This window comes from Vidua chalybeata, chromosome 3, assembly GCF_026979565.1.
Source record: "Vidua chalybeata isolate OUT-0048 chromosome 3, bVidCha1 merged haplotype, whole genome shotgun sequence".
Taxonomy (NCBI): domain Eukaryota; kingdom Metazoa; phylum Chordata; class Aves; order Passeriformes; family Viduidae; genus Vidua; species Vidua chalybeata.
The window spans coordinates 8,193,725-8,337,903 of NC_071532.1; the positions used below are offsets into that span (position 1 = coordinate 8,193,725).

Sequence of the window (144,179 nt, forward strand, 5' to 3'; positions counted from 1 at the left end):
ACCTCCAATTTCCATGCCATGGACAAGATCTCACATTTCCATAAAAAAGAAGTAAAACTTGCTGCTAATACTTATTCAAACTGATCAGATGATCCCAGTGCCTCACTTAGGCACACAGGCACAGCTCCTGCAAACTGAACTGCTGGCATAATCTCACATCCCATATGGAATGTAACATCAGACTATTAGGAACATTAATGTAAACTAGCAGTCATATTTAAAAAGAAGAATTAAGGAAAACTATAAAAATTAGAAATGTGCAATTTTACAAGGAGGAGAATGTGAATGTTCACATAAAAAAAAAAGAGCAGTATGAAAAGAACGGCAATTTGCCTTGTATAATGCATGAAAATGTCTGGGCTTCTCCATTCTTATATTTGATCTTGAAAAAACATTCTCAGATGATTAGAGAAAAAAAATCACTAATATAGAGTAAAAATGCCATTTTAAAATTGCATTAAACATTGTCATTGGACTATATGCATGCTACCTCACGCTCTTTGATGAAGTTACAATAGAATTTTTTTTCTTCTATCGAACAGGGAAAACACAATTCCAGTAAATACTATGTTCCTACCAAAATAAATGGATCAACAGCATGTCACCCTGAATTATCTTGAGAAAAATATCCAGCAGAAGTTATAGCAACATCACGGATACGCAGACCAAGTATCTTAAACCAGTCAAAGTATCTATTATTGCTTGTTTTTATCTTTCTCTAAAGGGAAGCTATTTTTGACCTCTAAGGAAGGTCAACTACTTAATTATTGTACTTAAGACAAAGCTACTCTGTGCACAGGAAATGAAAGCTAAAGAGAAGCACTTTGAGAAGAAAGACGTTTTACTCTCTTAAATAAATGAGATCTCAAAAATTCAATATTGTTTTCATCCTGACCAAGCCTTCTGGCTGGATGCTAAGTGATGTTCATTGGGTAAAGACAGGAAATCCAGGAGCCTTCCTGCCTTTGCAAGACAAGAGTCGTAGCAGGGCAAATGTGCTTGGAAGACCGTAAAAGAAAAAAGTCCATATAGGGAGGGCTCTCACAATCACAATCTTTTGTTAGAAAGCCAAATCCACTTGCTTGAGAATTTTAGACATTTAGGCATTTTGATTAAAAAAAAACCCTTCACTTCCAATTCTTAGACACTACTTAGAAGTGGATAGTTTGGCTCTCCTAGAAGGTTGCAACTGGAAGAACAAGTAATAGGCAGGAGCAGTCAGGCTCTGTGACTTGCCCCTTTCTGACAGAGATCCTAACATTAATCTAAACACACCAAAACAGAAAGAAATACAACAACTAGGCAAAAAGGGATGTGTCACCCTCACACACAATAAGCACCGTGCTCTGGTGCTGAGCTCTCTAACCAGTACTGCTCTGTCAGTTTGTGCCTCTGTCCTTACCTTTGCTGTCACACACAGGAGCTACGAGAGGTTTAGTTGAACTTGGTGGTCCCTTCAGTAAAAATACTGTGCTTTCATTCAGAGCTGACTTGTGCTCATCAGGCCAGAAGGAAGGACAGGCTGCTGCTCACAGAAAGCATGGAAAGGTACAGCAGGAATGGGCAGCATTAAGACTACAGAGGGAATCCAGCTTCACCAAAAACTCAGAAAAGGGATGCTATTCACCAGTGCTGGAAAGACATTAACCTTTTAACAAGGAAGGGCTGACAAATGCTGTAAATTATCAGCCACAAGTCTTTTCCAGAGAGAAAAATATGGCATTTGATCAATGCAAAGACTGCAGCCCTGCTCTGAGTATGGAGGTGGGCGTCTGCTTTACCGCCAATCACATGAACATTCAGATAAAAATCATCTTGGAGTGCGAGGAACATGGGCAAGTGTGTTAAGTGTGCACTACCTCTTTCTAGAGCTTGACAACACATCTTTCCAGTATTTGTACCAACAAGCAAGAACCTCCATAGAAATGGCTGGATTGCCACCAGTGCAGTGTTGCAGCTTCGCCTATGGTTGATGTGCTTCTGGAGAAGTCCAAGAGAGTAAGGAAAACCCTCGACTCTCTACCTGTCGTATATCCCCAACTGTGGGGCTGGCTGATGTTCATTTTTGGCATTTACCTGCTCAGTGATAATTTAATGGGATGTTTTCCAAGAGCATCCCAGTGATTTACAGTTTGTATTGCATTTTCAGATGTCACATAGAATGTGTGAGCCTGTATTAATTAGTAATGCAAATGGCAAATAATTAAGGTAGGGGACCTGTGGGAAAATTGAGCAGTCATGTGATGAGAAGCTATCCTAATCCCCATTCACAAGGAAAATTACTTTAGTTTGCACAGATAATTTAATCCTGGCATTTTTTACCATTTGAATACCGGAGATATACTTTCTTACCTAAAAGGAAGAACCATATTAACTGTTCAGTCTTGCAGGGTTTATGAGTTTCAAGAATGCAAGAGTGACCCTTTCCAATGAAACATCACCATTTATCCATCGGATCTTTAGTGATGTTTTGACTTTGATTTCCACAGGGCCTTGTTTCCTCTCTTAAAATTGGCAGAGCTGCCCTAAAACTTGGTCTCTTGTCAGGTAATTGCCAGGTGTGATAACTGGCAACCTTCACTACAGATGATAAGGCATTTCAGAGGGTAAAGAAACATTTAAGTTTCAAGTTCAAAATCAGATACTTCTGCTTTTTTCCAACTTGGGGGAAAATTGTCCTAAGCAGGCAAATTTTCACTCAAGTCTATACAATGGTTGACAACAGAGTGATCTGGCTAATGAGAACAACTGATTACAGGGATTTAACACAAACAGATTTTAGGAGGTCTGAGATTGGATTTAATCTGTACTTGTGCATGCACTGACGAAGCCCACAGCCTGTATCTGGGCCAAGGCTGTCACAGTCACTGCTTCCAAGATGTAAACTGTCATCTGCACTCTTTGTTCTCAGATATATGACCTTGCACTTTGCTGGTTTATAACACATGTTCAGAGGAGTCCACTTGTTTGCAGTTTGCCTCACAGACTTGACCTGTCTTGTTTATTTACCACCGTGGCATATCTGCAACTTTTCCAGCAGCTGATTTATTTTTTTTCTTCCAGATCCTTGATAACAATAATGAATAGCTTGGGGGCAAGAACAAATCATTGCAGGATCTTGATAAAAATACCCTTCTGGTACCTTTCTGTTATATCAATTTACTCATTTAATATGTGCTGCATCTTGGGTAGTGACATGTAAAAATTATTTTGTACCACTACATTTATGATCAAAGCTATAATGACTGGTGTCATTTATGTCATGGTCTCTTGAACTTAATGCAAGCTCCTTTGTGCACCTGATTTTTTGCAGTTGTCAGAACTGACATCAGGTTCACTGGCCTGTTTTTCCTTAGGGAGCCTGGGAGAAAGAGGTCACCTCCTTCATCCTTCTAAAATAGTGAAGTGTTTGCTCAGTTCTAGTTCTCTGGAATTTCCTATATACCTTATGAGGTAAGAATGTCCCCAAGAAATGCTGATATAAAGTAGAGCATGTGATAAACAAGAGACAAAAATCTCATCCTCGAGGCTTGGACACAATGTTGTAACACTTGGCTTCAGCCAGATCAGGATGGAAATGGATAATATTTGTTTCTGTGGATTAGTAATCTGTCCTGGTTTTGAATCTGATCTACTGAGCTTCCTTAAAGGTACACTCAATTTCTGCAATTTAAGTCCATCTAAAATCTCGAATGGCAAATTGCTGAGTGGTGCTGACTTCAGCAGAAACACCATGTGGCTGGATTGCCAAGCGCTGCCTGGTTACAGTAAATTTCCTGCATTTCCACACAACTGTGCGCCAGCTTGCAAAACAACTGACCTGAATTGCAGGATTTTATGAAACCTCCTAAAGCAGGCAGTTATACCTGGTTTTGAGTTTCATTAAGAAAGCTTTGCTCCAGCTTCAACCATTTTTAAGGATACCAGGGCATCAGCAGTTAAAACTGGAGACAAAGATCCATCCTTTAGGAGAACACCACTGCATGGAGACATCACTAGGAGAAAGTCTTTGACAGCAGACATGTTTCTCTAACTTTCTGTCAACCAAATTTTAAAGGCTAAACTTTAAAATTATTTTACCACAGAAAAGGAATTGTATCCTGTTTTGCACTTGTGTATTTTAAGGCTGTGCATACACGGAATCATTTTAATGAGACAGGAGAGTGGCACTGAAGTCACAGAGTGCCTCTGGAGGCAGATAAACAGATAGCAAAAAGGTGAGTTCCTAGGCAGTGAGAAGCAGCAGTCAGTAGACAGAGCTCTGAAGAACAGCAAAAAGCATACCCTGCAGTACATGCAGCTATGTCCAGTTGACATTTCTCCCATAAACACCAGAGAGAAATTTATGCCATTGAAATTTGAGCCTGTCTTTGACATTAAAATTATCTGAAATAAAATCCTAAATTGTGAAGTAAAAAGGGTACTTAAACATTTTTATCAAATTAGGACAAATCCAGCAAGAGAGAGCTTCTGGCTAATGATCTGTCTTTGAAAGACCCCCTATAGATTTTCAGAAAACACATATATTCATCTGCTTTAGTTCATTCTTCTGGTGGGGAGGAAGAAAAGAAAAAATACTTTGCTAGGAGTTAGAAATCTCTCTTGTCTTTTTGTGCTTTATTTTTGTTAGGGTGCCTCCTGTCCGTGTGCTCAGAATATTATTTTCTTTTCATCAAGAAGCATGGTTTTCACAGATACTCTGTTTACATGGGCACAGGGTCAATCTCTGCATTTTCTTCCACCACTACTCACAACAGAAAGAAAATAGAATTGCAAAATCAGGGAAGAGCTTTCACCACTACTTTTAGGGTGTCCCAGATGCAAGGCAAGACATATTCCATTTGCCATCTGTATGGCAGTTGTCTTCTGTTAAGCAGGCAGTTTTCCTTATCTCTTCCACAATCAATTCTTCCTCCTGGGAGACATCTGCTGTTAATGGCCTATTGAATGTTATTGCATGTCTGATAAAAGTTACAGCAGCCCGTTGTGAGATGCTCCGCCCAGAGGGCGGAGCCAAGCATTCCTAACTGGATATAATCTGGGTTTTTGGGACACCACACTCAGGCTTTTCCACTGGATTTCCAGGAGGACTGCAGCCATTCCAAATTGGACTGCTACCCACACCCTGACCAAAAAGATGTCAGGTTGTATTCTGACTTTGTCAGTGTTTTTTTCTTTTGTATTATTATATTTTTAAATGTATTTGTATTATTGTATTTGTATTAATTTGTATTTTGTTTTCTTTTTCCCTTTTCCTAATAAATTGTATTTCCGACTTGGAGTCTCTCACTGGTATTGCTTTCAAACCAGATCATAGGGCTGATCCAATATCAGCAATCCTCTTTCAAGTGTACCTCCCCCTATCAAGATCACTGATGTAGAACTGGTCTTGATTCTTCATTAAACATCCAGAGGGCCAGATATGCTGCAGGAGTGTGTTAGGGTAGAGGAAGCTGAGCTCAGAGAGAAAGAGCTCTATTTGATCCATAATTCCTTCCAGTTCTTGTGGACTCTAAAGGTTGGTTGCCCCAGATGAAGGCTCAAGTGCACCTGCAGAGACAGATTCCTAAGCTGGAGAGGCAGTACCAGGTCTACATCTTCATTTTCACACCTTTTTCTTTAAAGATTTATTCAGGAGGTCAAGGTCTTTGACTGATGCCTTTATGTAAATCAGGGGTACTCCTGTTCAGTGATTATCCATTGCAATATCAAATTGACCAAAAGGTTTGGTCAAGAGTTTGTGAACAAGAATTTTTGAACAAGAGTTTGTGAGGCATCCCAGTGGTTTAGAGAGGGATGGAGAGCTCCAGCTGTTACGATTTGCTATAAATAAATTTATGATTTAAAAGGTTCCTTCTAATCCTTATATGGCATTTCAGGACATATCCTATATCCACTTAAACTTTTACATTTATGTTGCTCAGAACTGGACTGAACAGTGATGCAATAATTCAGCCAGACCACTCTGATTCTTGGCATTTCATACAACACAAATTTGGGAGCACCAGATAAGACACAGCGCAAGTGGCCAGGCAGGGACAGCCAGCCTCTCTCTCAAAAATGACAGCAGTGGTGTCCCAGCTGCACTTTCCCTCAGGTATGTTATTAGATCAGGAATAGGAACCCCCTGTAACAACTGCCTGGTTCAGCTAATTTTACTGTAATCACACCCCACATCTTCTCTGACCTAACTGAGTGCAAGCTGTCAGCAAAAATATGCGGGCTCTCTCTGGCAGTATTAATTCTGTATGTCATACAGATATTATTTCAAAAAGATGGAAACCAGTTAAGAACAACATGTCTTTTGTCTCCATTAATAACAAAGGGTGGAATTTAATGTTATCTTGATGCATTTGCTGCCAGAAGAGTTTCTTCTAAAGTACAAAAAGCCACTGAAAATCAATGTGTTTCATTGACATATGCCAGAGAACTTTAAGAGGCTTTGCCATGTCTGTAGAGACATGGGCAAATGCATAAATTTCTGTCTTTAGCCCATGTCTTGGGCTGCAGCAAACAAGCACTGCAATTTATACTAGATATTGGAGAATATGGATATTTTCTCTACTACTCAGCTCCGGGAAAGGATAATTATTATAAGCAAAACCAGATGAAAATCTGAAAATATTTTATGATCCACTTTCATTACCAGCCCCCCAGCAAAAAAAAAAAAAAAAAAAAAAACAAAAAAAAAAAAAAAAAAAACAAAAAAAAAACAAAACAAACAAAAAAAAAAAACAACCAAACCAAAAAAAAAAAAAAAAAAAAAAAACTGAACAAAAACCAAATCTCTATTAGCCTTAGAACAATGAGACCAAATTCACACTTGGGGTAACATGACTGACATCAGTAGAGCAGTACACTTAATTTGGCCCATGGGATCTACTTGAAAATATAACATACTGTCACAAGGATGACAGCCAGATTCTGTGGAGAAAATCTTTCTATACTGACTAATTTGGCTTTAAAAAGTCAGCACAGCTGTACAAGCAGCAATGTAGAGGGCTGGATCTTCAAGTGCAACTCTGCTCACATCTGTATGATAAAGTTCAGTTATAACCATATGAGAATTTGGCCAAGTGTCTTTTCCAGACCAAATGGGAGATAAGAATATAAGTATTATTAGGCACCAAAATGATACTTGCATGACATGCATAAAAACAAAGCGAAAGGTACTGGGAGGTAGAATTCAAGAACGACCAGGTAGCTAAAGATCTAAGTGAAATGCTGATATCCCTTGCTAATCCTTTCTTATCCTGTCTCCTCTCTCTCCCACCAAGTAGTCTCCTGAAGCATGTTAAGCTGCAGGGAGGATCAGAATAAAAAGCAGAAGGTTCTTTGGCTGTTTCTGTCGTCATTTATTTATTTTTAAACAAAAAATTCTTGTCCCTTGCAGTGATGACGTTTTAATGAATCCATCAATCACTGCAAACTCCAAACTAGAATCCTACATAAAAGAGACCTATTTGTAATACGTGACCTAAGCCCATACCTAGCGAAATTAGTTCTCAGGGAGACAATGGAGGTCTTTCATTGCTGTCTCCATGGAATCGTAGATGATTAAGCTGGACAGGGCCTTGTGGGTCCTCAAATCCAACCCCATACACCTAGCATCACTTTATCCCTGCCTTGTTCCCCTGAGTGCGTTATCTAATCCTTTGCTGACTGATTGTGACCCACCCTACAACTTCTCTTCCATGGGAAAATTTCCATTGTTTGTTGCCTAAGCAAGCTCTTGATCCTAGAGGATTGATACTCCTCTAGGTCTTCAGTTCCCCTGTATCAATTAGTTTTAGGGTGTTTGGATCCAGGCTATCTCCCCTCCCCTCAATTATTTTAAGTCTTTCCCAAATTGCCTCTTATTTTTCCTGGTTTCTCACCCATATTCTGTGTACATCTCAGTGCTGCAGGCTGTGTTGCATCACACCTCTGCCACCATGTTGGGCTCTTCAGGGCACATTCATAGTCAAATCTTTGACTTTATTTTGTTGCTGCCATAGGCAGTAAACTTCACTAAGTCATGACTCAATTTTTTGCTTCTCTTTTTACAGCTAGCAGACCCATTACAATTTGCTTTCATTTTATTTGCACCACTTCTCTCAGGTAGATGTTTCAGAGCTCTCACTTGGTGCTTTCTTACCACAACATTGTTTTTCCTTGCCGCTTGTCCTGTGCCTACAAGAGCTGAGCTAACTTCTTATCTCAGATTGAGAGGACTACATAAGTTATGAGGTCAAGAAGATTCTCCCTGCCCACTCTTCTTCCCCAGGACTCTCCCTAGTGACATCACTGAGATGCAAATCTATAAAATGATCATGAAATTAAAATCTGACTTAGAGAAGACCCTGAATCCACATTCAAAACTTCTGAGCTTTCCACTCTTCAGTGACTGTTGTTTTGGCTGCTGGTGATTTAACCGTAGGTAGATGAGAAACATACTTAGTGTGCTGCATCCATGGGCAACTCTATGGACAAATATTCCTGCTGGCTTCAGAAGTATCATAGAAAGCAGCTGCTGCTCCCTCGTGGTCAGCAGCATCATCTCTGTTTTGAAAGTTACCATCACCTAAACTTTGCAGCAATTTACAATCTTGTATCTCCTATCTGCTTACTGAGGTGCTTTTATCCACAGCTTGGTTAAGTCAAAGCAAACCAAGGCAATGGAGATTTATTATTGAAATGGCTTAAGCCAAGACATGTCTGCTGCCTCATGGGATATCTCGATAAGACTCAGACTAGGAGACTGTTACAAACAGTAGTTTATAAAGCGACTGGGCAATCCTGAAGTCAGTGATTCCCCTTTGAAATAATTACCCCCGCAGCCCCCCAGAGTTACTAGACTAGCCCAGATCTCAGAGGGCTTTGGGGGAATATTTCAGGGTCAAGGCAAAAGATTCCAAAAGAGGCTCTAACCCCTGATGTAGTCCAAGACGTTTATTCTTGAAGGTTTCCAGGGGAGAAAGAGACCAAACAAGGAAGAACAGGGCCTTTATCTAGACTCCTGCTCAGGAAAAGATAATTGGCTCTCAGCCATTTAGGTCAAGAAAGGAAGGAAGGGTTAAACTAACATGGTTAAAGCTACAGGGGTTTCTGCAGGGGGAAACAATTTCCCAGAGGAATACAACATGCCTTCATCCTTTTGCACTTTCTTTTTTACCACTTGGTAAAGTGTTTTCACTGACTACATCTCCTGTTGGTACTGTCTAGCATGACTGTGCATCCATTTAAAAAGTTAGGTGGCCTCTTAATTTTTAAAGAACAGATAGAGACCAGAACATTTGTATACAAAGCTGAGATGTCATCACACAGCTGAACTCCTTCTGTGTTCACCATGGATGGCATCACACAGCAAATATGCAATTATAAAGTGAATGGTAAGTCCAAAACCTTTAGGGAAAAAAAAAAACAAAACAAACCATCTTCATATATTGGGACCAACACAGAATGAATACTTTGTTGCCAGTATTCCTGTCTTCTTTTGGGGTCCATTGTCACTTGCTATATTCACCACCAGAATATTCCTTTACCCATCTGTTAAAACCCAGCATGAAAATCAGACAGGGCTCTTGTGCCCGTTTCTCACTGTTTTACACTTGAAAACTGGCTTTACTCACTGCAATTTTCAGTCCTGGAAGGCAAGTATCACAAGTAGCCAAATGGAGCCTGCCCTCAGAGGAATCAGCTTTAGCTGCTTGCCTCTCAGCAGCTTCCTTCACACAGCTAGTTCTGTGGAAATATAGCTTTTTTATTAGCTTATCATTTTCCATTGGGACTGGAAGAGCTTTGTGGAGAAAATCCCAGAGCATCTGTAACTTAAAGCACTGTCTTCTCTTTCTTGGGGTTGTTCTTCAACTGTTTCTACAGTATCACTTGTCCTGAATAGAAGACAATCCTCAATTCCACCAGTTTTCCTTATTTTCTTTGCCCTTGGTTCACATCTAACATTCCTACTCATGGAAGAGCAAGGCATCTCTCTGCTTTTTTTGGCTCCACATTGTTCCTCCCATGTTCCAAACCACCAAGGAACCTGTCTGCTGCCATGGACACCCCTGTCCATGGACACCACTGATGTGGTGGGATCTCTTTTCTCCCTCTTGTGTGAAAATGTCTGTCTTTTATTTCCCTCTTCATTCTTCACTGTGGAGTCTCAGTCCTGGCCATGTCATTTGGTCTTTGAGGGGTAGTTCCCCTTTCTTTCTTCTTCGCCTCTGAATTGTCTTCCTTCTCTAGCTGAATAAATTTGTTGCTCAGCTTCATCTCTCCCACACTAGCTAATTTCATCCTCTCTCCTACCCTTGGCTAGAGTTGTCCCATGGTTATCCCTTTCCATTCTTTTGTTCTCAAGGCCACCTTCTTATTGAGGAGTTGAGTGCTAGTGTTGCTTCTGCTCTCTCCTCAGGGTGTTCCTCAATCACATCTTTGAATTTCTGTCTGAATCTCAAGTTATGTCCACTTGTCTTTTGCACTGGCATAATTTCATCCATGAGTGTGGTCAAATTATGTTCTATATTTATATGCCTTCTATTTTGTGCCACACCACCCTGATGTGAAACTGGGAGATTCTGTAACCATCCATCATCCTGTGAACTCTTTCCTCTTTTGTCCCTTTCAAATTATTCTTCAGAAGAGCATAACTGAATTAAGTACCAAAATTCCATGGACTCTTGCTAGGTGCACTGGTTTATAATATTTAGAGAAACAGAAGACTATCACAAGCTGTTAGACAATAAAAATCCCTGCAACATAATCTGTTGTGGTTGGACATTTTATTGAAATCCTGGATAGTCATTTACAAAAAAGCTGACATGCAGGGTTTGGATTTAATCTTCGCATTTCCACTGGAACTGTGGCATTGTTTGAACACAACAGCTTTGGGATCCTGGCAAAAAAAGAGTAAAACTGTCCAAGCTGTTCCACTCTGGTTTGAATTATCCCTCTTTTTATTTATTTGTTTCCAGCTTTGAAGTCTGTGTACTTTAAAAATCAATGAACATTATATTAACAAGCAGACACTAATTACATTTTAACAAACTGGAAAGGCTTGGCTACAAATCTTTGAAAAGATAGATTCACATTTTAAAAAGCTTTCTAATCCAACTGGCATAATTGCTGTAAGACACTGACAAAGCCTGCACAGAATGGAAATGTTAAAGGAATCTGTTTACCAGAATTTTTTTAGTATGATTTATAATTAGTCTTCATCATTGTACTCTTTCATACACTAGGTCTTGTAAACAGAGTACTTGTGACTTTTACAGGATTAATGGAGACATTCTGAGATGTAGAAATTAAAAGATCACTCAGCTCTTCTCATCAGTTCAACATATTGTTTTAGAAACAAATTAGGTTTGCTATCAGAGTTCTATAGAGGGATAAATTGAGACAAGGAACACTAATATTTCTCATCTGCAATTGCTTGGCAGAACAGAGGCAGATCAGAACTGGGTCTCTTGTATGCAGTTTAGAGCTCTAATTCTTAGGTTACAGTGGTTCATTGAGCAGATTTTAAAATATGGGTATTGGAGTATGCAGTGGGGGTCAGACAGTTTGTACCAGGATGTTCAGCACATCAGGAAATGCTAAAAGTGTAAATAGATGGTCCTGGAATGATAAAAAATATCATGCCTCTTCTGGCCACTCTGAGAGTAGCTGTGTCCTTGGAGTGAGGGTTGCTGGAAAAGCAGCTCCCACAATGAAAGCAGGAACCCCAGCAAAGCACGGAGCAGCTTCTGCACAGATGTTCTGGGGTGACTCTATGATGTTTGTATCCCCAGTCATCTGTTCTGTTTATGCTGAATAATAAGTTTTGCACCTTTAAGACTTGTTCTGAGAGTGAAGGGGGAGAGAAGAAGCGCGGAGTTTGTTTTCAGAAACTGCACTCACTCCTCCACATTCCTGCTCCTGGGCTGTGTTGTCTGTGGATGGACAGACAGTGGGACAGAGCTCTCCTTTGCTTTTAGTTAGATTTAGATAGCTGAGGTGAAGAAGTTCCCTGGACTGTGGGTTTTCTTTTCTTTGGACCTGCTCAAACCTGCTCTGGACCCAGAAGAGCAGCGGCAGCTCGCACCTGTGGCCCAGCGGGCTGGGCCTGGGCCGTGGCATTTTCAGCGCCGGAGGGACTGATCAGAGACTGAGTGAGCCGAGCTGCAGCCCACCAAGGGGACTTCCTGAGTTTGTCTCTCTTTTGGAGCGGCGAGAGGTTATATTGTTCAATACTGTTCATTTTTTTTTTTTGTGCTGATAAATGCTTTGCCTGTTAAATAAACAGGTTTTTCCACTTTTCACCAAGGAAATATTTTTCCTGAACCGGTTGGGGGAGGAGCCACTTGACTTTGTTTTTCTAGGGGAAACCCCTTTAGAGGTTTTTCTCCCAAAATTGCCCTAAACCAGGACAAATACAATTTTTGGTGCCCAACGTGTGCCTTGAGAAAGTGGAAAAAACCTGTTCTGATTGCATTTTAGTTGTGCTTACTCTGTATTGGGATAAAGCAGTCAGTAGCCATGTTGCTTGAATTCGTAATGTCTCTCGGGGTGGAGGTCTTCATGTGGTTCTGGTCTCCAGGCTTTTTTGAGGTTTTAATACCTTTCTAGTCCCTAGGATTATTTTCTTATCCAGAAATAGATCCAGTATTGTCCCTAACATGTAGTTTTTGCAGTAGAGGGGCACAGATTAGAATTGTGCTGGGCTCGGTGAGAATGATTTATAGGGAGTTTACAAAGGTACTGGAGTCTGTTCAAGTTAAGCATGGTTTATGGTTTCTTCATCCTACCCTGCGTCCTAGTTCCAGTAGCATGTCTTGGGAGTCTATTAGTAATTGCACCCAGTTTGTTAGAGGAGGAGCAGGGGATGAGGCTTTTCAGCCTTTCCTTTCCTTCTTCTCCTTTGAATCTGTTATGTCATTTTTTGAGAATGTTCAGTTTCCCCGAATGTTAAAGGGAGCCAAGACATCACAAGGTTTGTGTGGTAACAACAAGGGGAGAGCAGGACACAAGAGGACACAATCCTTGTGTCAGAGCAAGCTCCAGGAAACACTCAGGAGAAGCTATGCTTTCGAAATGTCCCCACTGATTTAATCACTTCTGTGCATTCTAGAACAGCTGCTTGAGAGGCAAATGGACAAGGAACCCACTTCAGACGATGCTGTCTCGGCACAACAAAGCCAGCCTGTGCCAAGGAACCCTCACTCACTGTGATATGCTGTCACAGACCACGTGGGGACTTGTCAGAACCCAACAGGCTCAGTGGGCCCCTCCATGCTGTGCTCTGAACTGGTGAGACAGTGATGCCAAAGATCAGGGCAACAAACTTGATGGCACATCATGGTATGAGTGATCAGTTCTGGGAACTGGAAGATACAAATACTCTGGTCCACCCACAGGATAGCAGAGTCAGCTCACGTCCATAGCAAATTCCTTGAGACAATTTTAATGGAAACAATAGCAAAGCTCCATTGCTCCATCACACACATCAGCATTTCTCTGTAACTACAAGTACTTGACTTGTGACAACTGATTTTCTAGAGTTCCTACAGAGTCCTGCTTTCCTGGCTTCTGGCTGAGCTGAATTGCCAGAAAGAAGCTCATCTGCTGGAGTGACCTACAGGCCAAGTCCTGTATCTGCAAAGATGAGGACAGACTGTCATGCCTGTCCTGGAGCCACATCAGGTATGCCTGGCAGAGGAGCACAGGCAGTTGTCACCTCAGCACAGGCAGTCCCAGCAGCAGTGATGCCCAGTAAGGATATTCCAATCATCACTGATTCTGTGCACTCTTGTCACTTAAACAATCTCCTAGTAATTTCTACCATCAGCTATAGCACAGCTTGCTATAGCTGATGACTCAAGCAACCATGGCCACCCCTGCAGCACAAGCTGTGGAATTTGGGTATATTGATAACACTTAACAGTTTTGGGCCCTAGCACAGCATCTGGCAGAAGTGACTCTCAGAAAAGGTTCTAGGAATAGAGTACCAAGTGTCAGGGTCACCTGCTATGGCACCCTATCTGCCCTTCCTTCTCTTCATAAGCAAACTGGAGCAACACAGGTGGTGGGATGTCTCTGTTTGCCTCCTTCAAAGTCATTATTTTTATATTAAAGAGCACGTTTTCCACTATTCCACCTAACTGGTTAAAAAGATTTAACAACTCCTGTAATGCTTGCACAGCTGGATCAAGAAGTCCCTGTACACAACTGGATCTAGTCCAAGTCTCCAGGTCTACCACATCTCTCCAGATCCTGTGCCACTACACTTACGCTTTTCATTTGGTTAGCACGTGATATAAGTGGATTTATCTTTGCTTCCTTATGCCACTTGTCAGTGACATGCTACATATGTGGAAACACACTCCCCTCTTTAGTAAGTGCTGAGCAACCAGTCTGACTCAGACCCTGGACTCCTGTTCCGATGGTGCTGAACTATTATTTTGTGTGGTCAGGTGGATGGTGGTTTTGGGACCATCCTGACAAGTCTGAAATTCTGTCTCTGAAATGGATAAAGTGAGTTCTCATTATCTTATGACTGATCTACAGGGAGCACAAACCACCCTGGATGTGGGAGTAAATGAGGGAAACACCTAGATGCTGTTTTTGAAGGCATCTGGAGGCTCAAATGTTCAGCTGCCAATCATGGCATGACATCTGCCATTTCTCAGCTGGTGGTGTGGTTTCTTTAAAATTTGGTCCTGATCTATGTTTTAAATTGAAGAGCAGTTAAACTTAATTCACAAATAAAAAGCAGATCATATATTAGAGAATCTCTATTTGATTTTGAAGTAGGCTAGAAAGTACATAAACACCTTTAGTACAGCCTGCTTTTCCTACATCACTACTTTGTTCCCTGTCTTAGTAGGACAGGGAAATATGCAACACACCTTCAACCAAACATTTTGGAAAAAAAAAAGAAAAATAAAGAAAATAAAACCCAGCTGAAATCCTACCTTAAATAGATTCCATATCTTGGTTCCCTGTGAAGAGCAGCAGCTGTGAAACAGTCCAGAGACAGCAGTGTTCAAACCCTTCTGAAACAAATGCAGGCAGCTCACCTCACACTGACAGGTTCCTCTCACAATTGTACTATTTTTAAATAGTACTAGTTGTAAATTGTACTAGTAATTAATTGCACTAGTTTTAAACCAACAGTATTGATTTCAAAGCAAGACTTAACCTGATCTACACTTGCATAAATGACAGAACAAGCCCATTCTTGGTTCAACAGCTTGGGCAGATCAGATTTGGTTCATCATAGGAATTTATCACCATCTGCAGAAAACTTTTCTGCTTGAAAAGGAAAGATTAAAGTCTGCAAGAGCTGATGAGAATACCAGGAAAAGCAGGCAGTGAAGCTATGCCCAGAAAGCCAACTGTTGTGCTCAGGTCCACTGCAGCTGCCTGTGTGTTTCCCCCAGCAGAGAACAGCAGAACAGAGAGAATAATAGAAAAAGACAGAAGTGGAGGGGGAAATACAAGATCCTGTGCTAGAGGTGCAAATTCCCTAATGGGTACTCTATCAGATTTTTTTCAGACACCAGCTAAAATAGAGTCTTCAAATGCTGATCAACTCTAAATCTTATAAAAATTGAAGTAAGACAGGAAAAATTCCACACGGTCAGAAAAGCAAGTGCCAGACTATAAACCTCATGGGGAAAATCTAGAAGACTGAAGTTCCTGGGAGTTTTATTATTGCATGAGTAGAACAGAGATTTCTCCCTAACTGTTCCCCGAGCCCAGGGGTAGTCAGTCTGTACTTTCTCTAGTGTGTAAGGGATGGAAGAAATCAGAAGAGAGCACATAATAAATCAACTGACAGTCTCTAAAAAAATAGCTGTCCTGTCTCCTTAATATGAGTGAGAGTAATGTTCTGAGGGCAGGAAGAATTTGGCTTTAGACTGAAAACATTCCCCTACTGGAGTAAAGAAAGTGATCACTCTGTAGTTTAATCAATCTCAGACCTCTCTTTGAGGGAAATGGCGTGTTGCCTGCAACAGTACATGTAATAATATTTGCTGAAATTTAAACTATGGCTGTATACCCCAAAATGGAAGGTCAGAAGTCAACTGAGGATCTGGCCGCAGAAGTTCAGCAACAGAGATCAAAAAGCAATATATCAAATCCAGTACTTTTCCTCAAGGAACAGGTTGCAGAAATTTTTCAACCCATCTCCTTTCAGAGTAAGTGCACTCACCCTGCATGTAACAAAGCTGTGCACCACAAACTGCCAGGTTACTCAAAGATGAAGTTCATGTTTCCTAATTTCTCCTTGTCCTGTGCTCGAGTATTTAAATATTTGTACAGTGAGTTTGCTCTTATCCACAAACACAGCTCCCCTGAACCTCTGCAGTGCTTTTCAAGTCCATCTACAGAGAAGAATCACATGGCACACCACTTAGTCCTCCCCCAGCCCTTGATAAATATTTCCTAAAGCCAACATTTGGTATTACGGAATGTGTTGTAATCAATTCTTAAAGTTATAGCACCACTGGATTTTTATTAACTTGCACAATGACAACAACAACAACAACAACAAAAATCCAACAAAAAATGGGCCCTCATAATCAGTCAGCCTTGTTATATCCTGAAAGCTGCTTTAACAAGCAGGGAGAAATATAGTGTAATTGGTACTCCGCAATTTAATTGTTCCGTTCTTAAATCTAATATTGCAGCTGTGGGTTAAGTTTACACCACAGCTTTCAAGAGAACATGAAAGTGTGGTACATCTGTGCAACAGAAAGCTAAACATCTCTCATCTGATGTGTTTACAATGACATTTGATAGTGTGGAATTGTTTGGAGTTCATTCTTAAAGCTGCAGAACTGCTTTTCAATGCTGGGAAAAAAAAAAAAAAAAGGAAAAAGCCTCCAAACTCCTTCCAGCAACTCAGCCCACACAACCCTGATGCTTGTGGCTGCTGGCATTGCAGTCAAACTGCTGGCTGGAACAATTCCTTCAGGTAGCCTTGAGCATTTGTCACTCGGGCAGTGTACAAGGGGACAAGGGCATCTTCTTCTTCAGAAGATATGATAATTATTTGAAAAACAAATGACTCAAAACCCCCCCTGGACAGAACAACCCCTGTCATGTATAAAACAGATGAAAATATTTCAAGAAATGTTATTTCATGGATGACTGTATCATGTATAGAAATGGTGAAGTTTTCTGTTTAGCAGGTGGCAGAACTGCTTATGGTATCTTGAACTTCACATTCTGCATTAAGTAACAGCTTCAGCATTATGTACTTGTTAGTGAATTTATGAGGCCCATAAGTAGTTCAAGAAACTTAGGAATGAGCCCACAAATGTCATCTGCAGTTTGTGAACTGTAAGTATCTGACTGTTTTGATCAAGGTTTTTATGGGAAAGTTAAATGTTTATTAAAATTATTTAGTACTACCCCACAAAAAGGGAGCAAGCCTGTGGAAGAACTTAAGTAGTGATAAGATGTGATCGGTTGTAGGTCAAATGAGTTGGCAGAAAAGCATTTCTGTTTATGTTTAAGCCCAAATTTTTATACAATTCAAAGTTTAGAGTGCATTTAGGTGACTGAGAAAAGGTCTGTGGAGAGGAGGAATTTTCCCTTTCCCATAACCTGCTGTCAGAAATATATGATCTCATCAGGCCACTTTTCATGTTCTCAGCATTAGCCTTTTTCTAACACTTTCTGTCCTTGGAGAAATGCATGATAGTGAAACTTAGCTAAAGAAGTCACTTTCTGCTCATTCCTTTGTAGCAGTCCACACTGGCATCTCGATTTATGCTCTTTAACAGATCAGTCTCACTGATGAAGCTCAGCTATATTACACTGGAATCTATTAACTTTTTAAACTTTATTATTTCAGTCACAATTAAGACTATCTGAAGCCTCTTCATAAAAAAGGGCCATATCAAAAGCTGTATGTTAGCAATTGGATCAATGGATGCATTCATTCTGCATCAAAATTACCTTAAGAAGGACAGATCTCCAAGGGAGGCAAATCTGTATCAATATTTCAGTCTCTTGAATACAGAAGTTTGATACAACGTGATGCAACACCTGAGCTTCCCCTCCTTTCAATTAACTGAGAAATAAAAATTGTCCTTAGAAGGGAAGAAATGCATTTGTATTGTTTAGTTTTCAGGTTTTCCGCCCTTTCATAGCATCATAATGTTCTTTTCATGGGTGGAAAACTTAATCTTCAAGTTCAAGTCTAGATTCTTCATACAGTTCAGGATGAGATGACTTGGAATAGCGGGAATATTTCAGATGTAGAAAATCACCCAATTCATCCAGAGCATTCAAAACCTGTAAGACCATGATACTTTGTCAATTCTATTGGAAAATAAATGAACTTTTAGTAACTTTTACTTTACTGAAGAACAAGAAGATTATAAAAAACATCAATTAAAGTTTAAAGGACAAATGGGCAAATTTTCCATTCAGTCTACAACAGTGAATATCAGTGCAGTTGTAGATGTACAACAGCATTTATGAGAAAGGAATTTACTCCTTCAGTAATGGTTTATTAGTAAGTACATTAATTGAGCACAGATGAAAAAATTACTTTTTCCAAAAGCACAGAGAGGTAACAACCAAGATAAAAAGTTATCTTCGCATGTGCAAAGGAAACATGTGAGGCTATACTTCAGTATTCCTCCATAGCTCCCAAAGACTGGAATTGCCAAAGCATTTTCTTAGGTAGTACTCAGCTCACAGTGCTGAGCAGAGTCAGCATAAATAGTCTGAATAGTTTAAGATAATTTTAGTTAATGCCATTATTTTATATATCACGGGGACAAATTTTTGTTCATTAATGCTGTAATGCAATTTGCTGAGCTGTGTCCCCAGCTCTCAGTGGATTCAAAAAGTAGCTGAGGAACTCTGTACCACAGGGAAGCAGCTCAGTGTTTTGCAGCATCTGACCCCCATTCAAGAGCAGCCAACTTTTTGGCATCAAAGAAGGAAACAGCAACTTTGATTTTAAGCCTGTTTCTGTTAAGCCACTAAAACAAGCTCATAAACAAAAAGTAATTTAGAACAAAGAGAAGTAATTTAGTAATGGTTTATGCAGAAAGATAGCTTCCAGGTCATTAAGGAAGTTATTCTTGGGAGCTTGCCCTTTCATGGATCTTTTCTCTTTAGTTCTAGGCTGAGATACAAAAGGGAAACGTTTTCATTGTGCTTATTACCTGTTTTTACCCTGGGTTTAGGCACAGTCACAAAGTGTTTTGTCCAAAAAGCTTTCTTTCTGCAAGTAATTAAACTCAGAGCATTTCCATTCCCCATGCTGTAAGAGTGCCACAAGTACTGTGGCAAAAGCACAGCATGTTCAGTGACGACTGGGGAGTGTCAGACCTTCCCTGGAATCAGCAAGGTGCAGGTAGGAGGAAGTGAATGCACAATGATGGCCCAAAAATGAGGTGGGCTTGACATTTGGGGGTGGGGAGAAAGGAAGAAAATCAAAGCAGCAACGCAAGAGATAAATCTTCAGATCAACTTCATTGCCTGTTACCAGTTACATAAGCCAAAACCCTCACAGTCAAACAGTGAAAGCTGGTAAGGACCAACAGAAGAAGCTATGCTCTGTTCTACAAAATACTACCTTTATGGTATTGTACCTTGTTAATAACTACTGAACCTTTAAAAGCAGCAGGAATTTTACACTGCACAGATGCAAAGCAGGTTTTTGATGTTGTTTTAAAGCTACCTTCACTGGTATGGGAGCTGCTCAGCAGGGCAGGGCTCCAGCCCCCACATCCACGTATATCTCAGGATGAAAAAGGAGATTCAGGAGCTCTCTGCAGGCCCTAGTGCTTGTCTGCATGAACCAGTGGCACATTTAACTCAAATGCCTTTCCATGTTCAAGAATTTTTCGCTTTGACCATTAGCACTCGTGCAAAGAGAGGAAAAGCAAAGCCTGAAATTTATTGTTAAGCCTCTTTGTTTCATGCCTCTAACTTGGCTTATTCTGAGAATGAAAGAACGTATCTCAAGCCAGGCCAAAAACACCTTTGGCAAAAAAAAAGGAAATGAAAAATTTCAAAGCGTTTATTTTAAACATATTTCCATGTTGGAACGGAGGTTTATAATGGAAGTCTCAACACACTCTTTATGGTATTTCTGATATCAGAGAAAGACACAAAACTGAGACTTTCCAGGCAGCACCAATTAAACTTGATTAAGTTCAAACAGTTCCAAAACTGTTTGCAATTTCCACCTGTACCCCCAAGGCTGTCCCATATACTTCTGCAGTTCAAGAAACACATGGAAATATGGAATGGAACTATGGGTATGGAAAACCTGATTTTCAATTATTTCCATATAGTTTCAGGTTTCCTGCTATAGTTTTGACATAGCATTTAACTTTTGTCTTGCTGTGATCTTCATGTAGGTTTTTATTAGTGATGACAGATTTGGTCACTATTAGAAATAGAAGAACATAAGAAGTTAACTGTCTCATAATTTATTTTAGAAAATAAAATGTATAAGGCCCAAATGCCATTAAAGATCAAGTGACAAGGCCACAAAAACAATTGTAAAAATGAATTATTGAGATTCAAAGTAATAGAGGCACAGCTTCTCCCAGCCTCCTTTGCACCTGAAGTTAATTTGGGCAGCACATCTGCTGCACTTACCGTGTCTAACATCTCCCGTGTATGTGCAGCTGACACGCAAAACCGAGCCCTGGATTCTGTGATAGGAGTAGCTGGAAACCCAACCACAACCACCCCGATATTTTTTTCTAACATGCGTCTTGCAAAAGCCCTAAGGAGAGAAAAGGTAGAAGGAGAAAAATCAAAAATTAATTATCCCAAATAAACTGAACACAGACAGAAAACATTCACATATAATGCAACAATAGGTAAAATCCTGTTTTCAATTGATTGAATATTCCCACTGATTTCCATAAAAGCCAAAATTTTACCAGCAGGATTGAGATTCTTTGCTGTTTAGCAGTTCATGAAGCCAAGTGAGTGTCAAATACTAGGAATGTGATGGCACAGAGGGCTCTGCAGGGAGACCATGATTTATTTATGTCAATGAAAGTCTCTGAGTACAAATCAAACCATGTGGGCATTCACAGTTCCGAAGCATGGAAGAGATTGGGCTTGTGGAAGGTATAAATTCTTGGTTCCTGAACACCAATAGGAATAAACCAATCTGTGTGATGATTTATTTGCTCTCACAATTGATCTGCTAGTTAGGAAGGCGTGTGTGGCATGTATGAGACCTAAAGCCCACAGCCACCCTAAGCTACCTGCAAATACTCCCTACAGCTCAACACTTAACACTATGCTACTACTGACTTCTGGTCTCCGTGTCCAAGTCAGTGCACAAATGTTGCTTGAGATGAACTAAATGGTAAAACATGCCAAGACATGATCAGATGGGGGGAAAAAAATCCTTGTAAACCAGTTCATACATCAAAGGCAATGTGTCTCCTTTAAAAATTACAAGTTCAAAACAAAAACAATTAAAATTCAAAATGTTATCAAAAGTATTATTCCAGACCATGTTAAAAAAGGAAAAGAGAAAAATTTTAAAATTCTGATCTCTGGAACAACTCAAAATTAAACCTAGGGGCAAAAAGAAAACAGGACTAAATGATGAATTCAAACTACAGTGTATGTTTCTCCTGGGAAGCACCTAGCACAAAAAACATCATCTTCTGCAGTGTGTACCAAATAACCCACAAACTTGAATAGTGCTTGTTTTGCCAGCAAGGTTTTTTCAGTACTTACCCTATCTTACCAGGCATATAAAGGAGCAAGGGAACAACAGGAGAATCATCATTGCCATAAATAATGAAGCCCATTTCATGCAGTTTTCGTCTGAAGTACCTTGTGTTTTTCTCCAGCTGACGCACTCTTTGGAGCCCTGAAACAAGCCAGTCAGGAAAAAAGTCAGTGCAAAGATCATAACAGGAGTCTAGTCACAGGCAAGAATCAGGGCTTCGGGTAACAGTTTGGTTGAAATGTGAATGTTGCTATTTGATTGAGAAGAAAAACATGGAATGAGCTAAATGGAACTATATTGATTATTATGGCATTGTAGGACGGATGGCTGATACTCCTGTACTTGTGAGGTGCCTTCCCATGGACAGAAACAGTCCCTGTCTGGGGATAGACATGTGGACAATTCCGTGGACTTTGTTGGCTAAATAAAGCCTGCTAGAGAAGTAGCGCAGACAGGACATGGAAATCAAGTGTGTTCTTTCTCAACATAACTGACTATTATCTCTGCATTGTCCCTGGCCTCATTTAGTCATGGATGCACAGATGGGACTCCAGCAAAACTGATAGGAGAGTTGAAAACAATTATTTTTAATAAAGGAAAAATACAAAAAAAACAGCAGAGAAAAATGTGCTTGAAAAGACATTTCAGCCATTTCTTTTGCAGTGCCACAAAGGAGGTGGTTTCTGACAAATGCAATTGCTTCCCAACCCATCGCATAAAGAGGCAAGAAACACGCTCTACATTACTGTAGTAGGAGATATAATATGTCTTTCCACCATTTCACCTGCATTATCTCTAATCAGTGATCTGATCTATGTGCTGCTTTTGCACCGCTGTGAGGTGCTGACAGGCATGGTGCCACCTCCTCCATATCCACATGCCTACCCAGTGCCAGCTCAAGTTCACACAGCCAAATTGAGCCAGGTCTGTCATCTGCTCAACCTTGCCAGAAACAAAACTGCCAAGCCACCATTAAGCAGATCGAGCCTCTAAACCTAATCACTGTTCAGTAGCTTGTGTCTGCCCAGCAGAGGTGGTGAGAATGTATGGTAATACTGGGATTTAGCAGGACACAGTTACACTCTTAAATTTCATTTTCCTGCTGTTCATCAGCCCTTACTTTCAATATCACTTACATTATGGCACCAGACATGAACATTGAAACCTCCAGTGTAACTCATTTCCTCTTTTCCCCTTGCCTTTGCACAAATACTATGTTTTCACTCTCCATTTATGTTTTCATTTTACTTTACATTTCATTATTCTTCATTTACCACTTTTACATTCTTCATTCTTTATTTACCACTTTCTGTTGTCACCATTCTCTGACTGGACGCCCACTTCCTAATTCCCCATCTTGCTCTGTGCAATCACAGTGGCCAGTAAGGCATTTGTAGCATAAAGCTACAAATTTGTAGCTACATGCTACCTTTGGCAGATTTGTCCTCAGACCACATTCTGCCCCCATCATCTGCTCTGGCTTTTCTTCCTTTTCCCTCTTGGCTTAAGTGGGGATCAGCACACCTACATGAACCTCTTCTACATTAATATTTTTGAACATGTGTAGGTTTGAACAAGACCTACTTCTTCATTTGTTCTGTATTTCCCAGAGTCAAGGTTCTGTCAGTGTTCTGGCTGGGAAATTTATAGGGAAACTGGGACTTGCTTCATAGTGTTCGGTGTTTTGCTTGAACAAATTAAAAGATCTCATAAAGACAGTGCATTTGTAACTTCATGCACAAAACTGCCCACGCAGACAACCTGTTACTTAAAGTCTCAGTCATTCAGTTTAAAGCACTCAGTGGAAGAGATCTGCTGGGTTAGAAAAGGCCACAAATAGTTTAACTATCTCTCTAATGCTGCTAAAGCAAAAACAGCTGTGCCAGAGCAAGGAAAACAAATGAAACAATAAAACATCCTACTACAAAGCTTTCCCATCACTAATAAAAACAATAGTCTGTGGTATTTCCAAAAATATTTTTGGTGTAGTAGATCTCAAAGAAACAGGGGAAAGTATTGAGGAGGAGGAGAAGGGAAGGGGAGATAGATGATGGTAAGGACAGGGAGTTAGAGAACTACAGAATAATGTGGTTGAAGTCTAAAGAGAGAATTTTTCCCTTTTTAGAAATTGTAAAAATGTTATTAGCACCTCCTTAATTTCCAAGTTATGAGGAGGAGGGTGGGGGAGTAACCTGAACTCAGGGCTCAAAGCCACTGCTGTTTCTTGCTATCTTAGCAGCCCCTGAGCTAGTTTCCAAACTCTCAGTTGGAAAGCATTTGAAACTACTAGATTTTCAATTAGGGAAAACTTTTAATAAATGCAGATGTTCTTGACAAGCGCAGTTTAAGACTTGCTGCCTTCTCCTTTCTATTCATGTGTTTACCACAGAGCTGGAAACACAGTGTGAGCCATGCAGGATTCCAGGCTGCACTGTTTGCTATTTATCAAACCATATGTGCAGGACCCAGAGTTGAACAGTTTTGTCTCTACTTATTTTTGGTGCTGAACATTTAGACTCCAGCTAAGGAAACTTTAGAGCTGAAAGAGGAGGTTCAGACAACCCCCCAAAAGTCAAACACCTCTTCCTTTTCTAATCTTCCTTTCCTGATTCTACATCCTCAAACAGTTTGTGATGTGAGATCCCCCCTTTCAAGGCTCCCTGTGGAGCTCATTTCAAGCCAGCCAGTGCTGATGCAAAAGAGCCACTTGGATGTTTTAGCAATATCCCAGAATACTAATTTCATTTGCAGGGATGCATTAAAGAGCCAAATAAAAGATCAGAGCACTCATATATATCTGGAGGGAAAAAAAGCACATTAGGAGATCATTGCTACACCACACTGTATTTGTGGGTGGGTGGCTGGGAGGAACCTATTTCTTTACCAAATGTCAACACTTTCCTTTCTCATGTTAAGTTTCGTGGTCAAAGACCACAGACACACATCATATACACAGACCTCTTATACGCTGTCCCAATAAGAGCAATAAAACCATTAAAATTTGTAGCTGTATTTCAACACTCTTTTTCATTCTTTTATGGGACCTTCCAATATCAGATAAGGAGGCAGATCTGAGCAAAATGTTTATTTTTGTCTCACTGGTCTGATTTTTCCCCCACACTGCAGATTAAAAGTGATGAATTCAGTTTAGAATCAGGTCTTAATCCAAATTCATTGTGGGAGGTTTAACTAAAAGCACCACATTTTAGAAATAATTTTCTTTGATTCCTGAGCCTGGGATCTTTAATATTTATTGAGTGAAAATCTGCTGAGCAGACCCTTGAGCTAAAAGAATATGACTGCATCTATGCAAGTGTAAGAATTTACCTGTATGGGACTAATTAGAGGACCAGGTCCCTAGACAGTAAATATGTGTTACAAAATTCTTACTTTGCAAAATCCTTCAGGATTTACAGTCTATGTAAAGAGCTTAGAGCACAGCATGCAGTATATCCAGAGAGTTATATTCCATGAAATATGTGAACCAAAACACAGCATATGTTTGGAAAAAACCAGCCTGGACAGGGAATACCAACACTCCTCTATTTAAAACTAAGCACACTAATGCTCCAGAATATTCAGCTAAGGCTGAGAACAACTTTATTAAGTGCTCTATAGCTTCTTATTGGCTAAATTAAGAAAGGACAGAAGGAGAGAAAAGTGAACGATAAACAATTTCCAAATTTCACAAGTTATCTGCACGCTCCTGGGAACACACACAGATGGTTTATGGGAATTTTTCTGAAATAAAGGATTAATTGCCTGGATGGTACAAGAAAAGCAAATTTACTGCACCAGCAATCCACCTTCTGCTGACAAATTTAGAGTTTTCATTTGGTTGCACCACTTTAAAAATATTTGGTTTACTGCAAAGTTCTAAGGTGTTGGCAATTCTGGGAAAAATGCTGATTACATTTTTATGTGACATTCATCATTGCATACTGCTGGCTTTAGCTCATTAATTTATGCAGGCTTTTAGAAAGCTTTATACCTCAAAATTAATATGGTTTAGTTGAAAGAAAAATACAAAAAGAAGGCAAGAGAGAGATAAATAATAAAATGCAGTAGCTTATAATTTCTTTGAAGCAACAAACTTTTTAAGAGAGTCAGTTGGAGTAACAGACTTGGCAGAAGCTTTGTCACACATTTTCAGGGCACCTGACATCAGGAAGGCATTCTGACTAGATATCTGAGGGCCTGATCTTAGGCTGGCTTTACCTGTCACAGCTCCATGCACTTCAATAGAACTTTGCTGTTCATGCCAGCTGAGGACCTTATCCTGGCAGCAAAAGAGGCAGTAAAACTATCAGCTCTCTAAAACAAAACTTGGTTTTCCTCTTCCAGGGATGTCTGCTTTTGCCTCCTGCAAAATGCTCATAAGCAGAGAAGTTGCCTGCGTCCAATTCCTGCACAAACATTCCAACTTTGAACTCTTCCTGTTGGCTCCTACCCTTGGAAGTTGTGACTCAATCTATTGAAAAGAGGAATAAGCAACCTGTAGCCTTTCATACCAAGATCTCAGGTGTAGGAGGTGAAGGAGAGATATTTTCCCTGAACCCCTGCCAGGAAAGATAACACCACACCGTACTGGTTTTTGGCAGTGGACTCTTCAAGACACAAATCCACCTGCTTTAATCTTCTCCAGCTGTTGTTTCATAGTGTCTTTCTAGATAATTAGTTACACAATTGAGCTTGTACATACTAGTGTCAGTGTTCCTTGGATGGAGCACTCAACTCCCTGCCTTCCTCCACTAACAACTAGATAGGAAAAAGCAATCTTCCATAGGCTGAAAAAAACTGGAAAACAATAGCTCTTTCCCACTAAACTACTGTAGTGGACAGATTTCCTTTTTTTCCTCTGGTTCCATTATAAGAGTAACACACATGTACTGCCATGTGCATTAAATCACAAATAGAATGCTATAAAACCAGGGTGCCTAAAGGAAATATGTTCTCATATAAAACAATCTTCATAAAAAGTAACTTTGCTACAAACTGGGGAGAAGTGAAGACATTTACTTCTACTATCTAATGCTAACTAGAAATCTAGTCATTTCAACTCAATTCAGCTGCTAAATAATCCCTTAAGGACTTATTTTAACTGTGAACTGCTGTAGAGCTCTTTTCAGAGAAGATTAAGGGAAGAAAAATAGCATTTTCAATTGAAGCAGAAAGGAGAAAAACTGTAAAGATTTGGTAATTTTTACTTTATTTCTTGAATGAGTCAGATCTGCCTACCCAGCACCTTATCTATATTCAAATATACAGTGCAGGGACAGAGCAGCCAGCCTTGGCTGAGCCCTATTTACTCCCAGAACAGGTGATTTATCATAGAGTGGGTCCATCCCACCGCTGAAAACCAGCCAGTGCACAACGCACTCCATCTGCATCCCATCAGGTGTTTCTGAAGTGCCAGGGATCCAAATGCTGCTAGGATCAGCAGTGGCTTGGTGCTCGGGAGGCTGAGAACAGCACTGGACTCCTCGGGCACTGCAGCGCCAGCAGCATCTGCAGCAGAGGGATCCTCACTCCCTTCCAGCAAGAAAGACACCCTGGAAAGGGGACTGTGTCATGGAGCTGCCCGCTGCTGTCCCTGGGGAAAGCACAGCTTTCACTGCTGGGGGACTGGCTACAGGTGACAGCCAAGTCTGACATTCCTCCTCTGCCTGCAGTTGCTGCTTCTGTCAGGATGCAGGGAACATCAATCCATGGGCAGGGTCTACTAGAGGATTACAGCACTGGTTTAACTTTGAATATGAAATAACTTTGAATATGAAAAAAGGGACTGCAAATGAGATAGAATTTGATTAATCCTCAGAGAGGTTGCAAATCACTGCAAACACTCTTAGTCCAAAGACCCTGCTTGTTCAGATCAACAGACCCTCCATGGATACATTTGATGTCCTGTGGCAGGTGGATCACATGGCAGGTGTCTGCACTAAGACAGCATGTCTCCCTCATTTTGAGCAAAGATGTCGGAATTTAGCTCTTGTTTCATCATCCACTGCTGGGAGAACATCTGTGATGTTCACCTTAGACAAACAATAATTGTGGCAGCGTATTATCATCATTAATATCTTCACTGTTGTCATGACTGGGAGCCCTAGTCATGGAGCCAATGCTGTGCAAACAGGGAATAAATGTGCTTAAGGGCTTGAAATGTAACCACGTACTTACTGGGAATATTAAATTAAGCCAGGGTTCAAGCATTTTGCTTGCTAAGGACCTAAGAGAAGCAATCCCCGCCAAATGAAGCAGCAAAATAAGAATTTGAAAAAAACAGGCCTTATTTAGTATGACTGATTCTGCAAGCTGTTTTGAGCAGGTCCAAGGGGTCCATCACTAAGTCACTTGCAGATCTAAAGCTTACAGCAATAGTTTCATGATCAGTCCAGTCTGGCACAGATTTATTTTGCTGCAAAATGGATTGTTCCTCTCGGCTCCAGTTGCTCAAGTCCCAACACTGGGACTCATGGAGCCATATGGCAGATTGGCTCTGGGAACCAGTTTGGGTGTAGGCTAACCATTTTGTGGGAGGGTTGATTATTTTTCAGATACATCAGTGCTCTGATTCAGTTCATTGCATGGCTGCATGAACACTCATGCTGGCATAGGGAGAAGGGGCATGAGAAAGGGGATAGGCAGGGGGAGGAGAAACTGAGGACAGGGTTGCACTTCCTTGCACCAGCGTTGGTTTATGTCAGGTCATAGTGATGCGGAACTAAGGATTCTGAATTTACAGAGGATCCTGATAGAGCAAAACTAATGTTTTCAAAAGACTGTTGAGGACAGATAGCAGAGGAAGATGGAAACTGATTTTAAGGAGCTGATCCTCCAGTTATATAAAAAATCGGAGACTGATGAAAATATCTTTAAAAGGAACCTTTTAAAAACAATTTCTTTAATACCAAACCAAAACAGAAAGTAGCATTCTGCCATTTCTCACAGTCTAAATGAGCTCAAATGCAAGAACTCAAGAGTTTGCTAAAAACACAAATGAAAACAAGTAGTTTCAAAAAGATAAACCAATCAGCACAAATGGCAAAGTAAATGAACATTTTAAAGAAACACAATCTAAACAACTTCGGGAATTATCTTTTAACAAAACATCTTTTACTAATAGATTCCAGAGGACAAGTTTTTAAATGTTTCAGTATCCCATAAAAACATAAAAAATGCCCACTTCTGTTAGTGAATTATTGTTTGCCATGCATTAAACAGAAAAAATGTTTCCTTTACAAATGATGCAATTTGCTTTTTACACCAGTATAATCTATTATTAGTCATCAAAAAAATTGCTTTGGACTTCCCAGGAGTTTTAACTCCGTCTGCCTAGTGGTTCTATTTTATACCTATCAAATTTAAGTGTAAAAATATGCTTTCAGTATTCTCATGCAGAAAATGAGGAGGAAGAAAAGGTCTCAGGTCACAGCTGGAGGGGCTGTGTGGCATGCAAGTAAGTGTACTTGCAAATTTGTGTGGGGTCCAAACACTCTGAGTCAACTCCAGTGTCATCATGGGATAAAACCACTAAGGCAGCTGCTGAGTTTCCTGAGGTATCTCCAGTGGTGTAATGAGAAAGCCACGAGGAAAACACATAAAGAATGTCTATATTATGAATTATAAAGAGTAAATGCCATGGGAACTTCTGCTTCCCATATTTCCTAATAAATGAGCAGAGACACATTTGAGATGAAAAGGCCACAAAGGCTTAAGAGGGATGAAATGATTTTTTAAAAAAATAGACTACATGAGCTGAACTGTGGAACTTGCTGCCTTTTGACATTACAAGAGGAAATACAGCTGCCAGAAGTTCATACACTTTTGAACAGCTCTATTATAGGAACTATGAAGGTGTCTATGATGTTATGGTACTAAGAACAAATGTGTTTTGTTCTACAAGACATCAATTTTCAGAGTTCTGTAAAACATGGCACTGAGAAAAACAGGACTTTTACTCCATTAAAGATTTGATTTCACATTTGCATATTTTGTAGTCAGTTTCTGATTCTTTGGATATAGTTGCTCAAAAAATACTAGTAATATTGATCTCAACCTGTTCCTCTTTCCCTGGCAGGAACAATGCTGTGTATCAGTTTTGAGGGAGCTATTACATTCTCCTAATTTAGCATTTCTCACCCTTCATTTTCTCGAGTCACCACAGAAAAAAAAAAACCAAAATAAATGAAACTGTAATAGCTGGCTGTGGGTTCTGTAATATCCTCCCAGTAACATTATCATGACATTGATGTCTCACAACTATCATAAATATTGATGTGGGATATACCCACATGTTTATGCCTTTCAGCGTGGAACAGACACCGGCTGTGGTTAATTTCCAGCTGAAGAGTTTAGGTTTCACAGAATTACTCTGAAGGTGCTAACTTGTTCCTTCCTTGTGATGAAGCAGTACTCCCTGGGCCCATAAACATCTATTAATATCCTGCAGTCATGCATCCCCTATACTGATCCTATCTTGGAAATGCCTATCTTGATTCCTTTTCCAAACAACCATATTCTTACTAACTGAAAATAAAATAAGAAAATGTGGAATCAATTGGATATACATCAGGATACACAAGCAGTATCTGCACCTCTGGGCTCTGGCATCACCCACTATATAATTGGATCTGTGCTAGTCTTTTCTAAATCAAATTAGACTCTTTTCTTAACAAATTAGTTAGATGTTCCCTATATCCTGACAGCAAGAAATTAAAGGGATTTTAATAGTCTTATATCTGGGAAAATAAAGAAGACAAAAAAAAAAGGATTTTTCTGAGTGGCAACTTAAATGACCAAGTCAGTCTTTCTTCTCTTAGTTGTCTATTAATATGCCAAGAAGTCACAAAGCTGAGACTTAAGAACATGCTGGGTTAACACAATTTTGTCCCCTTATTTCATCTTCTTTCCAACAAGCACCCTCTAATTCACATGGAACTTTTTAGCAAACTCTAATTTCATTATTTTCTAAAACATTCCCAGTGATTTTTGCAAGGCTGACTCCCCTAGAGAAATGACCTCTGGAAGATAAGCCCTTGGTGGACATCTCCTTATAAAGGATTCTCCAAATTGACTGGTGGGAGGAGAATGCTATTTGAAATAAATTGCAAAATAAACTCCTTCTATGGATCCGAGAGGCTTCCAGAGAACACATGGTCGACACTGCCCTGCGGCAGCTTCGGTTTACTTGAAACTTCTCTGCTCCACAGCTCATGCTCTCACAAGAATGACTCTCAGGACCAAACAGCGGACCAAAAGAACTCTGCCGAGGTCATTGTCCTTGGAATGAAAAATATCTAAGGAGAGACAGTGCTGTCTCCCTTCTGTTCCTTGCTCCTTTCTAAGCCACCACCTTCCTCTCTCCAAAGCCAAAGCAACACATTGTATGTAGTGTGGTCTAGCATAGCATTTTTTTCCCGTATTTTGGCTTGTGGGGTTTTTTTGTAGTCCACAAGACAGCCCAATGAAGGGAGGCCCACATGAAAGAAAACCCAAAGACTAAAATAATGAGTCTGGCTCAGAAGAACAAGAAACATTTTTACACATCACAGCCAGCTTTCTAGCCTTTGTGCAATGGTCTAAGTTGTGATATATGATTTATTCATTTGTTTTTCTACTCATTTGCATTTCATATTACAAGACAATTAAAAAAAATGACAGAGTACTAATTTACTTCATAACGGATTTGCAGAAGACTTAATAACCTCTTATTTTGTGCAGAAATCCAAACATTGTCTCATTAAACAGCACTGCTTGTTGAAGGGAAAGTGCTTCAAACTCTTAGACCTAAGACAGACACACACATCCTAAAAGACTCCATCTTGAACCCAGTTCTCCTTTTATCCTGCACTGAACTGCATGCAGAATCACGCTAGCTGAAGAGCATTTTTAAGAGGCTTTGAAGGACTGGAAATGCTCTGCATGTTTCGTGTTTTACACGCAGCAGCTGTGAGCGCCTGAGTCAGCGGGTCCCGGGCAGGCTCGGTGTCAGACCGCCCTCTCACGGCAAGCACCAGGGCAGGAGCGGCGGCCGGTGCCACAGCCCCAGGCTGCGAGAAAGATGTCAGAGACGGTCTCTTATCCCGACCATATGTAGGCATCAGCACATGCAACCGGGACCTTCCAAATTTCAAGCTGGAAGCAGTTTTTATGCTCTGGCTTCTCTGCCAAAATGACAAAAGTATCACTTTCTCATTGTCTGCGCATCACGCTGGAGTTTTGCTGCCTTTTGTCCTGCACTCAGCAGAATTTGGCACAGGGACTGGATTCTCCATCCCTCCTTCTGTACTCTAGGTCTTGTAAATTCTGGCCTCATCAAAGCACTGCGATGAATGTCTTAATAGCCTCGTATCTATCATGGCTTGAAACAGCCCTCTAGGGCACTGCAACAGAACAGTGCACAGCAGTGTGTTACCTGCTCTCATCTACCCTTTATCTCTTCCATTCCCACCTTATCCCATTCATATCTATCAAGGAGGACTAATACAGAATTAATTCTCTTAGTCTCAGACAAAGTAAGAGAAAATAGCACTGCTGGACCAGTATAAAAGAGATTGCAGTTCACAGCAGAATCTGTATCTTCAGCTGCACGTTAAAGAATATCATGACTCTCCAGCATTTCTGAAAGAAAACTACACAAATTCAATCACTTTTTCTCCCTATTGGGATTTAAGTCCTAGACTATCGAACACATATCAGCATTGCTTTGAAACAGTAACAGATAGGGATGTCACAGTTGTTTTGTTACTTGTTGTATAGAAAACATATTACACAGAAGATAAAACATCACACAGAGGATAAAGCATGTCACAAGAGGATTGGACAGTAGCTGCATCTGCAACTTCAAGAGATGAATAGAAATACACCTAATTTTTCATAAGGACACCAAGTATTCAATTCTTTTGGGACAAAATGTAGCACAAAACTAGGCTCAGGAAACCATAATTGATGCCTGAGTGAGATAGGAATTATTATAATCATCTTCTCATACTGTTATTTAACATACAATACCTGTTCTGAAATGTTGCACCATGCTTGACTTGCTTGCCATTTTGAAGGTTTATACTTACAAAGAAGCTAAACTGACAGCATCTAGTCCATAAATGAAGTCATATCCTTATGAAATCTGCTACAAAGTCAGACAATATACTCCAAGGGAAATCTATGTATTTCAATTTGTTGCTGCAAAGCAGGATGGGCTGGCAACTATGCAGCCAGAACTCCAAAATATTTCCATCTCTATTGTATGTGGATGAGTATGGAAAAAACCTCAGGGTTGGCAGTACTTCGAAGTATGATGATTTGGATATTAATTTTACAATAAGAAGGATTTCTTTTGCACTGCTATTGCAATACTTCTTTGCTGCTGGATGATGTTTTGCTCGTGCATGTACCCAGAGAGACACTCTGGTAGCAGCTGAAATAAATGAAGGAAGGAAGGAGGCTTACCTTGTGTTGTCCCGTCCAGTCCCATGAGACATCTCATTGCCCTGATGATTTGCTCTGCTACGGGGGGACACATAGATGTGGCGTACACAGCACTATGAGAATGAGTTCGTAAAAAGTCCACAAGGTCCTTACACAAGCAAAACAAAGCATGAATGAGCTTTGAGCTGGCCAAACAGCAGATCTCCCTCTTAACTACTGCAGGAGTGGGAATGTGCAAAAAGAAGAGGCTGTTTCACCAGCTACTGGATTGCATTCTTGGCTGTCACTGTTAATACACGGCCTGAAGAAACATCAGGCAGGTCCATTTACTATATAAGTGGGACAATTACAGCTGAAACAGGAGTCTGGAATAGAATAATGTTTACTTCTGTGCTCAGACTTATTATAAAGGAGCCAAAATAATTTCAAGACCAATGAACAGCCGCACTTAAAATAATGCTGCTCAGTTCCCCTCTGGTAATGTTACAAAGGCGATATGACATCAGTATACGTCTTCTGCTATGTGACCTAGCCCAGGAAAAGCAACCTCACTGTGATCTATCTTTGTCCATAAGCACATAAATTTTCAATCAAAACTTTCAATCAGTGTGGCAGGTACGGTCATGTCAGAGTTAGTATAATTAATTTTAACATTTCCTAAGAACACAATCTGTCCTCTTAGAAAAGCCATTGATATACTGTAGGCATGTCTAAAACAATAGTAACTCTCCTGAATTCAGGCATGCAGTAGGAATTCAGATCTTACTAAAATCATCATTATTATAACAACTTATATCTCCTAGTGCAAAATATCAGAGTTACAGTTACCACACTAAAAGTTGAGTGCATGTTAGTGAGAAAGGGATGAGCCTGCTTGAAAATTGATTTTGATAAAAAAATATAATCAGAAAAGAAAATCCAGTGATGAGTCTACGCAGTAACTCCAGTGCTGAGGATAAACATTTACCTAACTTCACACAGGTTGTGCATGGCCATATTGCAATTGTATTCCTAAGGGTTTGGCTAAAAGCTAAGAAGGCTTCTGGGCTTCAGCTGATGCAGAATAAACAGCACCACTGTGAGTTTTTGGCTACAGAAAGGAATGTTAGAGGCTGAATGGGTGACCAGCTTTCCAAGGCTGAGAAGCCTGAGGCAATGCTTAGTGATACACATAGGTGTGAAAAGAGTGACCTGTTTTCACTAAAAAAAAAACTCCTAAGGATTAGAGGATATATTACATGAGACTACTTTTCACAGGTCTATACTTTCTAGCTACATTACCCACTTTATTTTTGGTAAGGAATAAATGTACAGATACAAATTCAGGAAGCCAAGAAAGCAAAGCAAATTGATTCTTGATATATTATGACACTTGGTTTTACGATCTCCAGGGGCAAACCCAAAAAAGACAGCAATAAATACACAGTATATACTTTCTTATAGCTCTTTTATTCTACTGTAGGGCTACCCTTATTAATGTTATCCTGACAACAACCATATGGGCTGAATAAACAGGCTTCCCACTCATTCAGCAGACTGCTTAAAAACTGCATTCAGCTGGGTATGAAAAGAGAAAATAATCAGCAACCATTTGATCTCTCTGTCAAGCAACAAAACCAATGACATTTCACAATGGTGCTGATTATGCTTTCTCTTCTACACCCCCAGTTAAAGCAAGCTCAGCTCTACTTTTGTTGACATCTGTTGTTGGCAAGAGATTGTTAATGTATGCGGAGCAACTGAGGACACAGAATTTACTATTGCAAAAGGCCCCCAGTAACCTCTTTCTCCATTCTCCTAAAAAATGCAACTATGTCAATTCACAACTCTTTAGGAATTTTATTATCAGTGGATGAAACTGTGGTTTTAGTCTCTCAATATTGCTTCACATACTGTTTACAAATGTGAAACAAAGTAATGAGCAATCCACATGCAAATTAATGTAGTGAACTATATTAGCCAACCACAACATGTCCAAACATTTCCAAGACAAACAACAATCATCAGAGTGGCACAGAATAATCCAACTCAAGCAAATTACATAATATGAACATGAGACAAAAATAAGAAAGTCTGACTGTTTGATGTGCATTTGGGATCCAAGCAAAAATGATGCTAACTTTAGAACAGTGCTTGTGTTAAGCAGTCTGTTCAAAAAGATACTGAAATATATCATACATCATACAAAAGCAGTTCCCACACCCTTGATGTGAAATTGTTTATGATTTCCTCTTACCTTTTTGCCAGCTATGTATCCTCCAGCTGCACCAAAGCTCTTTGTGAACGTTCCCATTAATATGTCAACATCATTGGGACTCATTCCGAAGTATTCCACAACTCCTCGGCCCGTTGCTCCCACTGCACCAATGCTGTGAGCTTCGTCCAAGTAGAGGTATGCTTTGTATTTGTTCTTCAAGGAGACTATCTCTGGCAGACGCACGATGGACCCTTCCATGCTGCACATGGAGAGAATCAGGGATGAACAACAAACCCTGTACTCTTTCCCATACTGGCAGAAAATATAGTCATTAATTGCCTTAGTCCACCAAAGTTCTTCTGGAATCTCAATTTTTACTTACAAGCCAAAAAAAACCCTTGCAACCCATTCCCACTTGTAGGTGAGTACAAAACAGTTAAACAGTTTTAGAATTCAAACCTTGAAAACCAGTCAAAAAGTTTTTGAATGTTTGTAAATTGTCAACATGTCAGAGGAGAGAAGGAAAGGTGTAAAGCAAGGCGGAGATACTTACCCTAAGCAGCACACTACAGTTCATCTCTACAAAACAAATATTATAAAGAACAGTTATAATTCAGTCTGGTCCTTGCTTACTTCATCGTCAGCTACTGTGGCAAAATTTGGGCATAACAGCTCTAGAGCAAATTCATCTGGTGCAGAGGAGTTGGGTCCAACATACACTGGAGATGGGCCATGTGAAACCCACAGCTGGTGCCATAAACTCTAAGCATTCCCAGACTTCACAGAATCAGGGCTTAAAACAGGCAGCTGAAATCCAGTCTTGCCAATTTTTGCTTTGATATGAACTTTTTAGGAAATATAGCCTGCTACAAAGTAGTCAAAAGTAAAAAAAGTTTCCATTCCTTTTCTTTTTACTTTCTTACAGCCATGCAGAAAAACTAAATATTCAGAACTGGCACAGGGTGCCCAGAGAAGCTGTGGATGCCCCACACCTGGCAGTGTTCTAAGCCAGGTTGGATGCGGCTCTGAGCAACTTGGTTTAGTGGAAGATATCCCTGTCCATGACAGGGGGGGTTGGAACAAGATGAGCTTTCAGGTCCCTTCCAACTCAGACCATTCCATGATTCTGTGATTAATGGTGTACTAAGATTTATAGAAATGAGAAGAGAGGCTCTTTTGCACTGTTGGTGGTCATGTCAGTAAATGGGAAGGCACAGAGGTGTCCAGCAAAATGAAAGCGCAGGGAGATAAAGAAGAAATGCTCTCTGATCCCATGAAGATGACATATGCAGAGTATTGCTGTGAAGACTTGTATCTTGAAAACCTTTGTGAGATAACTACAACTATGCTTTGATATGCTCAGATGCACTCAGTATTCATTTCATAACGAGTTAATAGTGTCCTCTTCCACTAGCTCTAATAAGCAGGTCTTTAAAAGCTAAAAACTTCTTATGAAACACAAATTCAGTGTGCCATGGGCCAGGAAAACCAGGGCTCTGCAGCTAAGGCCTACAGCTAAGGCGTATCCACTTGCAAATGCAAGAAGTTTCAGATGACCAGAAACATGGACTTTGGTCCCAAATAGCAAGTACAAAAGAGAAGTGCAATCAGTAGTGTCTTGGAAATTTTTGGACCCTGGACTCCAATGGCTTTCACAGGCTGCTTTGTTGCCACTTGCACTGTGTAGCTGGAAGTTTGGCACCACAAAATGAGCACGATGTGTTTTTAGCACTCTGGAAATTTCTTGCAATTTTAGTCCTTCTTCATCTTTTGGTCTCCTGAGTAAACTTGGAAACTGGTCTCCAGTTTTGAAGGAGACCTGCCCAAAGACAAGTCTCCATTAGTGTAAGAGCGTGGGGGAGTAGCCATGGACAAGGGTTGCCTGTGCTGTTCACACTAGGAGAGAGTCTGGCTGTGTGTGCCTGGAGGCATATTTTTGGCTGTTGGTGACTGCTGGCAATCATGTCCTTCTGTCTTGCCCAGCCATAAAAGAGGCAGCTGTAGGACTGTGTGTTGGCACCATGGCCCCTTGCAGCAAAGAAGGGTGGGCTTGCAAGCTCCTGAGGACTGGGCTTTCTCACTTTTCCCAAATGGCACTTGGCAGCTGGGGGAGAAGCAACTTAAACCACCACAGCTATTTTCCTAGTGAATACAAGGGCAGGGCCCACAGTCCTCACATAGCCCAGAGTCAAAGCATTAGTCAGCTAAAATGACACTGAGCCACTGGATGTGCTTGGACGTGCACCATCATATGTGCTGGGCTTGGCAGCTTTCAGCTGTGCCTGGTCGGTCTGCAGGGAGAACCAAGGAGCACCTCTGCCAACTGCAATCCCACCCTCCACCCTCCTGCAATGCTTGGGCACAACAGCCAGGCAGAGAAGGACAATAATAATTTTTCCACATTTATATGTGTCATCATTAGGCTTAGTGGCTAATGGAGATTCAGGCAGGAGAGACAGCATTTAACTTCAAAAAGAGTAAAAACTGGTAAATTAAAAATGCTGGGTATTTGTGTAATGGAAGGAAAGTTGTGCTGAATCCCAGAATACATGAAGCTGGTACATGGCTGATGCAAGATTTAACCATTTGGAAGATTTAATGAAAACTTTTCTTTCTCATATGAGTAGATTTCTCTTGGAACTCTAAGCTGCTTAGCAAAACAAGACACTTGTATTCAGTTTCAGTTTTGATCTCCTGCTCTTGAAAGATGCTGGTTGACAAAAATGCAACGGTTGACAGAGGTCTTAATGTGGCCTTGAAGCGTCCATGGAACAGATAAAGTGCTGCTGTAGTCGTGTTCGTGTTCTGTGCTGCCATTCCAACAGGTCTCAGCCATCCTGATGACAGAGATGAGAACTGTTTTGCTGCCAGCTCTGGTCTTGGTCTCTCTTTTGACCCTGGGAGATGGTTAGTGATATGCACATCACTCTCTCTAGAATTGCTTCAAGATAAAAGCTCACATGACCCCTTGAGTAGCCCAAATGGAAAGTTTACTAAATCCTCCAGTAAATATTTATGTCAAGTGAGCTTAAATTAAAGAGCCAGAAGTGAACTGTACTGGTTCTGTCTCACCCTGGCTGGGCCTCATAGTTTTGTGTATTGATCTGTTTCCAGATCTGCTCAAGCACACAGGGCATATAAAAAAAACCCAGATGCAGATGAACTAAAGCTGGCTCTGCCCAGGCCAGGTGTTCTCATTATGTGGTATGACATCCTGTCTGGTAGCACAAATTCCTAGCTTGGTGGCAGGGATGGAAAGCTTCTAGATTGCAGCTGACCCTCATCTCCCTTGTGTGGTGGACAGGCACAAAAACTTGGGTCAGTACACACTCATTTTGAACGTACTTCCAGATGTGAGGAGATAATCCTAAATTTTTAGAACACTCCACTTTGAAACTTGATTCAATCTCCACCAAAGCACTGATGTTCTCCCCGATGCTGTTGAATTGTGGATCCAGGTGCTTTGAGAGACAGGAGGTGTGTGCTTGTAATGGTCACTTCACTTGGAATACAGGCTTGCCCTTGACATGATATTGATGGTTTTTTTGCCCAGTTTATCTTGAAACTTCTTGGGAAAAGGGGTTTCTACATTCTACTATGGTACCACATCCTTTTTTTTTTTTTTTTTCCTGTCAAGAAAACTAATTTACAAATATTCCACCTCTTATCTACTTCGTCTCTAAACATGCCCTAGAGTACCACTATCTTTTCAACATTTGAAGAGCTTATCTGTTCTTCTTTCAGGCTAGTTTGTAATTGGGAAAAATACCTCCTTTCCTGGCCTCCTACTCACAAGACATATACATTCCACTTTAACAGTTACTTTAGGTACTGTTTTTTTACATAAACCTTGGACATTCATACAACAATCTTTGTTTTGTAGTTTAGAGTCATAATTTTAAGAAAATGTTTCAACTCTGCCCTCAAATACAACTCCATTTCAACACTGAAATTATAGAAATTTTAACCTTTAATGCTGGTCCTTGGCCAAAGATATTAAATGCTACCTCATTTTTTTCCTGGAAGACCAGTCACCTAATCCCAGGAAATAAAAAATAACCCTGCTAAATTTCCTACACTATTGGCATTGAATCCCAAGGAACTTCTAATGCATATGAAAAGGCATTGGACAATATCTAACTGATCAGAGCTATTTTCTTAGCTGGAAGGGAAAATACACAAATTGAATTAAAAGTAAGGAAAAAGCAAATGAAAACCAATCTGTTTCAACCAATTTCTGATGCTCCATAACTTCTGCCCTGAGCCTTGGCCTATCCGACTCCTAAGTAAATATGCATGGAAGAGAGCAGAAACCTACCACAAACCATGTAAGAATACAGTAACTGATTAATCCTGAACTGGAAATGGTAGAAGCCAAGGAAAACATTAGCTGGAATTCAAATAATAAAAATAATATTTAGCAAGTCAGTTTAACTTGTGCCCTGGTTACTGCCAAAACTTGTTCATGCTTTTTGGAGTCAAGATTGATGGCTAGATGGTCTCCCTCAGTTTGGAACACAAACAGAATATATTTGCTCCTAGGCTGGTCCAAGTTAAAAACCAGCTTTCACTAGGAGTTATATTTACTTTTGATGATTTTTTTTTCTTTTTAAGATAATAGAGACATTAAAAAGAAAACAAAAATATACTTCATGCTATTTATTTGACATGTAGCTTGAGTGCTTCCCAAGTCAAGGGGCCAATTTTGCATTCAGTTGTAACCAAGCAAAATCCGTGGTTTATGGTTCCAAACACAAGTCTGATTTCCAGAAATGCTCATGTTGGCTAACAATGACCCTTTTCAAATTTTGCCAGCTGGTAAGTGTAAACATTTTAAGATACTCCTAATGGGAACAGAAGGCAAATTTCTTTCCATACCATAAACCTCACCACACTAAGACTGTGGTGTCCCATATAACAGTGTTTTTTTGAAGAAGGAAAGCTTAGTGTTTCCTTTTACATCTCTGGAAAAGGCATTTCTGTAAAAAATTGCCTGGGCAAACTTGCAAATCAAGATATTTTAACTTGGAGAATGGCTCTGACCAAGTCATTTAAATTCTATATTTGCTGTCCCTGAAGCATAACTTAAGGAAAAGAATAAAAAGCAGTATTAACTATTGTAAGAAGAATACATTAACTGCACTCTAACTCCTCTTAAACCCTCTTGATGAATGTTAATTTGACATTTGGTAAACCTTCAAGAAAAATATAATTAGCCAATATGGGGCTGGAAAAATTTAGTCTTTCAAAAACCTGGGCCAAGAAAGGAAAGAACATACATATAAAAAGAGTAAGAGTATTTCTACTTTGTACTTCTCCAGCTTTTTTTTTTTTTTTTTTTTTTTTTTTTCATATGAAATGTTCTCTGCTACCAACGGGCTCAGACTGCCCGGGCTGTGAGCCAGCTCCTGACAGGGCAGTGGGGCTCACCCAGCTGCGCGTGTCCTGGGCTGGCAGCGGCGGCAGGGACACAGCGCGATGGCACATGGTGGCATTTGCCCTCAAGCCACTGCAGATTTGCTTTACAACCAAACCACAATCTCCAATTTCTAATCAGCTTAGACTGTGAAAACAACTAACTAACTAACCAGCCTAGCTACTGCTAGGGATAGTTTCCAACGAGAGACTATTAGAGACTTGAGCTTTGTTTTTTCAGAACCTTATGCCTTTCAGAAGCGTAGACACTCAAGGCATCAGTGGTCTTAACATTATTTAACCTTTATGCAGCTGAAGGAACTTTATGGTTCCTTTAAGTAGGTACTCTGAGGTTTAAGGTGCTTTTATTTTGCATTCCAACAGAAGGTTTTTGAATTCTGGCAAATTAAATCTCATTTGAGAATGAACTGTAAAACTACAGGAAAAGAAAACTCTACACCAAACATAAATCTGGAAATACAGTTATAAGTTAGTATAGTTAAATAGCTGACAATGGGTTTGTTCCACTTCTTGGACTGACCCACACCTCTGTGTTACCAGTCTTCTCGTTCCCTAGTGGTCAATATTCAGGGTAAAGGATTTAAAAATGAACAAAGCTCAGCAGCTGGAGCCTTTTCTGCCAGCCATGTGACCGATGGGAACATTTGTCAGTAAAATGTTGGTGGTCCACTTAATTTCTGTGTGATCAAAGTCCTTAAATCCAAGCTTTCTTTTAGTAGCGCCAAGCGATGTTTATTTGTAGTTTTGCTCTGTTTATTCTGGTTGAAAGGACATGTTCAGCCTGCTTTGGACCAGCTGATCTGCTGATCCTGTTTCACCTCTGAGTGACAGGTGTTTAGATAAGGACCAATTTGGTCTGTTTGCAGATGGAAAATGTTAGGCAAAAAGAAAGCACTGACAACTGTGAAGTTGTGATGACATGAGATCCTAGATTTCTTACAAAAAAAAGCTAATTGGCTAGGCTGTGCCAGCATTTTGCAGTAAAATGGCGTGACTGCCTGTCGAGACTGGTTGTATTTCAGCAACACTATACAATCCCCACATATAAAGTTTTAATGTCACTTTTATAAACCCTGTCATGTCCAGTGAATGAGTGGTTCTGGTTTCCTTCTCTCTGGGGCACGTGTTGCTACTCCCCAAACCACCCTTGTCCTGCTCCCCCATCTCCTGTCATCACTGCAGTAGCCTTGCGTACATCTCTGCAAACCCTCTTTCTGTTCACACCCCTGTTTTTTCAGCCCTTCCTGGTTTCCCTTCTCCAACTCCCGCCCATGAGCGGCTCCTCCTCCATGAGCTCCCTGGATGCCTTCCCAACGACCTCCTCCAGACTGAAGCAGTTGCCAGGATGAAGCCCAGGATGATGGGCCTGGCTGGTGCCACTGCTTTGCTGTTCAACTCCAGTGAGTGTTTGCCTTTCTGGCTGGGTGCAAGCTGCACCACACGAGTGCACTACACTGTGTACCTATCTGACTTCGGTGCTCTACAGTTACATTGTATTATTGAAGCTGCTATCAGATGAATTCTCAAAGGCACTTTTCTCATTTGAATTCCTCCAGGGAAGGACTAGGGCTATGTTAAATACCACTATATAATTCTTCGAAAGCCAGTCTTTCAATTTTCCTGTTAAATTGTGAGTCTATTAGATCCAGCACTAGTTACTAAAAAGGTTCTGATATCACATAACCTAAGTTTAGCTTCAGATTTCAACAGCTGGGCAAGAACTGGGCATGCAGAGCTCAATCAATTCTATGTAGTTGTCTTTTGATCTGCCCACGTGTAACAAACAACTCTAGAAAGCTCGACTTACTCAGCAGAACTCCTCACCAACTATAGTTCCACAAACTTTATCATATCTATCACAACATACATCACTTTACTTGTCTTGCTTTCAGTATATCTCCCACTCAACTGTGATGTGCTAAATCAACATTCAGCACAATGTACAGGATCTAATTGGAGCTACGGGATACAAGGTTCAAGCTGTCATAATGGAAATCAACATATTCATGAGATCACAGAAAGTTATTGCAACTTCCACTCTCATTAACATTTTCCTCAGACACCTAGAGTCAGAGTTTGCCTCACTCAATTCATCATTTTGTCCTCAAAATGATAGAATGCTCATCTTTCTACAACACAAACATACCTGTAAATGCCCTCCACGAGGATGATAATTTTTCTCCATGCTCTGTGAGTGCGAGGCTGTCCATATATTATTGCATCTCTCAGCAACTTCTCGAGGCTCTGCATATCTTTATTTAAAAATAAGAAAAAGGAGGAAGGAAAAACATTAACAGTTTTTTGTCAAGAATTTCCAATTTTCTCTTGGGTGCTATTTTTCCTATTCAGTAAAAGACGACATTAAAAAAAAAAGAAGAGTGTCCTAAAGATAAACTTCTTTTATTAGTAGGCAAGACCCAACATTGGTCTGTGATGTGAATGCAATTTAGTGACAAGAAGAGTTACAAAAAGGTTCCAATTATGCACCTGATCTGGGCAACTTCTAGAAATAGCATACATTTGTATTTAAAGGCAAAAGGGAATCACTTTGCTTCAGTACTGAGGCTAACTGCCAGCAGTTCTGCTGACACTCATAATTTATCAAGGCTTCAGTGTGAGTTTTGGTTGCTTTCCAACCACAAGCTCACAAACAACAAGCATTTTTCCAGCAAAGGTTTTGACAAGGCTGCACGAAGCATGTAAGCATGGCAGCAAGAGAAGTCTTGTCCTCCTCAAGAAGGAAAGCAAGTGGAAGGTTGCTGATGAGAGAGGAAGAGGCAGGTGGATACAAGCACCTGGCATGGATACACTAATCTGGTGCCTGAATGCTTGGCACTGGTGGGGCTTCAATATAAGGAGAGCTTATGATCCTTAGCTGCTTCCTTAAGGGCTGAGTGTGGGTCATCAAAAATATTGTGAAGGAAAGCCATTGAAATTTTAAAAGATGGAAGAAGCAAGAAAAAATACCACAGAAATCAGGGTCAGGCCAAATGTGACTCTCAATGCACCAGCATTCTGGTGTCTCCAGTGAATGGACACTTCAAAAGGAACTATTTGGGTACTTTTCAGGAATCTGGATTGGCATTTCAAAATGTTTTCCAAGAACATCCTATAGAATCTCATAATACCTAAATAACACTACAGATCAGCTCAAACTGTGGGCTGAGAAAATCAATGGTATTTTTCCACAATATAACCCCATTTGCTTCAGCAACACATCTTAACACAGTTGATACAACCTTCTACAATAGCACAAAGTTAATGTGTAAAATGAATTGTTCTGAGGAAAAAAAATACACCTTAGAAATATTAATATTGATCCATAGTTTGGTTTCTGCCCTAGGGGAATGGAGCCATCTGCACATTAATTGCCCATTGTGAGTAACCTGCGCCCTGAGAGATGGCCAGGTTATGACATGACCCATTCCACATCCTGATGCCTCACCTCTTCCTAGGAACATTCAGTGATGTTGGTGGAAGGTGAAGTTCTCAGTAACGAAACTGCCACTCTGCACCTGACCTAGCAAGTCCCTGCTGTACTCTGCAAAGCACAAAATAGGCATGGACAATATCAGTTGCCCCTTCTTTCAGTGATGCAATGGCCTGCACACCTCAGTGAGCTCTGAGATGGAAAATGCTGCTAGGAATAATGCAATGCAGACAGCACACTTTCCACTAGATGGCAATCAAGGAAATTAAAGTTCTTTGGTGCTTTATATGGGAAAGTTATAACCAAACTGAGAGTTTGCAACTACTCACATTCTCTTTTGTTTCAAATAGATAATATTTAGAACTCCTCTTAAAGGGCTCCATCAGGATGACAGAGAGCTCACAGTAAAATTTGGACACCCCCTTTTCTCCACCAAAATATTCTCTACTGATGTCACTGTCTTCTAAATCCTTTTGGGACCTTTGAACCCCTTTTCTGAATCACACAGAGTTTTCCAATTCAGTGCTCCATGTGTCAGTCCAGATCGCCTCTTGACTTCAGAAAAGTAATTTTGCCTCTGAGCTAAAAGCATGGCTTGAAGATTTAGTTGTTTTAGCACATACACATGAAGAGAAAAAAAAAAAAAAGAAAGAGGAAATGAAGTGAAATATATATAATTCTGTTTTTAAAAATACATGTCTGTGAATAGGTACTCTGTCCAAACTACTGTGGGACATGAGACCTCAGACTGGGGAGAACCTCTCCAGAGACGAGGTTCCCTGATTTTACACATAATATAGTCCTGCTGGAGTACAGGCTACAAACATGTCTGTTTGCAGGATCAGGGCTAGCTCACTTTCTTTCTGACATCTCATTTTGAAAAACATATATGTTTGACCCTTTCTGAAGCCTGTAATAGTCAACACATACTTTGTTAATGTGCAAATGAATTTTACTGATCTATTAACTGCCTCATTTAGAAAGGGGATATAGGCAGAAAGAAAAAAATCTTTAGTATTCCCCACAAAAAGCTGCTTCTGTTCTTCAAGGTGAAAACAGTGCTCTATGTGCTTAAGCTTAAGCTTTTCAGTAAAGTGGGATATACTGAATGCCAGGGAAAACAACAGCACAACCCAGATGACTTTCAGATATCAAATTATTTACTCATTAAATATAGTTAGATTGAGAGACGTTAGGATATTAAGATGATGAGCTGCACAAGTCCATCTTGAATAACCAGTTATAGAGAAAATAGCAGTCCTTCCTTGTTTGACCATCACCAACCCAGGGTTTTTAGCGGCAATGGCCAACAACTGCTCACCAGCCCAGGAAGTAGTGTTAAGAATTTGACTTTATTAATCAGTCAAAGCACAACCAAATCTATCCATGTTTCACTTTCCACCTTCTCCTTATAGCGTATTTCCCAGATATGGAGGATAAAGTTTCCTAAGAAGGGACAGTGGATCCATCAGTGGGTTGGTGGACTTGCATAATCCTTGTTTGGGATCTCTCATAGTTAAATCAAGAGTAATACCAAGAACACAAACTGCCAGTGGGCTGAAGCAAGTCTGAACCTGGGCAGGCAGCATGTCATACTGCCTCCAGTGCAGGTGGGACAGCAGGCTTCTGGCGGGAGCATGGCATGCTCAGGGAGACACGATGTCTCCACCCCTCAACCTTACACTGTAATTCTGGGGATGTCATCATCATTCCTCTGTGTGGGCTGGAAACCTCCTGTGTGATGTCAGCTGAATCCTGTTTAATTAAAATAAACAGGCTGCTGCTACTCTTGTCACATTCTTCCTTTTGCTTTGCGCTTGTAACTCTGATTTTCAGTTTCTCCCCTTTTGCACTCTCATGCACGGTGGCTACACACAAATATCTATGTTTGGGACATGAGAGTGGTGATCACTGTAGCCACAGTAACAGTCTGAGACTCCCCTCCCTGCCCCTCAATAAATACCGATCTCCGAAAGTAAAGGGCAATGGCTCAAGAAAGCTCCCTGTCCACACCTGGCGAGTCAGATGTCACTTTCTCAAAGCGCAGACACAGCGTGCAGGGAGCAGGACAGACCAGTCTCCTTGCCGTGGCAGCGTCTGTATGTGTCACATGGAATTACACGCCCAACTGGACTAGGCTGCAGTCCACCTATCTGGGCAACAATCTTGTCTCTGATAGTGGCCAGAGGCTTCAAGGAGCACAAAACCTTAGTGGGTAATGTGCCTTTCATCCTGCTCTGTAATAGCTGTAACACTGCCCTCCCTTCTGAAATTCAAGGGCTACCTACACAGTTGGAAAAAAAAAATGTCTTGTACTAAGTCACCACAAACTCCTGGTGTTTTGCAACCAAAGAGATCTCTTTCTAATTTTTATCCATTTATTTATCGGTTTCATTTCCCCCCTATTTTATTTGCTTGCTTAATTAGTTGCACTTAGTTTTCCACTTCCCTTTTTTTTTTTCCCTTTTATTTCCTTCCTTTTAGCTAGAGAATATATTTGCTCTGAAAGGTGAAGGCCTTCTGCCACCTAGAAGTTCCTTCATTATTAACCACAGCTCCTTCAGGTAGCTGTGCATTCTCAAGGTGTCCTCATGGCACTTCTATCTGAACTGCAAAGCAGTAATTTGACTGAGTAGACTGAGAAATGCCAGAGTTGGATTAACATAAATACACAATTGTTGTCCCAGCTGGAAACTGTGTTTTTTTATGGAAACCTGGACAGCTCACACCTGCATCACAAACTTGTCATCAACTACTTGATCTGTGAGAAACTAAAAAATCCCTTACTACTTTCACAACATTGAAAAGGTGCATAAGGAGGAGCTAGGAATGTATTGCCCTGATTGTCATTTCAGATGCTGATTCAAGCACCAGATTACAGGCTGGATTTTCACCTAACCAATGTGTTTGGTTATGCTTTGCAATTTCCTGCCTTCCTCATAGGATCACTTGTTCTGACTGCTCAGTGAATGCAATGCATTGCAATCCCTCGCAATGAAGAGAACTGCAGTTTTTTTTTCCCCCATGGCCTGAGGTCTGTACCTTGTCACAACATTCCCACAGACTTTTCATGCAATTGCAAATCTAAACCTGAAAACGGGACTGCTATTGAGTTGCTTGATGCTACATGGGGAAATGTAGTAGAATTAGAAAGAATAAACAAATCTTAAGCCTTGTATGGTGCCTTCTTTTACAGGCTGGTAAGAATAGAACTCACTTGGATATAATTAGTCCATAACACCCTCATCTGTTCACTGAGGAACACCTGATACCAGTATAAGACCCAGAACTGCTGTGAGAGAAACACCTTGATAAAATAACAGGCTGATTAATAGTTAAATATTTGGTTTTGCTTTTCAGGTTTTATTGGAAGGGTCAAGGATTTTGGCTAATACTTAACCAGATAAAGGTCAGCAGTCCTGAAAAAGGGTTTTTAAATTTATGATGTTAGTAAAAGATTACCTTAGAAATTAAAATAAAAAAAAAAAACCAAAAACCTGCAGTCAGTCTCTCTCCAAGCCAGAAAGTAAAACCATCTGAGTTTAGCCCCCATTTAACTGAGGGACCCCCAAGCCTGTCACCTGGGGAAGGTGGGAGTGACTCCCTGGAGACCAAGGCTGGTGAGGGTAGCATCAGACACCTTCTGGCAAAAAAACTAACCAAGGCCAGGCCACTGCTGTCCCAGTGGTGGAGAGATGTTTTAGCATCCCACCTTCTCTCACTGCACACTGGCTGTTGGACTGTGACTGTGCTGCTGCCTGCATTCCTGTGCAGCTGTGCAACTCTGTCCTATCTTCACAAAAAAAAAAAAAAAAAAAAAATCACTGCCTAGGAAATGGCAACCTGAGTGATGTCCATACCACAGCAGGGGAGACAAAAGGCAGGTGCTTTATGGGCAGGTCAGAATGATTTTCCATTAAAACACTACTGCATACATTTAGGACTCCTTAGACCCTAAAGTAAAATTGGAAAAAAAAATTAAAATCCCCTAGACCTGTGATTCAGAGCAGGGGCTCTAGGGAGCTGAACTTTGCTGCTTGCACCCACAAAACCTCACAAATGCCTGAAACAGAAAAACTCCCTTAAAGGCCAAAACCTGTGTGCCAATACTGCTATACCCTTAGCAGGGTGAAGACTAGAGACAGTGCTAATGAGAGCCCACAGGAAGGGAAGGCCCTCTTCAGTGGATTTTACTTATGGGGCTAAGATGGAACATTCTCTTACATTTCTCTCACACAGATGATCTGTAGGTGTGTGTGCCTGTGCATTTCTTTCAGCCCAGGCCTGTAAATTCCTGTCTGTTTACAAGGAAGGGATTGTTCACTGCCAGTCAGGATGCAGGGCACATTCCTATGTCCAAATAAAAACAGACTTATAGGTCCACAGCACTTTTTTTTTTTTTCTATTATTCACTTTAAGGCTTGAAAACCTTCTCATACACCCATGCAATGTTTTTGTCAAAAAGGAAAGATATCCAGATGCTTTTTAGTTCACCTAGGAAAAGCATAGATGTGTAAGGATTTTGTCTGTTCTAGAAAAGCTATACAGAATTTTACAGAAAGTGTAATGTCTAAGAGAGCTACCCACTTATTGAAATAGAACTTCATTAACTTTTGTAAGAATAAGAACTACATTATACATAATTAAGGTAATAGGTGAGATTCTTTTATGTCTTACAAATGAAATAATTCTCTATTAATAATGAAATAATAATTATTTACTTTTGAAAGATGACAAATGAGTCCTCTATTACAGATTTCATGGTTTGAAATAAAGTAATAGTTTTACAGAATTAGCTACAGTACAGCCTTTGAAAGATGAAGGTACTTCATAGCAAGTTTAAAATGGTAGATTTTACTCTCTATTCTGTGAAATATTTGTGTCACAGAACAAAGTTTTGTATCATTTTTCTTTAGACAAAGAGTTTTTCAATAACAGAGCAGGGAAATTAAAGAGGAAAGAGATTTATGCGCTTGTTAGAACCTGATGGTGAAATCAATGCTTATTAAAGATCATAAAATGGTAGTTTAAAGTGCAAAGTTTTCTATTCATGCACAGGGACAATACAGCACAAGGAACCTTGCATTCACACCAAGCAGCGTGACATGGAGCATGGCTCAATTCTCCTATTCCTGGGTATGACAACAACAGCACGAGCACAGTCTGACAATTTGGGCATGCCTGTATATGTCACATACTCACACATTAGCAAGAATGACTCTGGGAGCATTAAGAACACGGCTCTGGTCTAACTAAATAAACATCTGTCTAACTGAAAAGAACTCTCCCAACCCAAGCTGGAATTTTTGGTTACTTAATTAATACAGTTTTGGTCCTTAATTTTTTTGCTGTACTGACTTGTGTTATACTACTCCCTGACAGACTCAGAGGGTACAAGGCTGTCTGCTCCATTAAAAAAAAAAATGCATCCTACAAGGCAGTCCTGCTGGGTTATGCTTTCCACTGCTACCTACCCCAAAACACATCCTATTTCCCCCAAAGCAAAAGGCACTTACATACATCTCTGCATGTGTGATTTTAGTTGTTAGTGATGTGTAACTCATGGTATGATTAAGGAAATATTAAAAGACACAACTTTCTAAATACAGAAATAACAAGCTGAGAGACTCAGAGTGAGCTGAGAGAAAGCATGGGCACGTGAAGCTTCTTCACGTGAAGTGCTCTCTAAATGCAGCTTAGGCTCAAGACTACAAGATTGCGACAACAAAAGCTGTCACTCAATTCCAAACAGTACTTGCAGAAGTTTCCAAAGTTTCATTTTGGAAGTAAGCTAAGGTGATGTCCCAGCAATGGCATATAAGATTGTCTTTGGTAATTAAGATCTTTAATCATGAAACCAATGAGTTTTTCCAAAGCAACTTGGATGGGCTTCCACTGAGGTTTGCCAAGATCCTTAAAGGAACTGTCTGCATTTTCCAGTGCTAGATTAGTGCTGTTTGGGTAGCTCACTATTATTTTTAGGTTCACCCATTATTCAGAAAAGCATCAGCTTTAATTTACTGTCAGTGCAACAGAAGCTGGTTAGGTATCAGGTTTCTGGGGAGGAGAATGAGATACTGAGGAGTGGTTAGAGGCTGAATTCCTTAAAGCAAGCATGACAGTTCCAGGTGATATCTTCACAGCTGAGAGTAATATACTCCTCAAACTGAAATGCTTTCTGAAACAATGCTGGAAGTGACAAAAGCCATCTGGACTGCACACAGCATAGGTGGGTGGAGAGGCTGAATGTTTGGATTTGGGTGTTAAAAGGTCAACCTTCAACATGTGATGTAACCTGATTGAATGGGATAAGGCTTTGAACAACCAAAGAAAAGTTGAGAAAAGACTGGTGTGACAACCATGCTTAGCATATCCAGATTTGTGGAAGTTGTCCAAGTTGGGGAATGCTACAGTTATTCTATGAATAATTAATTCTGTAAAAATATTCATGCTCAGATGGTCTTTAATCCTTGAATGATCTTCAGAAATTGCTTCTTGCCCAAATTATGAATTGATATTAATGATAACAACATCATATAGTATAATTATAGTGTGCTTTTCATTCCAACTCATCCTTAGGCCTTTTACAGCATATGCATAATTCATTTTTGCTTCCCTTAAGCAACACTTAGTAACGACTAGGGATTGTATTAGCCATTAAGAAAGGTCATCAGACCACTCTTCTGATTTCTCACCACTACACTAGCTTCTAAACCTTTCTTACAATCATTGCCTGGTGGCAGCAGTGAGGATGGAAAAGGGAATTGGAAAAGGGAAAAGAACAAGCTCTTGTCATCAAAGGCAGTCCCAATGTCTCTGACAGTAACCACAGCAGCTCTAACTAAATAAAAGTTAGCATGAACATTTTAGAAGATAACTATACAATTGCAAAGCTAATGTGTGATTTCTATACTAAAGTTCTATTTCAAAGAATATTTAGGATGATGCTGTTGATATAACCATCTGCATCTTCACTATTAGATCCCTGGGAATTCAGAGCAATTGCTTCAAAGGAATGCCATATTAAGGTAATTCTGGTTTCACTGAACCTGCAGAAAACAGGCATGTTTTTGTAAGTATGTTTCTACTGTTTTGGCTACAATGACAATAAAATTTGTGGCAGCACACAGTCATTCACCAAGTCAAAAAGACACAATAGCAATTATAGTATTGCACTATTAATTTTTCCCATCAGTAACCACTCATAATATTAAACAGTTGATCCTCCTGCCTGGACAAAAGTATCATCTGGCAACTGACAGCAAAGTAAGCATTAAAAGAAATCATTCTTGCCTTTGAGGTGTGTATAACTCTGTCTCTAAAGTTTTCCAACTTCAATACTCACTATTATGCTTGAAGATTCTAATAGTGGCACCTGAAAGCCTCGCACCGAGAACGAGAGAAGTGTGGTTCAACTCATCACTTAAAATGAGGCAGCCCTGTGGAGAAGGAGTACAGTGAGCATCTGCATGAACTGGGAGGCTGCTGGCTCGTGTGCATGTGTGTGCCAGCATACACACGTGTCTATGACAGAGCATCGCACCAATTAAGCTGTAAGGATTAAACATTAAATGAATTTTCTGCCGCTTTCCTGAAGGTGCTGGGGTGCACTGCAAAGGCAGGCTGAAATAGTGGGATCAGATTCTCAGGCATTCCCAGGTGATGCACAGGGGTCCAATATTTCCTATAACTGGAAAGCAGCAAATAACCCTATTAAAGACTGAGTGCTTTATAGTAAAATCAGGCAGTGTTGCTTCCTCTATCACCTGTTTACAGCCCATTTTGAGTTGTAAGGATAATGCAGCCACCACCCCACATATAAAGACTGTATGACAGTAGTGTAAGGAGGAGTAATACTGAGGCTGGCCTGACATCAACCCTTCAGACTGCAGAAATGAGATGAGGAGAGACTGATGCCTTGTAAGTCCCACCTCCATTAAGATGTGAGTGAAGTTTAGGAACCAGAGTCTTCCTCTGGTAAATGCATGTAGAGTTGACCTGTAGTATACTTTTTATTAATTAACTCAGTTCAAAACTCCTTTTGCTTTTAGAAATGAAAACAGAAATGCAGGATAAGTAAATTTCTCTATTATATTAACAAGGGGCAGGACTCACAGTTGAAATTCAAGCTTGAACGCTTGTTTAGCTCTGCTTTCTATTGAACATGTTTTGCTGTGTTTCATTACCCAAAGGGTAACACATAATTAAATAAAAACTTATTCTGGAATCATATATTAGGCCTAGGTTTAGAGACACTCACACAATCTCCATAGAGACTGGTTTGCAGAACTAACAGTTGCAGCTTGACAAGAAAATGTAGCTGCTAGGCTTAATTATAGAGGAAAACATAGGAGTAAATCTCTCAAACATAGGGTAGTTGAATAATATTTGTAATTTATATAATAATACATACAAAATTTTCAAATATATATACACATATATTTATTTATTAAAAATACATACAGTAATATCTATATTTGTGCCACTTATATCTATCCCACCTCTGACAGAGGCTTGAATCTCTACATGAAGCCAGGTAAGGGAGGAAAAATGATCATACAGCTAAGAAAAGTGTCACACACTGCATATCTCCAATTTTATATATTTACCTTCATTAATTCTCTGTATCTGTTCCCCTTGAAACTGCTGGACAAGTTCTCCAGCACTGCTGCAGACTGAAGTTCAAGTTCTGGATAACTGAAGCAACTCTCCCTGCCCAACACTTGTGTACATGTATTTTAGAGATCTTGCAGAAGCTGCAGTCACTTTCAACAGTGAGTGAAGAAGTGACTTCACCTCTCCGCTGGTGTTTCAGAAGTCTTGGTCATACACCACAAACTGAATCCATTCTACCTTCACCAAGAGGGAGGTCATGTTTTGTGCTTGCATGGCACACTTCAAACTGCTCCACACCTGGACAAGCTAAGGAGGAGTTACCCACTTTCCAGCCAGCAGCACAGTGCACCTGTTTGTGATGTCTGCAGCTACCAGTGACAGGATGATGGATATCCATGCCTTTGAGTTAGGTACTCCAAACTGGAGAGGACGTCCCTTCAGCACCAAGTAAGAACCCAACTTTTGTAACATGATCACAGCTTTAGACTTGCATTTGCTGCCAGCTTTCTTTGCAGGGCTGGCTGGAGCTCTGTTCATCAGGAATGCTAAGCGCTGTGCTTTTCCTTTTCTCATAGTGTTGAAAAACTATCCTAATCATCATCTTTCATTACAGGCAGCTGGGCAAAATCTCAGCAAGTAGCCTAAATACTTCATCCCACAACAACTGGACATGGGATTCAACATTTGGTTACTTTTTTAGGAGAGCAACTTCATTAAGAGAAGCTAGAGAGCTGTATCACTGATCCTTAAGCAGATGTTAGGTATGTGTGATAGCAACACTCAGTGCTAGCACAGATGATAAAAGAGCATATTTAAAGTCACAAGGTCATCAGCTTTATGACTCACACATTCCTGATACCAAGCTTTGTTCCTTGATCAAGCCTTTCCACTCACTGAAAGCCCAGAGTACTGCAACAGTAGTTAAAACAATTAATAAACAATTGTTCTAGGTGTTCCTTGAAGGAAGTACTCACCTTTCCAACAAGGGCTGGAATATTCATTGAGTTAGTTGCAAAGCCCATGCCAAACACCATAGCATCTTCCACACCAAGGAACTTGGCCACAAGTTTCTCTAGTTCTACATGTTTGTCTAGCGTGCCTGCAGAAATAAGCACAGAGAATATTAAATCTGATTTAACTGTGAAAGTTATTATGACACAAAACATACAAAAGACCAGGCTAGAAGTGTGTCATTAAGCTATGTGACATTAAGTTCTAATGAGGGTTTTCTATTTGTATCCTGTGCAGGTGGGCTAATGCAAGAGGTGCAAACCAGCTGTGACTAATGCTAACAAATACTGCTGTTAGGGCAGCAAAGCAGTTGCTATGGAAAAAAGCTTCCTTTTCCCACAATAACTTTTGACATAGTTTATTCTGAAGACTAAGTTTTTGTCTTTTTCTCTCCTCTACAATGAGGGCAAAAATATCTCCTTTTTGTAGGAAATATGGGACAAACATTTTAGGCATCCTTGAGTTCTCTCCAGATGTGAAAAAATAAAAAAAAGGGTGACAACAAAATTCTTCCTTTTCTATTGTCTGTTGATACATGTGTACAAAATTCTTAATTAGGATTTTATATGGATAGAAAAACAAAAGCATTCTCCATATTTTTCTCCTTTGGAAGGTAAAAGCTGTTCCACTCCTCATAACTGATGATAACTCTGCTCTTTCTTTCCCCTCAACAGCAAACGTAAATGATAATGCAACACTAGAGACTCTTCTTTATTGCATATTAATTATCTAATACTAGTGCTTGAAGTCTCCAAACAAGTAAGGTTTTCCAGCTTTCCAACAAAAGCAGTATCCTTCCTGCCCAACTCACAGTGAAGGATGACAAAATACAGAAGGCAAACAAACAAAATAGTGGTGTTAAGAGACTGAGATAACAGATAGCTTTGAACAGTAAGGAATCATCTCAACTTGCCAGCTCTCTAGTCTTTGGTTGCCTGGCTGTGCATTGCAGGGACCAAGGCAGAAGGAACTCTTACAGGATGATCTGTGGGGAAGAAAAGACAGTAGCCTGTGGATTCTGAGAGAGCATTTCCCCTATGAATAAGGCTGTAATCAGAGAACAGAAGAAAAAAAAATGGGCAAGTGAATATGTTACCTCACTTGCACTGCACAAGCTGATGGCACAATAATATAAAGTGAATTACAATGGATGGAACAAGAAAGCTGTGTTCACTGTGGTGGACAAAAGGCAAATGAGTGGAGGAACCCAGAGGCTTGGCTAGAGTGTCTCAACAAGAATGATGAGTCAGGATATTCTCTTCATCATGGAGCAGAGCTCATTAAAAAAAATCAAATATAAATGGCAGGAGAACAGTTTCAGCAATAGCAATAAGTCAGCTGGTTACAGTGAAGGAGTGTTTTCATTATTTTTTCTCATTAAATATCTAAAGTAAGAATGACATCCATTTGGAAATAGAATGTGACAAATACCTATCAGGCAGGCAGGTAACTCTCCAACTATCAGGGAGATAAGGAGCAAGGATCATGTGGCTTCTTGAAAAACCTGGATTACATGGACAGTAAAGAACAGCAGTACTGCTGAGATTCTGCAGAGCCTTCCTGGGTTGTTCTAGACCTGAGCCTACTCCAGCAGAGCTTCAAGAGTGTCTCTGCACTCCTTGTATCACATTGCATGTACCTGGAGCTGGGTTGTCTCTGTGCTCTGAGAATTAGGTAATGTGACACAGAAAATGTGGCTCTGCAGAAACTCCACTAAGTGGGAGTTGAGTCTGTGTGAAGCTCTTTGAGGATGACTATTTTTTGAATTTGTACATCCCAAGGCACATGAGGATATGAGCTGGCTCTGCACACAGCCACTGTTTATGACTCAGGTTCCATGAAATATAAGCTAGTGTTTCAGAGCTGAGCTGCTCCCTGGAAATGTGGGTAAGAATCTGTCTTAAGGTGTAAGCCCAGCAGGATTCAGACTGTATTTCTGTGGTTCTGTGTTTTTTGCGAATTGGGCCCAGCTAGTCTTCAACCTACAGCACTCATGAACAACTAAGAGTTCCAGCAGGATCAGCTGCCTTAGTGTTCCCTGCAGATGTTATTTTGTCACTCAAGGGCTATCAGCACACCAAAAGAAGATGAAGTCTGAAGTGGAAGCTCGAAGCCAAGCACATTATGGTCACAGCTTGAATTAGAAGGTTTGTGAAAGCATGAGAAACAAGCAATGTGTGCTTTGCAAGGCAGGCATTTTAAGGCATGACACAATAGTCCCTGACTCTTCTAGGGATAAGTCTGACACTAGGGTGGAGTTAAACTGCTTTTTGGGGTTGCATCATATGTTTTCTGTTTTTATAAACAGGAAAGGCCTGACTCAATACAGACTGTTCTGTTAAAGCTCCTATTACATGACCAACAAACAAACAGCACATTTTGCATCTATTTTTATTGATTTTGTCATGGTGAAGAATGACTCATTTTGACAGTGACTGATTCCTACTTATTATTTACTAATCCTAAGTGCAAATGCAGATGATACTGTACATCACTATTGCCTACAAATCCTGAAATACAAATTGAAATTGGTTAGCAAAACACAATTCTGAATGACAAAGATTTGCAAAATGAGCCCTGGTTTTGAATCATGTTAGTTGTCGTGGCAATATTGTTGGTGGTAAGGTGTTGCAGAAGCAATACAACACACGCCAGTACTGTCAGTGGGAGGTTCATGACAGCTGTATTACATTGAACAGAGTTGAAAAAGCATATAATTATGCAATTATTTAATCATATCAGGAGATATCTCTACACAGAATGACCTTGGACACTGTACAAATGGCATCAATTCTATCACCTCTCTGCACTGGAAGAAACAAGTGGTCAGATATGCGCTGCTGGGATGAGGTTTGTCCACTAGCATTCCCAGCTGGTCACAGTTACAACCATGACAAGCATAAACAGCACTACAAGACAGATGCAAATTTGATCCAAAGGAACTGGCACAAGCTGAAACATCTCAGCATCTCAAGCTACGTAACAAAGGTAGTAATTACACAGCTCTTCATTAAATACAACCGTAGAGATGTCAAGTAAGGTTAGCTTGGCCCTTAAAATGTTTTGTATTGTGCTAGATTCAAGACCAGTATCATGACCTGATGAATGAAAAGTGATATATTAGATATATCTTTTTAATACACTGTATACACAGATACTTTCTGTGCTTGCCCTGTAAACAGATATTAGAATTTCCCTGCTGACTGAGTACTGCTTGGCTTGACCCAACAAATGAGGATACAACTAAAAAATGTATGCCAAATCACCAGGAAAGATTTAAGACAAAAAAAGAGAAAGGTACCTGCATCTTTAAGAGACAAAATTCTTTTGAAAGTTATTCTTCCCTGCTGAACAGCTGTATGTAATACAATACAGCAGGAGTTACTGTAATCCAAGACTATATAGGTATTAAGATCACAGATCATATCAAAAGTGGACTTTCACAATGGGAAAAGTGAAAGTGGACTTTCACAATGGGAACCACCTCCACAGATTCCCACACTTCTCACAGCAAATCCCCTCCTTTTCAAAATATGATGACCCAGTTCCCTCCATTAACTTGCCACTGCACTCTGGTGACAGGTGACATGAAGTACACTGTGTTTTGACAGGCTTTTTCATACACTTACCCATGCTGTTGTGCTGAAAGTCACTGCCAGACTACTAGAGAGATAAAGCTGGAAAATGGACTTCCCATGATCCGTAGAGTCATTATTTACTTTGACACTTTCAGCTTGGACAAGGTGGTTTATACCACTGGTTAGTCTGCCCAATACAGTCTTTCAGGTTCTTATACACTAATGACACAGACCAGTTGAACTGCCAACACTGGCAACAGTATCCTGTAATAGAATTTTATGTTTGGAATTCTAAGACTCAAAGAAGAGAGGGAAATACCTGCTTGCCTCAGGTTAAACAAAAGCTGGAAGAGTAAACTGATACAAGCAACAAGCCCTTGAAAGAAAAAGAGCAGCTGGGAACCCTGTGCATCCCTGACGTGACTCATGAAGGTGACTGAGAACCATTATACTATGAAAATGAAGGTTTGTCAGCAGCATCCTTGGGAGGGTGAGAAGCAGAACAAAACATCTGAACTTCCTTGTCACATTTGAAACTTAAGGTCACGAACTCACTCTGGTAAGATGCTTGTCACAGATGAAAATATCTCAATTATTAAAAGACATACAAGCTTTTACAAAAAGCAAGATCGGATGAGTTATTAATAGCAAGATGAAGAGACAGAAGCTGTGGAAATGATATTATTTCTTTACACTGTGTTACCAGAGCAGATGATGTAGATGGTATCACTGTCCTACAGACCCACTAATAAAGGAAAGCCTCAACTTGCAGAATGAGACTTGTTGGAAAGAGAGGGAGAGAAGCACACGGTACTGTTATGCAGTTGCCTCATTTAACACTGTGCAGAAAAGAATCTCCAAATAAGGGGGTTTTGATGAATCATTTAATAGAAAGGAAACACTCAAATTTTCTTAACATTGCTACCAACTGACAGGGCTTTCATACCACAAAGATGCCGTGGGTGTCATAAATCTAATAATGTACCTGTGTAATTTAGTGATTCTCAGAAAAAAGTAGATTAGTTTTAACAGAACTTCCAGCTGAATTTAGATCTTCTGGTTTTGGTTTTTTTTTTTTTTTTGTGTTTTTGTGTGTGTGTTTTTTTTTTTTTTTTTTTTTTTTTTTTGTGTTTTTTTTTTGCCTTTAGAAAAACATAAAATTTCTAGTGGAAATCCAGCATCTTCATGCCAAAGTCTGTATGGCAGCATCTTAAGTATCTAAATATTTGCATGCAGATAACATCATATATATCAGAGATACTTGAGGTATTAAACAAGTCACACAACCCTTAATTCCTATAGATGCCTTCAATTCCACCTGCTATAAGATGGGCTATCCAGACTATTAATCTTGCATTGCAAAGCATACTTTTGCAATAGTGGAATACAAGGAACAAACCTGACCCAATGATTATAAATTGATTGTAAGCTGGATTAGTTATTTATGAGAAGGTTGGCACAAAAAGGAAAAGGATGTCAGTGGACATGACAAAAGAGAATTCTTTGCATACACTGTTTCCTAATTTATACCATACCCTTCCAGAAAATAGCTAAGATTATGAAATATGTGTGTATATACATATATACATACATGCATACAAATTCTCATTTTTGTGGCTTTATTTCATCTTAAAATCTCACTTGGAAACTGTAAATTATGGGACATTCAGTTCTTTATCTCTTTCTCCAAACTGAAAAATGAAACATTTATTCATGTTTTTACAGTATTATGTTTACAATAAGACTTGGCCCTAATTAAAGATTTGAAGTAGTATAAAAGAAAGAATGGCTAAATAACTATTTTTATCTTCTTAAAATGCTGCTAGAAATTCACATTAGGCCTTAAAAGCCAGTGGATGGAGGTTAATGAGTTTGAGCTGCTTTTGTATATTAAATGTTGGCACAGATTTTCAGATCTGCTTTTTAGAAATGAGATCACAATCAAGTTTTAAAAAATCCTCAAACAAAGAAAAAGCCCTAAAACTGAGTGCAAGTTAGGTGTTAAAGGGTAATCTCCTAATATGCCCTCCAGAGTGAATCACCCTGCAAGTGTTCTGTGCAGGCTCCATCCTGTTTTTTGGTCCAAGGTATAATCACAGGAGAAGTATTACAAAAGGCAGGAATCCTGCCTGGCTGCTTAACCAGCACTAATCACAGGTTTGCTCCTGTTACTCACGTATATCATCTCCGTGAGGAATACTGGTGAGTTAGACAAACAGAGCATTGGAAGTACTGGCTGTCCATGTGACAGTCCTGTCACCAGCCTGGCCCTAGGAGCGCTCAGAGCACGATAATCTGCCTTATCTTAAAAAGAGTGTAACTTGGCTGATTTTGTTATCATCTACAAGCAGCAAGCAGGAAACTAATTTGCATGTTTCTCAATAATTCTCAGTCACATTGCTTAGAAAAGGCTGACTATCAACAGGATGGGCTCAGACAAAAGGCTTTTGAATCTGCCTTTAACAGTAGCCAACTCCCACTCCAGCCATTAAAATACATTGATTTGCATGGGAAAAAGGACATTACATTCAAGTTATTCATTTTACATTCTTTTATATTTTTTATTATATAGAGGGAATGCTTGCTATTTGATATTTATTTAGGTTCCTATGTGCTGGCAGTTTTATTAAGCTAAGAAATAACACTTTTGAAAGAAAAAGTAAAACACATATAACAGTAGAGATATTTTTGTGGGGAAGTTTATATGGAATGCCCTAACATTCCCAACACTCCAGGTAGTTGAACAGTTGGTGTCCAGTTACTTACAGAATCACAGAATGAATCACAGAATAGTTTGTGCTGGAAGGAACCTTAAAGATCATCTAATTCTAAGGCCCCCACCTTGGACAGAGACATGGATACCTTTCACTGGATCAGGTTGCTCCAAGCCCCACCTAGCCTGTCCTTGAAAGCTTCTAGTAATGGGCATCTACTGGACAACCTGTTCCAGAGACTCACCACCCCCACAGGAAGAATCTCTTCCTGATATCTAATCTGACCCTGCTCTCTGTCAGTTTGAAGCCATTCCCTCTTATCCTGTAACTCCACGCCCTTGTAAAAAATCCCTCTCAAGCTCTCTTGTAGCCACCTTGAGGTACTGGATGACTACTTAAATTCTTCAACATTCAAGAATAATTTTCTCAGACCCAACATTTATTCCTAAAAACCAAAACTTCCTACTTCTTTTTATGCCCCAGGTTGGTTTCTTGACGTATAAAGAACAAGGCAAAGAAATTTAAAAAAATTCCTTTTCCTGAATGCACAGGAGAGACTGCTGCTGAGAAAAGCTGTTTTAATTTAAATAATACCCATGGTCAATTTTCTCAGATATAATAGGTGTAGATCTCTTTGTATCCTCTCTTGGCATCTCTCAGAGTTAATACGGACATTCTGAATCAGGTACAGTTTGGGTATTTCTATCAACTATCAGTGAGCACTTCTCTGCACACATGGCCAGTGTACCTTAGAATACAAGGGAATGTGAAGTTCTGCAGTGTTATAGATACATATTATAATATTGGCTTTTTGCAAATATTAAAATGGATTTTATATGTGTGATGTTAAAGTAAGTTTGTTATAAAGATTTAGTTTTTATTTCTGTTGTTAATTAAGCTTAGACATAGTAGTGAAATAGCTATGCCTGTGTTAAAATGCCTGCTTGGATGGGATAGCATCCAATGAACACAGGATGAGGACACCTGCTATCCTCTCACCGTCTGAAGGCAGCGCGGACCAAGGCCCAAACTGGAAATGAGAAGGAGAAGGAGCCAAAACCACGGCCAAGAAACTCGCATGCCCTAAAAAGGCGGACCCAAGGAGGGGCCGTGTAAAATAGACCCAGGAATATGTAAACTAGGTTATGGATATGCATAAGGGCTATGAATATGCAACAGGCTGATGGAAGGGAAAAGGTATTTAAGGGGTATCCCCGAAGGTAAGTGTGCTCTTGGCTGAGTGCCAAGGTACACCTGGCCGTAATAACCTTTGCTCTGTGGTCCTTGTCTCCTGTTGTCCTTTATTAAACGTCTAAAATTTTCACAGGAGAACGAATGTGTTTTTCACAGCAGCAATGGTCTCCTCGGGTCTGGCAGCATTTAGGTGAAAACCTTCTACCAGCTTCATACACTGCCCTGTATATCTGGTAGTGGGAAAGGACAGTGAACCCTGACCACTCTTCCACATCACACATTATGTTGAAAATGTCTATAATTTCTCTCCTTAGGCTCTTTTTTTGAGACAGATGACAGGCATTTGTGACAGCTGGAGACAGCAAGCTCAGTAGTTCTTCACCCAGAAGCTGGCTGAGGCCTTTGATGATCCCTGTGGCTCTTCTCATACACTTTCCAGTTTTGCTAAATATTTTTGATCAGACCTGCACAAAGTACTCAAGACAACAACAAACAGCAGCTTTATCCAGGAGTATACTGAGGCTCTATAGTTGGCTTTCTGTGTACATTCTAGTAATTTCTAGTGTTTGTTTTGCTTTCTGATTGTGGAACAGCAAGTTAATTCTTTCATGGATGTACCACTTAAAACTTCAAAATCTTGTTCCTAAGGGCTAATAACTAGCTTGGTCTTAAAAAAATGAAAGTATTTTTATTTCACATTGAAAGTCCCACAAAACCCTCAGAATCGTGTCTCAAATGACCCCATTACAGTAAGAAAGTAATTTATTATTATTAAGAAGAGCATGGAATTCGAAATGGATTGAAAAGCCTTAAATCTTTTTATGGGGGATAAGTCTAGGAAGGTCAGCTACTGTTTTCATCAGTTTTAACCCTGTTCTAAGAGGTAACTACCTGCAACAGCATTCTGATATGATAGCATTGTATACCCTCTCCACAGCCTCCATAGTTTTAAGAGGAGAGGTGTAGGCAGAAGACCATAAAGGAAAGTTTTACCATCTTGTATTCTTTCAAACATCACTCACATTACTTTTATTTGTGTCCTCTTTGTTTTACCCTCTATCTGAAATCCTCTGAAAATAGTGGAATGATCCTTCTCAGAAAGAGAGCTACCACTGCTGAGAGAGAGACCTTGGTAAAACTCAGACATACCAGACACTTAAATGCACACAAGCAGAACAGTACTTTCAAAGTGAATTAGCTTGAAAATACAAATACATTCAAGTGCTGTCTTGGCCTAGAACCCTACAGGCAATTTACAGCCTTGGCTCTTGCAGCTCATTGCACTTTTACTTCAAAACACTTTAGCTCCACATACAATAACAACAGAAGTTTTGAAATGTGATCTGCCCAGAAACAAACTCATCCTGTTTCTTTTATCTTAGATGAAGATGAGAAATGATAATTTAAAAAGGTAAGATGTTTCATTCAGACCCTTCCCCGTCTCTCTCTTTGATATGTGTAACTCGGAATTTTTCTGTTCCACTGTGATGAGAATGGAGCAAAAGAACATAAAGGAACAAGGAAAGAGGGTATGCACTATGAATAAGAGGCTGTTTTCCTTAGGTTGTTTGTACAAATCATGGTGACAGACAAGCTCCAAAGAGCCAGCACCAACAAAGGAGCCACTGCTCAGCCCTGCCCTGTGGAGCCACCTCTCTCCATGGAGCACACAAACACAGACCCTCTGTCACCTGCCCAGGATAAACTGCTGTGACTGCTCCTTTACACCAGCTAAGCCTGGCCTAAACACTCTGCTTTCCTTTCTTAGCAGGTCGATGTCCAAGCTGCTCTCCGATATCCACTTCCAAAGGACTGGCACTCACAAGGCTTTTAGGATGCTCTTTATCTATAGCCCGTTCTTGCATCGTGAATAGTCTTGATGCAGTTCATGGGACTGTTTGTTGTGAAGGCAATTAGAATGAATCTAAATCCTTGCTCAGTCAGTCAAGACAACTTTGAGTACAGCACAGGAGTTCAGATGAAGAGAATATCCTAGAAATCACTATACATCGGCTCTCAAATAGACAGGATGAAGTTACTTAGTAAGATTTTTAATATTTGGACACAGAATCAATCTTTTAATAAGCTGGGTTGGTGTTTTGGGTTTTTTTTTTTGTTTTTGGGTTTTTTTTGTTTTTTTGTTTTTTGTTTTTTTTTTAGTTTGTTTGTTTGTTTGGTTGGTTTTTTTTAAGAAAAAAATCTTCCAGTAAAAAAAATTTGGCAAAAGCTACAGAATAAGGAACACCAGCCATAATCTTAGATGTCCTGAAAACAACTTGAAATGTTCTTAGACAAACTGGAATCTGGAAGAAAAACAGAGAAAGCTTCCTTCAATACCTTAAAGGATTGACTAGCAATGGTGACCACTTTCAAGCATGCAATTCAGGTTAAATAATATATTGCAGTCACCAGATGGGTCACCTACAAAAGGAAAGTAGGGTCAATCTGTAAACCTTCTCTGAGTGGTGTCACTGACATAATCATTATTGGCAAATCAAATCACAATGACAAGATAAGAAGCAGACCACAAAGTTTGAATTACTTTTTCTTCTGAAATGGAGACTTTAAATAAAAAGACTAAATTAAATACAGTATGTATTAATGTAATTTTTTTAGGTTGCTGGATTAGAAAAAAGAAATATTTTATAGACTTCTCCATTCTGGGAAGCTACCTTTTTTTGTTTTTTTCTTTTTTAAACTTCCCCTTGCATTTCTCTGTCTGGCTTGAAACTGTTTTACTGGGTTTTCTTTTTTGTTTGTTTGGTTTTTTTTGTGTGTGTTTTGGTTTTTGTTTTGTTTGTTTGTTTGTTTTGTTTTTTTTAATGTAAGATGATTGTACCATAAGGAATGCAAGGCTTTGTGTAAAAACAGGAAGCTGAAGGTAACACTGCATGCAGCCTACAAACTAACAAAGCAGACAATCATAACAGATAAAACCAAAAATGTCAGATGGAGCCTTCCTGAATTTATTTGCTAAAGCCAAACTAGCAATTTCTGCTTTGTGCCAGTAGTATCTCATAAAACATTCCAATACATTCTTAGGACATGGGATTAAAAACATTATGTAAAAGATCATTTTACTAATCCAAAACCTCTGTGTGTGGTAACTGATATAAATCTGTGATGCAGTTGAATTTGCCCCAGAACAATTGTTGAAATCTCAATGTGTGTGTGTTTCCATCATTAAAAATCCCAGGCCAGTAGATGACACATTTGGTTTAGCTTTTCCAAAAATCAGTATTAGCTTTCCATTTTGAAAAAACCCTCACATGAGAACAAATAAAACCCAGCATTCCTTTTAACTGTGAAACAAGTAATTGCTGATGTGATTAAAGTTCCCTGTATCGAATTCTTTTAAGATATCTGTGAGAAAAGGAGCATAGTTACAGAATGTTTGGTGGTCATCTCGCTGTTTACTCACCCATTTCTTGCCTGGTACTGCAGACTCCTGTCCCATATTTTTCTAACTCTATGGTCACAGTTTTCAAAGCATTAACATCTGTTTCTGCAAAGCCGAGGTAGTTATAAGAACCCATATTGATTACATTCTTGATAGTTCTTCCTGTAAACCTATAATTAAAGCAAATTTTGAACAATAGTGCAATTTTCCTTCCAATCCCAAATGAAAAGAAAAAATCTCAAAATTTTCCCACCAAATTTTGTTCCCATGTCAAATTCCTACTTGAGAATTTACAATCCTCATACTCTAACAGTCCAAAAATTTCTCTAGCCTTCCTCTTTTCCTAAGTACTGCTTCTTGGTCAGAGTGCTTTCTAGAAGCCATGCTGTAGATGGCAATATACTGGTGTGGGATCAATGGCTGCTTTTATGGATTTAAATAAACAAACAAACCTATGACTTTATTTAAGGAACAGCTTACAGACATTAATTTTTCAAGCAAATTGTCAACTGCTTCCATTAAGTCATGAGTGTTCTCATACACACACAGAACTTAAACTTAAAGAAAATATGGGAAAAACCATGATACATTCTCAATAAGCTCAAATATAGCCAACCTACACATTGTCTATGCTGTGGATTCCCATAGCTATGTAATTCAGCTGCAATACACCAAAACCTTCAAGCTGTAATCTGCTTAAAACCCACTGCCAAAGACTCACTATGAAGGGAAGAAGCTACATTCATGCAGAGCAAAAAATTTTTATATAAAACCTAACCAAGGGATAAAACAAATTTTGTTGTAATATTCAGAGTCAAGGTCTGTTGTTCTGAATGGCGTGTGAGCAGTCTTGTGCTGACACAGCCAAAACCATTTGCAATTGAGTTGGAAATCTATACTGCATTTCCAAACAGATACTCAGAAGAAAAGGGTCAGATTGTCAGCATGATACTGACTGCAGAAAGAAACATGCTGGTGGATATTAGACAAGGATCTGGACACAACTTTCTGTGCTTTGTAGAGGTGTCAGTAGTATGCTCATGAGGCTGAGAGTGGCAGAGGGTAAGATGACTCACCTAAATGTCCAGTTGTAATCATCTGTAACGCGCTCCATGAGGTCAAACTGTGGCCCAGGGACACTGCAAATTGGACGATTCCAGTTATCCCGTATTCTCAAATAGAGGTTTCTGGTGTAAAAGTTCTCAAAATCTTGATAAAGTGGCACAAAATCCTGGTTTGAAAACATGCACAGGGTTATGTTGCGGTGAGAATATCTCCTTCTGTACCCAAGTCATTCCTATTAACAAGGAAAAACTGATTCATCAATAAACAGAGTCATAGCAGCCACATGGTCCTATGCCACAACTCCAGACAGCAATACTGTATACTTACTATAATTCTTTTAAAACACAATGTTGTATTTCTTAGAGAGTAGAGTATTTTGTTTCTGTTTAAAGATTTTTGGTGTCTTTTTTGATTGGTCAGGTTGTTTTTTTTTTTTTTAATGGTAAACAAGTTGGTCTAACTCTCCCTATATATCCTGAAATTTGGAAATGGAAAAAAAAAAATCAAGATTCTTTCACTTGAAGAAACCAATTGCTTTAAATTGAGCATTTTTGGAGCAGATTGAAGAAAAGTAGGATAAACAACTCACTACATTTCATGAAATGATGGATGCATTAGACAAAAGTTAGTGCAATATATGTCATTTTGGCACAACTGGCCTAGGATGGAGATGCAAACATCCAGTTAAGACAAATTTTTTGGTTGAGAATTAATGAATATCCATGGATTTTACTTGGAAATTAAATTTAAACAAAGCTTTATATGAAACAGCAATATATCCACGTTGGGCACTGCATACAATAAACTGATAAAATAACATGGCGTGCAGTTAACATATGTGGGAAAATTAAACATGTAATCCATAGTGAAGGACAAAAAAAAATGTAACTGGCACACTGGCACAACTGGAATTAACAAATGGCCAGATCATGAAGTGAATTGAAAGTGATATTCATTAAAGTTATGCATGCATCTTTGAAAATCTAGAACAGGAAACAATTTCAGGATTTTTATTTGCAAGAGAAACAGTAAAACTCTTCATGTTTTTCCTTCATTATGCCAGGTATTACCATAAATGATGACTCAAACTGCACAGAGAAGGAGGAGGAACCAAAAATTTTAAACAAAGTTGGAAGGCAGTTGATCTTGCTAAGGTGCAAGTTTCACTTGGAGCCATATGGGATGAAAAAAATTTGGGAGTTACAAGAATTCAATTAGAACAAAATTAGAACTTCCTCACTGTGAAAGACAGCATAAGATAGCCAGATGGGACAAAGGAAAATCTGGGTTGACGAAATTTGGAAAGATGATATATTTAACAATAAGGCATTTATGAATTTTCTTTTTCTGTGGCTTGAACTAATATACTGAGATTATGTTTCACTGAGAGTATTATGGCACTCTTAGAATGAGGTGAATATGTCCCTGGGTAAAAATGATGATTTTACATAAATGTAGGTACATAATCATACACATGCATACAACTCCACTGGCATGGTGTGTCACTCCTCTCACCCCTGTGCAACGTTCTGTAAAATGAAAGTTGTCTGCCTTGTTACTTCCACAAGTTGCTGTAAATCACTTGCAATCAGAGGAAAACTCAGCTGTGGGTACATAATGACTTTTTCATACATACTTTTTGTTGTTCTCTCTCCGCAGCAATGTTACGTTTTTCTAGTCCCCAGGCTCTCATAAAATCTCGCAGGTAGCCAAATATTGTTCCCACTGCAAACCCCACGAAAGTAAAAACTGCAACATACATTGGTGCCTGTTCAAAGTGCTCAATAAATGTTTTTTTGTAGAGGGTTCCATTTGATACTCCATTCTTCTGAAAAAACAGAACAGAAACTTTTGATTAATACGTTTAATCTCACCAAGCTTAGACCCTTTGACCTCAGGGCAAAACTTTTTCTCTAATTAGGAGAGACATTTAGACCTCACACTATATATCAGCTGAAGAAGAGGACCTTTAACACTGCAATTGCTACTGACCACTACAAGTATCTTCCCTTTTCCCTCCTCTCATGTCCTCAGTTGCAGATGTCTTCAACACCACTCCCTCGTCTATTTTGAAACATATGAAACTTATGAAAGATTGGCTATGTATTATTGTGCAATTGGACAATTATTTCAAAGGTGATTAAATGGAAACCACAATACTCTGTCTCGCAAGACAGAGCTATAAAAAGGGAAGGGCAGCATTAAAAGCTCACCTACACTATCCCTGACTGCTTCTGGAAGTCTTGTGTAACCAACCCATTGCAGCAACTAACCTATATAAAACAAATCCTGCCTAAAACAGGGCAGCTTTACCGCGATGTTCTCCAGACCTGAGGAAGTATCCAAAGCAGTTATGATCCCTGCCTTCTATTTCTGTTCTGATTTCACAAATGCTTTTAATCCTATTTTCAGTAACGTCTCCCCTAATTCTAAGGCTACTTAATACAAAATAGAGAAGAGGGAAAGTAAAGAAAAAAACCTGAAGAAGACACACAGACAGCCTTGCTTGTTGGAATTAGTGATCCCATTGTGAGCAAATTCTAGAAATTTACAACAGTGTGTGGACAAAATATTTTGTCATTAAAATATATTAATATTTCAATTTTCAAATTAAAGAAGATAAGTTTTTTGGTTGCCATATTCTATAGGCTCATCAGACTATTCTTTGGGAGTATGGTAACTCCCTTATTTCTGCAAAACATGATGACTTTTACAGTTACTGTCTAGTAACAGCCAATCTGCTAAATCAAAATTAACAAAACACAATCCAGAAAATAATAGTGCTCTGTTAAAAAAGCCAAAACCAAACAAACAAATACCCAAGACGTATATTTTGACATACTGTAAAGCAAAACTGTCAGTATATGAAGAAATATCAATAATAGATTTCTGTCTGTGGGAAAGATGAAGTAAAAATGTAGATTATCTAGTTATGTAATGTAGAAAGCTGAAATAGAATATTCATATTAAGAACAATTGCCAATTCACTATACTTATAAGGATAGAATATTATTGATCTTCATATTGCATCAAAGTGTCTTTATCCTCACAGGATTTAGATTACTGTTGTAACTTGCTGGTCTGGGCTCCCCAATGGGTTTAGGAGAGAAAAAGAAATAAAAAAAAAAAAAAAAAAGGCATTGTTGGGCAGAAGAGAAGAGAAGAGAAAATAGAAACACAGCTAAGGAAACCCAAAAAAAGAAAAAAAAAATGTTGGTTGGGCTGAACAGAAACATATTTCTACTTTGGAAACACTTACTGCCCTGCAAGAGAAAAGGAATGCAGGGCTGGCTCTCAGCATGTGAGGGAACACCTTTGAAGAAATGATACACATGCACTTCTACCTCAAGCTAATTGGTCTTTTAGGGCAACCTATTTACCATGAAAAATATTTTATGAGTATGAGTTAAATACATGGTGAAGTCAAATTTCACATGAGTCACAACAGCTGTGTGCACATTGTGATGAGATAAAGCAAATATTTTAGAAAGGATTAAGCTCAGTCCTATTACTTTACACTTGCCATGGGCTAAGAGCATGTTTATGGTCATCTGTGGAAATTCAAGTGGCATTGTAGTTTGATGTTCTTGAATCAACTGGCATCAAGCTATGATGATGTGATAATGCACCTGAGCCCATAGGAGAGAGTTATGATGTTTCTGTTCATTGACTTTATTAAGAAACACTTTATTGCTGTAAACCTTATTGGTGAAGGAACAGGAGAGCTCCTATCAGACTTCTGCACTGTAACATCCTTCTTCCACAGTAAAACTCTGCTGTTGTGGAACTCTCATTTCAGCAGGTGCCATTTGATGCAGTCAGTATGTCACGTGTATTTAACCAGGTAACCACTGCCACTGTCTTTAATACAAACGGCTGGGAGGAACGAGCATAGATGGTAGTGAAGTATGAAGAATATGGAGCCAGATGTGACCCACATTCTCCAGGCTATGAAGGACAAAACCCAAGAGTCTTTGAACAGTTGGTACAAGGCTGGGAGAACAAATTCAAAAAACACAGTGACACCTTGTATAAAAATAAAGTGAGAAAAACAAAACCATCCCTAGAATCCCACTAATAAGTAAAGAGAGAAAAAGAATAATCAAAACAAGTGGATTTGCTGCTTCTGGAGAGTGGGAGAGTGGAAGCAGGGATGTTTTTGTACTGATCCAAGCGTGGGGTGTATGAGTGACTGACTGAACATCATGTGGATGTTCAATTTCAGCCAGTCTAAATTGGCTGAACTGGTCAGTGAAGCAATGGCTGTCATTTTGCACTATGTTACTGTTGACTTTTTCTATTTTATCATGAAGTTTTATCTCAGAATAAGGAGGTGGATTTGGAGACTGTGCATTTAGAACAGCAGCTATACAGTGAAGGGAGATGTAATTCAACTGTTGCTGGCACTGAAATCAAATACAGCAGATTTCCTACAAATGCCTGAAACGATTCAGAGGTCATTAGTTACACCATTACACAGCAGATGCTCTGCTGAATTATGTCTTATTACCTGTAATAACACCTGCAGTAGACAGTACATTTTCTACTCCATACCTTAAACTGTAACAATTGGTTGGGTAAAGATTCTAAAAAACATATATATCCTTCCAACTTTAGCAATTGGTGGCTTTGAGATTTTATGACTCTAAGATTCTCTTATCACCTTATAACAGTCACCAGGGAATAACTATGAATGTGTTCATCATTTTTGAACCTGAAAATGCCGGGGAAATAAATTGTGACTTTTGATAATTCATTTAACCTGTAAAAATGTGTGTCCTTTTTTATAATGAAATTACCTGACTGTGTCATGACAGTTTACTTTGCTGTGCTTTCCTACTCAGTCAATTATACAACTCATAATTTTCTATACCTAAATAAATTCTGCCTCTCCATTTGTCTCTTCCCAACCTAGAAGATTCTTAGTCTATATAATTCTAGTCCAGTCTCCGTGTCCTTACATGGATTTAAACTCCAAAAAATAAATTAAAAAATTCTATATTTTCATGCTCAACTTTCTCTTCACTCTGCAAAAATCAATAAAACCTTTTTGAGATGCAGAGGATGCAAATTAAAATTGCATACCCCACTTGAGGGCACAGTATGGATTTATACATCTGCAAATGATCTTTCTCTTCTTATCTGTTGCTTTTTAAAGACGGTTAACATTCAATTTGCCTTCTTGCCACAGTTTACAGTTTCACCTCTTATGATTACATATATCCTTCCTCAGAACAAATCTATAGAACACTGCTGTTTGTGCATTCTTGGGACCATTTCCCCTTCCAATTAATTATTTGGTTTTTATTTAGAGACCTGCATTTTTTTCTGATCTTTTGTCAACTGTATACACACTACCAACAAGAAACTTCTGCAGTGTTTCTTGTTCAGACCTAATTTTTCAGCAACCTGAAGAATTCTGTACTGTCAACACATATTGTCATCTGCTTCTTTTCAGCCCTTTTTCCACATCACTGATGAAAATATAAGAGCACATGTCCAAAAAGTGTTCCCTGGGGGACTCCATTCCCTGCATTTCCCTCGTTAGCTTTTCAAAAATTGTTTATTTGAAACCCTTTATTTCTCTGGCAAAAAGGGCAACATAAACAGCAGCCCAGAGTTACTCAACAACTTCATCTTTGGCTTCCTCTAAAAATCTTGAGTAAATACCTCTTGTGATATGTTAATCCACAATTTACTCGCTCGTTTTAAAAATTCTGCTGGCCTCTCAAATCAAAATAGTTTCTCAGTGGCCTGTCACAAAGTATGTTTACCTTCCAGGCACAAATGCAGGGAATCTACTGGTGCAACATAAAGCCACTCAACACAGAAAGGCAATAGGTGAAATTCAAAGAGAATGGATGTTTTACCAAGGAGTTTTACAAGTCTAGGATTTCATCAATTTCTTGGAAACCAAAAGCGCAATCAGGATATGCAACTTTTGTGTGTTGATCCTCTGCTTAGCTGGTTTCCAGTAAGATACTGCAGCAAGAGAATTCCTTACAGCAAGATTTTGATGCCAAGGAAGTCCACAGGAGTGATGGCAATGCAGCAAAGTCAGCTTTAAGTACAATACCTCTTGGATTCCCATTTTCCCATTAGCCATAGTATTTCAAAACTCTCCCCTAATGAAGAACCCCTTCCAAATTGCCTTCAGATTTTCAAATGGAGAAATCAACTCTGACAACAAATCTGAGAGTGCTATTAGAAAGGACATAAGTAGAAAATACTGAATATAAGGGATACACAATTTTAATTGAAATAGCTTGCTCTAAGAATAACGAAAACTCATCTTGAAGTCTCTTAAACACATTTCTGGCAACACCTTTACAAGCAATAGTTACAAAATACATTTTCATTAGCAAAGAAAAAAAATGATAGCTATGCAATAGCATGAATAATACTTAAATATTTGTTCATACTACTGTTAAAATGAGGAGATAATTTTTCATTCTATTTAGGTCCTGCAGGCCTTGGAATTGTGCTAATTGGCATGAGCCAAATTTGCATCAAGGGGAGAATGGAGAATTGAACAACACAGAGTGCCACAGTACCAAACCTGTGTGCTGGCTGTAACTCCCCAGAAAAGATGTAACCATGTATGCTGGGTGAGTGGAGCTGTATCAAGGAAACTGAGCTCCAAAAACTCATGTTTTCATGCAAATCTGTTCTACAGAGATAACAAGCTCTAATTAAATATTTTCCTGCTATTACATCTACTTCCAATATAGCAGCAGTAGGTGCAGATAGGTATATCCTTGAAATAAAACTACTGGGAGAACAATAAAGTATTTTTCTTTAAATATAAGTTCTCTGCCAGTAATAAAATCTGATCCAGGGGTGGATGTAGCTTTATGTATGCTTCTGGATCAGATTTTATCAAGTTGTTGTATACAACCTATTAAAAAACAATGCAAGCTCACTGATCTCCATAATGCTTCCCATACAGATATGTATATGAAGTGGGAGGTGTTGAAAACTGTGAACCAAGTGACAGCCATGTTTGCTCAATATCTGACAGACCTACAAGATGACAGTGAAATCTTAAGCAAATTAGGACAGTGTGCTCCTACAGCAAAAAGATGATGGGAGAATAGACATAATTGCTAATGCAACATCTAATTGCTTGCAGACAGCTTGGTTCTAAATAGATGTTTCCTCCCCAGCATTTGAAGAGCATCTGGGACAGGACCCTAAATGTAGATTATTTTAGATGTCCTAGGATGTGTGAGACAGCCACATGTGGAAGAATATAAATATCTACATAAATAATGACATAAATGAGTGACAGGATCTACAGAGGCCTGTAATCTGGAGCAGAAGCTGAAGATGGGATACTACAGGATTCCATTTCAGCCAAGGGAAGGGCATGGTCCAGTTGAGTCCCACTTAGCATGTGCCACTGGATAGTCACAACTTTAAGTGTCTGGTGTGCAATTCTGTCTCCTATAGATCATTGTCGCCAGAGGGCTGGGTCCCAAAGAATAAAACTGTCAGGTTCTGTGCAAACTCACAGTGTTGACTGTCACAATTACTAAATTTTCCCAAAATCACTTAGGAATCCATTAGACATTGGAGGAATCTGGGTGATTGTATACAGTTCCCAGGAGGAAAAAAAAAGCTAATTGAAATTATGAAAGCAGAAGTTTTCTGTAATGAATATACTATTGACACAAATTTAGATTACTTCATAAATCTGTCCACTTACTGGCAATGATATCCTTCACTTTAAATGAGTGGTTTCTTTTCTGTAACAACACATTTCAGATCTTATAGACTCAAGTTTCTAAACCATAAGCCAAAAATAGCTACATGGGGAATTCATAGATTACTGAACTATAAAGACAAGACTTAAATTAAAAATAGTTGTGAAACTTACAAGTCTAGAAGGTGCTAAAATGAAGGTCACTGCCTCTTGCAATGTGACAAAGCCACAAGAAAGTGGTTACAACACAAACTACAAGTAGCAACCAAGCCAAAAAAGTTATTAGTGTGCCTGCAGAATCTTTGTTTAGCCTGATGATTGATTTCTACTGAAGTTTCAAGAAAAAATATACACCTGGTAGTAATACAATCAATAAAGACTAAGAGTAAAATCTCCAAGACAGTCCAGAAGGTTTAGGAAATATAGGACACCCTTAAAATAACTTAGGAAACCATGTACTCTTGAACTTGCAGAGATTTAGGATTTAGCAATTCGGAAACTCTAAAAGTTCACCCCCTGTAAACAGTATTAAATGCTGCTTGTTCTGCTGTTTGAGGTTTGTTTGAAGGCTGGGTCTTCACCACACTTTTCACAAGCATCAGGAAATGGTTTTTCATTTGTTAATGATCTGTCATCTAATTCCTGACTAAAAACTTGCAGCCTCTCCTCAAGACGGCACACTACAGGTAAACACCACAAAGGTATGAAAAGACAGGTTCTTCACCTTCCAGACTTGCCTGATCTTTTCAGTTGAATACAAATTAAACTACAACATATTAATCTTGCAGCAATTTTTCCAGCATCAAATACACAAGCCTAGCAATTCTGATTATGACATTAAAACTATGAAAATACAGATGTGAATGACAAGCACATTAGACTATACTGTGAAATGCTATTATGTAATGAGGAAAAAAATACCCATACTGTATAATTTTCAGGCTAACACTTTACTCTGATGCTAAAATGAAACTTTTGATTGCAATATCGGAGGTTGGGAGGATGCAGAAGACTTTCCCATAAATAACATTCAGGAAGAATATTCAACAGTGGCAAGGGTGCCAAACAAGAAGAAATATGAACTCAGAAAGTACACATTTTATCTTAGTTTTGTAAGATTTTATTTAGATATTTATATTAATTTAGTAAGTCTCTTATCTGATATATCAGAAATTCTACCACTGCACACATTACAAGCAACATGCACTCCAGCATCAATGAATGTTTAATTTCAACTATTGAGAAACTGCCTTCTGTGTGCAATTTTTGCAAAACCTACAGAAAACATCAGCATGTGTTTTCATCTTGCATGAATTTAGTCCAGCAGGCAGAACTGCACATTGCAGAATGGTCACGCCACAGTGCTTGTCAAAAGAAAAGCCACCTGTAACTCTTTATAGCACAGAAGCTTAGACTACTGCACACAGACTCAGGACAAAACCCAGTTGCAAACCATGCTAATGCAATCTGATGAAGGGGAGAAAAATCACAGAAAACACTATTCTGAACTTCAAGGTTCATAAATTGCAATGTAAATCATAACAGCTACTACCCAATACCAAATAACTAAGGCACTTATATCAAACAGTACACGGGGGATAAAAAATCCTGAATAGCAAACTCTTTTCCCAATGGCTTTATATTTGTACGTTTCAAGCAATAGTAAGAAACATTAGAAAGAAAAAGTAATGTGATTGTCTTATACAGCTGTTATTCTCCTATTACTCCCAGAAACTTCAAAGTGACTCAACATAAATAGGAAGATATAAGGGCAAAGATGGAGTTTAATAATTTTAAATTATTAGAGACAAAACAATGAAGTTCACTATCCAGAGAGACTATCAAACACTAAAAGGTATTTCCTAACCTTACAGCAATTACAGAGCAGAAAGCCAGGCATGTGGAATCAGAGAGGAGTGGATTAAACACCTGGGTTACAGCAATCCCCACATAGTTTGTAATGTCAAGTTGCAGCATTTGCTACGATTTCCAAAGCTTAGGGTAAGTTACAGGATTCACACTGCTTAGCCGCATCAGAATATTTCCTGATCATCCAAATTCTATGGCTTTGGCTTTAAAAATACACAAACAAACAAGATGATGATGAAGTGGTATCACTTCAAAGGCTGCCAGTTTCTGCACATGACTGATGATGATCTGCTAATATGGGAAGCTACTTCCAGAAGTGATCTAGCATTTAGAAATTAATGCTATGGAAATCACATGTATCTTTGATATGAAACTGTTTATTGGGATGAAGACCATAATAGGGTAAAGATTCTCAAGATGTGCTAACTAGATTGCTAGAGATTTTGCCCAGTGTGGATTCTGAGTTAAGATCCACATGATGCAATCCACCAACTCCTACATATTTCCTACACAGTGACTGTACACCAGAAAATATTTTAGTTAGCTATCAGATTCCTCTTCATGCAAAATTCCCTTGTGGAGAAAATGCTTCATCTTCTGATATAACTCACATAATGAATCCTCTCTGGATCCCTGACCTTTCCCCATTATATGGCACAACAGCCTCAAACAGGGCCAGGATTTTGCACAGATTTAATAATGAGTTTAATAATGAGACACACATTCCCTATCAGAATGGATGTGGCCGTGGATGCTGGATCATACCAAATAAACATTCAGAAGCAGTCTCAGGGCATTCTTCATTCCTAAGATTATGGCACCAGTTTGGATAAAGACTTCTGGAAGTCACAATATATTCCTTGTTAAAGGAGGACAAATGTATTCACACTTCTTACCTGAAAGCTGCGTATCATTAGGATAATTTGTACATTATTTTCCTGATTCTGAGAGTTATGCACAAGTTAAGCTGAAACTGTGTGCCTTCCAAGACATTCCTATGATTGCAAGGAGTACCTTATCATATTTCAAAAATGTGATGAAAGAGAAAGTCATTGCCAATTTTGTTAATGCAATCAGCCTAGCTGGATTTATGCTACCTCCTCCAAGGTAATTAACTACTTTAAAATTATATTTAAATACAAATATCTTGACATACCACAGATGGAAAGGAGAGAGAGATAAGAAATTCCATAGCAAAAATCCCCAACAGGGAAAGCAGAATTTCTCATGAACAGGTGAGAAAGAGGCAATCAAATTTGTTCTGCTAGCTTGACAGACAGGAGGATTAAAAACTCAGTTGGAAGATGACCATCTGGGTAGACAAGGACCACCTCTGACTTAAGATAAGAATTCAGCATCAAAAGAGAGTCCTAGGGTGAAAAAAGAATCAGAAGAAATTCAGTTAAGGCATAGCATATAGGTTTGTAGGACAGAAGATTTTGAGGAAGATGAAGACAATACCCATCCTTATGAACATGTCAAGAAAATTAATAGCTTGACATCTTCAAACACAATAAAAGATGTTTTAAGCAAGAAGACAAAAACTCATTTAGCCAATCATTAGGCAACTTGGTAGTAGTGACTATGGCTAATTCAAGTCAGTTGTCCTACACCAAAGCCAGCATCACAGCTGGTACATGTGATCAAATCACTACACCATTTAATTTAACAACATGATGAAGGCTATCAACCCACCTATTGTCCAAGTGTCCTCAGAGAACCCTAGTCTAGAGTAACCCAGATTCACCAACTTGTTCCCTAATGTAGAAAAGCCACATAGATTAACCAGTGACAACCAATTACCTTTTTCTTTTTCACCTAAAAATCTACAGAAGCGGTAACATCCTGCTCTAGCTACTTTTTTGTTTGAAAACTATCAAGAAAAGGCAGTTTCAAACTATTATGGTTAAGTAGTGCCCACACCTACACCGATGAGAAACTCACAACAGGATGCCTCCAGGTACAACAGTTCTGCAAGAGGTTCTGTCCTCTTCCCATCAATTTCAATTTCTGCCTTGTACTATTGGAAAAGATGATCTTGGCCTATACAACTTCTTAATTGCTATTTAATTTTTATATTAATTAACTATTATTAAATTGATTAATTCAATCAGAGCTCAAAAAAATTTCATTTTACTCCAATTGCTTGAAGATCAATTTAAAAAATCTAGAAATAAATGTATGCTTTTTTTTTTAAAGTGCATTATACACTGAACAGTTCTTTATAAGCTGTTCCAGTAATTATCTAAGTCATAACACTGAACATGAGACCTGATGGCTTTCACCTTTCACTCATCTGAACCTTCTGTACCTATCCAGGTTTGCAGAAACACCCTTAAATAAATGCTCCCCTCAGATTTTACAGCAGCCTAGATACAGACAAAAAGGGAAGTCCTCACCCCACCAGGTACTGATTTTCACCAGTGGATCAATGTCTACCTAGAAGTAAACACCTAGAGCCTGTAGTTCTTGGCTGAAAAGACAAGGGTTAGGAAAAAGAAGCACATGAGAAGTTCAAGAGACAAAATCAGATGCAAGATTACTGAGGTAAAGGGGTGACTGAAGTGTTTTTTTGTTTCAGCAAAGGAAGACACCTTTTCAAATGCATAGCAAAAAAGCGACTTGAAAATTAGCCTTTGCATCTGAACAATCTTAACCTTTTTTTTTTTTTAAGAAAGCAATGGCCTACTCCCTCATGTTACCCCCTATGTCTGCAAGTACCCATCTACTAAAGCTTTTGAGCTCACAGAGCAATTTCAATCACATCTGATTAGGCCTTCGTGATATCAACTCTTCTAAAAACTTCAGGAAAATGTGACCTTGACAGCGCAAAGGGATCCAAATCCCTGAACTGAAGGACAGACAGCAATAACTTGGCTCTTTAGCCATTCTTGGAGTGAATTACACAAGTGCAATTGCAATAACCCATGAACCAGCATCTCTTTAGGTCTGAACAAGGTTCAGCACATTCTGCCTCTTGCCCCTCTGGAAAGAAAGGATGTGGTAGGCAAGCTGGGATGTTCCAGGTTGGTGGAAGATGCTGGATGTGTAACAACATGAAATCACTGCTTGTGGAAAAAAAATGCTTACAGGCATTTCACAAGTCTTTCCCTTACCTCCATTATTATTTCTTCCCATATTGCCATGGGGCAAATCGGAAGACAATACTTAAAACATTGCTGCACTTTGGAAGTAATTTCAGGAGACATTAACGGTGTATTAACTCAAGGTTTTCATTTATACTGATCATAAAATGGTAGAAATCAAGGGACTTAGGAAAAGCAGGAAATGGAACAGCAGAAGCACAGATTTCAGGAGAGCATAACTGTACCCAGAAGTAGCAGGTATTGCTATAAGAAGCAACATTAAAAGTACAAGGAGTTAGAGAAAAAACAGCCATCTCTTAAGAAACTCATGTTAAGGGCAAAAGGACAAACCATTCTAGAGCTACTAAGCAGTACTAATGCAGGTCTCAGCTGAAGCATCCATCCAGCTTCAGACACTGCTTTTTGAGAAAGAAGAAGTGAACCAGATGGAGAGAACCGGGAAAATAAGCATAAAGTCTGGTCAAGTAAGTTATGAAGAAAGAATGAACAAATCTGAATTGTCTAGTTTAAAGAGAAAACCCTAATGACTGGCAGCCTAAGAGTCTTCAAACATAAAAGATAACTGCAAAAGAAAGACAGTAATCTGTGCTCTGTTAAGCATCAATACATTAAATTACACCCAAAATGATCTAAATCAGATATTACAAAGAACTTTGTACTGATAAAATGAGTTAAATGTGAATCTAGAGCAATGGAGGTGTTTAAGATAGCTATAAACCTCTAGCAGGGACGTTTTATGTAAAGTCACAGCTGATATTGTCTATCAGAAGACAGAAGAAAGCAGTGCTGTCAGTCTTAACAAAACCCCAAAACATAGTGACACATCTTACGAGTTAAGAGGCTCCAGAATAGCCTTCAAGATATTCCAGCTGAAAACCAGCCCTGGATAAAAGTGATTTGCAGAAATGGACTAGATAACATCTCAAAATACTTTTAAGCTTCATGTTCTATTTTTCCCACTTACCTCACGTTCCTAAAGTTCATTATGACATGAAATGTGGAACAGAAATGACTGAGAACTGCAAAAACAACTGGTACATATTTTCAGAGGGTGAAATGTAAGCAGATAGAAAGAACCTTTGATTCATAGATGCTGGAAGAAGGAAATAGGTATAGAGACTTTCTACTTAAATTTATCAATCAAATTTGGGAAGTAAAGAGATACAGCAACAATAGTTGGCAAAGCAAAGACTGGCTGGGTCATCTAGAAGGATCTAGAAGCTCTGATCAAGAACACACTCTCCTGAGCTACCAGATATGTTTCAAGATCAACAGAGATGCCTAGACACCAATCAGATTTCTTGTCAGCGCAATCCAAAAGGAAGGAACGTGTAAATGGAATGTGGTTTTAAAGCCCAACAAAATGTAAAGATTTTAAAATACTAGTAAAGTAGTCTCTTACTGCTGAAAGAAAGAAGTTACTGCTAAACCTTATACATGATAAGCAAATAACAGTAAAAGTTCACACGGAAGATAGTGTCTCATTATTAAACTTCTTTTTCAGAAGACCTCATATTTTACCTCTACCCTTCCACATCTGCAAAAAAACCCAACCCAAAATACAAACCTGAGCATAAGAGAAATGTTGTGTCCTTCTATAATGACTGCTACAAATGTATTTCTGCAAAGAGGCAAATCATGAGTGATGACAAAAGGTCCCAGTTTTCTCTCTCAGCTGCAGTGAAGAGAGGTCTCAAATTTGTTCCAACAACTTTAGTTTGTCCAGGAACTCCCCTGAGAGGATGAACTACATACTTACAGCCTACCATTCAGCAGAGAAAAATATAATTTACTTGTGAAAAAAGTCCACATATGCAAAATCATCCCAGTAGCGTGTTCCATGATAGAAATGAGTTAATAAAGAATGAATAAAGTTCAGCTACAATAGGGGAAAAAAACCCAGCAAACTACCTGAGGTCCCATGACAGAAGCTCCTAGCAAAATCTGTCCAAGGAGACATTCCTGTAGGTAAGTATTTAGAGATTTCAGACATAATGCTTTACAGTGAATTCTGAAACAATATTAGTATACTCTGATAACTCCTGATTTTATGTTCTTTCCCAGTCCATGGGGAAAGCTGGGAACTCCCCTCATACTCAATATGAAATTAATAATAATTAAGGAATTTTATGTGCCCATCCTAACAGCTCCCTTATGGACAAATGGAATAACATCAGCCTGTGCAAAAAATATCAGTTGATACAAAATCAAGAATGGCAAGCAGGACATGCAGAACAACCATCATAATTCAAGAATATCCCCCTCTGAGGACCAAATTCATACTAGATAGTATTGTCTCTTTTTCCACCCCTCTTTTTTTTTTTTTTTATTTTCATGAATCAAAGCTAATCTCTTAAAGCTGCTGGAAGATAGTAACTATAGTAAAATACTATTTGCACTTCCTATGCTGTAATTTTTTGTCTGCATTCTGTTTAGGAGGAAGACAGTGGAAGCCCTTGAAGAAAACTCAGGTAGAGCTGCCCCCCCAGCAGGTGATGAGGCAAATCCAGAATCTCTCGGTGGGGAACGCAGCTAAGGCAGTATGAGCTCCGAAGAAAGTGCGACTTGGTACTCGGGAAGCACAGCTGTGGGCACCAGAACAAGGCCCTAGAGAAACTTTGAAAAACCATGAATCTTGCTTCCAGAAAAATAGTTCCAGAGCCTAATCCCTGAAGTGCTCCACAAGCTCTAGCTTTGAGTGAAGAGAGAAGTGAATGAAAGTTTTCCCCTTTTGGATGAAGGCAGTTCAGACTAAGCCCAGTGCTCAGTACAGCCATGTCCACTGGAGCTGTTGTGTGAAAATGATATAGAAATGTCCAGTGAAATGCAATGGCTTCTCCAAGAGACCTTGAAAGGTACCAGCAAAAAGTCATGCCAAATTTGGAAGAGCCAGACAAAAGCATGCCAAGAGATGATATCACTTCATATCAAATATTCTAAAACATAGATTCTGTACGAGTAGTTTACTTAAAGGTCTGCCTTGACCAATGCATTTCTGCTTTATTCTGACAGAATCCCAGTAAGTGAAAGCATGGGCTAAAATCCAGTATCCTCCATTATTTGTTAATGAACAAAACAGATCAGAATTTAATTTAAAAATACCTGACCAATGGAGGAGTATCCAAATTGGGATTCTATCAGCTAAGGAGTAAGGTTGGCTCCTACACCAAGAGAACTGAAAATGCAATAGACATTGCAGTGAAGATGTACAGGAAGACACAGGAAGAAAAGATAATTATGTTTAAGGTTCAGATTATCACATAGGTCTTGACTGGAATGGAATGTAAAATCTTTAAAATATCTTCTCTCAGGTGCATCACACCATATAGATTATTTACATTAAAACAGAGTATAACCTCTGGGGGAATAAATCCACACCAGGAATAGAAAATATTTGACACAGGCATTCCTGCACCACCAAGAGAGAAGACCACAGACCACAGAATTTTGAAATACTTTTATTTTCTATGGGAGCCATTCCAAAAATCTGACCACTTAGTTTGCAAAGCTGAGTGGAATTATTTTGAAATTCCATATATGTTCCTTTGTCTCTGTAGCGAACTTAAGTGCTAACAACTTTTTCCTGTGTTACAAATCTCAGTAGAATAATGTGGAAGTCTCGCATTCCTACACAAATCCTTACAATTCTATCCTCATTTCCCAAGATTCATCTCAGTCCACACAACCTTCAAATCTGCTTTTGGTATCTTACGAGGTATGCTGCAGAGGACACCACATTTCCCCAGAAACACTACAATTTTGGAGCTAGAAAGAAAATTTTTAAAAAGTTAAGTGTATCTTTGAAGAATGTATGACAAAATGGATTAAAGCACTCTTACACACTCAGACAAAGTGAAGAGAAGTATTGCACGAGTTACAAAAGAGCTAGAATTTTCCTAATGGGAGTATAAAATAGAGCTGGCAGTAGCAACTGTTTTGCTTTAACTAAACGCTCAGTCACCACTAAAGTATTTCATTTCCAAGTACTACACGCTAGTCAATACACGTGCCAGCTGTAAAATTATTTGTGATTCTGCAGCTACCCACTTTACAGTCTTACTTCTTTGCTATTTATGAAGAAAGAAAAACAAAATCAATTCCCTTCAAGGCTGCAGTTGCTTACAGATCTCCATCTTCCCCTTCTCGAGCCACTCCTCCCTGTGGTTCCTCGCCGTCATCCTGGCTGAGGTCACCTGCCACAGCCTCAACCTGTCCACCTTTCACCTCCTCTTGGCTTTCGCTCCGTAGCCCGGGGCTACGCCAGCAACCCCGGCGCACCCGGCACGCCCCTGCCCCAGTTCTCACAGCGCATTTTGCTCCCTCGGGCAGCTCCACCTCCCTCCACCCGAGCCCCACCGCACTGCTGAACGCTGCTGACAGCAGCTCGGCACAACCGAGCGAGCCAGACTCTCCGGTCCAGCCACTGCTTTATCTGACTCCCTCATTTCCACCCGGCCTGGCCCACTGGCGCTTGGAGAGAGCTCTTGGTCCCTTCACGAACAGAGATTGCGCTGACCTGGGCTTGAAAATGAGGAGGAGTTACAACAGTTCAACTGCGATTCCTTGTCCCCGATATTGACGCTTGAATAATTACAAATTGCTGCAGACGTGAGTGTCTCATTTCCACCTTCGCAGGTGTGAAAGTGGCACCTAAACCGAAGTTTATAGTTGTTTATAGTTACAACATGCTTATGACATAAGCAGCTTTGTATCCAGCTGATGATCACCCTTAATATGAAACTAACTAGTATTAGGTAAATTAGATATTAGGTAGCTTGAGAATAAATTTTTCTTGCGCAAAAGTGACCACTATCCATACATAAAACCTATTTCTGTCAGTGTTTGAGACATCCCTTTCAAAGTCTTTCATGTGTATGCACTTTTTAATTCCTCCCGTCTTCCCCACTCAATTGAATTCTCTTTTTAAAACTCAGTGTTTCAATGCACTGGTAATGTCTTTATCTACGCAACTGTTAAAACACTGTTGTTTATGAGCTCTGCTAAAACTTACATGTTGAACAAGAGGACTGAAAAAACCCTCCAAAATCACAAACTCCTATTCAGTTTTGCAATGATCTGTCAGAAGATGTGAATAGATAAAGCACAGGTGTGTCAGCTTGTTTTATTAATGAGGCTAATAAAGAAACAAGACTCCAGCATCTGCTTCAAGTTAAGAAAAATATTCCTTTATCCAATAGCACAGAAAATAACACTGGTTTATTTGCTTCTACCACAAGTTTCAAGAAATTGTGTCAGAAGATTTATCATCAGACTTGGTAAATCTTTTTATCACCATAATCTCGCAGATAAACCTGTCTCCTATTCCAAGAAGGTACAGATGATTGATGCTCACCTCTGCTGAAATACTGCATTGCAAACCCTGCAATTTCTTTCCACATTTTCCTGTGGAAAATGTCTCTTTTTTTTTTTTTGGCCATGCATCTAAGTGGGGATGTAGCGCAGCCAAGAATGCCACACACTGTGCAGAATGATTAAATGTAGCCTTGAAATGTAGCCATAAACCAGGAAGATGTCCAGGGCTAGGAAAAAGAAATATAGGAATAAGCAGCAAACAGTGGAGTCTGTGAACAAATTATTGTCAGTCAATCATGGTGATTATTTATTGAGAAGTGTCCAAGTGCAGAGATGTTTTGATTAGCTTTTCCAGAAAAAAATCACTCAATAAAAAAAGAAAACTAAAGAACCCTCAAACTATCCTCTATCAGTCTCTTTCGGCTATATTTTAAAGGCACAAGCCTTCTTGGATATCTGGTTAAAAGCTTAAACTCTTTCCACACTATTTAAGTAATTCTGTGTGTAGCCCTGAAAAAGAAAATATTCTCATCATGTTCATGATAATTTCATGAATTAGAAGTATTCAAAGCCCTCTAAAATGCCTGTCCATCAACTTCCAGCCTGAGCTCACACCAATTACCTGTCACAGAGTGAGAGGTTTGCATTTCTGTCTTTAAACTGGTGTCCTGGAACACAGCTCCAATGAGAATGCTGTTGCTGAGCAGGTGAGAGAGTTGATCAATAGGTGAACTGAAATCACATGGCCCTTGTGAACAGGAGAAACAGCAGCCAGACCACAACGATGGGTTTGGAACTGCAAAGTTCCAAGTCTGATCCCCTTTGGATCAGACTTCATTTGATCAGACTTCTCTAAAGATGAAGAACTGATGTCTGACTGGGTTAGAAATGAATTATGGAAAAAAATAACATTTAACATGAACTCAAGTTTCACCTGTTAGATAGACTGGTAGAACAGAAATGTCCCATGAGAAATGACACCAACACACACTTTATTCTCACTTAGTAGCATCAACTAGAACATGAAACGGAGCAACTGCTTTATACAATACTGATGACAAATCACTGACATTTGAAAAAGTGGCACACTTGGATAAAAATCCCTGTGAATAAAGGTACCCTTAATAGATACTGATCCCTTGTGTGCCAAGTATTTCACAAGTAGAGAACAAAATGAAGTGTCATTATGTCAGAAAGTTTATGGACTAAACAAATTTCTGAGAAATGCAATGGTAAGATACACACCATGCAGAAATGAGTAGGAGCAGAAGTAAACAGGGCACTGTGAGCTCTGGGAATAATAACTTCTGGAGGTTTTTATGTATGCCTCATGTTGGCTTTCATGTAATATAAAGGAACACTCTGACAGAAGCTTCTTTCTTATTTGGAGCATAGGTCGAATCTCCTTCCTGCTGCAGATTGCCCTGGTCACTGGAGGAATGAGTTCACACTGCAGCTTCTATTATTTCAGCAGGGAGGGTGCTGGGCCTTTCTCATGCGTCCAAAAGCCCACTTAAAGCAGAGAGTGGATGATACAAAAATGGCTCATGAGTTCACAAGCTGTTAAGGAGTTGACAGACAGATAGCATCACTATATAAATTTTGTTTCTTTAGGAAACCAGCCAAGATTTTATAATGCTACCATGCTGAAAGCTCAAACTATTAGGTGGGGTTTTTCACCTCATATAATTCTCGTCTCCCCAGTCACATACATTTCAGACAGCTACAAAGTGTTCAGTGGGGAATAAAAACAAATATGTCTACCTGAGGTTTTAAAAATCCGCATAACTTGCCATTGATTGAAATTTTGTTTCCTATAGGTGTTAACATCTTTATAACAAAATCACAAGCTTACAACACTGGTTCTCAGCAGGCACACAATGAAACAGTAAAAAAAGCCCAAATCTCTGATAATGATCCCAAAAAACCAGATTGAAATTATGCTTCAATTTACTTAAATAAACCAATGTGATTCTCAGCCCACATGCAAGAATTCTAAAGGTCTTTGGTTATATTGAATCAAAGATATAAAAACCTACTAATGTTACCTTATCTCTGCAAATTATGATAGATAAAGCTAATTTTTACCTTCTGACTTGCTTGATTTAATTATGCTGTGGTGGAAGCATAAGGAAGCTAATACAAGATTTTCAAAAGTGCAAATGAATGGATACTTTGGGTTGGGATGACATGGAAGCTAAAAGAGCTCCATTTCTGATCTGTCATGCTTGGTCATACTATACTGTCATGCTATTACTAGTAGAGTGTCTGTTGACTTTAATTCTTGCATAAGCTCCAGAGATGTATCTCTGGTGCAAAACCTACTGTGATTTCTCTACCAAATCATAGAGGTGATGAGGAAGACAATAAAAGGAAAAGATTTTTCTCATCTCAACAGAGATGAGATTAAGAGCCAAGCCACTAATGAAGTGCAGAGAACATTTTGTTGGAAAAGGATGGGCGACCTTGCGTGCTATGGAAGACATTGTACGTGCAGGGAAGTGCATTGCAGACATTACTTTATGCTGAAAACTGCTGCTGTAACAACAAATCCTCTGCAGGAGGACCAAGGGGCCAATCTGTTCAGCTCCTCACCCTTACAATAGACATGTGGACAAAAGACAGCCTCCCTGAAGCCCTTCTTGATCCTGAATATCTTTGGCTCAAGACAGTCATCGTGTGCACAATTTTATTTCTTTACCTTTCACTGCTGAGTAAGAGATGCAAGGAGGTCAATTAATCCCTCTTCAGGGATAATTAATAAATTACACGTCTTTTCAGACAATAGGTTCAACCCAAGGTGAAACCAGATTTTATTAAAGCTGTACCTCCATTCCCAAAGCACAAGTCTCCTGTCTCTGGACACAACCTCATAATTATTTTGCTAACTTGCTAGTGCTCGCAGCATATCCCACATTTCACACTATGCACACCACTAATATGCATCTGAAAATAGACACAAATTATGGAATTGATAAATTTTCTAACCCTTGAAAACAGATTTTAAGAAAAAGCAACTAGATGTGGCATATATCAAGATCATACTTGTCTCAGAATGAAAAAACAAAAATACTAACTTTTTTCTTTAAAAGTTGTAGATTTTGGCAAACACTTTTTTTTTTGTTTGTTTGTTTTGGAATCTGTACTTCCTGTTTGGTTATGGGTAAGAAAAAGATTTAAGAAGCAAAGGTTCTGACTTCAACCTGAAAAGACACTGTTAAAATATGTATTGAGAGCCAAAAAGTAACAATAGACAAGTTTTGACCACATGAGATTCTTCCCAGATCATTTGATAAAGTAATTTCTTATTTGGGATAAAACTGGGTTTTGCACCGAGAAAAATGAGAATCTGCTTTGTAACACCCCTTACTACTTATTTACCCACAGATGCACCAATCCAATACTTAAAGGCTTATTTCCCCAAGAGTTTTTTGTAACCTAAAGCAAGTGGAAAGAAACAAAGGATAAGCTCACAGGGGTGGATGATTGTGATTACAAGAGAGGAAAAGGGGTGGAGATTGCATCAAAACAGTTTGATGAAGAGTTTTGTTTCATTTCTGTTCAAAATAGATCAAAAGCCAAGAAGATTCCCCTCTTCAAGATTAACACACCCTTATATCTGCTAGAACCTCCCAGACACTTTTACCACCCACATATGCAAACAAACAAGCTGTTTATGTAACAGTGGTGCAAGGAAAATATTGCACAGGGGAGAAATTTATAAAGACCCTTTTTTATAAACGAGATGACTTCAAGAGACTTGCAGACACACATTCTGTGCCAGAGACAAAGTAAAACATTCCCTCTGAGCATGACTGATGTCAAGGGATTGTTGGAAGTTCAAAAGCTCAAACTCAGAAACTTGTATGAATATGATCTCAAAAAGCAGAGGAAACATGATTTTTCAAATGCATTCTTGGACCATGAAATGCCTTCAAAAAATCTTGTTCACTTTGAATTGTTTTATAGTTTGGTGTTGGGATCTGTGTAGCAGCCAAAGTTTTGAGGTTGGTCAGCAGGAAATGCATTCGATCGGATCATGGGGCTGGGATTCTTGCAGGGAATAGCTGACAATGAGGTACAATGTGACAGCCATAGGTGGTCTTAAATTTATTTCTCAGGTTGTATTTCCTGACCTCCAAGGTCTCATGTAAATCACTAGTCACTGACACATGGCTGCTGGGACTGGGTGGAAACATCTGTGTCCTGCCCTCTCCAGGCAGCAGTGTGGCTGATCTTTACAGATCTCCCCCACAACAGTGTGCATAAGAACCTGACTGCAGCTCACCTTTACCTGCAGGAAGTGCAACCTGTTGATGACAGGGGAAGAAGTGTTCCTTTCAGAAGACAATCAAAGTTTTGTGGAAAGACAACAAATGGGCAGGAAATGGAAATTCTAAGCTAGATTGAGGCATTCTCCTGCAGAACAGGCCCGGGAAGCTCAAGAACATAGAAATTGGCTGCTGTGATACCAGGTGTAAGCTGACAGCTTTGGGCTGTGAGATTAGCCAGGCTGAAGTCTCAGATAGATACATGTGAGTCACATGGAGAGATGTATGGCAGCTTTTCAGACCGTATGAATCAGCAGCAGCAACAGGGAACCAGAAACTCAAATGGAAATTCCTGGAGGAAGCAGAGTGCAGCATTATGTCAGCTGAAATGGCTACAAGTCTCAGCTCTGCATCTCAAATTTGTCTTTCCATATTTCTTTTTTAGATGAATAAATCCTCATGTATTGGTAGGCTGATGGAGAAGACCAAATATTTTGGAAGCGGAGGAAATGACAGAGCACATGCCTGTGCTTGATCAAAGGAATGAAGGCAAGGATACAGCTGAATGACTTCCAAAAAAACCCCTGAGATGATCAGTAGAACAGATAAGGCATTACTGCATTACATCTACACTGGATGTTCAGGAAATTCAAAATACTTCAGGCGGGAGAAAGACACCTGGCCAGAATAGGTTAAATATTACTTTGTTCTGAAGACATGGGTGTCTACCCTGGAAATTCAGCTCTTCACCTCACAGTTTTATACTAAAGGTATCTCACAGAATGTTCTGGTCATCTGTCTGAATTCATGTATCTTTAAGCGCAAAACACTTCAGTTCCTCTTCAGTCTGGCACAAAACACTGCTCTTCTCCTTAACTGGCATTTTTCTTCCATATTCCATCCCACAATTCCATATCCATCCCACAGTGACAACTCTCAGACAATAGCCTCACAAAATTCCTGGCTGGGTTGCTTTCTCAAAGTATTTTCTGTCGAAAAATTAGCTGCCAGGAATGGCAGAAATTCTCTGGCTGAGCCACTGGTCATTGTAGGGAAATTTAATTTCCTGCTTTGCTGGTTAATGCCACAGTCCTAGCCACAACAAAAATTACTTTTCTTTAAAAGGAAAGTAAAATCCAAAAATCCACAAGAGAGTTCATATGTCTATTGGCAGAAGATACAGACCTGCATATCATGATGAATTAGGATCTTTACAGTTGTCTTGTACCCTGTAAACCAGGATTTGAAACACCACTGCACACATGCAAAGAGAAAGCTGTGAGAGAGGCAGCATGATTTTCTGGTGAAAAGTCTGATTTTATAGAAACTGTGGGAACATAACAGAAGATTGTTGAGGAGAATTATAAACATGCTGAAGTGATCTGCAGCTGAGGTGTAGAAAAACACATATACCAATAGTTGTTTAGGTTTGTGTGTTGGCTAAGTTCAATGTCTCTGTTTCAATAAGAGACCTGAGATAGACTTATAGGCACTCAATCAAACATGCTTGAGATTATATCCCTGCTGTAGGAAAGATCACAGCAGGGAGGTAATCTACACCTGTGACAGCCCCTGAAATACAGGTGAAAACAGCATGTTCAGAGATCCTTTAGCAAGGACCGAGCAAGAACTGGTGTCCCTGCTCATATGGGTCTGCCTAGCTGCTGTGTTGGGGATCCCTAGTTTGACAAGGTAATTGAAATAAATTTACTGTTTTCATTTCATTCAGTGTTCTGTGGTCATCCCTGGGTCCTGTATATGCCAGCTCACACAGAGACCCAAACAGGCCCTAAGCAACCATTATCTTATCATTCAGCTCATTATTATTCATATTGCTTCTGCAATGGAACACATCCAGCCACATCCCTCGGTGACATCGCAGGTAGAAGATGCATTTCACCTTTCACATTTCTGAAAGCCAGACTGCCACTTAAAGCTTGCAAAGGTAATTAATTCTCATGCTGAAGGGATGTAAATAGACAGGCAAGAGCACTACCCATGCCATGGCTTTCTATTACTTATTACCTCTATTGAGCACAAATAAGCTTCTTGCCAGACAAATATTCATAGAAGCCTAACTGAGGTTCTGCATGAATTCCATCCATTTTTGGATCACTGTTGCTGACTCACCACAGAAATGCTGCCTCCTTGCATTGAAAGGTCACAGACTCACTTTGACTGGATGGTCTCTGTTTCATCTTCATATTTTAAAGGCAGGTCAACACCAAATTCCCAGCAGGGCACTTAGGGTTTTGCCCTGAAAGGCTCCATATGTTCAATTGCTACAATCCATATTTTGATTCCCACTCCCTCTGCACACATGAAACCCCTCCAGCCTGCAGGCAAAGTATGAACCATTAATCACCACTCTTTGAGCCTGATGATCCAGACAGTTATTACCCATATAGTAGTCTGCCCATCGGGACTGTAATGTCCCAAGTAACACATGACGGTGGTATGACCAATGTCAAGGCAGGTGACATCTATCACTTACCTCTCATAGAAAAATCTAGTCACCTCAGCATAGAATAAAGTCAGTCAAACATTATTTATCTCTGGTACATCTATGCTTGCTGTTCCAAATCACCTTCCTCGCTATGCTCCCAGAAGTGACCTCTGCTAGAAATGATCTGCCTTTTGAAGACAGGTGGGACATTTCTCTTATCAGGGATCTTTGACACCTGTGAGCTTCCAAAGCTGATAGCATGTGGTATCACCTACCACACATGAGTGCAACCCTGTATGGGTTGCCATTTCTCAAGAGATCCGTGACTCAACCTTCTTTCACTGATGGTAGTTTGACAACACAGAGACTTGGATGACTTTGATTGTGAAAAGTGAGTCAAAGAAAGCACAGAGTACATCTTACCTGTGGTCACTAAGCATCTGCAGTCACTAAGTCACCCCATTTCTTGATGGGACATGTTTTCCTTGTTTATTCATCTCTTACTAATGTAGCAGTAGGATCTGTTCTTGCTTCCCTTGATACTCTTTGCAAATGTTGATTCCAGGAGATCTTTGGCTTACCTAATTACACTGCTACATGCCCCCAGAATGCTTCAAAATTCCTCTTTCAAAGGCCATTCTTGTTTCTATCTCTTGTATACTAATTTTTGCACTGGAGCTCAGCCATGGGTTATGTGTGTGTAGCTAAGCCAGTCTCCCAATATATTTACTTGCTTTCATGAGCAGAAGGATGGGCTGTTACTGTGCTAAGTGGAGAATGACCTAAAAGATCTGACATGCTGAATCTTTCAAGCCAAAGTAAATTACTATCTGCTCTTTCTGTAAAGGCTTAACCGTCCAAAATTTAATTACCTGAACTTAGAGATTTCCAGGAGTTAAGAAGGTAATGACTTTAGACCAACCTTATATATTGAGCTATGTGAAAAATCTCAGCCTTGCATGTAAAGTCTCATGCAACACGCTCAAAGCACTGCCACAAGAGTCAGAGACTGTTACATGTGCCCACACAGTGGTGACACCTCAGCTGCAGAAAGATGTCCTCAGTGTTTCCTGCTTCCAATGCACTGAGCTCACCACATAGCAGGGCAGATGACAGAAACAAGGGCGTGGATCCTAGACCTGTGATTATCATCTGAGAGGGCAGGTGCAAAGCAACACATTTCTCAGGCTTGAAACCAAGGAGAAAAGAAGGCAGGACTGAGGATGAGGAGGTCTTATCTGTCGTGCAGCTGAAGCAATAGGTACAGTAATTGGCAGAGAATTTGATTGAAAACCAAATCTCAACTTTTTCCTGAGAGAAAATTGCAGTTGCACTTTCCATGAACACATGCACAATGAAAAATGCCCAAAATCCTGAGCTGCTGCAAGTGAAACAGGCTGGACTCAATGAAGTTCCCTTTCAATTTGTTTTTACCCAAACCAATATCAAAATATGAAGATATTTCAGAAAAAAAAAAATCTTATTATGTTGGTAGATCATTATGGCTGCACAACTAAAGCTGCAAGCAGCTGGAAAGGCCTGATCAGCCTTAACCCTTTCTCCTTGCTCTTCCCTTATTAATAATAACCCTTATTGCTTGACTCTGATTGTGGGAATTAATTTATTTCTTTTCCTACCAGACTCTTTAACATTTATATTGAGTATCCATCTCAAATGACCCACTTACACCTGGTTTGCAAAAACACTTGAAGTGCTGTCCGCATTTGTGAAGAGAGAGCAAAGAAATTACAAGAGACCTTTACAACATACAAGAAAGTTACTGCCATGAGAACATTTGCATGGCATATTCCTTTCATGACTCTCTTTCTAAACAATGAATGTTTTCTTCAAGATTGCCATTGGGCAATAAATGACATTTGAGAGGAAAGAAACTAGGGTGCCAAGAGCATGGAAGGGACTGAGACTGAATGCTGGAATATTGAACTAAATAGCTAAGTAGAACAGCTAGGAGGAGATCATATGTAACAGGACAGAAGTTAAACATAAACAGCTTCTGAATTTTGGAGCCTCCAAATGTTGGAGACTATCACATTTTTGGGTTATCAGGTAAGTGGGGCAGATGTTACTGTGCTGGATCTCATCCCAGGTTCTTTTTTCGTTTCACACAGGAGCTTGAAATCCTTGGAAAAGCCTATAGTCTTGTTGACTACACGTTTCTTCCAAGCCCTGCCTTTCTCAATGCAGAACATAAAAGTAATGAGTTCACAAATAGCTTTATAATGTCTTGGAGTCTAAGGCATCCAAGGAATTAATCTATCAAAGAAATGGAACTGTTGCATGTGTTTTATAGGGAAAAAAGTTTCCACTAGACAAACATATTTATTGTTTTAAAAATTCAGTGTCCCCTATTATTGATACCCAATCAACAGCAATATAACAGCAAAGAAACCATCACTAGGAAAATACCTTCTCCTGGCCAATGCAGTTACATAAATAAATAGGCTAGCTACTGAATTGTGCTTTGGGCAAAGGCAAGTCCAGACTATGGATTCTGGAAAAACACAAAGCATCTGTCTCTGTTAAAAGCACTAAAAAAGTGGAAGACATGATCCACAACCCACCTCCCAAAGTTCAGGTCTTACTATGGCCCAGCTTCCAAAGAATACCAGGATTCAGCATGGCTGTGGGGACATGGTAAAGCCTGATGTCCATTAGTACATGGAGAGTCTGTGCTATCAGCTAGAATTGAGTGAATCTGACTTAAATTAATCACAGAACCTATCCGAACAAGCAGTTCCACCCCAAAGCACTCTATCACATCCCCAAAAGCAACAGTTTCTCTTCTGGTAGGATGCTTCACTGCTTCTTTATCACTCAGCTACCTCCTTTCTGTCCTTGGTGTGCCACAGAATGCTAGAAGCAAAGAGAGCATCCCTGCTCCCTCACATTTGATCATCCCTAATTACCTTTCCCAACCCATTAAACAAAATTCTTTCTTTAGAAACCCAGGGGGTTTTGTGGTATCAGAATTGCTTCTCTATTTCTGTTAAGCACGCACAGGCACACAAAATGTTCTTACATCATTAAGATGCAAAACACATTGCTCTTGAGCAAGTGTTTTCAAAAACAATGTTTCCAAAGCTAGCATTTCCTGAAGCCAGTGCTTCCTGGGGACTCCCTTGGAAAAAAAAAAAAAAAAAAAAAAAGTTTATAGAGCTGATTTCTGCAAAGCCTGATGTTCCAGTCAGACAATTGTGAAAAACGATTGCTATAAGCCTAGAAGCCTTCACTGTGCCATTCACTCACTGCAGTCTCTGCACTAGCTGCCTCTCTCAAACCACAGCATCTCTCCCTCCCCCCTCCTTGCAAAGTAGCACAGCTGTAACTAAGCCCAAAAGTTTTGGAACTATCACAAGTCTAAAAACAGCATCACCAATCACATCCCTTGAAAATACTAGCACTATATTTCTGTTCTATAAGGTGTTTAATGGTCAATTAATTTACTGCATGGGCAGTGAAGTACATAAATGTGTGTGTCAGAGTGTTAGGGAAAATAGGGGCAAGGTGGCTGAAGAGCAAACGAGGAAGAAGGAAGAATGACTGGAATTAAGAGAAACTTGGAAGCCTTGTACAGGCTTCCTTGTGCACCAAGCTGCCATATTCCTTGCTTCTCAGATCCCAGCTTGTAAAATGGGAAGCACACCCCAGCGAGGAGTGGCCAATACAAGCGCACGGAGGACTGTGTGCACACCTCCAGCAGTGAGGCTCCTAAACAGCGCAGGGAGGAAGGAACAGTATCTGTTCCTGTAAAATAGCATCAAGCATAAGCACTGAACAGGGTGAGGCGGCTGGGGCGGGGAAACAGACCAGACAGGAATGGGGAGATTCCTGCCAGGAATGAGATTCCTGGTTCATTCAGGACTCCTGTCTGTTATTGTTTCCTTCTTTCTGTGTTTGGAAGAACACTTCCCCTTGAAGAAAGGGGAAATGGTATGTAATTTGGTGCACGGTGCTCGACCCAGACTTACCAAATCCGCCTTTGATAAGCCTCCTGAACTTTCTAAGTCTTCACTTCCTCACCACTTCCCTCAGCCATGGATGGCATTTACAAGTGGCTCAGTGCTACTGTCAGATGTCACACAGCAGGGTAAAACACTTTCTCCTCCGACCATGTGGTGCTTGTGAGACTTCAATAATCTTCAAGGTACATCTAATAATATTTCCTTCATTTCTTTGCCACCCTTTCAGGCCAATATTTATTTCCTTTTTTTGCTCATGCTCAGTAATATTAGTCATTACTTTTCTAGCTGTTTACTTCTCTTTTTTATTAAGTAGGAAATCCTAATTAATGCCCTCCTGGGATTTCAAAATCACTCATTTGCAGCAGGTTAACAGTAACTGAATGACAAAGCTTAGCCCTTGAAATCTGTCACATGTGGAAAGCAAAGACTTAGAACGCCATTGTGGCAAATAGTTAATGTACAAAATGACAAGGAGGTGTATGTGATATATAAGAGGATAATGAATTAGGTTTTTGGAAGCAAATCCAAGAAAGGCCTTTTTCAATCATTGTGCAAGATTTTTTGCTTTCCTCAGCCAACACAAGTCAGTGATTGGGAAATACTTATATCAGGGGAGACACCTAAAGCCAGACAACCATTAAGCATGACACTGGGCGTGCCCTCATTAGAGTGCTAAGGTGTGTGAGCGCCCCATTTAGAGAAAGATAAAAGATAGCAGTTTATTTGTAAAACAGCAGAGCCCTCACCACAGTCCTCGTCTAAAGCTTCCAACAGGGATGATTAGGTGAGCGCACAGGCTCCGCAAGCAACCTTCTCCATCCCCCCTGTCACTATCACACCATGCTGTAAAGCCAGCCTTCTCATAGTCCCAACAAGACTTTCCCCTAATGATCACATCAAGATCCAGAATTAGGACGTTCCAAGACAGACAGTAAGCTCCCAATCAGAACAGGTATCACAGAGAGACAACCTTTAAGATTTGGGCTCTTTTGGTAAAAATATACTTTTAGATTTGTTCATTGGATAGCAGGCATCGGTGAAGTGCAGGGATCAGCTATGCCATCCCTGCATAAATGTAAACATCATGAAAAGACAGCTTTGCCTGCCTACATATTTTTGTTGTTATACTTGAACAGCAACAAATCACACTTTAAAAATTCTTCTACACACTTGAAGCTGACAAAACAGCTTTCCACTAGTGATTAATACATTGCAAAGTCAAGTCCACCACCGGTTAAGCTTTAGAAGGAAGTTACTACTTGTGTTTGTTGCATTTGATATGAACTAGATGCTAAGTCAGTCCATGGGATCAACACCATTTGCATGAGCATTCCCAACTCTCTCTGCAGTTTAGGAGAGACAAAAGCAGCGTTAGGTCTCACGATTACAAATTAACACACAAGCCTAATCCATACAAGGTGTTCAATGGACATTAAGATGACCATAAAAATAGCTTAATAAGTAATGTTGCAACTAACTACCTATTTGTTTTCAATATTGAGGCAATTAGGATAAACAATTAAACCTTACCTTTGTTCCTTTAGTGATTCCATTTTTCTTAGATATTCCACTTTTTAAGAGGTTATTCTGTTTCTGATGATGATGATGATGATGTAGATGTCCATTGCACACAGCACTGGGATTAGCCATCTGTTTAAATTAGTCAGATTCTCAGTTCTTAAGGGTGTCTCGGGTCTTTCTACTGTAAAAAAGACAGTGGGATGAGAAGATAAAGTTCTTGGTTAAGGCCTGAAAGGTATCCAACTGGTCTGTCAGGATTTTCCAGGATGAGAGGAGGAACTATCTTTTGCAATCTCTTCAAAACATAAAACTTTCTTTCATATAGCTTCAGCCCCAGCAAGCTAGAATGTGAAATACATAGCAGGAGGTGTGCTGTTAAAATCTCTGAAAATTACTGCTCATTGCTGGCTCTTGCATGAACACGGCTTCTGTGAGTCAACAAGACTGCTGCAGCTACCAAGAAGTGGGTGGATTCAGAGGCGGAGACACTTAAAGATACATTACCTCTTAAATACCTCGAAGGGAGAAACTTTGTTTCTTTTCTCCCAATTACACTCAGTGTAGAGTGACGTCACTCCATAGAAACTGCCAAAATGTTTTGAAAATTTTAACAGTGTAATCTGTGAAATTACATGGTTCATTTTACGAAGAGTATATTAGCTGAAAACAAGTAGTATTGCCCTGAGTAAAGCAGACAAACACTTAAAAAAATTTCTTTTAATCTCTACTTATATGTGTAGCGTGACAGACACAACATTATACCTGCAAAGAAATGGAAAGCATTTTAGTAATAAAATGAAAATTTATCTAGAGCTAGATACTACAGACATGTGCACAAGTGTTTACTAGAGTGAACTGTCCCTTTAAACTCAGTTTGGTCAGTAGTAGGATAAATGGCATGCTATAACAATGAATGAGAAATTAATTTTTATAAAGCTGATTCATTTAGTTTTAAAACAAGTCAGGCTTTAATTATATGTGAAACTACTATGGACGACTAACATACATCCTTTCTTTTATGAAAAAAGGTTTTTAATTGTGAAAATGCATATATGGTCTTTGCTGAATCAAATTTTTGTGCTTCAGATTTTAGTGACAAAAAGTAAAAGTAGAAACATCTCTGGTAGCATTTAATAGAATCTCTTCCTCCCAAAATAATTCAAATTAGTGTGGAGACAGATTAAAGGAAAGCTGTATTATAATATCAATTTTGGAAAACAGTTAGGAGGAAAGGCTGGGAGAATAAAAATACTTGAAGTTCTTTAGTTAGAAAAAATTGCTATGCCACCCTGGCAATGAATGTAAGTTATATACAGAAAGAGCAGCTTAGAACTTGAGTACATGGAATGCAGGAGATGAAATGTGAAATAAACCACTGTGAAAATACACAGGGAAACACACTGTGTTGGTTTTGAAAACTTATCTTAGACACATATTAAATTGCTAAAATATATTTTCTTCTTTGAAGTAATTTGCAAAGTGAGATATCATCAATGTACTAGAAAATTTTTGGTCCTGCTTAAGAGTGATCTAAACTTAAATTAATAAGACTGTAGTATTTTGGGGGAAGAAAATAACCCATTAACTCATTAAAATGAACAGAAGCTGTAAAACACCAAAATGTCTTGCCTCACAGTTTTACAAGATTCACCATCAGAAAGCAGATTTTTAAAGTTTTATCTTTTTGGTGCTTTTCCTAGGCAAGAATACCTCATTTCTGTATGAATCAGTTTTGTTTAGGTTTCATTAAGGCATCTGTAAGTATACCTCACTGACAAATTAATTGTGAATTTAATAATGTCAATTATAGTGGCAAAATAAATTGTTGGTCTTAAGTGGCTAAGAGTTCATATTTGCAAGAAAAAAGGAGACTGAGATGAGGATAAGCCTGCAGGAAGAATGGTCGGTAATATCTCCTGCATACCCATCCCCTATGGGCTGCTGAGAAATGGAACAAGGTAATGCAAGGCATTCTCTCTGCACCTGGCAGCCCTCTCCCATCAAGGAGCTTTCTTAGCTTGGGAATTGTGTCCTTGATTGTCACAGCAAATCAAACACCTGTAAAACATGCCATCTGCTCAGTCAGTTACTGATCATCTTCCCCCTGTTGTGATAAAGACAAGGACACTTACCAGAGTAGTGCTGTTCCCCTTAGCAGCTTCCCATGTCCCAGCTAGCACCTCTGTCAGCTGCTTTTCCCAACAGGCTCAGCACCTTTCAAGGCACAAAGCAATAAAATGAACATATTGTATGTGTCTTTTTTTCCTCCCCAATTAAGTTCATGAGGGAAGTGGAATCTCCAGTTAAAACAACAGTTCACATAAAGCAAATTCTGTGGCTAGTTCCAGGCTCTAGGTCTATACTTGCTATCTGTTTCAAGACCCCTGAAATACCAGTGTCCTTACATGAATAAAATTAAATGTGCTATGGTAATTTTAGTTTTCAATGTCTATATTATTTAAGATAGCAAACAGATAGAATTTTAAAAAATACCACATTTAAATATGAGTTTAAATGAGCAATTAAAAAACAAACTCAGAGAAGAGCTGCCCATTTGGATATCTGTTAACCATGACCTAAAAGCCAGGGTTCACAAAACAAATGCCACTAGAAGCTGACTAAAATTCCTGCCCTGATCCTATTCAGAGCAAAAGATTTATAGAAGGGATGAGTCTGGCCAAATACACAAAAATTGTGTAAATAGAATGTGGTATTTCTCCTGGAGAAAAAAAAACAACCTAAAAAAACAAACAAACAAAAAACCCCAACAACACCCCCCCAAGAAACCTCCACAAGTTCCCCCCAAACAGAAACAAACAAACAAAAAACCCCACAAAAACCCAAACCAAAAAAAAAAAAAAAAGCAGAAAAAAGCCAAAAAACTCCAAATCAGAAAAAAAAAGAAACCACCAAATATCATTGTGCCCTTCAGAACTCTATCTTACTCAAAGCCACCTCATCTATTACTCAGGCTTCTATATACGTATCTATCATGTTACCTGCTACCTGCACCTAAATCTATTACTCAAATGTATGAGGATCTGTGCTGCCTGGACACTGGAGAAAGGACTCAGTAATTGTCTACTTTGCAACACCAAAACCACCACTAGCAATACCCTATTTTTATCATTCTGAGAAGTGGGAGGAAATCATCTGCTGTGCTGACTGTACAAGAACTGTGTGTATTTAACTGCAGGGGACACCAATCCTACTAAGATTGTATGTGCACTTCTCTTTAGTGGCTTGCGTACTGGTCACTCTTCATACTTTGACAAGAAGATGGTGAATTTCTATGAATCCCAGCAGACCACATACTATGTTCTACAAAAATGCTAGTAAAGTTTCCAAGATGTGACTACAATTACTATAAATCTGTAGGAAAGCCATCAAGGAATTCCCAGGTTCTAGGTTATGAATCCCCAGGTTCTAGGTTTTATTCCTTGCTTTGTCATCATCCTGTTAACACTATCACATTTTTGCTAACTCACACTGATACCAGGAGAAAAGTGTTTAAGTCCTTTTTAAATGCTCTGAGACCAACTGCTGAGGAGTATGGAGCAAAAGTGAAGTAAAATATATGCAGTTTAATTAGCCAAGGTTTAACAACAGGGCAGAGAGAACAGAGAGGGATAGGACTCTAAGTAGTCTCTCAGTGTTTGAAGAAAATCACTTTTCTGGTAAAAATTCCATTGTTACATAGGACAGGTTAAAAGGCTGAACTCTGCTGATGCACTCAAGAAACAGGGACAAAACATTCTATTAGGCTTTTGGCCCAGTCAGATATGTAGTGTCATTATAGTGGTCACAATGTCCCCATTTAAAATAACAATACTGGATTCACAATGTTCCCATTTATAACAGCAGTACTGCATTACATACCAATAATAATAACAAAAAAAAATGTTGCAAGAAAGCATAAGAGCTCATCCCAGAAAACTGTCATATCATAAACCAGAAGGATTTCATAGGATTCCTACTCATCCCAGAGTACAGTTACTTACAGCAGTGTTGTGAAATTGTCTCGCAATCTAATGGCAAGACCTTGATAATTTCTGTTCATGACAGATTCCCATTTGCATACTACATGAAACAATAAGGGTCTAAACAAAGACACCAGGTAGTGTTATGTTTGTTTTGAGTGGACAAACACTGATGTCAAACAAGGGCTGAAGAAACTAGAAACCCAAATTTATTCCTCTGTTAAAATCCAAGATTCTAGTAGTGTTTAAATTGGCAGCAGAGCATGATGGTAATGGAGTACACAGTAAAAAAACCTTTTTTGTTCTCACAATCATTTCCCTGCAATAGGAATTCATCTCATAAATTCCGTGTACCATTGATGACTTATATTTGCTGTATGTGGATACATGGATGTTGGAGGCAATTCCTGCTTTGGATATGTAGAAGACTTCATGAACAAACAGGGAAACACCACAACAACAAAGCAAGAACAAGTACCAGCCATCAGCTGGTCAGTCACCCCCAGGGTGTCTTTTGAGTCATCCACATTTCACCAGCACCAGCTATAGACTAAATTTCCCTAAATCCTTACATGGAAGAACCCCCCATCTGTGTTTGCTTCTTTACACCCTATCTAGCAATACATATGTGGAATGCCACGTAGGGATATGCCACTACACTTGGAAATGAAACTGCACACCAATACTGAAAGATCCCCCAACTGCCCTTGCACAACTTGAAGGATACGTAAAATGGTTTGATATTGGTCAGAGAATAATCTAGAGCAACTCAGAGCCGTGGCACAGGTGGACGCATGCAACCAGTGTTGCAACAGGGCAGGGCATGGTACAACATGCAGGGCTTCTCTGTGTCTGGCAGGTCCATGCAGCCCCTGCAGAGCCCCGGGGCTAGCACAGCTGCTTCTTGACAGCTCTGCACCATCTTGCTCTTCATGGGGCACAGTAAGATGACAAGACAATGCTTGAAAACCTTAAGCATTTAAAGATGCCGTCAGCCTGGTTTCTTAGGCAATATTACCAGAACCAGTTTTCTGACTGTATCTGGGTGTCAACAGGCTTTGAGTACTCATGGCACCAGGAAATTGTTGGGATTTTCTGTCTGATACAAATATCTGACTGATATATGATACACAAATCTAGTTAGGAATCTGTACCTAATCTGAGGACAGTTTGCGACTTTTATTTCCTTTCAAGGATTAAGGCTTCTTAAATTGCACAATTGATACAGTTCTGTCCTTATCTTCTGGTACAAAAATAAAATAAATCTGACTAAAATGTCACTATCAGACAAAACCAACATAAATTTTAAAAAATCAACACCAAGACATAAAGAATAACCATATAGCAACTAAAAGCCTGCTGCAAAAATCCAGCATCAAGTGCAAGAGAGCCCAGTGTGCCTTCTGCTCTATCTTCTTGCAATTACAAGGCTGATGCCATTACTACACTCCTATCTGGAAATGTCTCATAACGTTGAACCTGCAATTCTTACTCCTTAAATAAAAAACTTAGATAGCTAGACCCAGTGATGCCAATAGAACTACTCAGCCAAGCCAAAGAATAAAAAGAAACACTTTACAAGCACTAGGTAGAGGCAAAATCTCTTTTGTGGGACATTTCTCTACTGACTTCTTTCAGCAGCAATGTGATCCATAGCCATGTAACCTCTAGAGCTGTGCAAGGCAGATTTCAGTTTACTTTCCCAAGACCTCTGCCAGTCAGGCTGATATGTTTGCTGAGCTCTGTAACTGCCGAGAACCAGTGTGGTATTGTCATTGTTTGCACTGGACATGATGGATGGAGCAGGGGCAGCTCTGTGCCATCTGCTCCTCCTCTGTGTCATCACCACATTGATTCAGACAAGTCATCCTCCATCACAAACATCTGGAACATTAAGACGACTGATACTTAACCAGGTAGACAAATCTCATTATTATTATTACTAATAAAACTGAACAAAACAGACATAGCTTTAACCGATGTTTAATGATGAAATATCAGTCTCTGAACAGGAAATTATGAAGTGATTTCACACAAAAGTTAAAAGCTATTGCTTATTGTTCTTATAATGTAATTTTTCAGTGCTTCCAGAAGCATGAGATTTATGCAGGCCAAGATGAGAACTTGTAATGCTACTCAGTTGGGGAAAAAAAATAGCATTGCAAAATACCCCATTTTTTAATCTAACAAGTGGCTCTGTTTTGCAATTCTTACTCACTCAATGAAGCACTTCATTGAATCAGACCCAGTGAGGTCAATAGCCCTACCCATGCAAGTAGTAGTTATGCTTCAAAATCTTTTTATTAGCATTGCTAAATTTAGATTAGTAGATTATTTGCCTTCCCCATTGCCAGTGAACAAATAATTTCAAGACATGCCACAGAATTAGATTTTTGTGTTAAATGTGACTCCATACATGGGGTCTCTGGAGATTTATTTCCTCTTGTCACTGCCTACAGTTTTGTTATTCGCCATTTCAGTTTTGTTTGTCCTATCTCTTAGGGAAGTAAGAGAGATAAAAAAAAAACAAAGAAAATGCCAAAACCTGTGGTTGCCAGTTATGGTAAAGGGGTGGTAGCTGTGTTGCCTTATAAAAATTTTATATTTTTCATTCAGTTGCCTCATGATACTTTACTATGGTTGACATTAGATATTTTTACCCTACACTGTCAAACAGGTGGAAGAAACCAAAATACTGTTCACTTTACCTACTTAACTATAAACATTCAAACTTTCAAAAGCTTTGTCAGATCAAGTTTTTTCTATTTTCACTTGTAGAGGATTTCTTTTGACTATTGAGGGTTTGGTCTCCCTATGGCTTGGCACAAACGGTTGCAATTCTGTTTTAAGCAGACTTCACTGCAATTCTTTCTCAATTTCATGCCTCACTGAAGTCAGTGGAGCTCTGAAGAGGCACCAAGTGTCAGATGTGAGAATGAAAGGGGGAATGAGAATTGAGAAATTCATTCTAGAAATTGTTGCCAAATGCAGGAAGGACAACTGTACAAAATTATCTTGAGAGTTTTTTAAATCCATGAGTTCTGAGAAAGGTGCTTTTTAAAGCTGGTTTAAGACTTATATTTATCATTTTGACATGCAGATTAAATGTTTTTCCTTACTTGAAGTTATTTGTATTAAAGGTTCAGTGCAGAAGTCTGAAACACCCTGCATTTGTTACAGAAGCTTTAGGAGCACAGTCTGGTATTCCAGAAACCCTGCCATGTTTCAGGAGCTACAACTCCAGGAGTTCAGTTCAAAGCTGGTACATATACCAGAAAATAAAATCAATCGAAGGCTCCCCAGATCAGCAGGTCCTATTCAACACAGCTTCAGTCACAAAAGATTTTCATTAAACCCCCTCAAGTTTATTGGAGTCTTTTAATTCTCCTGCCAAGACACTAGAAAACTAAAGTTTCTTTCCTGTAATATCTGTTTGTTTTTACATTCCACGAAATCTCTAACTTTAATATTATGCACAGTAAGCTTGTCAGATCTTGGTAAAGAATTTTAATCAAATGTTACTATTTTCCAGTCTCTACAGTTCTCTTTTGAAACAATCCCCCATTCAAACCAAGCATATTTAATATCATTGGAGAAGAGTTGAGCAAGTTGGGCCTTAGAGTACTTTTATACAGGTGTCATTCCACAATCCAGCCATTCATACCTTAGCTGGGGAGGCAACTTGTTGCAACTCTCTCAGCTACATTTAGCAGCCTATTGCTTACAGTGGATTTCAAAGCAATCTTTCCTACACAGGATAGAGGAATTTTAGCAGCTTTTTCAATGCTGCTAATATTTCAAGCCATCATGATCAGCTACAGCTTGCTCTGAGAGCAGTGCATGTCCTTCAGCTCCTGCACTCTCACTGTAGCTAACACACATCTGAAACTGTCTCTTACCTGGAGTAGCTCCTCTCCTCACCTGCTATGCACTGTGCTAGCAAACAGCAGCTGATGTCATAGAGTTACATACATCATTACAGTTTCTTTGCATAAGGTTTCCTTCTCTTCTTTTTATCTGCTAAAAATGGAACAGAGGTGACTCATGACTGAGACAGGCAAAAATTAAATACTCAGCAGTAAAGGCTCTGCTACGGTTTCCACTGCCTGAACTGGTTCCCTGCTTCTGCTCATCCATGGGATAGACGTATTCCTGGTACCACCTCAGCCTCTTGGACCATGCCACAACTGTGGGGGACCTGGCTGGATCCCCCACCCCAGCCTCTCCACAGTGCCATGCATTCACTGTGACAAAAGCAGTGCTGGTGCAAGGTCTTCACCTGGTTGATGGTCCAGAGCTTCTCCTCATCCCCTTTACCATGGAGCCTGGCTGTGTTACTCCTGCCAGCCAATGCAGGACAGATCAGCATCACCCCCAGCAGGGTGGGGGAAGGTTTAATAGACTGTTGTCATTGAAAACAGGTGCATAGAGGAAAGGAGTAGAGCAGGGTTTGAGAACTGTCAGGAGAAATTCTCGAGATCAAGGTTTACTATTGTACTTCTGTGAAAGAAATGCCAGGAAAAAGCCCTTATTCCTCCCTTCCTTCCCACAGCAACTGCCATGCTTCAAACTGCAACCTTTGCCAGTCCTAGCAGCCAGTTTAGTTTGTTAAGATTTCTGGTCCTGGTAATGAAGACAGCTGAGCCATGGCCCTTTGATTGCCCTCTTCTGTCTGGCGTGTAAGGCAGTGGTGGAACAGATCTGGCAGAAGCACTTGTTCATGGGGACCAGTTTCTACAGTCCTGGGAGCCAACTGACATCAACACGTGCCTACAGGATGTGCTACTCGTTGTCATGGAAGAATTTCAGAATTACAATACAATGTTTTTAGCCTTTTAAAACAGTGTGACAACTGGATCTTTATCACTGGATTTCTGAGGCCAGGAGACACCGACAATCATTAGATTCAAGATTAGAATAATTAAATTCAAGATTAGTACAGTTTTACTCAGACAGTGTAGCACTCCCATGGACCAAAGCCTGGGGCTCTATTAGTGATCTGAGTTTGACTAAAGGATCTCCCAGGAAAATTCTCTCATGTAACTAGAATTGCTCAACAGTAGGAAATGTAACACCTTTGCAACATGTTCAGAATTACCCAGGATCAGATTTTGATGTTTAAGGCAAATGAACAAACATACACACACACGCACACACAAACACAAACTCATCAGTTATGTATTAAAAAAAAAAATCTAGAGAGGAAACCAAAAAATCCTGTAATCACTCTTGCAGTGAGTCATGGCCTTCTGCTTAAGAAGACACATGTGCCTCTACAGGGCTTTGCTGACTTCTGGCACCCTGTCCAGATTAAGATTTATACCTGGGTCTATCCAGGTCTAGTTTATATTTGCTTTTATTCTTACTATTTAATTCACTATCTTACTGAATTTGATAAGAAACTTAGATATCAACTCTGACACTAAGCACAAGAACTCTCAGACCAAACCCACCTTACACATGATGCTTAGCGAAATACTTTAATTAACTTCAGGAAGTAATTATAGACAAATCCCAGATTTCATATACTATAGAACAGGAAGAAAGACATCCACACATTTGCTCCTTCCCACATAAGCTTAATTAGAACTGTCGGTGGACTTTACAAGAATTCAAACCACTGCTCACTATCATGACCTTTTGATAACACAGCCCACCTTTAACTTAAGTCTATTTAACAAACTAGTCATTCCCAGAACACCAAGGCTGTTCCAAGACATCCTTGCCGTCCTACAGTTCCACACATACTTTTGACACTTCCAATTAAATCAATACAGCTGTTCACAATGTAAAGTTAAGGCTTAAAATAATTGTTTTTAAATTACACCAAAATTCCTGACCGTTCTCATATCATTCCTCAGATCATGATTACTAAATGTGGTTACAGTTTGGATTCTAAGGAGTTTTCTCTCCAGGGTTGCCAAGGCCTTCCTAAGACCTCACGTTGTACCTCTGTTGCTCAGCATCACTGTCAGTAAAATACAAGTTATTTTGCAATCTCTTAAAGGTATGAGACAGGTAATTATTACTGAATGAACACCAGTAAAAAGCAAAGACTTTTGGGTTAACAGTAGCTAATGTGGCAACAAAAGTCAGGATACTGCCATGTTAAGTCTCTCCTCTGACCTCACAGCATATATGAAAATGCTTGATCTGTATTTTACTAGATACTGGCATGTCCCAAGTCATTCAGAAGAGCTGTGAAGGCTTTCTAGTCAGTTCAAAGCTGGTTCTCTTAAATTGTATTTACTGGACTCACATTTGAGCTAGATATTGGGAGAAAATTCTCTTCCTATACTCAGCATTCCAACTGGCAGTTTTATCAATGGTCTAACAGGATCTAATGTATTTTCCTGTAGATCCAGCTCCTGAAGCAATGGAACTTCGTGAGAGTAGTGCCTTTTTGTTGTTGTTGTTTTTTTTTTTTTTCTTTTAAAATAACTTTTAGTCATTTTAGTAGAGCTTTTTTTTTTTCTTTTAAACTGACTTCAGTTCAGTGCTTTTTCTGCTTTCATATGGTCTTCTACAGGCACAAAGATAAAATCATGGTATCTTAATGAAAGCTGAGATGATAAATAGCTGTGGGAACTAGGCTTCAAAATAAACAACCAATATAGTGAGACCCTTGTTGAACCTGAAGCCTTGGTAATTCTGGCTGTGCAGCATTTTGTAATTTTTATTATCCTGCGAGACCGAGTCCTAGTGTTCCAATAAAATCAAGTTAATAAACTGCATTTTTAATTTTCAACTGAACTTCTACACTTGAATTTTATTTTCAGATCTTAGTTACAGATAAGATGTAGTTCACATTATTTTTTCTGCTGCCTCGGGAATGAATAATCATATTTAATAAATTTTTTCCTATGTTTCAATATTTCTTTTGGGTCAAACCCAAGATTGTTTAGCAAGTTTTTCCTAAACACTTAAACACACTCTAGTTGCCTTTTTTTCCTTTTTTACCTTTTCAATTTATCTCTAGATGGCAAAGATCCCCTAACTGATAGACCATTTTCATAATGAGAGACAGAAGTTCAAATTCATTCTCTGCCAGATTCATAACAGAGATTCTCAGCTCCTTTCTGCACCAGGGACTTAAACCACCAAATTCACTGCTTATTTTCACTCTCTGCCCCTATAGCCAAATAAAATTTTATTTGTTCCCTTTAGGAAAATCTTTCAGTGAAACAGATGCAGAAGAGTACAGAAATAAGCATTAGTTTGGGAAAAAAAAAATCAGAACTTCCTGAAAATTTTTTTTACCTCAGAGCTTTCAAATTTTTAGCAGTTCATACCATGGGCGTTTTTTTTTTTTTTCTTTTTAAATAAATATATTTTAAAATCACTTATAAATCCAGAGAATGTGGCCTTTGAACCTTTAAGTTCTTTAGCTGAAGACGATTTAGATGTTTTTTCCTGAAGTGCACTTCACTGTGATCCATTAGTACTGGACTCCAATGAGCCACGGAAATAATATACATTGCAAGGTGTCGGCTCTTTGCTGTAGCTGTCCTGGGGCCACTCTTAGCACCTTAAGCTTCATAACCAGCAGGATTAATGTTAAACAGAGCTCAGTGAGGCACAAGAATTAACCAAAACCTGGAAGAGCACTGGGTGTAGCTATTCCACCCATTCCAGTCCTTTGTCAACTGCTGTGTTAGACATCCAAAACTAGAACAAACATTAAGTGGTGCTTTTCCTGGGACACTGCATGGAGCCAAGACATTTGCCTAAGCATATATTTTGTGTTCATTAGCTTCTGCTCCCAAGAACCTTCCTACCTAGTTAGAGACGTGAAGGGTCATTTGCATGATTAGCAAAAACCTGCTATGCAAAACTGGAGGAATAAAGGAGTGTAAAGCAGCTTGGATGAACGAACTTGTACTGACCTCTGATGGCTGGGAATGTGTATGAAACATGGTCCTGCAATTATTTGTGCTTCCTTAGGAGCTCCAGTGCTCTAATTAAAGTAATGTTGACATGACAAGAAGAAAGAATTTTTGAGGTGGAAATGAAATTATTTATAAGGGCATCCTGGGATTATTTTTGCTTTGCATCACCATTCTCTTTTGAAAGCATGGTGAATAAGTATTATCAAGTGTTTGCAAAAAAAAAAAGTTATTTTCAGTGGGAAGTTGGTTCTTCTGTCTCATGTGTTTGGAAAATTCCCAAGAATGTTTTCTTAAAACAATTGTCCACCTTATTTCTTCTTCATAAATGATTCCATAAGGCAGAAAACAAAAACACATAAGCATGAAAAAAAAATTACTGTCACAATTTCCATGGCTGCTGAGTTCACAATACACTAGAGAAGATCCAGTTGCTAGGGCTGCTAAATCAGAAGAAACACTTGTACTTAAATCACTGTCAGCATGGTAGAAACTACCTTGTGATTATTGGAATGGACCAGCCTGGGCCACCAGGTAGGGTAGGGGGCAAGGGAGAAGCTGACTTCATTTTGACAAGATTTTTTCCTTGTGTTTGTCTCTGACGCAAATTCTGAGAATTTCTAGAGCTTTACCCTGCGCCCCTCCTTTAACAGAGCCTTATGGGCAGCAACTTTCAAGAGTGAGACTATGTGCTAGAAAGTATCTAAAATAATCCAGTATAACTTCTTTAAGAGTATAGTCAGGAAATTCTGAGTGCAGTGGGAATTAAGAAAATATTTTTTTACATTGATATACAGAGTTTTTTTCCTTCTTACAGTGAAACGCAGAAGCTGAGTGGCACAGGAATAGGGTTAAAATCCTCACCTATTAATTCAGAGAAGAGAAACAATTAAATAAGAATCATGGGAAATGGAGTTTGTCTATTTAAGTGCAGGAAACCAGGAAATCTCAGGCTGCCACTCTGAGGTGGAAGGATAAATTGTGCAGAGATACCAAATGCTGGTCCTAAATTAATCGTATCTGCTTCAGTGCAGAGCAGGTGACAGTGAAACAGGAAGCTCACAGCTGGACAAGCACTTTAAAAGTGACTAAATCTCAGCAGGTACCTCTGGGAAGGAGAACAGCAGAATGCCAGATGAGTGAATCAAACTGAAATATGCAAGTGAGTAACAATCAGGAAATGAAGGAGCACTGCTTGCCTATGGGGGGAGGTTGACTATTTCCAAGACAGAAATTCTACTATCAGCACTGGAACCTCCATACCAGCATATATTAGGAACTCTGCACCTAAAACACTGCATTTATTGCTCAAGATGCTGTGTTTAGCTGGGGTAATTAGCACACACTAGGTTGTAGGGTTGTTTTTTTTTTTTTTTTTAACAAAACAAACAAAAAAAGCAGCAATGTCAGAATACTTCAGTTTCACTGTGAGATATGTCAACTTTAGGCAGATGCATAGCAATGATCTTATAAACAGAAGTGTCTTGCTTTCACTATGCTTTACCACAGAAAAACAAAGGTGTATTAGTTACCCTGAGGTAAAAGAAAGGAAGAAAGAGAAAAAAAAAAAGCTGCTTCAGCCCTAGTGACAAGTAGTCAGTTTAATTTATTGTAAGATAAGCAGAAAGGCTATGCCTAGATAGGAATACAGCACTGGCCTCACATACCTAGCCAGAGGCAAGCACCTCAAGTGTCACCTTCCCCTTCTGTATTTGTAGTGACATAATCCACACCTGTTAGCTTGCTCTAACAAGCTCATCTGTCTTGAGCAACAAAGGTAAAACCTTCTTATCTTGGTTTTGGGGTCAAAGGCAAAGCCTGGATAAGGTTATTAACAGAATCAAACATATTCAGAATTCCTGGGAAATTATTCCATTCTATTAAAGAAATTGGTTTGGTTTTGTTCCAAAATTTCTAAGAATTTTTCTTTAGCTTTCAGTAAACATAAAGCCCCCATCACCAAGTCTGTCAAAGCTGTCTTACCTTTCCCTTGCCATCAACACAAACACAATATATCAATTCCCACATCCCACTTCAGATTGCTCTGAGAATGAAGTTATTCATGCAGGATAAAAGCTGTACTTTCCTCTGGCATTAAGGATCAGTCCTTCTTTCTCAGAAGCTTTTGGAAGTGAATACCCCCAGAGACCTGCAGTCAGCAATTCCAAAACCAGGTCCTGTAAATTAAAGGGAAAAATCCAGACTTTATAGATTTAAATGGAGTCAAAGTCATGAAATTCATATTAAATATAATGAAATCAGAACTAGTCTAGACCTTTTTTATCACGATTTGCTGATGAAGCAAGAGTAAAAACTTACCTAGCAGAAACGTCAGCTTCTCAAATCCAGCACACAATCTGTCAGGCATCTCCCCTGAAACGATGTAAACATTTTCCTTCCATTCTTTCAGGGGTCTTGTGCTCAGGTAAGAGGACTCTATTAGCAAGTGGGATGTGAGGAATATTCCTATTCTAATAGTTGCATACACATAGACTGGAGTGCCTTTCCAACTGAATTGTCCATTGAGTTTGGACTCAGACCACAAGATTTACCTCCTGTACATATTGAGAACATTTCTGCACATTGAGGTATATTGTCACATCAAAGAATGATTTTAAACCTCTGCTAGGGACTGGAGAATTCATAATTAACAAATTTTCCTTATCCAGCTTTAAACTCTCAGAGAGTTACAACCTGAGTGGCAGCATTCAGCTCACAGCAAGATCTGTAGGGATGTTAGCAAGCTGTCCTGCCTCAGCTGGTGCCCTTATCTTTCCAGCTCTATCAGTTCAGCATTAGCTGAACCTCACTTAAGACAGAATATTGATCTCCTGTTGAAAATGTGGGATAAATGCATCCCAACCAGAAGCTGTCCCAATCTAAGCCAAATTCTTGAAGCGGGGATGTGAGGGGTGGGAAAGAGCACAAGGATCTACAGTATCAGATGTGATCATCTCATGGAATGCAATGGTCAAATTCTCGGTGTTTGCAAACAGTTCGCAGATCTCCACCGAAACAATCACGGGTGTCAAATGTTCACAAAGGATATGTGCCACAAATACATCAAACATATCATTAGTGCAGTTCAACCAGTATAGCCTTCTGCCCCATTATTTAGCATAATCAGTTGTCGCCCTGGTTATCAAGAGTTTTCTAAAGCCTTCTGAGTTTACATTCTTGTAGAGAACTTTCTCACACAACTTTCTGTAAACAACCTATTGTTTTGCATTCTTTCATAGAGGCGGAGAAATTTGATGTACAGGTAGTTTGTCCAGTGTCGTTGGAGAGGTGGCACGTTCACCCTCCAATCCACTGGCACCTTTTGAGAACTATAAAAGATTGGAGTCAGAGAAAATAAAATAGTCTCTTCATCGTGACCAAGGCTGTGGTGCGTCGTTTTTGCTTGTGTCATCTGGTGACAATAGTTATTGTGGTTCAGACACCCTTGCTCCTTGGCCTTTATCTTTTGCAACCAGTGGTTGTATTCCCTCCTTGTGATTTCACTGATCTACAAAAGGATATGTGAAGAACTTAGGAAAAACCCCCAAAATTAATTTACATCCATTTAAAATTACATTAGAATTAACAGGGGACCATTTCTTTCATTCTAATTTTAATTGAAATTCAATCTATCGTGTGCTATGTATATGGTGTTATTTTCAACAGTGGCTCAATTTTTCCTGGCTTTAACTGTAATTTGCCACAGCAGGGACAAAAAAACAAAACAAAAAAAACAAAAACAAAACAAAACAAACAAAAAAAAAACCAAAAAAACAAAACAAAACAAAACAAAACCAAACCAAAACAAACAAACAAAAAAAACCCCAAAACCAAACCAAAAATAAAAACCACAAAAAAAAAAAAAAAAAAAACCAGCAAAAAAAACCAAACCAAAACCAGAGACCTTTAGAAAACTGAAAATTGTAGTTTGTGCCAGTTAAGAGCACTGATAACATTTCCATTGAAATTGCTGTGTTTTGGAGCTTGATCCTAAGTACCAGCATGCAGCTGTATTGGCTATTGACAGCAGCAATATGTGAGAGGCTCACAAAATCCCTGCCCAAATACACAGCACCACAGTACCATATCAAGAGTGCTCCTTCATGCTATCACTTGAAAGAGATATAATCTACTCAATCATTAGACTGTGGTAAGAGGGAGAGCCAGTATATCCACTATTTTGTCTGTATCTAATAAAAAATCTGGAGACAGACAAAAAAGTTACCTCTTTTTTATTGGGAATTGAACCTACCTAAATGGTCCCAGATCCTGGAATAGTTCAAAATAATCCCAGTTCAAAATAGAAGCCTGGGAGAGTATCTCAGATGGGAAAAAAGTGCTGCTCAGCCCCTCAGCACAAATGGCAATGATATGTGACTAGTCTTGTTTATCAAAGTGTAAATCTGTGTCAGGAGATCTGGGACAGTCAAAGACCCAATTATTGACTGTTTCATTTAATGATCTGTATGATGAAAAAGGTTTTTAGTAAAAGCCAATAGCCTACAAACCATAAAGATCCAAGATACCTAATTCAAGCTTTACCATAACCCCGAGTATTTAAAGATAAATTATTACCTTCACTTGTATGCTCTTTACAATGTAGACCTGAAGGTGTCACACAAGCCCAGGGACGAGCAAGTCTCCTGTACTGCACTGCCACACATTTAGAGATCAGCTGTGCATTTGCACTCCCCAGGAAGTGCATCAGTGCTGAATCCATCACCTTGGATAGCACCTGGCTACATAGTCCTGCAGCACAGAATTGCTGCTTGGGAAAAGATGCAGAAATGCTCTGTCCAACCAGTAAGGTGCTGATGACAGAGCCCTGCCTGTGTCCCGGGTGTCTGCAGCACTCCCAGGACCCATTTTCACAGGCACACATTTCCCTCTCAGTGGACTGGTGCTCAGCCTGAATTTTGACTGTGCACAAACACCATCTGCCCTCGCAGGGAGCACCGTACTCCTTCCTGCCTGGGCTGCAGGCAGCCTGCCCTGGAAACCAAACAGGTTTCTGCACAAGCCAACAGATGGCTATCTTGCATTTCTTTCCATTAACAACCACATTTGCTACAGAGAAACAACTGTCACTATTCTCTGGAATCTATTTCCCATCAGGATTCTACACGATTTTGCAAAAAGAAGGAATAAGAAAGTCTCTAAACCATTCTACCTTGTATATGGAAAAAATCTTAACTATGATTTGAGTGCTGCACTATTTAAATATGTGACTGCTGTACTAAACATTCCTTTTTTCTTATTTGGCCTCATCAACTACTACACCAGATTATTTTTTTTAAATTTTATTTAAAACTTTTCAGTCTATCTATATTCAGCAAAATTAAAACAATAAATGCACATGGAGAGAATCATCATCCAGCACAACTAGGGAAGAATACCTGATCAATGCTACCTAGGAAATAAAAAAAATGACCCAGTAGTTCTGCCTGGCCTTCACAATCTCTAAGTCAGCAGTTATTTATAAAGCCTAGGCAGACTTGGCTGAATACCACAAAAAATAATGAATAATTTTGTCATAAGCACTGTCAGCTTTTTCAGTTATTACTTGTGGCTTGTTATTAACGACTGCATATGCGTATCTGCATGACAAATGTTTTTTTGCCCTGAAGATGTTTGTGAATCCTAAATACTTTGCAAATAGTCAGTGAATAATTATTCATGTTGAAAAGTAATATTGCAAGTCATTATGGGTTAGATATTTTTGGTGATTTTCTCATTTTAAGACTAAATTATCTAATCATAGTGTAGAAACAGAAGACTTGAGTAAGCAGACAAATCAAATGCCTGAAAAAAATTACCAGATTCTTAAAGAACCAGTAGCAGGGGATTTATAAAAAGCCTCTATAACAAGTCCTTTTTTTCTTAAGTGGAAAATATTAGAATTTTTGAGGAATTAACATGTTCATAGAAAACCTGATCAGTTCAGAAACAGAAGAAAAAAACAATTAGTTCAGTAGTTCATCAAGAATAACTTTGAACACTTCTAGTCTATAATGGACTTAAAGATGTACAATAAATCACCATTTTCAGAAGGAAATTCCCAATCTACATAGAAAAATAGTTTCAAATTAACTATTCTAGGATAAAATCAAGAATCCTAAAACATAAAAACGTTTATGGCTCAGCCATTAAGAGAACAGAAACACTGTCACACAACTAACACATCAAATAAATTATTAACTCCTCTGAAGAGATGTTGAAAGGAATTTATAGCTCAAAGTTGCCCAGGTAATCATTCTAAACAGATATGCTTAGGGAAACACCACTGCTAAAGTCAAAAGAGAAAGGAAAAGTTAAATGTTTCAAATACATTTTCTGCTGTTCCTTACTTCCCTTAACACACTATTTCTCAATATGCAGTTGCTAGGCTTACAAAACTGGGCTTCCAGAGGAAAGAGAGCAATGATGGTTAAGCAAAAGGTTCTGTTAAGACAGAAAATAAAAATCTACAGTTACATACTTTGGAGACAGTTCTCATGGTATCAAATCCTCATCTTGTCTTTTCCCTCAGTCTTGGGAAGGATTTTTTTTTTTTTTTTTTGACATGGTAGAGGTCAAAAATGAGCATGAGTTCAGAATCAGAGGAAGAGACAGATGATGATTTTGTAGAATGACTTTGTGTGGAGTCTCACCAGAGTCCAACCTCCCAGCGTTGCTGAAGACTGTGAGGATGATAATGAGTACATTCACATGCTGGAGAGCAAGAACAGGCAGAACACCAGGGATGGGACACTGATTACAGTCACAATACTCCAGAGGTCTTTTTGGTTCCATCCACCCTGACACTTCATTCTGCAACAACACCTGGACACAGGAGAGTGAATAAAAAACTCACATTTCTTCTGCAAATGAATACAATCTTGTGTTTACTGTGGTGTATTTTTTGAAAGCATATATTGCACAGCAGGTTAGTAATCTGCAGTAATCAAAGGACAAGTATTTTTGTGCAGCAGTAAAAGGAAAACAATCACCAGGGTTTTTTGTTTTTTTTTTTTTTTCTGGAAAAATATGTAGCCCACATTTATATGACAGCAGAATGTATATATATCTGTGAAGTGAACAACCACAAAATTGTTCCTGGCCTAGTACTTGACACAGCTCACAGCCTAAGGCAAATTTTATTGTTTACACAGTGGGGACTTACCAAGCAAACACCAAGACCATCTCTGCTAAGAACCAAGTTCTTTTCAGACTCTCAGCAACTCTTAAAATCTATGGTCTCATTATCTTGCATATAGAAGATAGATTATCTTGCATACAACGTGCTCTTTCTTGCAGGACGTTATTTATGTAAACAGAAAAGTTTTCTACAGACAGGATGATGGGAATTGTCCAGATTGCTGGGTTCTGCTGAAGTGGCACAACTTCTTCACAGACACTCATCTCCACATGTGGCTGATAGAGAGACTGACAGTGTCTCCTCAGAAGCTGAGTTATCATCCACAGAGGAACAACTACAGCCAGGTCTCCTTAACATACTCCAAGGTTACCTTGGCATCTAGATGAAACTTAAAATCCTTAGCAGCCAAAAATAACTTGTGGCATTAGCAGTAGAGAAAAGGAACATCATTCCTTACACATGTATTGGAAAGGTCACTGTGAAATATTACCAAGACCCCTATCAATATTGGTACCTTTTCATTCCAGTCTTGATGGACACTATTCACAGCTTCTGCTAAGAGGCTGCATTTCATATTTACAGCTAATGCATTCATAATGGAGCTGTCAAACCTTTACTTCTTACTTTAATTTGCTTTCATATCACTTTAACTAGAACTTGCAATTCTTTCCTGGAGTCTCCATCCCTTTTTACCCAATTCCCATCTGCTTCAGAATATTGTAACTTTTTATGTTTCTGAGTTGAAGCTAGTGAGACCTGCTGGCCTGCAAGTGAGCAGAACAGCACCACATTTCTAGATATGGACTGAACATCTCATCCTGTATCAAAGTCTTTAAGACAGTGCTCCTCACACCCAGAGCTCTTGAGTTTCTGCAGTCACTCACAGCCCTGCCCAGGAATAAGCTCTCTATTGGGAAATTTTTCACAGTTGCTGATGTAGGGGATGCACAGACTGCATTCCTTAACCTCCTCATCTTGATTTAGCTTCACGATTGACATCCCAATGTCACTGGAGCTAATTTAAAAGACACAAAAGAGGCAACTATGCTTTGGCTTCATGTCTGCACACTTATTCCTATGCTCATTTTAGGAGCGTTGGTAAGATTAGGTTGCTATTGAATAGTTTTTTCTCTATATGTACTTAAGCTTGGCTATTTCAGATTAACTGGCAAACCACAGAAATATCATTCCTAGACAAAAAAATGGTCTTGGAAGATTCTCATGGTGCCCACAATCCAGTAGGTCTTTGGCAATACCTAAATGGATGAAGATTGCATAGGTTATTACAGAAATTGTGCAGCGGAGGGTCTGTGTGAAAGAGATAATAACAGCTGTCATAGGAAAGAGGTAATTTAGAGGTGCAGGAAGATTACACATATCTACACCCAGTTAAGTTAATCTCATAAAACATGTATCCTTCCTTAAACCGGGGAACCATCCTGGATCTCTGCTTTCATACTCTTCAGAAGAGGAAAATATTTATTGTGGAGGAACCATTTATAGAAGTAACAACACAGCTGGAGAAAACATCCTGTTTTTCTAAATGGAGTATGTTCATAAAAATATCTTTAAGCAAGTCATACTTCATGTAATGATACTAATATTAAAAAAACCTCAAAACTTTCATACACTTAAAAGAAAAAGAGAAAAATGTATGGAAATAAAAAATAAATCACACACATGACAGAAAGAAATTCCAGTATTATCTTCAGGTTGGAGACAATCATCATAATTTCCTTCTTTTTCATTAATATTTGTCTTCTTTTTACTATGATATGCTTACTAATAGCATGTCTAAAAATGATTCTGAATACCTGTCTCCATCCAGTCACTTACTGGTAAAGTTTATGAATGAACATTCTCAGTTTCCTGACTGAGACAGCAAACTGACAAGGAAAAACACTTAAATCTAACAGGTGCTGGTGCATATTCAGCCTAAGAATGGTAAGAGTCAAAATTATCCCCACAGAAGTAAATTGAAAATGTTCCCAGAAGATAGAAGTTCTGTGGTCCCCACTACAACCAGCACTTTTAATCCCTTTTAGAAGAGATCTGATAAAACTTAAATCTAGAGATATCCCCAGCTAGAAACTGAGACACACTGCTGGAGAAGCTTATTCACTCAATCAGCATAAAGTCAGCAGTTTCTTGTCTTGTTGTAGTTGACTGTGTACCCTGCTTGTTCTAAAGTCAGTGATAAAGTACATATTGACTACAATGGAGCAGAGCTGACCAGACTATGGCACTGCCCTTTAGGAAATACCACTCATGTGTAATAAAACAACAACGAATTACGACAAAGAAGGTCTATATTCATCTCATAGATCTTTCTTAAATTTCCTGTGTGGGTGAAAAAAAAAAAAAAAAACCAAAAGGCATGCCATCCCTCTGTATCAGAGTTGTCAGATTAAAACCAAGGCAAAGAAACTTAGCATTTCTTCACTTTTCGTATTAGTCTAAAAGGGGTAAAGAAGATTTATCTCCATCTCTTACTATCCTGAACACCGTATTTGCAGAAAAATAGAATCATAGAATGGTTTAGGTTGGAAGGGACCTTAAAGGTCATCAAGTTCCAATCCCTTGCTGTGAGCAGGGACACTTTCCACTAGGTCAGGTGACTCAGAGCTGTTCCAGTGTCTCAACACCCTTACAGTAAAGAATTCCTTCTGTTTATCTAACCTATATCTCCCCTTTCAGTTTGAACCCATTAGTCCTTGTCCCATGATTACAGTTCCTGTGGAGTCGCTCTCTGGCTGATTTGTAGACCTCCTTCAGATACTCAAATGTTCCTAGAGGACACTCAAAGGCTACTCTGAGGTCTCCACACAACTTTCTCTTCTCGAGGCTGTACAGCCCCAACTTTCTTAGCCCGTTCATAGCAATGAAGTGCTCTGGTGTGCACCAAACCCTATGTGCACAAGCTTAAAACTGCTGAGACTGGCACCAAGCAAAGGGTTGTTTGAGGTCCTGGGAACAGGGCAGCTGTTGGACGTGTTGCTCTGGGACTCATCTCATCCTGTCCATTTGCACAAACACCTGAATTTAAACACCTATGAAGCAGAAGCAGCTGAGCTGCGACAACACAGAACTTTGAACAGGCTGCTGTAGTTTTCCCATAAACCAGCCCTGGTATCTCTCCTCTGTGCTGTGGCACTGATGTTTCCTTTGTTACAGGCAGGACATTGCTCATCTCTCTCCCCCCAAGTACAAATGTCTTACAAGTCAGTTCTGTGGTTAATACAAGCTGACAAAAGGAGGTTTTTGTACTGCACAACAGTACCACTGCCACTCACTTGAACAGAAGATACTTCAAGGGCAGCCTGCTCCCGTGTGACACAACTACTGCTTTGCCAAATAGAACAGATGACTTGCAGTCGTAATGCTGTTTTTTGCTCTGAGTCCCTCAGCTGGACTGTTAACTTCTCTCTTGTGGCAGATGTGCAGATTAATCACTATCTCAGCCTGCAGCGGTCCAGCTAATTTAAACACAGATGCACCGTGGAGAGTACAAAGCCTGGAGGAAGAGGGAGGGGAAAGCTTTGAAGGAAGCACAGCCTGCTAATATCTACAAAAACTGAACAAGAAATAGACAAAACTAAATTAGCAATCTATTAAAAATAAATTAATGATATCTGCAAATGAAACTAAATCTAAAATAATCACTCTAATAGCAGGGGTCTCTGGTGAGTGTTAGTGCTTAATTTTGTATTTGATGAAGGCATCTATTAATTAAAAATATTTGTGCAAGGTGGAGGCTTGACAGGAATACTCTGTTCAGCTGTTCTTAAGGGAGCTTCTTCTAGAAGAAAATGCCTCTAGTCTATGCAATGAAGGCAATATTGTACTTCAATAAATCATATTTAAGGCCTGTGCTTTCTAAATACTCTCTGCAACCAGAATTGGATGAACTAGGCTGCTTTCTACAGATGATATAATACATTTTTCTTTCCATTGTTTAGTTGGCTTGAACTGAAAAGAAATTTTCATCTTCATCTTCATTTCCTCCTTTTTTACCCCCCTTTTATGCTAACATCTGATTGAATTGTTGAACATTCAAGAATGAAAGAAGATTATCTGATATGTATGAATGCATTGTACAAATGAGGAGGACAAAGCTAAACATACATTCAGTAGGAGGTATGAAAATATTATCAGACATTGAAGCAGGGACAAACCAAGACTGTGTGTCATTAATGAGGCTATTCAAAGTAATTTTGATGAAGTTATGATTCTATTGTCATCCAGGACTGAAAAGAAATCACTTATAATTTGAAAAAAGAATTGTTAATCATTATGCAGCTCTCTGGGGCACTAACTTTTTCAGAATTTTCTTCTTTGTCTCCTATCCTCCCCTTTTTCCTATTCTTTTTTCCCCCCCTCTCATCTTTTCACTGCTATAAAAACAGAGAGGATTAGAAGTTGTCCCTGGTAACATTTCGCTGTAAGGTTGCTAGTTTTGTCTTTCAGCATTTATTAGTTTGAACTCTGTATGAGGCACCTGTTGGGTGATGAGAATAAATCAACAGAAGGTTACACATGGGTTGGTATTGTACTCTTGCCTTTTTAAGCCTGTTACTCACTGCTTTCATATACAGGAACAAATGCTGGAAAAAGGGCAAACCAGGCTGTTCAACTCTATTTCATTATGGGAATTATGTGTGCATTGTATAGACTGCTTAAAGAAAATTAGGGTCAAAGTCCTGTTGCTCACGGTGTCATAATTAACTGAGGCTAGCGAGGGCAGGAGTCTCAGATCCTGACACTGGTTAAGCAATCCACAGTTCAGCTCATCTACCACAGCTTTTGTGATGCTGCAGAGATGAGAAATAAGCACTGCGAAAGGGCACTCAGAGAAATAAACACGGAAGGTGATGGATGGATGTAGCTTTCCCAAAGCTCTGATAAAAAGGCCTGGCTGTGCAGTCCATCACATTTGCTAAGTCAAAGATGGGTGGCATAAAAACAAGTGATGGATGTGTTAAATTGCTAAAAATGGTTCGGGGGACAGTCTAGGATTTGGACTTAATGATTTCTTTTGCTTATGCTACTGCTATGATAAAATACTGTGGCCAGCCATGTGCAAACAACAGAGCCCTCTCACTCTTTTAATTCAGGGGACAGAGCTAAAGTACACTCTGGAGCAAAGAACATTTCTTTTAGAGAGGGGAAATAAAAGAAAATACTTTTTATTTTAGCACACAACTTGATATACACCATGGCTTATGAGAATGTCCAGTTACCCATGCCCTGTACAAACTACAGCTGGGCTTCACAAGAAGATCTGTTTCTCAGCAAGACTGCCCATTTCTTTAACACTGCAGTATATCCATAAGACCACCTCTTGAGCAATGGAACACTAAATCAATTCCCACTTTGGAATCGGGAGGGAAAGGGATGCAACCCTCCCAAATCTAAAAGCTTTTCTCATCTGGCAGTCAACTCCACAGGCACTCACTGCCCCATCCCAAGAAGGCACATGAAAGGAGAATTCAGGACTGAGGAGGCCATAAAGAGGAAGCAAGGGCTGTTGTGTTCCAGTCCCTGTCCTAAGTCATGCTTATACATTTTGATTAAACACAGCTAAGTATCTTGGACTTTTCTCATTTTCTCACATGCCTAGAAAAAAAACATTCCTCCTTCTCTTCTTCTGTATGACCTCCATAATCCTGATATTTTAAAAAATTATATTTTTTTCTATTATTAAAGATACATGCTATTGATACATTCACAATTGATACATTCACAATTTTGCATCTGTGGCCAGTTATATCTCTTTTTCCTTTCATTAATAAAATATATATTTAGACATTTATCCCTTGGGTTTTTTAAATCAGACTGGGTGTTTGATGAAATATTTCTTTTTCTTACATTATTTTTTTCACTCATCCCTGCCACTTTGAACTCCAGACAATGCCAAAGTCAAAGCACAGCCAGAACATCTTTTTATGTGCTAAGTGAAACCATTAAGAGTTGGAAGTTTAATTCATTATTTTCAAAGCTTATGTCAAAGCTTCTAATGGTTTCAGTGAATATAACAATTTTCCAGGTTATTTCAATATATGAAGAGACAAATGTTACAGTGCAATCTACTGTCATTTTATATAGCTTTAAGGAACATTCCAATTCCAGGTAGTTATAAAAGTCAGGCAAACCCCCCTCCATTTCTAACCCAGGAGGAGAGTTTCAAATATTGTGAATCAGACTACTTTTTCCATAAACCCACCAATATTCCAATTCCAATTTAACAAAAATACATACTAGCATGGTAAAAATACATATTTTTCATCCTCAAGAGATTATTCCAGTAATAATTAAGAACTCCCAAACCTTTAGCATTTGTCCATCATTAAGATGTAGCATAAATTGGCCTATTCCCCAAACATTTCATTCAACAATAAATTCTGATGATACCGGCACATTAAGCAACAAAGAAAAATAGATAATAGAAAAAATATGAATCATCATTTTGTTAGTGAACTGGCACTATTAATTTTTTTTTTCAGTTCCATTGATGTTTGCCATGCTGCATACAACATGCAGTGCAAGCTCAGCAGTTCACGTAATTTGTCATTTTTCTGACAAAGTTAATGGATCTGTGTACATATTCTCTCCAATGAATGTGACCCAACGTTCAGACATGATATTGCTTTGATAAACTTGCAGCATAAAAAAGATGGTGACATGACAGGCAAAAGCCTCATTGGAAAGGCAGAAACAAAGACAACTGTAGTCTGTCAGCACAGGTGAAAGAAGAGGGGCTGAAGAACACAATAATAGTGATAAGTAGCAGAATTTTATTTCACTACCTAGAGAAGATCTGAGGGGTTTTGCTGGCCATTTTACAATTCTTTCACTTGACTTGTTTACTGATGGAAACGTTTGCCAAGGAACTTTGGAAAAATAATGACATATGAACAATCCGTTGTGGCATATTGTAGTGGTGGTGTTTGTGCTGCTATAGTTACCAAGATTTTAGCATTTTTGTAATTTGTCTCGAAAAAACTGGAATTTGGCATGAAGTTTCTGGGTACCTCCATGTTCAAGTCAGATGGTTTTCATATTTTTTGTTACATTTCTTATGTGAAGAAAAGCCTCAAGATAATGCTGTGTCAAGGAAAAGGAAAAAGCATGCTCAGATAAGGAAAGAAGCAGAAGGTGGGAAAAGAACCAAATGCATTGCAAGATGAGGAAGAACAGGTGCAATCTTGTTTTCAAGGTGAGAAGAGTATTTACAGGATACTCACGGGTCTTATGTAACTGCAAAATTAATCAGGTTATGAAAAAATGCCTTGCAATTTTTTACTTTAGTTTGATTTCTGATCTGACAGTAACACTGTAAGGCTGGTTTTCATTGTGTGATAAGCTTAGAGCAGAACCTCATGTTCAAGTACTTGAAGTTCCACATGGCTCTGCTGTGGTGGGACACAGAACCACCCACCCAAAATGTGGTGGTACAAGCAAACATCTGTTAGAAAGAAGTCTAGAGAGAAGCTGAAGGACAGGGAAAGAGCAAAAAAGGGAATAAAATGCAACAAAATTTTTGATGATTAATTAAACAATAAGAGGAGAATGTACCATATAAAAGTTAGTCATGAGGGAAGCTGGGAAGTGCTAAGTGTGGTCAAAATACTGTGCACATTATTCTATTTGGGAGCCCTGCCATCACATCCTAGGGCTCTGTATACAGGTACTTCCCAGTACAGCTGAGTGCATGTGAAATACTAATTTTCTGTCAGAAGAATACTCTGCCTCTCTCTTCCCAAACTACAGCCCACACAGAAGATCCTATGCTCCTGCCAGGCATCATCCTAAACACACAGAAAATCTTACTGACACATGTTAGATTAATAAGGCATTTAGCCAGTGTTATGGAAGTCTTCACTGCTTGAATGTCATGCCTTATCACAGTTCTGCAACAATTTTCTTGACACTTTGAACTTTCCAGAGGTCTTTCTGAGGGAGAAGGAGGCTGAAAGGAGAGTATTACAGTGCTGTTAATGGACCTATTAGCAATCACGCTTGTTCTGTACTTCTCGGGGAAGACAATATATAGATAATTCTGTTTGCTTTTAGCATTTTGAATTTCAAAGTAGTTTAGCAGGTGGATGCATAGATAAATTGACTATAGCAGCTTCAAAAATAACTGAAAATTTACACAGTGTATGTTTAACCAGCAGAATTGATTAACTAAGGAAAATATAGCAAGAGGTTTGTTGTGATTAAGTGGAATTAGACATGCACATGTATCATGACATATAACCCATCAACATTTGCATGGAAAGATTAATATCCTGTATTACATTATCTGAAATACATACATATTCACATCCATATATAATATTTCACGATATATCAATGCATGTATTAGAAACAATTATGAGCCAAAAGAAAAATGGCTAGTCCAGAGCTCACTGAAGGTTTTTTGAAAGAAAATTCTCCTCTGGGAAGTTTATTCCACAATGTGTCTTCTAATCTACTCTTCAGGAGCTCACAGCAGCCACAGCTGTATACTGGATACCTACTTATGGCCCTCCAGTACTATCCTGCAATATGACTCCTACGTTCTGATGTTCTTCCCATCAGTCCCTGTCCTGCTGTCTTGTACCATGAAACACAAATTACCCATAAAAATGATAATTCTCTTATTAGTTTTAAAGGTCAAATCAAATTATGTGGAAAATATGTGGTGGTGTGACATATAATTTGCATAACTGCCACAAAAACACTGCACTAAAGCTGTGTGGAAAAATAATACATAAAATAAATCAAGCTCCACTCTGAGGAAAAGAGAATCAGCCAGATTTGTGATGAGAGTAAATGTGGGCTGCACCACCAACATACAAATACCTGTAACCCAAAATCCCCACCACATTCAGGTCTGAATTTACTGACCTCTTCTCCTTATCCCTTTCCCCCAAATATACATAAACAAACTTTGAAAAAGAGAAAAATAGATCTTTCCCACCAATCCTGGATTTTAAACTGATTTGTTTCTAGGTGTGGAATGTAATTTTCAAAGTCCTTATATAGCACACTATGCTTGAGTGAGGCGGGGACACAAAAATGACATTGCCAGTCCTAACTCATCTCCCAGACAGGGCCACACATGGGAACTAACGAGATGTGAGCAGAGTCAGTGCTGGGGCCCTTTGCAGAATTTGCTTCTCCCTTGCCCAGGCTCTCAAATCAAGGAGGTGAAGGACTTCCTTTGGCTTTTGGGTGAAGGTGTTGCCAGCACTGGCCTTCTCTTCCAAGGCTTGAGGATCCTTCTTCTCCTCATGTGGAGAATTCATGTGGGAATAAGCAGGAACTTCAAATGCATGGAGTGCAAGACTTCAGATGCCAATGGATCTCGCAAAATCCAAAGCAGCAGCCTGTACAGGGAGGAATGGAACTCAGCTTGTAGCTTAATTAATTACTTCCTAAAAGTGCTCACTCACAGGAAACAGACCCTTGATCAACATAGTCTGAATCCATTAAAGAAAAAAACATACCCCAAACACCACACTTCAAACAAAACCTGAGCTGTTTAAAAGTAAGCTTTGGATTTCTTCTAACACCCTGATAATGCTTGACTCCTTGAACTGATTAACATGGTAGCTGGGCTTGGCTTATGATTTTAGAATTATTTTACACAGGAATTAGACAACTCAAAAAATTGGCAATAAGCTTGACATCTGCCCATTCTTCTGAAGCCTTAGAGTGCATCCCTCTCCTCTTCCTCCCTAGCACACCAGTCATTAAATCAGCTTTCTGCTTGGTGCATGATATTTATGACACAATGATATTTATTTCTGAGATGAAGACAGCAATGAAGCATAAACCCCAACTACATACTTGGTTACTCTGACTCAGTTTATTAGTATATCTTCTTGTCTTTTTATATCTGAATTTATCTGTACTGTGTTTTAACTACAGATTCATCTATTCCCCTTCTTTTTAAAAAATTAACTATTACAGTCTTGCTCTCCTTTGATTAATTAAGGTTGATCTTACCTTACAATAATTAAGCTGACAATAGGTGTCTACACATTAGAAAAATGGAGTATGATGTTGAAGAAAAGGTGGATTTATTACATTACATCTACATTTTAGATTTATAATTCAGTTAATTTCATATAATGTATATTTATCATCCATGTTCTTAATGGAACTTTTTAATCAGCAGAAGAGAGATCACTTATTCATTTGACATATTACAAATTAATAAAAATTCAATGAATGAGCACCAGAAACTTTGCTGCTTCTGAAGTGCAAAGCTCTCCTACGAAAGAGACGAGCTGAAATTCTTTCAGCTATCAACGGGCACTCGTCTAATTCACTGCATACATTAAAGGAATCCCCACAAGGTATCTGTTCAAGGTCAAGTTATTTTACATTTCCATAATATTAAAAAGAGGAAAAAAAGGTAATACAATGACACACTGAAAGAGGGCATTGGGTAATTAGATATGGAACATTTGTGATCTGGGCATTCAGAAAGCTTTAAATTAATTTTAGAAGTAATCAATACTGCTCTTTTTTTTTTCTTTTTCCATATCAGATTAACAGCACCCTCAAAATATGGCTGAGCTGAATTATACAAGTGTCATCATAAAAATCATTTGGCAAATGTCTATTAGACACACCACAGGTGGAGAAAAAATTCAGGCAGTACTGATCAATCACCACAAAATCCTTACAGTTCTGAAGCATTACCAGAAATTCAGAGATATAACAGTTGAGTGAATTTCCTTTATTTCCCATGCCTTCATAGCATTATATGTATGTTGATGTGTATTAAAAGTACTAAAGCTTAGCAAATAAACAGCCTAAGTACTCCATAATCAAATGCCTAATTTTTACTTCTTCATCCCACCTTAACCCCAGGCTTTTGTTTCTCCTGCCTCTGTGCTCTCTCTTGTCTCTGACAGTAGATTAGAAGGGTGAGAGCCACCACCCTTGTTACTACAATTCCCAGCACAGCCAGGCTTGCAGATATCGCAGTAATAATAATAATAAACCACAGTCTGAAGGGACACCTCAAGCAAAGGAAATATTCTTTGGAACAATGTAGTTGGATCTCATGTGATATCTGGGCAAGCTTTCCTGCACTGACCATGAACACACCCTGATGCCTTTTTGGAGGGCCCATGTTGGGAATGAGGAACTCTGCACTTGTCCCACCTCATGCATTTCCCTGCTTTCCTTGGCTGACACTACTCAGGGTGCTTGTGTTGTGCTGAACCTATCCTACTAGACCAGCTATTATTTAGCAAGTACTAGATTTAAGTATGTCCATTTTCATCAATTTGAGAAGAATAATATTTATAATTACTTTCTCTTAACAGTATGTTTCTCAGACACTTACAGACTTCTACCCACAGATAGCAGGTTTAAATATGTCTGAATTTAAATAATGCTGAAATGGCACAAAGCAACTTTAGCATGAGTTTTGATCACTGCCTGCTTCATTAATTGTGGTAATTACTGCATCTGATGCCATTCTAGCCCAGCCAAGGAATGGGAGATGTGGGCAACAGGTTTCCCCATGGCATATCCTGGGGGACAGAGCTGCATCCAAGAACTAAGACTGATCTGGTCACCTTACAGTTAGTCTTGGGTGTCACACTATTAAGAAACTGAACAATTTTTAATTGTTCCAAGTAAAAATTAGGCATTTGACTATGCAGTAATTCCATAACCTGATTTCTGCCACTATTGTTGGATGACAAAGATCAGTAGAAGGCCATGTGATAAGGTAAAACATTAGCCTTTGATTTCTACTGTGATAATGAATGAAGAGACACTTATAATTTTTTATTCACATTGACTGATTTTTTTCTTTGGTATATGCTGTTCATTTTCCTGGACTGTAGGGTTTCAGGGGCAGACATTGTGTGCTGTGCCAAACAACACAGCTCTAATCCTTAATGGGAATTATTAAATACTACTGCAAAAATAAAAACAACATATGTTTCTAGACAACAGAAGAAGAGAAAGAAAGCTGCAAGGTCCAACTTGAGATTTGTGAATGTAACATGATATGGGTGCAGAGCATCACAGAGGTTAATTGCTCAGGGATCTAGTTGGGAGTTCTCATTCACTGTCCTGCAGGTAGCTGCACCAGCCCACTCGAATGCCACACAAATTTCATGCTTATTGTCACTTTGTTCCTTGTGTTTTTGTGACAAATAGTGTGGGAAAGTATAAAGAGAATAGAGAAGACATTTAAAATAAGTAAAAGTTGTTGTTTAAGACAGCTGGAAATAGCAACATTTCCACCAAATCTCAAGAGCAGGCAAGATTTATTTTTCATTTGTAGCTTGGTTCAGTATGGGAGCCCACAAACTCTCTAATCTGTCTATCATATAATAGCTCCAGCCTGGATTTAGATGAAAGAAAGCAACATTTCTAAGAAATGTCAGATGAGAAAACAAACTGAAAAGACAGCAGACCTATGCTGCAAAATGGAATGACCACATACACACCACCTTATACATCATTACTGATTGCTGTCCTCATAGCAAAACAAGTTATTAGTGTATTTATTTCCGGCTGTAAGATAGGATTAGGAGAAAAGTAAATTAGGTTTAAAACTTTAAAAGGGAATGAAGAAAAGTTTATTAATACTAACTAAAAGAAAAAAAAGGAGTAGGAATTAAAATAAATTTTTCAAAATACTTTTCTTCACCGCATAACTTTTTCTTTTTTATTGATAATGTAAAGAAACAAAACTTAAAATTCCTAGTCAGTTTATTACATCTAAAATAGTATTTTTTTAGTTTATTGAGGGAGAGAAGTTCTTTTTGTTAATGTTATGGAGACTTCTCTATAAGAGAAAAAAAAAATAGGTTTCTTGTGGTTTTTAATTTTATTATGAATAGCAGCCGCCTGGGGAAAGCTGCTATCGTGAAGCTTTTTTTTATTTTTCACAAGTCTTCTCACAGCTTGTCTATGGGTTATGTTGATTTATGGGACATTATTTTAAAAATGTGTTGTTCAAAGGCAGAAGGTTTTATTATTTCTCTTTAAAATCATTTTTATACTTGGGAATAGAGATCTGCTCCTGGGGGCACTGGACTACTCTCTTTCTCTGTTTAAAATTCTTTTGGGATCACAGCTACTTTAACATCTGCTAACTTTAACACAGAGGCCTTTGCTCGATATCTACAATTTGAACCCTTCATCTCCCTATAGTTTCATGCGCTATAGGGAAAAGAGTTTTTTCTTCATAGCTTATATGAGGATTTCAGCTCTATAATCAAGGCATCTTCTCTTCCCTCCCATCTGGGACTTAACTTCTTCCTCACTGACCTCGATGTCTTCATATGTTCTTTTACATACTTATATGTTGTTCTTTTACATACTTGTATCTTGTTCTCACTCAAGAGAAGATTAAAACACTGACAGGGTTAATATCACACCTAGGGCTACCAATGATCACCTGGCCCACTGGTAACTTGTGGCGGGAGCTGTGGCTGGGTTGTGTCAGGATGGGTTTCATGGTTGTTCTTTAGTTTTCTCTGCGTTCAATTCCAGCCGCAGGGCCATTCTGCCCGGGCTGCAGGGCTGCCTCTGGTCCCAGCCGCGCAGGTGGGAGGGCACCTGACGGTCGGATCTGAACAGGGGGCTCCGCAGCCTCCCTGCCTGGCAGCTGCTGGGGACACGGCCTGGCCAGAACGGGGCCAACAGGGGGGCAGCGGGCGGCCCAGGGGAAGGGACCCAAACCGGGGTCTGTTACCTCTTTGTCAACTGGAAAAGAAAAAAAAAAAGTTCTTAGGTTCCTCTTGTCTTTTACATATATGTTTTACAGAAGCGTATGCAATTTCCACTGACTAAAAGTTTTGCATCACTTCCCTAGATTTCCTCCCATTCCAAATCACAACAGTTGTAGATTTCTTTTACAACAATTTGCTCATATGTTGAGAATCAGTTTTCCACAGTGAACTAACTACCACTGGTTGATCCCAACATTAGTGTTTTCCCAGTCAGAGAAGAAAATACAGTAGCGACATAAACTTGCCAATTTCATACTAAGTAAAATTATTAGGTGTGTAATGTGAATGCATAATCTGTCTTTTTTAGGCAGTAATTCAAAGTTGTTTTCTCCATTGCTTTACATCTTGCTTTATGCATTGAAGAAGCTACCAAGAGGGGAACCTTGTTATCTCCCTCCAAGGTTGATGGGCCAGAGGAACTGCAGTTCTTCTTGCCCCTCTGTAAGTTCAGTTGTTCACATCAAACTAAATCATGATCTCTTCCCACTGAAACCCCCTTTCCTGCATGATAGCAGGCAGCCAATTAGTTCCCAACATGACGAACTCTTAGGTTCATGCCATAAGCTCTCACGGTGGGAATGATTGGGATATCTGGAATAATGGTCTGCTGTATCCATAGGGTAACTCTTCCTATTCTGAGACTGGGGGAGTAAGGAGGTTACACTGGGATTTCAGGTTGTGACACATGGGTATTGTGTCTCGTTCTAGATTTGATTTGGATGAGTGAAAAAGATTTTTTTGTGAGAAATGTCAGACAAGAGAACACACTGGAAACATAGAGAAACCCAGCTGCTGTTATCTGACCATTGAAATGCTCCTAAACAAACACTTTCATGTGAACATACTGAATTTAGGTTTCTGGAGGAGAGTGGGTCTGTATAGCAATGAACTCTCCTGAAAAGCAGCAACCAAATGCTCCTAAATGCAAACTGCCTCCTCAGCCACCCTCCCTGCTGACATTCAATATCATCATTTGGAGGCTGTGGGTGTAATAATGGTGTTACTTGAAATGATTTCAATGGCGCAACAGCAGTGATTTGTCTCCCTAAGGCTGGTCTTGACAGTAGCTGCTGAGATATCAGAGTCAGGCCAAGAAAACCATAATTACAGATTATTCTGACAGCCAGTCTGTCAGCAAATCATTGCCTAACCTACAGCTACTCATGGCCCATTCCCAAAAGTGAGTAAGGCTCGAAACAGATCACGACCAAATGCATTCCAGTGCAAGAAAAGCCAATTTACTGACCGCTCACTCTGCAGAAGACACAATGCAACATTACTTATGCTTGATCAGACTGACAGCAGGGAGGAGAAACTTCAGATCAGGCATAAAAAGCAGCTTATCTCATAGGTTTCAGCTGCTTGTCTAGAAGATGTCAAGTCCTGAAGTGAGCTCTGTGAGGTGTTCATCCTCTGATGGCAACGTACTTTTTTTTGTGTGACTAAACCTTGTAGTGGTTTGGAAATATCAATTGTTTTTTCTTTTTATTCAAAAGGGAATCAAACAACAAGATCACAAACTAAGCCAGCAAATGGAATGAAGCCCTGTAAAGTACATTCACACCCATATTTCAAGAGCTGCTGTCTAGATTTTTGTAAGAGGTTTGGAAGCTTTTTCCTCAAATAAACTCTGCGTGAACTAAGGTACAGATGAATAGAGAATGCAGAACAAATGACATCATGCTGGTTTGGTAGGGTTACATCACGTACTCACTAGGGTTAACATGGAAGACTGTTCTGAGCCTTCTGTCACTATGTTTTATAAGCAAGCTGCAGCAGGACTTCTGTCAGTAGAAGTTAAGTGTACCAATTGAGGGCAGTCTATCATCTGCACAAGAACTTGCTTTGAAATGCAGCGTGTGTTTGTTCGGTAACATTTTTTCAGCCAACTAACTTTTCTTCCTCATCAGAATTTTTTTCCAGCAGATTTTTCCAGCCTGTTACAGAATGGATGTTATGACACAAAAAAAATACAGTCTGTTCTTGTCTGTACAGAACAGAATATTGTTTTCTGGCTTAGCCTTTCAGTGATCACCAAACAGTGCAGCAAATTATTGCTGCAGGAGGTCTGAAGCAATTTATGCAATTTTTTTTTTTTTTTGTGAAGACCTACCGTTATTTCTCAGCAGTCACAATAGAAAAATATATATTGAATACCATATTGCTTTTTAGCATTCATAAGTTTGTGACAAACATGTTAGGAGCTGTCAAATGCACTAACCAGATAGAGGCAAGGCTGCTGCACTCCATGTTCCCAGGTTCCATGAGTAGTGAGGCTGAGTGTCTATCCCAGATAGGTTAAATGCCCATAAAACACAAGTAATATGACCAATAGATGTGTAGGCACATGGTCAGCTATACAGCTCACAGCACACAGAAACACCAAGCACTCACACAAACAGCAACAGCTTCCTCTTGTTTTCCTCTCTGGCTGAACAGGATAAAAGTCTGCTGATGGAAAATACACACATGTGCACACACACACACACTAACACACACACACACTAACACATGTATTGACACATCTGTATCTAACTGGCCTCAGATGGTCCATCCACCAGCCTGTCCCCAGTCCTTGTTCTCCCCAGCTGCCTCACCTCAGGCCCAGCAGCCCCACTGCAGCTGTTGGTCCACAAGCACTCTTCCATGCACATTAGATACCCCTCCAGTGACTGGCCACAGGCACTCAGCCTATCCAGTATCTTGCCCTGAATCCTTTAACCTCTGTTTGCTTCACAAAGAGACACTCACATGCAAATGGATCCCACTAAGCTGACCGCTGCTCCCAGCTTATGGATCTTCTAGTCTCCCTAGTCATGGGCTTCTGGGACCCTACCAGAGCCAGCTTGCAGACTCCCTGGTCTCACTGGTATCTGACCCAGACTCACAGTTGCCTTGATACCCAGCTCACAGGCCTCTTATACTACTCATTGGTAATCCAGTTTTACACTCACTAGCAATCATACACAGATGCACACAGTTGGTCCTTTTGTTGTCATCGCAGGCACATCAGCCTGTTCTGTGGTCCAACTCCACTCGCGGGCCATGAGACCCCCTTGCACACAGAGATGCACTCAGAACAGAGCCCCACACCCAGCAAGACCTGTAGAAATTGAGATAACTGAGATACTTTGAGACAATTGAGATAACAGGACTAACTGCAGTGAGCAATAGATCAGTAACTTTTGGCCCCTTTCTATTTCTCCTTTCTGTTCCTTTCCAAAGTACCTTGATCCCTCTCATTCCCTTTGTCTTCTCCCTTAAGTCAATAATCTCAACAGCAGATTCAAGACTAACTACCCAGTGCTCCATTTTTCCTGTAGAACAAGGCATTCCTCAGAGGCAGAGTGAATTAAGTTATATTGTACTGCAGAAACACAGATGTAGAGGTCAGCACTACATCTGCTATGCTACCAATTTAATCTATAACTTAATACAAAATGTTTCTGTTCTGCATTCTGATTTCACTGTTAAATGCTAGTGCTTTCTGACTGTAAGCTTCATACAGAACCAGAAAGATATGTAAAATCAGTATATTTCTATACTTCCTTAATGATATTTTTAAAAGAGAAACAATCATTTGGCACACTCTAACATGTATAAGGTATAGAATATATATATTTCTGCATATATGAAAACAAAATTACACGAAATGCAATTGAAATTCAAAGATTTTTGGATTATTTGAAGCTGACAACAAGGTGCTAAAGCTGAGGTATTACCAGCATGCCGGGGCTGATTGTACAGAAAAGATTAATTTCAAACTCAGATTCTGTAGTTTCCCTGTAGTTTCTCTTTTGTCCCAACCACTTTCTGATGATTTACTGTAAATGAACAACCTGGCATAAAAATGGCTCACTCAAAATGGGAGGCAAGAGCTCAACAGCTGAAACAAGATAAAGCAACAGCCTGACTGCTTAAATGGCCTGAGATCTTGCCACTGATGTGGTAACAAAATCAACAGGGCAGTTTGATATGGAGTGTCTATCCCTGATTAATGGGACCAGAAACTCTCTGATGACCCATAAAGGGGATCTTGCTGTCTGCAGCACTGAAGTGAAGGAAATCTTTAACAGATGAAAAGCTCAGAGAGAAGGGAAAAAAAAAAAAAAACAACAAAACAAAATAAACACCCCAACAACATAGAATTCCAGGTACTTCCTAGCCCTGGGGCAGAAAGAGGCTGTCTTATTTAAAAGGGCCAAGTGTCCTGTACAGACCAGACAGCCCCACCCTGTGGGTCATCATAAGACAGGAATTAACGGAGCAGAACTTCCTTATTTCTGTGGGTTTTTAAAAGATACATGTCAGCCTGCATACACCTTCATTTCTGGGGATTTCTGAGTAGTCCTGGTACTGGTTTTGGTTCACCAATTTGAGATTTCACCAATTTTGAGATTTCCTGGGTGGTGCACCAATGAGTGTGGTGGGTTTCAGTGCTGGCCAATCACCAGTACACTCACTTTCTGTTGTGAGGTAGGATTAGGAGAAAGACAAAGCAGGCTCAAAACTTTAAAAGGGTATAAAGAAAAGTTTATGAACAGTAACCAAAAGAAAGAGTAATGAAAATCAGGACAAAACCTTCAGAATATTTCTCCTCCACCCAAAATCTTTTCTTCCCATTGAGAATGTAAAGAAACAAAACCTAAAATTTCAGTCAGTTTACCACCACTGAAATAGTCTTTCTTCAGTTCACTTAAGAAATCCCTCTTGTTAATGTTATGGAGACTACTTCACAAGGAAAAAAAAAACAAAAAAACCAAAAAAAACCAGTTCTCTTGTGGCTCTCTCATGAATAGCAGCCACCTGGGGAAATCTGCAATCGTGAAGTCCCTCCCATTTTCCACAAGCTTTTCCCACAGCTGTGTTTATGGGCCATGTCAACTTATGGGGTACTGTTTTAAAGATGAGCTGGTTAAAGGCAAAAGTTCTCATTATCTATCTCTAAAATCATCTTCACCCCTGGCAACAGAGTTATTGTTCACTTCCTGGGGGCACAGGATTTTCATCACCCTTCTCTCCTTCTCTGTTCAAACTTCTCATAGAATCACAGCTACTTTAACATCTGCTTACTTTAGCATGGAGGCCTTTGCTCGATATCTACGATTTGAACACTTTCATCTCCCCATACTTTCACGTGTTATAGGGCAAAAGAGTCTTTCTCCATAGCTTTACAAGAGGATTTCAGCCCCAAGATTAAGGCATCTCCTCATCCCTCCCATCTGGGACTTGACTTCTTCCTCACTGACCTCGATGTCTTCATGTTGCTCCTTTACATGCATGCATCTTATTCCTTTCTCTCACTCAAGGGAGGATTGAAGCACTGAAAGAGTTAGTGTCTTGCCCAGGGCTTGCCTATGGTAACTCTGACCCCGGCCAGGCTGAGTAGCTTACGGTGTGAACTGCGGCTGGGGGTGCAGCTCGAATCTAATCAGCCAGGCCAGAACTCCACAGCAGCATGCTGGGGGGATGTGGTGGGTGGCTTCTCCTTTCCCCTGCCCGGTGCTTGTGGGCAAATTTCAACGGCAGTAGAATGGTGGCTGAACCGGCCCGGCCCGGGGCTGCTCCTAGGGGCTGGCGGACTCGGCACTCCCTCCCCTGCCCAGCAGCAGATGGGGGGTCGGTGGGGGCCAGGGGGAAAGGGGTCTAGCCCCGCGACAGGGCCGCCTGGCCCAGCCAAGACACGGGGCCGGGGTGTGTAACCTCTTTGCGCGGGAAGAGAAAGAGGAAGTTCCTGGGTTTCTTTCATCTTTAACATGTGTTTTTCACAGAGGCGTGTACAGATTTTCTAGTGGCTAAAAGCTTTGCATCACTCCCCTAAATATCTCCCATGCAAAACCATGACAATCCTCTACCTCTGTCAGTTGGGATCTGGGTATTCTTTTGAAACTAATCCCCCAGCTGTCCTTACATGTTTTAATTCACCCAACCAACATAAGATTTTCTCAAAATGCACAAATTGCATCCCTTTGGGATGTACTGGACCAGAAGATGATGCCTGAGAAAATGTCCAATACACTCCAGGTAACAGCAGTGGCCAGTTCAGAGTTGTGCTACCACCAGAAAAAACCAATATTCAAATCCAGTGCAACACATCCTTTGAGAGAGAACAACCTCAGCACCAGCTGTTTCACTGCACATCCCAGACCAGCTTGGACCCCTCACTGCTTATTGTGGATTTAGTACGTAGAACACAAAAGCAAACACCAAGGAAGCAGATAATATCTTCTGTGGTTTAGTCAGGGCTGCCTAAACTAGAACTGACATTTGGGACAGAGAAGGAATCTACAGCATTTTCAAGAAAGAATAGTGTGTAAAATTAAGATTACATAGGATCATGAAGAATCTGAAAACATTCTGCTCCTGAAAGCTAACACAAAGAGTCAAAGCTACCGTGCAACAGAATCTAAACACCTCTCAGAGTTTCTAAACAGAGCCATATGAAAAGTGACCCACCAGCAGCTGCTCTTTGCCAGCATCAGAGAGAGATGTCAGATGCACCAGGCTGCGTCCTGGTGAAGGTTGGAGTGGTGACCCATGTGAGTCCATCCCCTGAGAGCCAGTCCATGACACACCTTTGAGGAGGGCACAGAGCTTGTGGGAAAGAGCAGTTCCAAAGCAGAGAAAAGCACCTGCAAGAAGTGACAATGAAAGGAAGAGGTAAGAGTTCAGACCTTCTGTGGTGTGTAATAGAGTTGACACAGGAAGGTGACGCAAGTAAAGACTGAAAACAAAACCAACATTTTAAGTGGTCTGATCAGGCACTGTCGACAATGCAGTAAATCAGTGGAGATTCACCCTGCTTAAAAGTGCAGACATGGACCCTAAACTTGGCATTAAAACTGCATAAGCATTGTTCTGATATTTCTGCCTAGCCAATGTCTGAGAGCACAGGAGAGACAGGGGCAGCAGGTACACTAAATACCAAAGGGGAAACTGGAAAGGTGGTAGAAAGGCAAGGTTAGGAAAGGCAGTGCACTGCAGACCAAGCTGCAAACACCTTTTTCCTCTGCATGTGGAAGGAACTTTCTCTGGGTCCAATGGAACAGCCAGCTGTTCCCCAGTGTTAGTCAAAGATTTACCATCTAGCACAGACTAGGCTCAGTCTTACTCAGCCAGGCTGTGTTTCAATTCTGGCTGTAATTTGGGCATCTGTTGAAATGGTTTTTTTTTGCATTATAACATGCAATTCAGATGCTCTACCCTTGGACAAATTGTGATTGTGATGGACTTGGCACTCAGTATAGACCTCAAGAGTTATGGAAAAGCACAGAAACGACTGGGCTGTTTTTCACAACTACAGAGCACCCAGTATTCTAAGAGCTCAGGGGATTATGTGTTAAAGTTTTGGTTCATTCTGTTGAAAAGAAAACAGATGCATATATGTATTCAGTTGAACATCTCAAAAGTTGAGATGACTTAGTGTGATTATAATTTGCACCCATATCATCTTTGAAGACAAGAGATGAATCAGCTGCAAAATTAGCTGCAGATGGAGGCTCAGGTCTTGGGAGGCTTGAAAGATTCCAGGCTGCTTGGAAAGGTTTCAATTTGTATCCAGAGCCAGTTCAAAATGAAAGATGAACCAAACCAGATAATACACATTGCAATAGACTGTGAGGATCTCTTTTGTCTGTCCCCTGGAGGAAAATTTTGGCTTAATAAAAGGCTGCTAAATAAAAAATAGTGTTTCTTTTCATATATTTTATCCACATTGTAAAAATCTCTTTATTGTTTTCCTGTATGCTGTTGTGTCCCCGCTATAACTGAACAGCCTAACGCAAAAAGAAATATTATACAATCTGAAAACAAACATAATGGGTATTGAAAAAAATCCCTGGCAACAGGCAGAAGTTAAACAAACAAACAGAAAAATTATCTTGCCAAGACACAGCATTTCTATTAAAGAAGGCAAAGAGATTGAATCCTGATCTTAAAAATTTAAGATTTTAGCTGAGGGTTAGAACCAATTCATACTGAAGGTAAATACACCAGCAATAAGTTGATGATTATTAGATGCTTTAGCTAAAGCTAATTGTTATATTACGAGCTTATTTATAGAAGGAAGTGGAGCAAGTGAACCATTACAGGAACATACTGAAACCAGCAGAACAATGCCCATCACCTGGACTCTGTGTTAATCTGTCACGAAGCAGGGGGCCTTGGATTGTGCCAGAGCGTCACAGAGACCTGACAAAGACCTTCCTGACTTCATCCCTGGGACCACCGACCCAGTTTGAGACCACTGACCCAATTCAAGAGAAGAACTGTGCACACATGAAGCACTAATAACCTCATTTTAATACAGAGCAGGGATGGGAGGTGCTGGGGTTATGCATAAGTATTATTTTGGGAAATAAATAGAAGGTAAAAATCCTTGTGTGGTGCGGTCACGCATTTCGGGGACGACCCCACCTGTACTGCCTGCCAGCATAATAAACATACCACTTTCTACCTTTAACTAGTTAGAGAGTCTTTGTCCATGATTTTTGGTTTTAATGATTAAAGGTGAAATGCCTTTGTGTTTGAAAGCAAGACATTTCTACATTTCTCTATATACTTGTATATATTCAACTCTAGCTAGTTGTACGCTTTTGTTACAAAAACTTTTGTGATTTTGGAGCATGGATATCTACCTCTGGTGTCCTGGAAAAGATACCTTTGCTATTCAAACCTGTCACAAAGGTTTGGAGAAGAAGAAATGGAATGAACCAGACTGAGTGTTGGGGTTTCTGCTGACCAACATTATCACTCAAACATGATCTTGCAAGAAATATTTCATTATTTTTTAGATTAATGGTTCAGGTTACACAAGGAAATTAAGCCTACATGGTACAGTGCTTAGAAGAATAACCAATGGGTTTGAGATTTAGAGCCATCAAAAGCAAAGAGACAGTACCGCCAGTGTTTGTAGATTTGGTAATCTTGTTTTGTTTTAGATCTGTTAATATCAAACAATATTATAAAAGCTTTATGCCTTTTTGTCTTCCCTTTTAGTTATTTAGACAGAGCAACAAATTAACTGGTTTTGACAACAGTTTGGAGGACAAGCTGATGAGGAATGAGCTGTAAATCATGCAGAGATTTAATTAAAAAAACAGATGTTGAAAAACTGAGAAAAGCAATCACTGATTGGAATTTCCAAACAATTAAAGAATGACAAAGATAAAAATGTAATTAGCAGGCAAACCTATATCTTCCAACAATTTAGACAGGAACAATAGCATTAAATCTGGAATTTTCCGAGTTCTACTAAGATATCTGCAACCATTGTTGTAACTCCAACCCCTGGCAAAGAATATTAGTACCTTTTATTGTCACCACATCTGTGAAGGTGACTGTCAGCTTCCTATTGTTCCTTCTAAATATTTTATGTATTTCTTCCATATAATAATATAATAGAAAAATATATACACACGTATCTATATATGAAATGTGTATATATACACATACACACATATATAGGTATATACATACACACACATACATACATACTTTTATGAAATTTATACATTTTTTCTCAATACCCTGCAGGCCACAGCAGATGTACTTTGCTGGCTTTACAAGCATGACATCCCTCAATGATAACTTGAAATGAAAGAGATTAGATTGCATGTGTGTGTAGTATCAGTTCTGAACATGTCAGGGCTCTAGGCACTTAACTGTATGAATATTTTGGAATATTCAAATGTGCCCTTTTCAAAAAACACTGGAGAATAATGCTAATTAAAAACATTTTTCTTTGGGCAGTATTACATTCAATTCTTAATTGCCACATACATTTCTCACAACAGTCCACTTGACACAGCACAAGTTTTGTCAGTGAAAGATTCTCCTTATCCTCATTTTTCACCATTTTGTCTGCTATTTTGGGATCCTTTAGCTGATATTGTGAAATTTATTTCTGGAATGAGAGATGGCAGATAGTATGGGAATTAATTAATCAAGCCCCATTGTTGTCTAACAACATATGTGCATCTTAACTACTCTTCTACATAAAAAGGACTTCTCCAACTATGGCTGGGCTACAATGTCCAACATAGGTCACATGGAAACAAGCTCCCTTGCTGGATCAGCTAATGACAACTGAAAATCCACACTAAGATGTCTTCTGCTAAACGGGAAAGTTCATTCATACCAGTCCCATTTATTTAAATTCCTAAAACACACAAAAGGTTCTGTAAAAATGTCACTGTCCCCAGGAATGCTGTAAAAGAGTGAATGCATATCCAAAAGAACCATTCAAGCAAGAGTAGATAAAGCTAATAAACAGCAAACACGAGGAGAGCTGTGCTGAAATGCTAATGCCAGTTTGAGGGAATCACCTTTTTAATAGTACCAGCATGAGTATCTGTGTTCATGCATTTCTCATCAGTTGAATGGGAATTGGAGTAATCCTGAATCCTGCTGTGATACCGCAGGGCAGAAGTTCTAATGCATCTTTGGGGACCTCCACACCAGTAAGTGTCCTTCCCCTTTCGCAAAGGCTCAGTTCTCATTCCCATCAAGAGCACCCTTGATTTTCTCCTACATAGAATGGCCACTATCTGAGAGAACTGCTAACATAAATACTTACTAAAACTCCACAACATGCATATGAGGACTCTATCCATGCAGCAGCCCTTCTAGAGGAAAATTTTATGGTCCAAATAAGGAAAGAAATTGAGAAGTGTATCAAAGTCTTGATGATGATTTTACAAATAAATGGCTCCGGTATAAGATGTCTAATTCTGATCAACACACTGATAAATAACAGCTGCCATGGAACCACCTCAGAACAGACAGTCCCTTAAAGTAAAAAGGGCCCAAGCTACATTTTGTGCTTAGTGTGGCTTCTGTTCAGCACTAAATTTCTGTAAGTCTGTGCATTCTTAGTACATGAAAATGAAAGTAATATCATTCCTGCCTTATGAAAATCAACGTGTAAGTGTATTATACTGTCTATCAGACAATAATTGGTTTGCCTTCTGGAAGCACAGTGCTGACTATTATGGAAAGCAACAGAGCTCCAGCTCAGCAAGTCACCTACAATGGGTTTTGCTAAATAGTGCTTGATTAGTGTCTACTCCAAATCCACATTCAAGGTGATAGCAGATTGAGATCCAAAGATTGGGAATGCAAACTTTGGAAATGCTCGTCAGGTGACTGGAGCAGCAAAGACTTTTTAGCTGTAGCCTCCACTCATTTTGGGCTGTTCTGCATTTTTTCTTGCAGGGGTTAGTTCAGCTTGTTCCCTTCCTTTACAGAAAATAGGATTTTCAGTGGGGTTTTTAGAGAGGTAATCTGTACAGTGCTGTACTCAGGGTAGAACACAGCACTCAGGACTGATCTAGTGCAAAAGTATAAGCAACATAGTGTCATTACAGCCTCACAGAATGGATGGAGGTGACAGAGTTTACCTTAACCTGGGTAAGCTGAAAATAATACTGTGAGTGAGCAGTGATGGATGGTGTGCAAAACACACTCAAAAGGGGAATCCAGAATGGGAAGATGTCACAGAATTGGTGATTCTATTCAGACTCTTCTAGTGTATTTGCTATCATGGTAACCAAAGGTTTATCTTACTCTTGCCATTTATACCTCATTCATGTCACCCAAAAGCTGTTGCAGGGCCATATTGGCACAGAACAACAAGGAACATTTCCAATGTTGCTATACAGACAAAGCTATGAGGTTCGTTGAGTATGTATGACAACTTCCCTTTAACATGGAAACCTTCAGATGCCTCTAGGAAATGTTCAAATATGTGTCAAGATTTGGAACAGTTGGGATCAGGTGTCCCTTAAGACTGCTTCATCTAAGTCCAAGCAATTGTGAAGAAGCAGACAAAACAGTATTCCAGTCAGAAACCCACTGCTCTCTGTGGCCAGCTGTGACACGGGCTCATCACATCTGTTGAAAACAGTCAGTACCAGACAAATGGAACCTTGAGGACAGAAGTAGGTCCACTGGCAGAAGGAATGAAGGATTGATGGAGGGAAGATTGTTCATGAAGACTGTCTATTCAGGGAATTTTACTGGAAGCACATTGGTATATTTGTGTCACCGGAGAGCTGAATCCATACTGGTATATATCTGTCTAGATTTTAACTTTATGCATGCATTATTTGAACAGTGAGTGATCACTGTGTCCCACAAGAAGAGCTAGGAATAAAATGAAAGAAAAGACTCATGTTCAGGGTGATAGCAGTTCAATGAACAGGAGTCATTTGTAGTACTGTGGCATCCCTATTGCCCAAACAATGACACACCATGAATCTAATTTATTTAGACTCTACAAAGGTAGATATCTTGTGATAGCTCTGACCCAAGAGCCTTGCTATTGATTCCAAAGATGCAGGGGGAATGGACAAAGACAGGGCTGAATGGAGGGCCAAAATGAATGTGTTTCCCCTCTTCCTGGCCATCCATAGCTTGCTCACTGCTCTCCAAAAAACAAGGTGTTTTCTCCTTTCCTCTGCAAAAGCAGATGATGTGCTGGAGAAAGTGTCAGGAATAACAAGCAATACTGCAGGATAAGTAGCAAACCCCTACAGAATATATAATCCTTTATGAAAAACTCTTTCAGAAATACTATAAAAATATCTATCTATTGCTTCCTATCAGTCAAAAATAGTCAGCATGGACAAGCTTTAATTTGCTCTGAAACTTGGGACAAAAAAAAAATTACCTTTCATTCAGGGCACTAACACATAACCTAAGCACAGAATATGTTTTTGCTTATGAAGTATTAATGTTAATATTATTTCATCCCTGAGTAAATAGGATAATAGGTCTATTTCTATGCATGTTCTCTTAAGAACTACTTTGAGGGAGCTAGTTTTAGTCTATCTATTGAATAATAAAATAAACCCTAAATGAGGAGGAAAAAAAATACCAAGAGCTTGAATTTAGGGTTAATTCCTTCAAGCTCCATAAATCTTCAGTGTCTGTCAAGGAGTATGCAAGGCATACCTGTACCTGAGCAGCAAAGATTAAAGTATAAGATCAATAGCTGTAATCAAAATAGGTTTCTTTTTTTTTCCCCTCTTTCTCAAATGGTAGCTATGAAGACCTGGAAAGAACTGAGAATATGTCTGCAAAAAGCAAATAAACTTCAGAGATACAATCACTTCAAACAGAGACTGGTTAAAGGTGTTATTGTTGGGAGCAAGCACTGGAACATTTCCAGTTCTCTGCAACTTGTGGAAAAAAAATGAGAATAACCAAGAAGCTAATACTAGTATTCTCTTTGTACAAATACACAGGGACAACAATACAGAGCCTGATCCAGAGCTCACTGCAGACACAGGGTTGTAGTGAAAAAGAGCAAAGAGCTTTGTTACAATTTTGCTTCTATGTTTAACCTCAACTGCATCAGGAGTACTGTAATCTTCTGCCAGAAAGGCATAAAATTTTTGTGCCTTTCATGGATAATTCCATCCGAGGTAGATGGAATGAGAGAGATGCAATTTATCACACAGAAAGTCACAAGTTTGCACATGCAGGTCCATGAGAGTAACATAACAATTCCCTGTCTACACTGCCAACCTTTGGAGTCCAACACACACCTCCGGAGAGCACCATGGCAGTGCCAGGCTGTAAGCAGCTCAGTGTGCTCCACTTGAGCAAAGCCTTCCAAGAGTGCAGTTCAGTACCTAAACAGGTATTGTATTAGGGCATCCCTGGCCCAGTAATGGTTAGGATTGACTCCATGATTCCAGAAGGCTGATCAGTTGCTTTATTATACTACACTGTACTATATTAAGAAACTCATTGCCCTTGCAGACAGTCCAATACAGACAGACCTAATTGGTCCTTGATATCCAAACACCATCACCATTGGCCAATTAAGAAATCACCCTTTGGTAAACAAATCTCCATAACACATTCCACATGTTCACAACAACAGGTGCAGCAAGTGAAGATAAGAATTGTTTCTCATTCTTTTCTCTGATCTTCTCACAGCCTTCCCCAGGAAGATGCCTGGGAAAGTTGTGTGCCGCTCTCTGTAGCCAGAGAGCTGTGGCCACAAACAGGTGCCAAGTTTTTGGGCTTTGATGCATGAAAAAGACCCAGTGTCTGTTAAAGTTAAGAACTTGTTAGAGAGTGCCATAAAGAGCTTGATGGAAGCAAAGAGTCTGGGATGTGACAGCAAAGAACAGAGATAAAGTTACATTTTGCCAAAAGGATAAGCATTAGCAGATTAATGGCCACATGATAGTCTAAGTACGGTTCTTATCTATAAGGTTGAAGGATATTTTCTGGTGAACAATACTCCCAGAACCAGCATGTAATAAGGAGGGAAAAGAGTTAATTAAATAATAGCTTGAAAATGGACAGGTTGCCTGTGCCATGTCTTGAAACTTTCCAAGTTTGTAGAGTGCAATTATCTGCTTAAAAGCACAAGAATGTCTAGAGCAGCTGCAAGCTAACATTAAAGAAACATGCATGTTGTTTAAAAATCATGTTTTCCACATTTGCAAAGCTATGTTTTCAAGGTAAACCTATTAATTTAGCCTTCATCTTGTCTAGCAAAAAATCTGACCTTAAGCAACCTGACATGCATGAAGCAGCCTGTACTTTTGCAGGTGGCAAATCTGTTCACTGACAAACTTCTAGAAAACCTGTCAGGCAGCAGGCTCTGGAGGTCCTCAAAAGCAGTAGGACAATCTGCTACAGCCCTGCCTGGGCCTTAGCTATAGGTGCATAACACACGTGACCATATTGTGGGGCATTGTTCTCTCTTGGCAAGCAGTGGCCAAGCATCTTTGGCAAATGGCAAGAGAGCAGGGAAGAAAATTAGAGGTTGTGAGAATCACCATCAAAATGGATTTACTGGCAAGGGCGTGTTGCAAGACAAATAACTACAGAGAGGCAGGAGCTTCAGAAACACCTGTGTTCACCAACTGACTTGCCAATCACTACAAACTGTCCACTTCCATGCCTCCAGTTCTGCATCAGCACATTCAAAGCCTATTCTTTGATATACTGAGCATTTGTTCCTCCTGTATTATTACTGATATGAGTTACGAGATATAAAGTCAAATTGTATCATTTAATTATGTAAAAGTAGGCCTATTTTAGTTTGAAAACAAACTGGAGTATGAACAGGCTTAGTTTTCCTGTCAAAGCTCCCTTTTTTCCTGTGCCAATCAATTTTGGGTAGAAACTACATAAAACCTACCTCTGGATAGCAGTTGATCAAATCTATAAAACCCAAGGCTAGTGATGATAAAATATAGCAGCACTAAAATTATGCTAAATTATTAAACCCATTTATTTATAAGTCTACATGAAAACTAGGAAAGTTCTCATAGTATAAGGAACAATCAAAAGGCATCACCACAAGAAAAAGAAAGAATCTATATATCTGAAAGTGTCTGCAGAATTTTGATTTAGTACTGCAGGTTAATCCATCCTAAACTACTATCAAACAGTAATGACACC

At 39.3% G+C, this 144,179-nt stretch overlaps 1 protein-coding gene across 1 annotated transcript; it reads right to left on the reverse strand.

Moving 5' to 3' along the window:
• Positions 1-16,457: 16,457 nt before the first annotated feature.
• On the reverse strand, positions 16,458-101,669 carry SPTLC3 (serine palmitoyltransferase long chain base subunit 3). The gene is made up of 14 exons (XM_053939720.1): positions 101,596-101,669; positions 98,119-98,200; positions 95,996-96,167; positions 67,408-67,599; positions 65,783-65,937; positions 64,728-64,876; positions 53,784-53,908; positions 51,539-51,632; positions 42,910-43,015; positions 35,367-35,586; positions 33,152-33,278; positions 21,709-21,844; positions 20,602-20,731; positions 16,458-18,270 (listed from the first exon to the last, which is right to left on the reverse strand). Exons 3-14 carry the CDS (start codon positions 96,113-96,115, stop codon positions 18,157-18,159), a joined length of 1,668 nt encoding a protein of 555 aa, XP_053795695.1. The 5' UTR covers positions 96,116-96,167; positions 98,119-98,200; positions 101,596-101,669; the 3' UTR covers positions 16,458-18,156.
• Between the last annotated feature and the right edge of the window lie 42,510 nt (positions 101,670-144,179).

Coding starts and splice junctions, on each gene's coding strand:
- SPTLC3 (XM_053939720.1), bottom strand. CDS start 96,115: ATGGCTAATCCCAGTGCTGTGTGCAATGGACATCTACATCATCATCAT. Junction 64,877..65,782: donor GATTACAACTGGACATTTAG/GTGAGTCATCTT, acceptor CTTTAATTATAG/GTTTACAGGAAGAACTATCA. Junction 18,271..20,601: donor CACGGGAGATGTTAGACACG/GTAAGTGCAGCA, acceptor ATGGTCTTACAG/GTTTTGAATGCTCTGGATGA.